At 40.8% G+C, this 121,896-nt stretch overlaps 5 protein-coding genes across 7 annotated transcripts; all 5 read right to left on the bottom strand.

The window, feature by feature from the left end:
* Nucleotides 1-2,286: 2,286 nt before the first annotated feature.
* On the bottom strand, nt 2,287-12,627 carry LOC147233531 (calcitonin gene-related peptide type 1 receptor-like). The gene is made up of 13 exons (XM_086148443.1): nt 12,491-12,627; nt 8,250-8,325; nt 7,365-7,488; nt 7,105-7,215; nt 6,423-6,535; nt 6,203-6,294; nt 5,442-5,568; nt 5,210-5,363; nt 5,055-5,115; nt 4,233-4,299; nt 3,802-4,020; nt 2,943-2,984; nt 2,287-2,847 (listed from the first exon to the last, which is right to left on the bottom strand). The coding sequence occupies exons 2-13, from the start codon at nt 8,298-8,300 to the stop codon at nt 2,641-2,643; spliced, it is 1,368 nt and encodes a 455-aa protein (XP_086004569.1). The 5' UTR covers nt 8,301-8,325; nt 12,491-12,627; the 3' UTR covers nt 2,287-2,640.
* Nucleotides 12,628-14,394: 1,767 nt separating this feature from the next.
* On the bottom strand, nt 14,395-25,735 carry fam171b (family with sequence similarity 171 member B). Its single transcript, XM_086148439.1, has 8 exons — nt 25,452-25,735; nt 24,015-24,248; nt 21,392-21,484; nt 21,036-21,194; nt 20,692-20,862; nt 19,770-19,886; nt 19,544-19,667; nt 14,395-19,457 (listed from the first exon to the last, which is right to left on the bottom strand). Exons 1-8 carry the CDS (start codon nt 25,690-25,692, stop codon nt 18,146-18,148), a joined length of 2,451 nt encoding a protein of 816 aa, XP_086004565.1. The 5' UTR covers nt 25,693-25,735; the 3' UTR covers nt 14,395-18,145.
* Nucleotides 25,736-27,676: 1,941 nt separating this feature from the next.
* LOC147233529 (SLAIN motif-containing protein 1-like) lies at nt 27,677-47,212 on the bottom strand. Of its 3 annotated transcripts, XM_086148440.1 has the most exons (10): nt 46,419-47,212; nt 43,061-43,197; nt 35,907-36,050; nt 34,991-35,107; nt 33,551-33,700; nt 32,248-32,634; nt 30,876-30,887; nt 29,965-30,114; nt 29,548-29,860; nt 27,677-28,838 (listed from the first exon to the last, which is right to left on the bottom strand). In XM_086148440.1, the coding sequence occupies exons 1-10, from the start codon at nt 46,841-46,843 to the stop codon at nt 28,763-28,765; spliced, it is 1,911 nt and encodes a 636-aa protein (XP_086004566.1). In that variant the 5' UTR covers nt 46,844-47,212; the 3' UTR covers nt 27,677-28,762. The 3 variants fall into 3 exon arrangements, with proteins under 3 accessions (XP_086004566.1, XP_086004567.1, XP_086004568.1); XM_086148441.1 differs by lacking the exon at nt 30,876-30,887; XM_086148442.1 differs by lacking the exons at nt 34,991-35,107; nt 35,907-36,050.
* Nucleotides 47,213-48,203: 991 nt separating this feature from the next.
* mrps9 (mitochondrial ribosomal protein S9) lies at nt 48,204-62,376 on the bottom strand. The gene is made up of 11 exons (XM_086147510.1): nt 62,261-62,376; nt 61,759-61,941; nt 57,422-57,484; nt 56,340-56,370; nt 56,168-56,247; nt 52,413-52,498; nt 52,146-52,221; nt 51,608-51,776; nt 50,903-51,011; nt 49,822-49,991; nt 48,204-48,536 (listed from the first exon to the last, which is right to left on the bottom strand). The coding sequence occupies exons 1-11, from the start codon at nt 62,357-62,359 to the stop codon at nt 48,445-48,447; spliced, it is 1,158 nt and encodes a 385-aa protein (XP_086003636.1). The 5' UTR covers nt 62,360-62,376; the 3' UTR covers nt 48,204-48,444.
* A 24,875-nt stretch (nt 62,377-87,251) lies between these two features.
* On the bottom strand, nt 87,252-90,386 carry pou3f3b (POU class 3 homeobox 3b). The gene is made up of 2 exons (XM_086148436.1): nt 88,937-90,386; nt 87,252-88,561 (listed from the first exon to the last, which is right to left on the bottom strand). Exons 1-2 carry the CDS (start codon nt 90,173-90,175, stop codon nt 88,463-88,465), a joined length of 1,338 nt encoding a protein of 445 aa, XP_086004562.1. The 5' UTR covers nt 90,176-90,386; the 3' UTR covers nt 87,252-88,462.
* Between the last annotated feature and the right edge of the window lie 31,510 nt (nt 90,387-121,896).

The raw sequence follows: 121,896 nt of genomic DNA, 5'->3' as shown, positions 1-121,896 counted from the left end.
ATAAGTGGGGGGAAAATATAGCATGATATTTGCTTCCTTTTGTCTTTGAGGGGAATTAAGTTAAACCCTTTCAAGCTTCGAGAACACGTCATGCACACCATCATTTGAATCAGCCCCTGTATGATTGTAGGAAATCTTTCGAAGCTTTAAACAGTTTGTTTTTATTTACAGCATTACTATTTCAGTATGAACAAGCGATGTAAGAATTTAACAAAACTATGTTACAAAGAGGAACATGGCAGCAAAGTGACTTTTATAAGGCATTTGAAACACGTCTCGCACAGGCAACGATGTCCTTCTAAAGGAAGGTTTGTTAAAATCCTTAGAATCAGCTTCTTTTTTTTATGTTGGTTTCTATTGTTTCCTCACTCTTTCCCATAAGTCTCACTTCCTCAGCAGGAACTGTTGTTAATATTCTATAAATGCAAAAAAAACAAATCTCACTCCCTTGCAAAATATTTCTTGAGAGATTTTCTCAGAGTGTCATCACATATTCTACAATCAGCATAATTCAGACAACTTGGACAACTTCCCCTTTTGGGAATAGTCAACATTAATCTTGTCAGTTCTCCAAGAGTGAGATGATAATTAATGTTTTGGAAGGCTGAAACCAGCAGCTCTTCACTTTCGGCAGAAATAAAGTTTTTTCTCTCGGTCATACAAGATCATAATCCATCATATTGAGATGATTTCTCAATATTGGAACCTTAAAGTCAACTTATCTTTTATTAAAATTAGCTTGGTTTTCTGGAAGTCAGTAGCAAAACACAATATAATATTCGTCTGTGTTCAATTCTTGTCAAAATCTTCTTCCGTTTGAACTGAAGAAGCCTCTCGGGTGAGAGGTGAAATGTCTTCAAGGGAATAAAAATACCAGTCCAGTTGCTACGAAAAGTAGATTTTGACAGGAACAGTATGATATTGTATTTACAGCAAGTAAATACAGAGTTAACGGTCATATTTGTGCCTCCATATGAAACATTTATACACAATCCAGTATATGTACACACAGACACCGTTCCATTCCCATTAAAAGCCGTTTCACACCAGATATGAGTTTACTTACTGAAAATAAAATGACATAGAATCTCATACAAATGCATTTGAAACTTCTTGTAAATGAATACACTTTTCCCCCACATTTAACCGGGGACATTTTTTGTTGGACCTCATTTATCCATCGAATTATCCATCTGCAGAAAGAGACAATATATTTGACCAAATAATAATTTGCTGAATGAGTGTTTGCAACAGACGATCGTATTCCCATCCAATCGATCAATCGATCAGCCGACTTATCAGTTCCACCAGGTGAGTGATGATGCTGTATTTCTTATGCTAAGCTGAGCTATGATAAGCATGCTGATGAGGCAGATATGTCCTCGCTCACTTCTGAAAATCAGGGTGAGGTGTGTTTTGGAGCACAAATCTGTGTTATTCAAAATTCTAGACTTTCCTTTTTGGTACGAGATGGAACATAAAACCATTTGTTGAATCAGACCTTTGTTATTCTACACCTTTTCCTTTCACACTAATGTGAAACGGCTTTCACTACACAGTATAGTTTTCGAGTCATCTCTCCAGCATTTTGGAATATTCAGACAAGAAGCAAAATAGCGTGCCTCATGGATAATGGCAACTTTTTTGCTTGATTGCGAACCTCCTAGTTTATGTAAATAATAATAAGGCAATATTACATTAACATAAAAAAATCTCCTCAACAGAGAGATCAGTACACATTCCACGATGACTCCTCTCAGCCATCGGTTGCAAGTAGGACACACTGATCTTTCATACTTCTGACTTCTAAGAGCAAGACTGGGGAGCCAGTGACAAAAAATTTGGAATATCCTACTCTGTTGGGGAAGAATCAAGGCTTAGATAATGCATTAGGTGATTGGTTTTCAAACACTCACCTGTGATTAGGAGGTTTGGTTTGTGACAGAAAGAGTAAGAGAGATGACCAAGCAAAATTTCTCTCGTCCCCAGGATGCCTGACCTGACCCACTGTCACAGGCGGATGAACTACAGGGAGAATATGGTAGGGCAATTTTTCATATTACTTAATATACCTGGTACACTCCAAGAATCTGTGGCTCCAGGTCAGTCTTTGCACTTGCAGCAGATCTCTCTTGGAGAAATGGGATATCATCACACGGCTCCTCCATTCCACCTCGGCTGGACCTCGCTGAAGGGTCTTCTTTCCCCCTTTTTTTCCGCCGTTTCAAAAAACGCTTCACCTGCCATTCATTCAACTCCATTTTAAAAACAAATCTAAGGCTTGTCTTTTTTTTTTTTTTTGCAGGATTATAACTATTTACTCATCAAAACAGCTACTTCATCATGGAGGGTTCTTCAAGGTTAATCCACAGGATACGTCAATGAATATATTGTTTCGTTAACGGCAACAATGAGGTTGGTAGCTCATTTAGTGATTTTTTTTTTGTAGTTATCTTTGGTCTTCCTTGAAGGAAAAATGAATGAGAAGTTTGTGTTGAAAAGACAGCAAAAAATTAAATACTTAGTCATTTGAAATGTTAACATTTCTGCTCCATGGTGGTTTTCTGGAAATCGATCTTCGCTCCCTCGAGATGAATCAGTGGGTGTCGAGCCTTCGGTGTGACCGGACAGAGACTGTCTTCACACAAAAGGACTGTCTGATCTGAATATATCAGAGTAGCTTTTGCCATTCATGTGCTCGGTGTGGCTTTCGATGCTGTAGCAGCGGTGGACCTCCGTCAGCGACGACGCAACGTAGGAAGCAGAGCGGAAGATATCAGCATTGGCAAACGTGCCTGCAAACTGCATCCTCTGCTGATTCCAGTGTCTTCTCAGAACGCTCTGGACCTGTTGGGAAAAACATCAAGAGGATGTATCAAGAAGTCCAAGCTTGTGGAAACTATCTCAAGAGTATCAAAAAAAAAAAAAAAAAAAACACTTACCTCTCCATTAAAGAAGCAGAAAATTGTAGAAACTAAGAGACCCTGTGCATTAAAGGGAAAATAGTTAAACAAGTAGTGAATTTTTGATGCGATAATTGTCACAATAACGACAATCCACGCGCACACGCACACACACACACACACACACACACACACACACACACACACACACACACACACACAGGTGTACAGCATCCAGTCAGACACTATAGCCCAGCGGTCGGGAACCTATGGCTCACGAAGCATATATGGCTCTTCCGGTGACAGTATATGGGTCCCAGACAATTTTGAGTTTAAAAAAAAATCAGTATGCAATTGATTTTAAAATACTTGAAATATTTCTTCATAATAGTGTGTCATTTTAAAGTAAACAGAAATTAGTTTTGAATATAAATTTTTCAGGTCACCCGTCGGTTGGGTCAGGAACAGATGGCTTCCAAGCGCGTCCAGGTCATTGTAAAGGTGAAGAAATCAATTTTATCAGATAACCAATAAGTTTATCCGCTTCAACCCTCGTAACGGAAAAGATGGCGAAAAGAAAAAAGCACGATGATTACAATACATTCCAGGCTACGTGGACGGAGGAATTTACATTTGGATCTACGGTATGACTAATATGCAATGATAAAATTGCAACGATGAAATGGTCAAATATAAAGCGACACTTCGAACAAATCCATGCAGCACCAGAGGTCACATTAAAAGTAAGACATTTTTAATTTATAATACGTTAAAAATAATGTATAGGTCTCGATGAAATATATTTAGAAATATTTGGCTTTTATGTCTCTCCCAGTCAAAAAGGTTCCTGACCCCTGGTATAGCCTTAAAAATGACATCAACAATGGCTCTTAGTCACCTGGTAGTGCATGAGAATTCCCATGATGTAAAGGTAGATCTCAAAGGCCCAGTGCCCCTGGGGTTTGTAGGGCAGCAGCACAAACTCGATGCCCAGCAGAGGGATAAGGATGAGAGTCGCTCTCACAGCCCTCATGTAGAGGCTGGACTCGGCCTGATGGGTCACTCGCAGCTTGGTGATCAGGACCCGAACGATGTTCAACAGGAAGAACAGGTTTACCTGGATTCACAAGTAATCACAGCATTTCATGTATTACCTCATGTTGAAATCCAAAAACATCAGTACAGTATGTATCTATATTTGTTCACATTCAACACATATTGGACCACATTATCATTCCCACAGGGCGGTTCAATTAACGGGGATCGTAACAGAAGAATTAGGCTCCCGGTGAAAGGAACATGGGATTCCAGTAAGGTGTCGCGACTCACCACCAGTGCAGCACAGATGGGACCGTGGATGATGTACAGCAGGGCCGTGTCTGAGCCGACCCAGCATCTAACAGAAACACACAGCGTCACATTTTTTAGTGCAGTGCTTGACGCAAGAACTCAATAACAAGTCTGAATAGAGTCCTGGAAATCCGGATCCGCGACCCGTTCCAGAACGTGTCTTCAAATAAGAGATACGATAATCCGGGCGATGTGGACCAGATCGATTGACGGAAAATGGGTTCTTCTTAAAAACAAAAGTACAGTGGCCCCTTAAGATATGAAACACGTTATATACAAATTTTTTAAGATACGAAGTGCGATTCGAGCATCTCTCAGCTACGTGTTCCTACCTCTTGTGTAGCAACATTTTATATTGTTATGCTTATTTTGTGCATTATTTTAAATTATCATCATAATGGGCCACAAGAAAGCTCGTTTGAAATAACCATGATTTTTCTTTCCGATTTCCCTTACACTATTGATATCCTTCTTTTTCAGGGTTTTTCTATATTAATATCCTTATTTTGCTTTCTTTTGTTTTAAATTGGGAAAATCCATTTAAGATGCAAAAAAAAAAAAAAATTAACATACACACCCACTTCTGGAAAGAATTGAATTAGTATCTCAAGGGACCACTGTACTTCTTTGTGAGATAATACATGTCATTAAAAGTGCTATTGAAGCAGGAAAAATATATATTAATGACTTTGACTCCACTCAAGATATTCTAATCAACTAAACCAGAGATAAACATTAGGAATTTGAGTATTATTTCTATAAGCATTACAGATGTTTAGGATAAGGTACGGTCAAACTCACTTGTCATTGTAGTAGCAATGTCGTGCTACTGCATGTAACACTGCTGGTATGAGTGGAAAACCTACAAAAGAAGTCACACAGGTCATAATTTTAGGCCTTATTTGTGGAGTGCAGTGATTTGCATTAACATCAAATATATGCACGTCATCTCTCACCCCAGCCCAGTAGATAATACCACATGAGGTGCTGCTTTTCTGCAAAAACGGCCACAACGATCAGGGTGTGGAGGTAGATGCCCTCACACAGCATCCAGAAGTAGTTACAACTCAGCAGGTACAGGTGGATAAACATCAGCAGCTTACAACTTATCTTAGAGGAAAAAGAAAAAATAACTTAATTTTGTCCGAAATTTTCAGGAGAGTGCCGAATGTGAATGAGAAGACTCACCGAATCATTGTAAGTATGACTTTCCTTCTTGACAACCGTTGTCAACCAGACGACCGTGATGACTGAATTCAACACAAACGACATGAAGAGGTTTTTGTGGAGGGTTATCCGCTGGCAACTCAGACTCCTGACGCCACATCAGAAGACAAACATGTGAGATACACTCTTTCTGCTTACAAAAAAAACAAACTGTAAAAACCATGAGTGAATAAATAGATAAAGTGACACTAAATACAGTGAAGGGATATGTTGAAGCATCTGAAGTACAACTTGAAAATTGCTGTTTTATGATCAGCAGCATGCATATTTTGGGGATAATGATGGAGTTTTTAAAAAGGAAAGATTTCATTTGAAATATATATATAAAAATGAATCAGTGAGACGCACATGCTTATTGATGATCTAACTCCCAGAAACAAAAAAACAAGCAATTATACTTTGAACGAAGTCATTTCAAGTGTAATGATTTATAATATTCCGATATACTTGTATTAAGTAGTTCATTTTTCAATAAATGCATGCAAACTTTGTTTTTTATGCAAGGGGATTTTTGTTGCTCCCACGCACGACTTAAAAAATATGTATTTTCCTCTCTGAATTATCAAGACAAGCATCGTATAAAAACTGTACATACACATAATGACTCTCCTTATCAAGGATATTTAAACTTTGGAAATTTCATTTGTTTGCATTTTGTTGATTGATTTGCTGAAAAATTTGGATGGATTGTACATTGATGGATTTTACATTTTTGCACTTACTTAAAATAGAAAAATATTCCCAGCGATATGAGCAACGACACCAGTGAGAGCCCATGGCCGATTATCGCCAGATAGAAGTGAGACATGGTTGTCTGCAGAAAAGAGCCACAAGCAGTTATTGACTTTTGGCATCTTAAATAAACATATATATATATATATATATATATATACTTTAAAAAAAAAATATCCATGTGATCCTATTCTATTCCAGAGTTATTACCTTCCCATGACGTGTGCTGTTGTCTTGACAGTTTGTGAAGTTGGTCCAGGTCCGTAAGCTTACTGGGTGAAACCCCCACTCACCGCTGTCTGTGCAGACTTTGGACGCCACCGCTGTCAACAAGTATGAGATTTAATATTTTCCAGAATTACTCCCCTGCCATACAACATCACGATTTTCCTCATGTTAGGCTCATTGTCATGCGTCCATCTCGTTTCTCAACTTTCATCGAACAGGAGGGGTGAACTCATGCCTTTCCATACATTTAATTCATCATGTGTTCATATTTTATGTTTCTTTGCTTTATATTTGTTGCTAAGCAATCTGGCACAATAATTTCATTTGGGACAAGTAGAGTTTCTCCCTTTTCTTACCTGATATCCATTATGTATTGGGGATATTTTGAAGTAATCACTATTTGCATAACTTTAAGTCTCCAATTTAGGTATTTAATTGCAGTTCTCAACTAAAAGTAACGCTCCCTGTCACACTTGCTAATTTTTTATACTGTTTAATTTCTCTGTTCAACTAAAAAGGTTCAGATTTAATTGCAGGAAACTGTAAGGTTCTTTATAATGTATAAAATGCCCAACATAATACTACAAAAATTCAGGCTCTTTGAGACGATTTTTAAAATTGCAGCTCTCCGCAGTCAGAAATCACAGTAAACTCACAACTGTACCATGGGGGTCGAAGTCATCGAAGTATTCTGGACAGTTCTGCTCCGCTGTTTGTCCGGCTTCAGTTTCATCCCAGCACAGCCACCCATCCCAGGTGATGTTACACACTGGTCCTGCAGACAGCACCGCACACACACACACACACACACACACACACACACACACACACACAGAAACACCTTAGAGCTGGAATGTCGATATATACATTTTAAAAAATGCATGTAACATAATTTATTTATTCCTCCAAACTTTATCTCCTCACCTACTGTTGATGTCTTGTGTTGTGATTCTCTCACAATCCGCTGGAAACATTCATACTGGGCTCCTGCGATCTGGATTTTGGTCAGCTCCTTCCGATGCTCGGTTTCAGAGTTCGCTGCCGCTTGCTGCTCACGCCATATAAATGCAGTAAATATGCACACAAACATGCAGAAACACACACACACATACACACACACACACACACACACACACACACACACACACACACGCGTCATCAACAGTAGTTCACCTGCAATTTTGCATGTAGTGTTGTCCACAGACTAGCATTCACTCATTATTTGGAAGCCTTTGTGCAGAATAAGCCGCAAAGATTAAATATAATGTCATCTGGAGACAATTCTAGCTGTGACTGCATGAGAGACATCTATCAGACAAAAAATAGAGACACACACCCAATTTCTCTCTTGTTCACACCTACAGGCAATTCAGAGTCATCAGTAAACTTGCAGCATGCTTTTGGACTGTGTGCAGGGAACAAGAGAACCCGTAAAGGAGCCCACATAACCATGGGGAGGATGTGAAAACTGACATAATCAATTTGGCCATTGAAGCTGTTGCTAAGAGGCAGGAATGCTAACCACTATGCTGCCATGAATGAATCTACCATGCATTAAAAAAAACATCAGATAATCCGTATATAAAACACTATAACAATAGAGATATATTAAGATGACTTCTTGGAGTGTCTAGATCAGATCTCTTATCTTAACATTGTTAAAAGCATCTGAAATCAACTAAAACAGCTACACATTGAGTGTCCCTGCAAATCAGTCACACGATTCATAAACAGTGAAGTCTCAGCTTCTTCACTGGAGACATGAGAACATCCTGTTTGACACCAGGAATGGGTGCAGAACTGCCTTACCTTGTTGTGGGAGCACAGCAACAGGAGGAACATGAAGCATCTCAGATCCATCTGTGCTTTTGTCTGCACGAGGATTCTGGGGACAGAAGAAAATGGGTTCTGAGTGAAGAAACGGAAGACGAGACTTCCACATAAGTTCTGTGTGCAGAGAAGTGGAAGGCCACGGACTGAATGTTAGAAGTTATTTTTACTTGATACGTAGGAAAGGGTAAATATTTCAACACCATCTTGAAATAGTTTCCCCCCCAGAGCTCGAATGGGAAAAAGAAGTGGAAGCTGGTTTGTAGCAGCTGCAAACATGACTCCAACACTGTTGATAGGAGCTGAACTCCAGCTGCTCAACAAAACTCCTCCACCTTTTGCAGGCTCTGATCCACCGAACCAAGGCTATCCACCTTTGTGGTTGACATACAGAACAATTGTTTTAGAGCACTGACGTGCAACGCTCAGGTTAATTTCCTGCAAATTTTTATCTAATTTGATGCTTTATTTTGAGATAATCCATAGCTTTTTCTATGAAGAGTCATTTTTTTTCCAGAATTCTATTTTGTCCTGATTTTGAAAGCACGAAAGCAACAAATTAAAATCATTTTTTCATCGTTAAAAGTACATTTGTTCCAGTATCAAGGTAATTTCCTCTGCCCTTTATAAATACCATCTTCCAGGTGAATATCAGCTTTGATTAATTAAATATATTTGGCATTCGGTGATCATCAAGTTTTCCAAATAGATCTTTATTCTGTAAAGCAGATTTGAAATTAGATTTTCAGGATTTGAAACCTGAAACTAAACTGCATAATATTAAGAGTAGTTTGATTTCAAAACTTGACCCAGACATGCTAATCTTTATACTGTCAGTATTTTGTTTTTATCTGTGTTATTGTCTGGTTTGATGATTAAAACCTAAACAGTAAAAAAGAAAAGCACACTTCCTCAACCTTTGTCTGAATCTCTTGCCATGTAAACAAACCTCCGTCTCCAACGCTCCATGTTTTTAATTTATAACGGCAAGTCTATCCTCTTTTTGGACATTCGGGTTACAGATTTGGCCTTTCGCTTCCCTTCTTGCCCGCAGCTTCCTTCCTGCGTGCTTCTTCTGTTCGTTGAGCAACTTCAACCAAGTAGAAGACTGTGGATTTGGCAAAGGCAAGGAGAGCTCATGCAGCAGAGACAAAGAGCTCAGAGTAAGAATGAAAGTTGAAAAAGTTCTTCTTCTGGTCATTTTAAGGTGATGAAAGTGCAAGTTGACTCCTTCAAGCGGGAGGTTTAAGAGTGGGGGCATCTTGCAGGAGAGGGTCAGTCAGTGGATTAATAGGATTGTTTTTTAATAATGTCCTGATAACATCTCAGGAGGCTTCTGAGAAAAACCCCATTCAGAATCTACCCAGAAAAAAACAAAGTAAAAGATTTATTATTTGGGGGGATTTCTTGCTTGGAATTTTTGTTTAGTTTTTTTGTTTTCGTCAAGACAATGTTTTAAATATTTTTGACAATAAATCATTTACAACAATTAATTTTTTTTTTTTTTACTTTTTTTTTTCTCCCCAGATTAGTGAAAAACAGCATTAAAATGAAAGGATATTTTTTTTCCCAACACCTGCATGACGAGCTGTGGCCGATTATCCAGGCAGCTCATTCAGCCAATCTCACCCCGCTGCAGAACCGATCGCTTCAGATGCTCCTCAGATTTTATAACAGCAGTTTGGAAAGCGGAGGTGCATCAGTGCTACCACTACCTCACTCATTCACACATGTCCTGTCCTCATTCTATCATCTATTTTTATCCTTGTTGTCATTCTGTTGACTATTTTTATATCCTTTTATATCCTTTTATATCCTTGATGTTGTCATCCTCCTTTTAATTGTCTATTTTATTTCTATTCATATTCATACTTATTGCTATTGCTGTGCTGCTGTGAGACAAGAATTTCCTGTATGGGGATCAATAAAGTATTATTGTCTTAGCTTTTCTTATCATTTATCAAAAGGAAATCCAGCAGCCTAAACATATTGTAAGTTGCTTGGATGTAGATGGAGTGGCTTCCCTCTTTACCAGTCACAGCAAATACATGTTATGGCCAAGCCCATTTTAATGAACTCCAATATAAACTTTGTTTTGTTTTATTAGCTCATTGTCTATGAGATCAAACATCAAAAATCAAGGCAAGTAGATTTGCCTTTCAGCCGGTCCCTTCATGGGTCACCACAGCAAATCATCTGCCTCAATCTCACCCTCTCCTCTGCATCTTCTTCTCTCACACCCACTCGTTTCATGTCCTCTTCCACTCCATCCATAAAACTCCTCTTTGGTCTTCCTCTAGGACTCCTGCCTGCCAGTTCCAACCTTGACTTCCGTCTACGCAGATAATCACCATCCCTTCTTCGGAAACCATTACAATCTGACCTTATATCTGGAACTTTGAACATGCGCTGTCCCACTGATGGACTCAATCTCTACTTGGGTCGAGCGCATTAACACATATTAAAATCATCAAAAGAAATTCACTAGAGAGAATCTATCCTTCTGCATTGATCCAGATGATCTGTTTTGGAGTTATTTTAAAAGATTAATTTATATAATTTGATTTTCCTATCAGACAAACAATGTAAATGTATATCAAGGTGACCCCTCTTGTTACTAAACAGTTCTTTTTAAAACTTTAAAATTTCATCCTGATTTCATTTTTTACCAATTTCTTTACCATTATTGTTTTGTTTACCTTCGATTAGTTGAGCAAACAGCTTTGTCAGTTTTTAGGCAGATTTTCAGGTCATTTCTGATTGAGCATCAGTGATCTAAACCTAGAATAGGTAATTTGTCGATTAAAGGAATATTCTAATCAATATCAACATATGGATTTTTTTTAACTTGAATTTTGTGGACAAGTTTAACTTTTCCATAAATTCACTTGAAAAATATGTGGAATATTTTCAAGGTCAACTGGTTTAAAAATCTCTAAATGCCAACAGGAGCTCGCATGCACAGACCAGCATGTCTATCATTCACTCGCATACAGCATCATCATGAGGTTTTATCATTCCAAACAGCACTTTCTCTTCAATTTTTCAGATACAATATTTCTCTCCTCCATCTGATATCTCCTGAAACGCTTCACAGCTTAGCAGAGTTAGATGTTATAAAATTCTCCTTAATGGAACTCAAAGGCTCCCAACAACTGGAAGCTGAGCTCCTCTCTCATTGTGTTAAACTTTCCATGTGGAAAACTCTTTTAATAGAAACACACCAGCCCTGGGTTAATCAGCCAATGTCCACCATCAGCTTTCTTGGTGTTAGTTGAGACAAAATAACATGTGGATTAATAATACTCACTTTAGACATCTTCAGTGCAAGAAAAAGTATATATTATTGATTCGAAAAGTCAATCTCAAGTTTTACAGTCTTGGTGGTATTGTAACATACCAGTAGTTTGTGAGACTTCCCACAACTGATGAACAATTTAATCAAAAAAAAACTGTAAAAGATGAAAAAATATACTGTATCGAAGCATGAAATTAAACTGACAAAAAACAAAGAAAAATAAATTAAGTCTGTATAAAGTTATTAAAATCCAGTCGCTATATTAAATCACATTTAATTTACACAATAATCAGTAAAAAAATATTGCAAGAAAATGAGCTTCTTGGATACTTGTAATTATGGAACTGCATATATATGAGGTTAGATACTGCTAATGAACAAGATATATAATTTGATTTATCGGGTGATAAGACTGTAATCACTTAGTTGTATTGGAGTCACCAAATATTCTCAGTTTAGATGGTCGAGGATAATTTTTAATCTAGTGTACTTATCCCTTAAGGTACCAATTCTGAAAATTAGCAGTTTTAATTATTTAAATTACACCCAGCACTGTACAATATACTTCATGGTGGTTACCATGTACAGAGTATTTTCCATCGTATTCCATTTGATGAATACACGATAGAGAAATGAGCATTTGGAATGATATTGGTAAGATATAGGATTGCAGTCATAGATTTATTTGAAAAGAACTCGGTCCATGCAGCCATCATGTTATTTCTCCTGTAACGGCAATAAAGCTGAATTATATATTTTTTTTTCATACCAGCTTGTGTGCATCCCTAATTTGTGCATTACCTTCAGCATGTTAATCTTGCAGTTAACCAGTTCAAGGCTAAACCCAAAGTAGTTTTTTACCTGCAGAATGACAGCTTCAGTGAAGTTAGACTATACTGTAAAATATATTAAAAGAGCTTACCTTCAGAGGAAAACAACACAATTCTAACACTTCTTCCTCAGTGAGTAATCTTCAGTGCAATCCTTGAAAAAATCTGTGTAAAACCTGTTTAAGAGAGAGGTAGTCCTTCATGTGTGTCCTTCTCAGCCGAGTCTGAGGCGACACTGAACTATTCCGATAACGACAGACGGGGGCTGGTGATGACATCACGGGCCGGCCTTTGGTGGAGGTGTAGAAGGGGACACCCCTGCATTGTAAAGAACATCACACAGTGTTAACATCCTCAATCTAACCAAATATTTCACCAGAAATATACACCAATTTTTTATCCTGATGTTTTTCATGGTCTCATTCAATTAAAAAGAAAATCAGCAACATGATGCACAGAGCAAACTATAGAATACATGTTACTTTAAGTTAGCAGTGGCTAAAGAACAGTGAAAATGACCCATTTTCCAAGTAATTCAAAATTTTATTTTTCTGTTTGTGCATTTTGAATATTGGAATTCTAACAGCCTATTCAGAAAATCAATGATCACTCAATCTCCTGGTAGGTTTGTTGTTCTGATCAACAGTGCCGTCTGCTGGACATAAACGCCTTTGCGAAGAACTATAGGTAAGATATTTATGCATTTATGCATTTCGATGCATTTGCACTGATACTTTACAATAAAATACACGTGAATTGCAAAATACTCTATGTGGATGTTGACCGAACTTGTTTCTTATTTTTAGCTTTGTTCCTTTTTTTTTTTTTTCACAAAAACCTGGATGTAATCAGGAAAATGAGTGTGATTGAAATGCCTCCTCGTAAGAGTTTGCATCAGGGAAAACATATATACATAGATGTACATCTAAAACGCATAGCTCAAATTAAGTTCAGCAATGATATAAATCTATTTTTATTTTCATTTTTAAAGGAGAATATCCCACAAACTATTTTGAGTTTTATTTGAACACATCACAGTATTTATCAGTCATCACTTCACGGGTTCATTCACACGGCCTGTTCTCGGCGTAGCAAAAGAACATTGACCCCTGCTTTGCACGTGCACATCTGGTATCATATCTAAATGTGAAAAATAACTTTGTTCTGGATTCCTTTTTAAACCTGGACTTGTTGAGAGAGGGATCTTGGAGTTATTCCATGGTTTACACCAAACAAAAATCAACTGGATGGGAAACTGCTGCTCCAGGAACCCTGAGCTAACCAGTCAAGGACCAAGAGCCTGGAAGTGGCTGCCGGAAAGTGATCCAAACCCAGGATGTGTGTTTCTGCCTGTCCAAAGGAGCTACTCGAGGAGAAGCAGTGTCTCACTGCAGGTGCGTTGGCTGCAGTGATTATGCCGAGGTCACCGTTTTCAGTCTGTTATTGTTACGTTACAGTCAGGTTTCAGCATTATGTGATATGTTCATGTCAACTTTTACTGCACTAATGGCCGGAACATGAACCCACATTGCATTGTGTGTCCAACTCCAGTACATCCAGCTGCTGACATACAGCACGTTTGGAGGAAACAAGCAGCAGATTTCAGGATGTACTAAAATTAGGACTCAGATTAGAGACCGTCTTCTTATTTATAGAAGACGACATTTCATACAAGCACGGAGTGATGAGATATATACCTATTTTTGCATCATTGTTTAACTGGATTTTCTGCTCCCATGCGTGTGGGTTTTCTACTTTGGGTGTGTAATCTTGCTGTCAGTACTATGAATTATTCCAAATAGTGTCGGCCGGTATATCATTGTTTATTGAGGATTATTTAAATGTCATATTGTATCAGGGATTTTTTTTTGGTTATTTCAAAACCAGCAATAAATAACCTCATAAAGGCTACATATATAAAATTAAAAAAAAAAAAAAACAGTCACACAATAACACAACAGCATACTTCACTGGTAAGACTGATGGAGCTTCATGGTCACAGTTAAAATCAAGTAAGTTTATTAGTTTAGTGCACAAAAAGGCTGGACTAATAACACTACCATCATTACAGATGTAAACACAAGAAGTGCCCTTAGCAGAGAAACAAAAGCCCATCAGACTCAATGGCAAGACACAAGAAGAGCACACTGTAAAACACATTGAGATCGGTACAAATACATTCAGCAAGTTCACTTTAATACAGGACTGGCAGTTGGTGTGTTCTGCTCATCAAAATCTATCAGCACAGAGTGTTCACAATCCATGTTGCTTTTGCAGAGATATACTTGTTTTTGAAGCTGATGAAAGTGAACATTTGTAAGCCTACTGAATGGTTAAGTGCTCAACTTGTTGCTACATTGATAAAGAAAACAGATATTGTACACAGCCTTGAAGGACTTACCTTCAACTAAAAACAATTTAGATTGCATCTTTTGATGACAATAGTCATTCATTCGTTCACCGAACTAAACCGAAGCACATTTTTGGGTGGGAGAAAACACAGCTAAATTAAGACACGGTCACATAATACATTGGTTACAGCTAGACTATTTACACGCAGAAGAACACATGAATGTAGCTGCAAAGCCGGATACATACAAGATTAACTCATCTGTGAAAAAGTTCAACAGCGATACTATGACGGAAGACTAAATATGGCAAAACTGCTGCTGCAAATGTTCAATTTCACATTAAATATTGCTAAATCTTCTCAGGTATTTTGTGAGGGATTTGCTCAACTTCATTATAGATAAGAATGTGACACTCAATTTCAATGTTCAATCATAGAAATGTGCCAGTTGATGTTGTGCACTGGTTGAAGAAGTGGACACGTGTTAAAGTGTGCTGTGCTTCATTTAACTGAGCAGCTGCCATGTCCATGAGCAGACACATACAAGAGGCAGGCATTTGTGTGTCTTTATTGTCAGATATTTCTAATAAATATTTATTTTGTGAATAAAACATCTTAGATGCTTAAAGACTAATACCCTATAGCTATTCATAAAAGATGCTTATGTGCTGTTTTTAAGTATTTTTTATCTCCCACTGCTCAGGAAACCATGTTAGCATTGGTGCTAAATAGCACTACAACAAATTACAGTAGGAATGTTGCTTCGTTATCATCCAAAAAAAATTAAATATTTAAATTCATGCTGGAGAAAAATATTATGACAACTATAAAAGCAGATGTGGGATTTCCAAAGATACTTTGTGAGTCTAAAAAAAGACGGGATTATTAGTTGACAGTTCTAAAAATATATATAAATAATTATTCAAATGCCTTGTGCCAGTCTTTCAAGTAATAAAATTCTCATTATGATGTTATCAATTGTTTGATTTTAAATCTCAATGTAAAGGGCAACATTTATTATTAAATAAATGACCTCAAAAAATGCAAAGGGTGAAGAGCGTAATGTTTTAGCGACAGTTTTCATTTGAAGTGTCAACAGATTTAGCAGTAAGACAGGCAGTTTAGATGCTGGAAACATCCCAGTTTTGTTTGAAGCGATTTACATGTCGGTCAGTTTTGCAGCCATTCATCAGGCCACCCCATCAAATCTTTTTAAAGGAATTGTCTCCTCTTGTTTTTCATTTTGGTGGCATTGAAAATTCTCAAAACGTCTTAAGCCTAACTTGAAATTTAAGTGTTGGGTGCTAAAATAACCTTAGTCAAACCACAAATGTCAAAATCAACAATAACATATACATATAAAGATGGAATTCTCAGACTTAACTGGGATTTATAAATCCAGTGGGGTAAAAAATGAAATTTGTTGTCTGTCCATTTATGTTGAAAGAACAGAAGTATGTGATATTACCTTCCCTAAAATGTGCTGTATCTGTATCGCTTGCGCTAGTTAGCTAGTGAAGCTTAGCTAAGTAGCACAACCCGGCTGACGGTTACTAATTTTCTGCAGCCGTCACAAAATAAAAAGAAAAAAAAAAATCAGCCTACTCTCAAGCTGGCTGGATGCAACTGTATTTCATTCTTTGTGCTACAACTTTGATTTCCCATAGATGTAAGTTCATTTCCAAGACTCAAATTGTTAATTTAGGGGCAAAATAAAGCATATAATTGTCCAACTATCAACAAAATATAAGGGCACCAATGCTTAGTCTCGTAACTGCATGGCTCTGGCTAAAATGTTGTTTATACACATATTTGTTGTCATTGTTATGTTATGAACCCAAAGATATTAGCATTGACATCATGTGATATTATTATTGTTTATGTATTATCTCATTACTTTTGGCAGCAAATAGTCTCTTTAGAAGACGACAAGGTGAAAAGTCACCAAATATCCTAACAGCTACATAGAAATGATGTTGGCTTTACAGTAAATAGCAAAATATTTTCAGACATACAAGGAAAAATTCATTTTCATGCACTCTTAAAATCAAATTAGGCATAGAACCTCAAACATCAAGAGTGAGCTTTTCAAAATGGCAGCTTAGCTGTACAGTTTTACTCCATAATCCACGCTTGAAGGCAGTCGCAGCCAGAAATCTGAAGGTAAATACTTGCAATCGGAGTACTCGTCCACATACAGTATCTGATATGAAAACCATGTGAAATAAAATCTGAGTTTTTTTTTTCTGATGAGGCTTATTCCAGTAAAAACAGATTCTTTTTTTTTTTTGAATAAATGAAGCGATATGATCAAAAATGAGATGTCTGCGCAGAAAATGGGAAAGCGTCTAAACGTTCACAATTTACAGCAGGCATTTATGGTGAGGATAAGTGCACTACACGTAACCTGGATCTGTGTCTGTCTTGCAAACTCACCAGAATTCTACTAAATAGACAAATAATCTTATTTATGATTACAGGCAGGAAGAAGGCACCCTCTATAATGCCAGCACAGAGATCTATGGGATGTAGTGTTCACAGGGACACTGCTGTGAAGAATCCTGCTGGTGATCTTCCAATTTGGGAGAGTGTTGCGCAAACGTGTCTTAACAGCAGCTACATTTTTCTTCAACATAACATAGATCCTGGTTTTTATGTTGAGCTGTGTTATTCATTCTTTGGCAAAGTTGTACAATCACACAACTCTAACTCTATAACAACAATGCCGATGTGAGTACAAGTGAAAATAAGTTTGGATCACTCAGCACGGATGATGCCATGAGATGCAGGTACTGTAGCTCAGAGAGGGTGAAGTGAACGAAAGGCGTTAAAATCAGGGGTTCTCAAAATGTTCCCGGGCCCTAAAAAAAAAAAGTGCCGTAGATCCGTGACACAAGACAAACCCAGGAAGTGTCCGATACATACAGATGTTGTGTCCAGTTCACACAAATAGGCCTCTTTGTCTTTACTATTTTGATTTTTTTTTCCCCGTGATTACAGCAGATCGAGTTCATTAATGATCATTTTTGAAGTCAGCTTATCATTTAGGTTCTTGAAACTATTTAGCTAACACCTGCCCAATAATAAGTTGATATCTCATGAATTTTAGACGATTTCTCACCAATTTTGTGATCCATTGAGGGAATTTATCGGGGAAATGCTTGATATACAAAACTGAATTTTGTCCAAATGAAATCTTAATTTATTTAATTTCCATTTCTAGTAAAACAACAAAATAAAGTAGAAATTGGCAATTTCTTGTTATTTGAAAATTCGATTTAAAATGTGAAATTCCTTCTTTTAGGCCTGATCTCTGTTTCACGGTTTTAGACTTTGGGAGCCCCAGATTTAAAAGAAGCACGGACAAAAATCAAAATGTCTGCAATGAGCCATGCTCTTAACTTCGCTTCGTGAGAGGTCTTCCCTCTCGTACATGCTTGGCACTCCTCTTTTCTGTTTTCCCCTTTTCCCTCACCTTCCTCAGACGCCTAGGAGGGGGCGTCCCTCTTGACTCGCTGTCCTCCTGAGCGCTGGATGTATCCATCCCATCTCGCTCCTCGGGAATATTTGGGATGGCCCCACTGCTTCCATCTAAAATATTCCTTAGAGAGGGGTCCTCTGGTGTACAGGTGGCAGTGGTGCCACTCTCACTACTGCTCAGGTCCTGGTCTTCGCTGTATCGCCCTCCTCGGCTGTGGTGAGGCAGGGAGGAGGCCCTGATCGAGGGCCTGTCGCGCTCTGCTTCGCGGATGTTCTGCTGAGGCTCATTCATGTCCACCCCCGAGTCCAAGCTGGTGTCGTTGCTGCTGGGCGGACGATGGCGGCTCTGGAGCTCGATGATGGAGTGACGCACCTGAGCCGCAGGCTTCCCATCTAAGGAGACGAACCAGGCCCTCGGGTGAGACGACGAGGACTTTCCTCTGGTCAGCTCCAGCAGGGTACGCTCCGAGATGCCCTGCAGCTCACTAGGTACCCCGTGCCCGCTGCTGAAGCCCTGCATACCAACTGCTTCATTGAGAGTCCCAGGCACAGAGACAGAGGATTCAAGGAGGTTACTGTAGCGCCCCCACATGACAGCATTAGGACCCTGGACGGGGGGAGGCGTCTCCAGAGGCTGAGGCTCATCCTGACTGATCTGCTGCGGGCTGCTTCCGCCTTGGGAGTGGTGGTGAGGGACTTTGGGTAGTGTCTGGGTGTAGCTGTCTTTACTGGCAGCTTCCGAGTGGGAGTCAAACTCTGTTCCGTTTCTGGGGAAAGTAGCAGATTTGCAGCCAGATATTTGCTGCTCCTGAGCACTGAAAAGCTCCGGGGCCTGGATAATGGCCACCGGTTGGTTGTAGATGTGAACCAGCTTATCTGGAATGAAGCTTTCCGAGTTCATGTTGGAGCGGTTCTCACGAAGACGAGACACCTCTTCGCTGTTGATGTAGTGAGAGTGGGTCTGGGGAACTTTGACACGGTCACCACTGATATTCTCATATAGAGGGGCAGCTGGGCGGCTCCCAGGGTCCTCCACATATATGTTGTAGTTGGCTTTGTGCCTTGGTGTGGATGACGGCTCACACTGGACACTGCAGGAGGCGAGGCTGTTCTCTCCAGAGCGGAACAGTAGACCTTCTTCCATGTGGGTTGAGGTGGTTTGGTCTTTTTTTACCACTGTCAGTTTGGAAAAACGTGCTCTCCTCCTCCGAGGCTCTTGATAAGATGCTCTATATGATGGAGGAGATAAATATCATGAAATGCTCGCAGCAGAGCCACGCTGTATGTTAAAGGTGCCCGATAGAGGGAATCTTACCGGCAGTGACAGAGCAACACCGAAAGGAATCCGATCACTGCGATCAGCGTTCCTCCAAGTATTCCCACCAACAAATAAGTGTGGTAGGATATGAAGTCCAGTGAGCTTCCATGCCCAAGGTAGTCTAAATGGTCAACGCATAAAAATACACATTTCGAATATTTCAATAGTAGCATAGACATCAAATAGCATCTCAAGCTGCGTCGATCCTGCGTGACGACGTTACCATTGGCTGATGGCAACGGAGCAGCAATCCAGTAGCCCAGATGGGAGACAGTGAAGGTCCAGACCAGTTCATTACCGATCATCTTCACGATCCCTAGACCCTGATTCTCCCAGGCACCTTCAAAACAGTAATTATTCATTTGCTATTTGAATAATAACATAACGTTTTGAACAAAGTATTGTCATGCTCCAGGAACGTGCCGCTTACACATCTATTCTAAAGACTACAGACAAACTATATTCATTTTCTATAACAACGCTGTTGATACGATTTCACAGTAAAATATTTCACTTTAAACAGGACTGTCTCAGAAAATTTGAATATTGTGATAAAGTTCTTTACCTTCTGTCATGCAATTAAAATAACAAAAATTACTTTTTCATGATATCCTAATATTTTGAGATAGGATTTTTGAGTTTTCTTAAGATGTAAGCCATAATCAGCAATGTTAAAATAATAAGAGGCTTGCAATGTTTCAGTTGATTTGTAGTGAATCAAGAATGTATGACTTTTTTGGTTTTGTAATTGCATCACAGAAGATAAAGAACGTTATCACAATATTCTAATTTTCTGAGACAGTCCTGTATGAAGCCATCAATTACGAAAAGAAAATCATGTTGCACAAAGCACTTGAAAGACTTGCTAAGACTGAATGTGTTTACTGAGATACTGCCTCAAGAGAAGTTTTTTTTTTTTAAATATCTACTTCTGTACAAACTAGTGTTTACATGAAAGCCCTATTTCATCAAAAAGAACAGAGTTACCTAATTTAATTTCCCAGGCCATCTTTTACACTATCTGTGGACCGAACATCCTAAAAATGTGTAATTTTATAATATATTCCAAAAACGTTGTTCTCATTTGCAATCTCCTTTTTTCCTTTCATCTTATATCTCAGGTTGCGTGAAACATTCATTTTTACCGGTCTTTGGGTTGAAGGCCCAGGCTGGCACGGTGTCCGAGGGCTGGAGGCGGCTGTTGTGCCCCAGCGGCAAGCTGATCTGAATGGGCCCTCGAACATGGAGCTCTTCAGTGCTGGAGTACAGGAGAACACTGACCGCTGCCACTGGCTTAAGGTCAATGTTCCTCAAAACTGCAGAAACAAGGAGTCGATGCAGACGATTTAGATGGAAAACGTCTCATTTTTTCGACTGGGGATTGATAAATAAGAAAATGTGCACTTTGCATATACTAAATGTCAGTGATATGTATATATATACACACACAGACTACAAGTCAGCTGCTAGTAATGTGCTTGACACTCACTTGATTTGTTGATGATGATGCCTGGGTTGCAGCTGACGCAGTCCTTCGCCAGGTGGTGCTGTGGCACGGTCAGATACGCCGTCAGCGAGGAGATGTTGTCCTTATCAGTCATGGTGAGGAGGTTTTTAGGGAACTGAATCTTTGGCTGAGAGGAGCTATCTGTCAAAATAAGACAAAGATGAGAGAGAACGGTTTCAGAATACCAGAATTGTTATTTTTAAAGATGGAAGAATCCTCAGTTTGGAGCAGCTTGTGCAAAACTATTTCATGTCAGACTGCACAGCTTGCAGTATGTTTGATACATTTAATTTATTTGTGTGTGGGTCAGGTGCTACTGCAAGATCATGTTCACATACCAGGTGACTTGGTCGTGATGAAAACCGAATCTTCAAACAGCCAAATGTTGCCTTGACTGTGAGGGAGCAGCAGCAGTGTCACAGAAGAGAAAACTGCAAGAAAATGCCAAAAGGTTTTTAGAAATGTACATTTTTTGAATGTATGAGCCTTGAGGATTGACTAGAATTGACTAGAATTGTCAGCTGTCAATTTTCCCTGTCAATTTGAAAAGGGGCATTTCATTTATTGGTGAAATATAATAAAAAGAATAAAATGTTCTTTAATGAGCCCCAAACTGGGACATTACAAGATACATTGGAAAGGCCTGAAAATGAATTTTAAATATTCAATTTCTCACTGTTCCATTCTTTCCCTTCACAGACTGTTTCTTCTTTCATGTAAATTATTTTAAAGTTTCCATGTATTGCAACATTTCTTAATTGATAGATTTTCCTCTGTACTTTTATTAATAAAATTTTTTTGAAGGTGCCTTACTTGACACTCAAGGACATCGTACAGATATATACACATTAAAAAGAAACAATAAAAATAAAGGTGACAGAGTGGTAAAAATAAAACAATAAAAGTGACGGACCAATTGGAATCAGATGAAATAGGCCCCTTTAAACGGACGTGTTTTGAGATGCGTGTTGAAATAGGGGAATGACTTTTCTGAGTTGGGGGTCATAATAAATTCCAGATAATTCATTATAACCCCAACCATGGTGGAATCTTGTTGGAGAGTGGAAGTGATGTAGTGCTAAGATTAACCTTGTCCAGTCAGCCTTGTCAACAGCCCTCAGTGGCACTTGTTCCTTTTTTAAGACATCTAAATATTGACACTAATGTTTTAATGGCAATAATACACTTCAGGCTGACTTTCCCTCAGCTTGCTTGTTAGAATTTTACAATGATAGAGCACAAAAATATGTATAATTTAGAATATTCCAAGGAGTGATGTTAGATCACAGCTAGATAGTAGAATCTGTTGATTAAAATGGAGAAATATAGTTTTACATTTTTGTGGAATCAATATTTGGGGACTAGGTAAGCAATTCTAGGTTAAAATAGTAGGCTGAGAGAAAAACAATAAATCGAGTATGAAGACCTCTCTTTTGTGCTTTAGTAGCACTAAACCACCAGCAGATGGCAGGACTCCATGCAGGGATTTTTTTTTTTTTTTTTTTAGGGGTTCAGTTTGTTGTCTGTCTGGCAGCAGAGGAGGAGGAGCTTCTGACACACAGAAAAGCATGTTCCCTCAGATAACACTCATTTATTTTCATTCCCCGTGATTCCTAAACCCTGCCCCCTCTCACTGACAAACGTCTTCTGCCTGTTTTCAGAGATGAAGAGGGCGAGGAGGCGCAGAAAACAGAGGACGCACCAGTCCCCCTCCGCTAAGAAATAATGTGGCCCTACCGTTCCCAACCCCCACCTGGTTTTGATTCACACAGGACAAAGGCACTTTGCTAAGAGAGGGACATTCGAGTCATCACCTTCGGGCGTAAACAATCAATAATTTGACTATAGAATCCAGTTACACTTGACGGTAACCTAGGAACATAAAGAGCTTCATTGAGAACAAACCTGTGCGACAGCTAACGCGCAGCAGCACACACTTGATAAATCCATAATGCCTATAAATAATGCAGCAGCAACAGCGTGTCAATACTGTTGCTGACTTAAGTGTAAATAACTGCTTACAAAGTGGCTTCATTGGCAAGGTGAAAAGAAACTGTTCTGTAGATCAAGTCTTCATTTTTTTTAAATGGTTTTTCATGAATGCCTTCCAGTTAAGTGTGTACAATTTTACACTTTCCCGAGAGTAAAAGCCTTAATCCTGTTTGTTCCCGATTGTCCATCGATCCATTTCGGAAAATCCTCTTGACTTGAAGCAGAGGTCGGAATCAGCTGTGACCTTCGAGCTGCTCTGGATTCACTGACCGGCAGATGTAAACCAACACCTACAATTGGAACCCAATTTAGAAATAAAGTGGGCTATATCACACCTGATTGCTTTTAAGACTAAGCAGAACATTTCCAGAACATTTAATGAAGATTGTTTTTGACAAGACTTCCATATACTAGATCGCATTTAATCGTCACCAGTTGATGTGTGGGCTGGGAGACATCCCTTTATCACAGAAAATTAGTTTGATATTGTAATAAAATATATATACTGTTTAGAAACAACAACAAGCAAGCAACTTTTGAGGCATTGTGTAGCTTACATGTCTCCATTTTGGTAAAGTGACGCTTATCTCAGAAGCCGTGTGTTACATATTGCCACAGAGAAAGACAAAGCGAGGGACTTATCCAGGCACTCAGGAACCAGGCCAGCTGATAGTACAAAAAAAGACATGTCTAAGATAATTATGACCCTTAATATAATCAGTTGACCCCTGATCTGGATAATGTGCTTGTAGGTGTTCCTTCTTGGTAACTTTATCTCTCTTAATGACCAAAGGCTCCTCTTGCTGCAAAAGGAAGATCCTCAAAATGTGAAAATCACCTGGATTATTTTGTTATACACTCAATTCACTGAAAGTAAGAAAATAACAAAAAATTTGCCCTTGTCTGTCTGTGCGTACGTGGCGGCTATAGGAGAAGAGGGTTGATGCGGGAGGCGTCTGGTCTACTCACTCGGTCTCTTGCTGGTGCTCCATGGAAGGGGGCTTGAGATGTAGCCTTCCAAGCTGCCCACCAGGGTCAGACTGAGTCCTGGACTGTAAGTCACCCATAGCAAGACCTCACCTTTCTCCCCGGTCTGGACGGAGCTGGTGAGGGTGTGGTTCACATAAACATCTACCGAAGCCCCCGGCAGGAGCTGCCGAGTCACCTGATCTCTCACCAGGACTTTCAGGGCGAACTGGAGATCTAGGAAAAATAACATTCTACGTCAATACTTTTTTTTTTTTTTTTTTTCAAATTAAATATTGATTTACTGAACAGAATATGGCTGGCTGTTCAGAACTGGCACGCCGCCTGATCAGTAACAGGTAGTCATCCTATTAATCACAAACATAAAATGCGGCCTGTGTCGTTCCAGTAGCTTTTTAGTCTTCGGTCTTTCCTCGGTTTGGTTTTACACGCTTGACGGAAACACACGCCGTAAAGGCGTCAGCTCTAAAGTCACGGATCTCACAGGAAGCCTGCAACTGACTATTTAGCAATAATTTCACGACAAAGTATTGAAAATGCATCCTTATGCATATCCGCATCCTCCTTTCACTGAGGCGCCAACATATCCCTCCGTGACCTTTCTCTCACCATGAAAAAGTGATGAGGCGAGCACAGCTGAGTCGTTCTGAGAATGGAAACTACATCGCCAGCAGTGACAGTTCGCAGGGAAAGTGCATATCGGTATATCATAAAGACGGACAGTCGTTTCATCGTTTTGGAGCGTAATGCGTGTAACCGACTGTGTCACAAGTCTTCATCACGTGACACGAGGTGACCGTCGGCCTTATGGTGCAAGTGGTTACTTTACCGACACGGGATAGACGGATGCATTACTTCCCGCTGCGCGTGCATGCTAATGCAGACTTTGCAGTGGTGAGGCCATGGGTGTATCAGCAGAACAGCACAGGATTACCATGCTCTCCATGAATACATCACCTGCTCAGGCCTACGAGATAAAAACCCTAATCCCGCGAACCTGCACATTATACATCATAATCCTATTATTGGCCTGAGGTCTGGGACTTCCAGCCACACGGTCAGTTGTTTGGACCAACAGCTTGGCGATTAACACTTGGAGAAGTTAATAAAATATAATCCTGCAAAAAAAAAAAAAAAAAAGTCATACTTGGAGATGAATTAAAAAAAATGCTGTGAAAGGAAATTTTAGTATCTTGTGTGAGATGGTCACAGCCTCTACTGCGGTTTAAAGATGCTGACATCAGATGAAGAAATCAGAGAGAACAACAATGATATCATGGGATGGAATCGATAATAAACACAACAAACAGATGGGAGCTGATGAGAGCAGCTACTCCCACCATCTCATTTACATTTTCTCCAACAAGAACTCGTTTCTCTCCCCCCCTCCCTCCCTCCGGAGCCTGTTCGGATGTTTACCTGCGGCCAAGGCGGGGGTCCAGCGACGGGGCCCCGGGACGGTCGGCTCGGAGGCGGGGGGTTCTCCCTCCGCAGCGGCGAAGCCATTGTCCCCGAGAGAAGAGGAGGGCAGGCCGCCGCCCTCGCCCGCCGCTCTCACCGCCCCATCCAGGCGGGGGATCAGCAGCAAAAGCGACGTGAGGAAGAGGAGCAGCGGCGGCGGCGACGGCGGCGGCGGCTGGCGGCGATCGGCGGCGGGCATGGCGAGAGGGGGAGCAGGCAAAAAGACATAACGGACCGCCAGGAACAGGGAGCTGCGGCCGGGAAAGAGCGACGTCCGGCCGGATCGGTGCTCTTCATCAAGGCCCCGTGTCTCTCATGGCTCCGTGGGTTCGCGGAAGGAGAGAGAAGGGGGGGGGGGGAAACCCACGGAGAAAGGATGCTGGTGCTGAGGCTGGGCGTGTGTGTGCGGAGATCGTTTAGTGGAAAGATGCACAGCTCTGAGCACGAATTGCGAAACCCTGAAGAAACTGCAAGGATGAGCATTTTATGAATTGATTGTTATATTTCACATTTACAGAACAAAAATATTATCAGTGATTTGTTTACGATTTATTAAAAATGCCATCATTTCAATCTCCTGGAATTGTGTAAATATCTCCCATCCATTTCTCATAAGGATCTGAGTGTAATTTTCAATTACTTTAAATACAAGTTGTTTTTCTCAGACATGGAAGTTTGACGAGCTCTTTGAACAAAAACAAACCTTGCATATGGTAATTACCCAACAGCAATCTTGAATTGTGTTTTGGATTATATTGCTTTTTTTTTTTTTTTTTTTGCAAATAAAACCCCTTTCCTATCATGCTAAAACAGCTTTTTACATCAACGACAACGAAAATGAGTATTTGGATAAGGAATTAAGAAAATGAGGCCGATGCACCATCAAAGTGAGAGATCTTCTTTTACATTTCCCTCTTTGATCAGTGAGACGCTGTTACATCATTGGGCTTCTGTTGGTAAACTGAGACCCCAACTTATCTATTTTTTTAACCCCGATGGTTGATTTCAAATGTAAAAAGCCACCATCGTCATGAAAGACTAGACAAGATCAAATATTCATCATTTGAAATTAACACTTAACCTGTCCTGTAATTAAGCAGCTCTAAACTGCTGTCCGTAATAGATGTTGGTTGATAATAAAAGTACAGTAGACCTTTTAGTGTGTGTGCGTGTGTACGGTACGTGTCTCATACATGTGTATATACACACACACACACACACACACACACACACACACACACACACACACACACACACACATATATATGAACACACATACACACAATTACATACATATGAACACACACACACGTACATACATATATACACACATATACATGTATTTATATACACACACATACAAACATATACACACACATATACACATACACACAAACACATATACACATACACAGAATATATTTACATACATTTAAATGAGCCAGAGTTTTTTTTAGATTCATATAACTTCTCAGTCATCTCACATTTATATACACAAGAAATTAAAATCAGGAAAATATTTGTTTGTAATAATTTAAGGAAAGACCTCTGCCAGAAAGTGATTAAAATACAGGCTGTTTCACTAGATGGCACTAAGGTTCGGTCAATCTTGAAGAGAAATGGCTCCAGAGATTTTCCTGTTGATGGAAAGGTGCTTGAGAAATACATTTGAATATCTGTTGAAATGTATTATTTGACTTTGGAACTTCAACCATTGCAGAGTCTGATGAATAATCGCTCACAAATAGATAAATGTCAATACAGGCGTTGGATGCTGTGGATTCCTTTTGTTCCTCTAGTAAGACAATGTCATGGTGGTCTGGTGCCTGTTTACTTCCATGAGTCTCCTTATCCATCTAAGTGGTCTAGAATCTATACCTGTAATAATCAATTACTACAGCATGTAAATGCAGCTTAAAAAAAACAAAACAAAAAAAAAAAAAAAACACAATGGACGGTGTAAGACTAGTTACTGAAAACTTCAGTTCCACACATATCTCAGTTTAGGTTTGAAAGGTCAGAAATTATCTTTACAAATCAAACTAACCTGCTTTCCTTTTGACCCAGTTCTTTGTGTTCGGCTGATGTCGAGCTTTCCATGAAATCCCGCCACTAGATGGCAACACTGAAATGACGCAGACCAACTCCATCTTCTAAATATACCAATCACTTAAATCAGGCAGTTTCAGTGACACAAAAGGGGTTTTATTAAATGAGGAAGTGTACAAGTAGTTTCCAAAGCTGAGGTCAAGTGTATTAGAAAGAATTTCAAACTTGTAGTCAAGAGTTTCACACTTACACCCAAGATTAAATGGAAAAAAAAAAAAAAAAAAACAGCTTTAATTCAGTGCATTTTATTAAAGTCACAGTAACAAAGTATCAGGATTGTGAGAAATGTGCCATGGTGACTGTCAATTTCAAAACACCAATTCAATATTACAAAGGCTGCTACATTTATGCCATGTGTACTTTTGATTTCTCCCCAAAACAGGTGAACAACTTATTTCCCCAAAAACCAGAAGATTAAATGTAAACAAATGTGAAAACCTTAGTAAACCAAACATAAAGAGTAGAAATTTATACAAAGTGCAACATGAACAACAGTGTTAGTACGCGCAAAGTTGTGTGACGTGGCTGTGACACAATTTTGTAAACACATTCAGACGTTTCATTTTGGTCAAGATTCACATTTAAAAATTCACTAATATTGCATTAATAAATATTATATGCACACTTAGTTAATCAGCTTTGCACACAAACATGTTACCTTTAAAAACAACCAAATGTGCCCGAACCAACAGGGACTGATTCAATTTTAGCAGCATCGTTGGCACTTCTTGCCAGAGGGAAAACACCTGATTAGTCAAAGTTTTAATCAAAAGAAATATATAAAGAAATACAGTATCGCAAAGCTATTAAAAAGAAAAAAAAAAAAAAAAGAAGAAAAATCTGGCAGCCCTCTTCAGCAGGTTAGTATGACTAGTACCTGACAGCCAGTGGTTTATTGCACAGGAGCAGCAGGGAACGACTCCCTCTTGGCACAGACTGACCTCGGTGTCAAGTTAACCAGACCTGATGTGCATACCCTCAAATCTTCAAATAAATAAAACCGAAATCTCCACCTTACCCGGAGATATGCCCCAGAGCACCCGGATGGAATTATACGCCGGGCCGCACTTGTGAACCGTGACCATCCATCGAGTCTTACCGGGGCGCAGTGAGTTACCCCGGCCAGCGGGGCGTCACTGCGGCGCCGGTGGATCCGGGCGTCAGTAGCAGCCGTCCCTCCAGTTGCTGTCACGGAGAGCACTGAGGGCAGACAAGCTCTTTGGAGGCGTCAGTAGGCTGAGGAATGAAGAAGCAATGTCACATCTCAGATGGCGAATGTGTGACCATCACAACCACATGGACACGGTCAGACCAACACTGAATTAAACGCAATTATTACACAATAAGATGAATCTGTTCAGACAAAAAAATATATGTACACACACACACCACATCTCAGGCAGCGAATGTGGGACCATCACAACCACATGAACATGGTCAGACGAACACTGAATCAAATGCAATTATTAGACAAGATGAATCTGTTCAGACAAAAAAAAATATATGTACACACACATCACATCTCAGACAGCGAATGTGTGACTATCACAACAACATGGATATATATATGTACACACACACATATATACACTTACATTCATGCACACATGTATAAACTAACATGTAAGCTTTTAAATCGTAAAGAAATAGTGTCTTTTTGGGATAATTGAGGAATAATAATAACCTACTGAACATTTTTTTCTTGGATTTCTTATTCACTTTATAAAAAAAAAAAAAAAAAAAAAAAAAAAGTTAAATTTGTGTCTGGTTTGACCCCAGTAACAGTTTTTTTTCCATTCGAAATATGACAACGGTCATTCGTGTAGCTGATTTATTGTTGTTACTGTTTGATAGAAACTATTCAAATTCACCCTGAGAGATATTTTAAACATAACCAGCTGCTCTTATTTTATTTTTAAGAAAAATTGCAAAGCGTATCTCGTACCTCCGCGTTGGTTGGACCATCTTATGGCGGGGCGTGGAGGTCGCGCTGCCGTTGAAGGAGGCGGGCCGGGGCAGGCTGCTACGCGGCGTGGATGGGGCCGAGGCGGGGAGCCCCACCGATGATTTACTGAGCAGGGGGATCCCGCTGCTGCAGCTGCCGCCGCTCAGCGACTGGAGGCTGGCGGAGGTCGACATGGAGGCAGAGCCCTTGATTGTGGGGCTGACGTAGGCGGTGGCCTTCAGTGGTTGCCGTGACAATGAAGAGAAGTTGCCCACACTCTGAACCCTGTTTTGCAGCTGGCCTGGAGCAGGGACTGTTGAGTAGGTAACAGTAAATATAGGGTTATTTATTAATAAAAGGTTCAAGAGGGTGTTGGAGTGATTTTATTATTAGAAATTATAGGCGCTTCCGTCTTACGGGAGGACTGCAGGCGGGCCAGGCCACTGGATGAATCAAAGCTTTGACTGTTACGAAGCAAAGAAGGGGAAGCGCTAGGATTTGTTGAAATGGGCACACTGGAAATGCTTGGAGCTCTGACAAGGTTAGGCATGCTCCTCCGCAGCTTATCTAACGAAGACAAACACCCACACGATGAGCCGAAAGACACTTTTCTGGAAGGTGACGTTTCAAATGATTAGCGGTAGACTGTTTAAGCTGCAGCGATTACAGATAAAATGTTTTTAGGAAAAATTCCTTGCACTCAACACATCAGCAAATGTCCAGCATAAACATGGCAAGACGTCTGCCACAAATCACCCAAGAATCTCCATGAAATTGCACAAAAAAAGCCAATTTAAAAATAGTTTGCTATATTTTTGCATGAAAGAAGTCAAAATGAATACACATTCTGCAATATAAGTGAAAAGAATATGTACAGTGAGGGTTTGTGTTCATGCTGGTTCCTTTATATAACCTCGTCCTTTGAGTTGGCATGTAAAGCTAGCGGTGATCTCATTTAAAACGTACACCCGTTTCCAGCCTCCTCAGTCTGATATACACTTCGAGCTCTAATCCCATCAAACTCTCTCTTCTCCGCCTCCGAGCGGAAACACATGCCAGTCAGAGGGCTTTAGAACGGTTGTACAAGAGGCTTAGACAGAGTTATTATTAAGGGGTTAGAGCATCATCACGGGTCAGTCAGGGGCGTCACACGATTAACAGAGCACAGATTTCTCTGAATGAGACCAAGGTGAAAAAGCCAGCGGTAAATTAATCAGAGGGTTTTAACACCCTCGACAAAACACATAACGGATAATGTGCAACTTTTCTGGCTTGAGGCTGCATTCCTTTTAAATTTGCGGTTGAGTGGAGAAGAAACGTTGACTTACTGTCATATTCGGCTGGAGGCCATGATGAAGTCCCCCCAAAACAACGTGGCCAATAACGTACGCACACACAGTAAATACACACAAACGTGTCAAATACAAAACATGGAGACAGAGATAGGATTGATTCGCACTCAGCGATGATAGTTGCTCATTTCAAATAAGCAGCAAGGAGCTAATGCCGTCGACAGGAAACGGAACTGGTACTGAATGGGACTTCTTACTTCTCCGCAGGCAGGATTGTGGGAAGTTTTGGAGCTTCATCCCCAAGAGGGCACTAAGTACTAGGCGATGGCAGCAATCCTGCTTTAATTTTGACCCCTTTTTTGTTTTTAGGTCACCAAATTATTTGAAGGTGAACAGCTGAAGTTACTGGATTATTTCCCAAGAACTGCATTAAGCAGTTCTTGCAGCAATTCGAGGGCACCACAGCTGTGCCTCTACGGAGGTAACTGAGGACGCGAGGCGTCACCCAAAGAGCTCTTAAAAAAACAAAAAAAGTTTGCTGAAGGCCCTGAATAGCAGGGCCTTTGGGAAGATACTAAACAACATCTGAACTGGAAGAAAGCTAGGTAACTATTTTTACCATCACAAGTTTCCCAGAGAGCCTAAGGTTAGAGGGCCAATCAAATGGCTGCAATATTAGCATTCAATACAATATTATGATAATCAAATTGTTGATTTTACCAGGTACTGATAATTATCATTTAAAATTCAAATTTAACAATTTCTGGTCCGTAGCTTAGCATTCTTTGATGCAACCCATTCTTTTAAAATGTAACAAACATTTGGCTTGCTGATTCACAAATGCTTCTTCGTAAAAGAAAATGAATGAAAAACGTACATTGACTTCTAAAATTTACATTAACTGATTTGGAAAAAAAAAAGCAAGATACCACCCAGGAATTTGCAATTTTTTTTTCCTTTAGGAAATTATAAGCAGCAGCACCATATAGGAACACTACATCTTTTATTTAAAGTGTATATTTAAAAAAGTCAGATGCACTTTTTGTGCAGCTTTTTGTTCCGATCTCTGTTGACCACGATCTGTGATGCTGGAATCACCCTGAGTGAAATGCCATAAAATTTATCAAATATTTTACCAGTGAAACTTTGGAGTATTCTGGTCTGATTGTACATACAATTAACAAGGAAGTCCGATTGACGTATCATTTTATCAAATGACTGTTTGTCCAGAATTTTATGACACTTAAGATTCACGTTTGCACAGAGAATTCCTGATATGTTGTCATGCATGTGATATTGCTACCTTGCAGCTTCATTTTGTTTCCGTTTTACATTTGAACAACCTGGAGTCTGTGCAAGGGACATATTTTACACACAGACAGATGGTGTTAAGAGTGGCTTCTCTCACCTGATCCTGGTCTGAAACCCTGCTGCTCGGCTGCGCAGGGGGGGCTGCCCAGGCCCAGGCCAAGGCCCAGTCCCTGGAGTTGGGTTTGGGGCTGCGCTTGAAATGCGAACCCAACGGTAGGGTAAGGGGGGGTGGAGGGGGTGGAAGGAGGGGTGGACAGGAGGCTGGAGCTTCTTCGCCAGTCTCGGATGCTGGAGAAAGTGTGGGAGTGCGGCAGACGGGTGAGACGCGGCTGCGGAGGAGGCAGGAGGCCGTAGTCTTCGTCGTCCTCCTCGTCTTCCTCCTCCAGGTCGGGGCCGGCGCTGAGCTGGCTGAGCTGGAAGTTGAAGCTCTGGCTGCGCCGGTTGGCCAGGACAGATGAGGTGCTGGCGTAGTCCTGCCTTAGACCTGGTGGGGGGGGTTAGATTTGAGGAGCAGCGCACGCATGCATGCATGCACACACAAACACACACACACACAAACACACACATCACCTCATGGGGTTAATGAAGCTGAAGTAGCGATGAGCTCTGAGATCTAGTGCCATATGTTAAAATATTAGAAGACAGGAAACAATAGAGACAGATGGTCAGCAGCAGAAGTGCAACGACACACAAGACACACAGATAAGAGACCAACGGAGCAGAAGCAATAAAATGTAAACTCCTTTTCGTCACATTAATTTTACTAATGGCCTCGATTGGTTTATACAGGAATGACCAAATCTCAAATTTTTCATAGCCTGGATAAGGCATCGTGATACTGTATGCTAGTTTTGTTTCATATTAAAAATAACATTTCCAGACTTCAATGATTTGTGCTGTGAAAATCTGGCTTTTTCACAATTTATTAATCTCCTTCATTCTTTTTAATGATCTGTCCCATCAGCCGATCCATGTGAATGTTTCTAAAGTCATGAGAAAATTCACAAGTAAAAAAAAGTATGAAAATATAAAAAAAAAAAAAATAATGAACCAACCAAAGATTTAGCAAGTCATCAAAGAACTAATGGTAAAATTTGACTGACGGTGACTGTTTGTATCAAACACACTCTTTTCCAAACCTCTAAATACCATAAATATAAGAAAGGGGCTATTTCCCCTTATATTTATCACAATTATAGAAATCTTATAATCATTGTGATGATTATCAGGTAAACCTTGACATTGTGCAAGTGCAAAGTGTAATGGGTGTTGAATAAGAATAGCTTTTAAACATTTTTCACAGCCCTATAGATCAATACACTGGGTTCAACCATTAGAATTCCAATGACCCTCCATCCTTTGTACAGGATGGGTCGATCTGCTTGATGTTAGCGACTTACTCTCCTCCTGCAGCCGAGCCATGACCTGCACGTCCGTGAGGTCTTGCAATTTGTATCCGAGAGCGATGGAGTCGTCCTCCATCTCCGAAGCGCCGATGTCGCTGTCCACGGACGACTGCGGGCTGAGGGCCGAGAGCCGCAGGCTGCGGCCTTCAAACACAAACGACACCGATCAAAAGAGCTACTCGTGCATCATTTCCACCGTCCACTCATCTCACCTGGCCTGCTGCGCTCCGGCACTGAATATCAATAATGAGGTCACTTAGCTGCTCCGCTACACTCGGTTAAGAGAAATAGGAAAGGCGAAAAGCCTCTGCTGAAGTTCTGCTACACAAAGATGAAGGATCCGAACTAACAGCTTTCAGAATAAGGACAGATTAAGCACTAGTGGGGCAGAAACGTTATCTAACAGGTTTGTTCACAGTCTTGCTGCAATCTTCTCACCAGAACTGAGCCGGTGGAGGCATGGATTATTTTAATCACTTCTTTAATACATAGGTAGCTCATGTTTGGTCTAGTCTTACTTTTAAATCGACCTCAAAATACATCATAAGATGATGTAATAAAACAGACTGCCCTACTTCTTGTTAGCTAATTCTAATTTACATATTTGAACAAGGACACTGTTATCCAACATGGGTTCAAAATGAAGTTGGTCATTTTGCCAAGCAACCAATGCTCATGGAAAACATTTGAAATGAGAGGACATCTTAAGACAATATATCCAATCTCTTATACGCAGTTTTGCTATGAAAAAAATTAAGCATTTTAAAAATAAATTTTACTTTAGTCCATTCCCAGTATGAGTTCTAATTGAGAAGCAAGACATGAAAATAAAAAAAAAAAATCTAGCTCAACTTAAATAAATCGAAGTTGTCACAGAGGTCTACACGCAAGAGGATAAATGTCTCTCACGGCACACAGTATAGCTACCAAGAAAGGGTAGACGTGTCCGAGGTGGCCGATGAACATCAGTTTAGATCCGAAGACACGCGGCTCAGTGTTTCAGAGCCACGCTCTTGTTTGAGGGCGAGCTATCATGGAATTGCGCCTTGGGTAAAACAACCCATGAGCTCACTTCCTTCAGGGTGGAGCTGCTCTCCAATGCAGCCCTTTTCTCTCTCCCTGCAGCTCTGCCCTCACTGAATCTGAAATAATCATTTTTTTTCCCCCCCATCACAAATAATATACTGGCATCTGTGACCCAGTTGCTTTCATACAAACACAGTAACAAAGAAAAGTGACCAGTAATGAGCAGGCGGCATCCCTACACAAGGCTGTTTGACAGTTTGAACACAAATACACCCACCGCTTGCTACTTTAAGTAATATGGGAGGAAACATGCAGCTGACCCAGTTTCGTTTAGAGTGGAGTTTACCTGCAAAGCATAATAATGTGATTATATATACTGGCGGCGTGAAGCGGAGGGAGCTGGCTTACTGCGGGTGAGGTGAGGGAAGAATGTGGGAGTCCTCTCAGATACCGGGGAGATTTCTTTCCCAATGGGACTCAGCGTCCGGTGGAGGACTGGGTGGAGCGGGGAGGAGAGAGATGGAGCTAAGGGGGGGGAGGCATCAAGACGAGGGGGAAAAAGAAGGTTTAGGAAAATACTACAGGATTTGATTCATTTATGCCTATTTTTCCTATTGTCTCCACATTTAAATAATTGAAATTCAGAAAAATACTACTGCCAATAGAGACAGAACCAGAATATATAGAATAATAAAATCCAAAAAAAATACTCAGGGAAAGCGGTTTGCAAAAATGAATTATATGTAAACCATGCCCATTACTTGAGACTTAACATCTTTACAAAGTATAATGTAAATAGCCACCAGCTCTTAAGATAGACAAAGCGATGAGAAAGTGACTAATTAGCAATTAGAAATGCTAATTAGCATTTCAATTGTGAAGGTAAAAACCTGTTCAGCCAAACATCCGTTTTGAATGTGTGCTCAGGTTAAACCAAATCAGAGTTCCGACAGAAAACAGCTGCTATTTAACAAACGTCAGTCAAAGCTTAAACAAAGACTAAGTCACCGGATAAAATGAAACCGACTCACATGCGTCTGTGGATCCATCAACTTCGCCTAAAGATTTATTTGCTTGGATAAAAACTAATGTCTTAGAATACAATACATATCTGTCAAAATAGCCTACATTTTTTATGAACAGCTCGACTTAGTTACCATATTCTGCATTATTTAGTTATTTTATTGCTTTAAATTTTTAAAAAGAGGCTTGAAAGTCTTGGTGACATTTCACAGAAAAGCGCTCGCCCGAGAACGTATCAAATTTTGAAACTGAAGGCAACAATTAGTCGTCATTAACGAGAGGAAACGGGCCGCGTGGTTACCGTGTCTTTCAGCTGACTGGGGTGTTGAACAGGGTTTGGTGACTGGGGAGGTGCTGATGGGCGACACCCCAGCCACTCTGCCCAGGGATGGGCCTGGGGAGGAGGAGGGGGTGGGACTGGACAGGGTGCTACGCCACCTAGAGACTGAGGAAGAAGGGTAGAAATTATTCATTCATTCATTATCGATAAGGCTTATTCTGCAAGTGTCCCATGGAGGGGGGGAAGGGATGGAGCTTAGCCCAGCTGTCATTGGGTGAGAGGCGGGGTTCACACTGGACCGGTCGCCAGATGATCACAGGGACACACAGACACATACTGGGTAATTAAGTGTCTTCAATGAACTGCATGTTTTTTAACAGCGGGAAGAAACCAGCGATCTTTGAGGAAGCCCACACACTGGGAGAACATGCAAAGAAAGAACCTGGTTGGAATTAAACCAAGGACCTTGTTGCCACGAGGCTAGAATTATTTTTCCTTTTTTTTTTTTTTTTTAAGCAAAATACCATTACAAATAGCTTGAATTGCACAGACAACCTTATGTATAAATATTAAGACACTTTTGGGGGAAAAAAAAAAAAAAAAAAAAAAAAAAAATCAGGCCGACTGAGTAGTTTTTATTTAAACAAAACCCTGTTTGCTGTTATACTGTTCTTGGCGGCTGCTACAACAAACAGGCACACAGATGAGGCAACAACATGAAATCAAATTGTAGCCAGTGTGTGTGTGTGTCCAGTGTGTCGTCGTAGATAATATATAGGTAGCCTCCTGTTTAAGTTACACTTTGAAAATTCACCAGTTACTGCCTCCACTTCAGTTCCTTGAGAGAGAGAAAAAAAAAAGGCATTTAAATTAAATTGCAGTTTTATTAACCAGTTACATTAACCCTTGTGTTGTCTTGCAGGTCAAAAGTGACCCATGTTTAGCTGTAGAAAAAAACACCTTAACCTATTTTTTTTCCCAACTTGAAATTTTATGACTTTTCCTAAAGAGACCCCATAATTAGAAAAAGTGATACTTCTTTTTTATTTATGTTTCCATGTGGGCTGTACACCACTAGGGTACAAAGATTGTCTTATGGGTCATTTTTGACCCGTAGGACCAGGGGCATAAACACAATGTTAAGATCGCACGAGGGTTAACAAATGTCAATTTCAGGGAAAATGTGTACAGCTAGACCAACAATGCTAAATGTTGTTCACTCTGAAATTAAGTTGTCATATTTCCTTTAAAATGTATTTACTAGCCTTCAAGTTTATTTGGACATAAAAATAACCACAGAAAAGAACTCTGTTTTGTCAGATTCTACGGCCGTTATAAGTGAGCCCATTACCTTAAAAAGCCCTGGAAAATTATCTTTAGAAAGGAACGCAGACCCCTGTGTGTGACCTGACCTCCAACCGGACAAACCCTGCTCGAGATTCTCCAAAATATTCCCTGCATATATGCAAAATGATTTACTGCGTAGACTTAAAAAAGTTAGAGATTATAGAATGGCTTAAGCCTCCAATTTAAAATGTTTCAAAGGCTTTTTCACTGGAAGGAAATTAAAAAAAGAAAAATTAATAAAAAATAAATCAAGGAAAAAATTCAATCAACATTTACTGAATATATACAAATACCTGCATTTACTACAATGACACTTGCTCTTAGAAGAAACCTTAAAGCACATTTTTCAATTAGTCAAATACAAATAGATCCAAAACATTTCCTGGACCTGGCATGAATCCTACAAATACAAAGACGGGCTCTGCAGACGTAAAGACATTTCTGAGCGGCGGGCAGCGCTGTCTGGTTACCTCAGCACACTGTGACTGGCACCAGCTGCTCCATTCAGCGGCAGCAGCAGCAACACACGTGCTCGGCACAGAGGAGGACAAAGCAGGATTCAGCACAACAGAGCCTTGCAGACAATACAACCGTACCCGGTGCAGAGTGGTGCAGGAAAAATAAATGGGAAAAAAAAAAAAAAACACACACACACACCTTGGTTAGTACTGACAGTAACTGCATTTGTTGTCTGAGGCTGTGCGATGGCACGGAGCGAAGAAATATGCAGAATTATGCGCGTTTTTTTGTGTGTTACTGAAGCCTCAATACAGTCGGAGATCGGGAGGATTCCTCGTTCACCTGTCAATACTAATATAAGCCACTTCGCTATGAAGGTGAAGCATTTCTTTCATGTAAACCGTTTCTATGGCAACAGCACCTCATTTCACTGTACCCAACCTCAGGCGAGGGAGAGCGAGAGCAGGCCGCAGTTGGTGGGAGGATTCCTCTGCAGAGGACCATTAGCATGTCTAGTGCAGGTTCGCTCGATGCCTCTGATGCAACAAGCTGCACGGCTGGTGCAATTTCAGATGCCGGAACCCGAACGGGGGTCCGGTACGACCAACGTTGGTGAACAGTCCTTGAACACACTTCCCATTCACACGGTCAGACATGCCATGATCATGCATCCTAAGCAAAAGGAGTCACCATACGGCCATCACCAAAAATGACAATATCCCTGGGTGTTTACTAGCGTTTCAACTTCACTTTCCATGTCAGTGTTCGGTCCGTGCAGCAAATGAGACCAAAGCACATCTCTATAATGAAAAGGCTGCAGTGAAAGAGCAGTGCGGCCATCAACATCCTCTCCATACACACTTAATTAAATGACTAAGATGCAAACACGCCTACAGAGGGTGAGATGAGCCCCATCTCCTCATTAGAGGAGTGTTAAGCTGCAGCCATGGGAGCCGCCGCCTCCGTTCACAATCCTCTGCCTCCACAGACTCGACTACAGCGAAGACACACGTCTTAACCAATAACTCGTCTATTTCAAGCAGTAAAATAAACAAACTAAAGCTATTTCAAAATGTCAGTCGGGTTTAATGATGTAACCAAAATAAAAACTTTTTGTAGATTTCATTTAATAAAAGACACGTGCTTAGAGCTGCAAGAACTAATCCCTTTGTTATCACCGTATTCCAACAGGTCATTCTCTAATCCTGGCTCGTGAAATGTGACCATCTTGATTCAGTGAACACAGGATAAAATGCTGTAACCCTTTTAGTCGGCGCATACAAGAGACACCAGTAAAAAAACAAGCCTGAAATCGGGAGCACATCTTCAGTAGTCTACCCGAGTTTGTTGTGTTTCTGCCTTAACATAATACACACTCAAAGGTGGCCAGCAGCAGGTGAGCAGTCCTGAGCTTGCGTGCCATGCCCAATTGCTCAGGGGAGTTGCCTTATAAAAAGCGGTAGCCTTCCCCCAGGACCATGCATGGCGGAGTTGCCCTCTTCCCGCCTCAAGCAATGATGACCGCATCCCCTCGGGCCCCGCTCGGCCCCTCAGATTGGAGCCGAGCGGAGATCTTTTCTCCTCAACCGGAGGAGGCTGCCTTACACGGTTCTTTTATGGCTGTGCGCTGCCTTTGGCCCCTGACTCCGACATCTCTCAGCAGTCTTTTAGTAGAGGTTGCAACAAAACCTCTACACCCCACTTCCACAGGTCAGACATCAGTGCTGGTGCTGGTCTTCGTTCCGGCTTCCTTTCTTTCTCTGCGGCCTTACGACAGTTTCTTTTCATTTCTTTCAATGCGAACTGAACATCGTTTGGACATTTGAGGAGGTAATCTTTTGGGAAAACAGATCAACATTTCAAATCTTTTAAGGGATATTTTATCTAAGAAAAAATAAATAAATAAATAATAAATCAAACCATGACAGTTTGAAAAAAAAAAAAAAAAAAAGTCAGTTGTGGCCTTGCACACGAGGTATTTAGCTGTGATATTTACTTTTCCTTCCTAAAATCCTTAGGACCACAGTTTCCTCAGCAACTCCTCATACGACGCCACACAGGTCAGGTGACCGGGATCCTGATCTTCTTAATACTATGAGGAAGTGCTGATTATAGCCTGTCAGCCTCAGCGATTTGTCACACTAACCTGCTCAGAGTGGCATCAGAGGAAGAGGAGAATGAAGGAGACGTGAAATAAAATGTCAAGCAATGCCATTCGTACTTTCAAGCAGCCTTTACAACTTAATTGTATAACCTGCAACGGTTTCATTACAAAGATTCCAACTAGCTGCTGATTAAATTTGACATCAGAAACAATTTTTTTCAGTAAAAAAAATTAAAATAGAAGATAATTCTTAAGTATCAAATCAAAGCAATGAAAATGAAATCAGACTGCACAAATTGTAATACATTAAGAAGAATAATCATATTGAAGGGATGTTAGCTTGATGCTAAAGCTAGTTTTGGAATTTGCATCCAAGTGGGGTGGTTAAACACTTTATAGCCTTGACTTTGACACTTTTTGGTATTTGTATTTCTTATTCTCCCCCCCTTTTTTTTCACTGTTTATACAATTTCCTACTATTATTTATTATTGTTATATTTTACTTGAAACCCTGGCACAACAATTTCCTTTGGGATGAATAAGGTTGTTCTTATTCTTAAGGTATTTTCTTTATATATATTGTTAGAATGTGATACTTCTAAACATGCATGAGACCTCACATTTAACTTAAACATTCAGACCACATTCGACAAGGCTGTAAACAAATCCACCACACTAAAATTTTGCTGATATATCAGGAAGGAGCATTTGCCTTTGCAGGTAAAAAAAAGATAAGAAATGATAATAGATTTGGTAGAAGTACTATATAGAAGTACTATAAATAAAAAATTTGTTAAGTATTTTTATCTTGTTTCCTGTGGATATTTACATAGCTATGGCTCACAATAATAACCATTAAATAGGAAATCTGGGAATTTTCATCCCTGGAACAAGAGTGGCCATCATCTTTAAGCTGTGCTTTCAAGTAGTCGACCTTAAAATGTGAGTTGCCTTTACGCAAGTTTAAGCCTGATATGAAGTTATTTGCTCTGCTAAGAAAAGATACTCTGCTTGAATATAGAGGAGTATTTCTAAATATCTAACAAATATCTCTGTTTAGTGATGCTACTGCTTCCTGATCCATCCATAGCTGCTTTATTTCAGAAAGAAGCAGGAATGGTTGGGAATATGCAGCCTGCGGTAGCTACAGGTTATTTATAAAAAAAAAAGCTTACTGAAAATCTATATACTTCACAATGCAGGGCAGTACTTTTACATCGTTGATATTTACTTTGGAGGGTCGTCTTAAATATAGGAATTGAAAAAAAAAAAAAAAAAAAAAAGCATACAATGTTTTACAAGCATTACTTCCACCGTGAAGGTTTTGTAGCAGATTACATAAAAATATCCGGCGTCACTCCCATAAAACTTCAAGGGTGATTTGATCACAGGCTGAAGAAGAGTACCGTTTATTTTAAGACTTCAGAGTGACCAAACGGTAAGAGGGAGCTTTAACAGCAAAACGAACACACTGTCAGTCAGAAGCCGTTGGTGCTGTGTGTGAGGGGGGTTGCACCGCTGAAGGTGAGTCAGCTGCTGTGTTCGTCTAAAACGGTCTGTTCTAAATAGACCGGAGAGCCAGCTAATCTGCCTCCTCCACATCCCGTCTCAGGCAACGTCTGCCCCGAGCGCTGTGGCAGGTTGTTGTGCGGACAGGCGAGAAGCATCGACAGCAGGTGAGAGCGAAAGACGTCCGGAGGGGGTCATCAAATAAACTTCAGAGAAAGTGGCGGACTAACAAGCCATAAATGTGAAAAAAGGGAGAGAATAAAGAAGTATATCCTCCAGGCGGCCACACAGAGCAGGGTTGATGGCGACGCACATTCACGGGTCAAGAAATGTTGAGGAGTCGGTTATTTCATTGCAATTGTTGATGGGAAATGATTGAAAATATTTGATCTTGGTTACGTTTGTACAAGATCATAATATGTGGGCCAGTTACGTGCGGTGAGGTTCATGACTGGGGAGGCACTGACTTCATCACAATCAATGTCCAAACATGCAAACATATGAACCCTACAGAGTGGCTAAGTCACCATTTGATTGCCAGCAGTTAACGGGTTACGTTTAAAATCTCGTATCGGCTTTCTTCCCCCTACCATGAGGCAGGAGAACTGTGTGCCTCACTTAGTGGCTCTTCACAGCCGTTTTATGATCGCTCAACACAAGAAACTAGTAACACACAGACAGTTGTTGACAAAAAACACTGTACATTGGAAATGTAGTTCATTTAGCAACAGCGTTTCAACGTTTTAATAGCGGCATACAGAGAGACCGAAATACGGTCTTCGTGCAGACCATGCCAGGAGTCAGCCGTCATTAATCAAACTACGGTGAGGCTCAACAGCCCGCAGCCTCACCGCATGTCTCTTCTCAATATTTGAACAGTAAATGTGATAATCCAGCAATTTTGAATAAAAAAAATCTAAAGCTGCTGAAGTTAAATGAAAAATACTTTTATAGTGCAAATCACTAATGAATAATTTCGTTCTTTTTTTTCCATTTTTTTTCTTTCCAATGGCCTCTCCTGCCTCAATTGACTGCATGTCACCGATATGAATGAACAGAATGGTCCAAATCAAATAAATTGGCAAAATAAAGGTAAATTCATTATACGACATGGAACTAAATTCAAAAGATCTTGTCTTGTGTATATACTAACCAATGACATTTTTATTTTCAGTTCAATTAAAATTGATTTATTGATTATCATTCCTTTGTATGTAAATTAGCCAATCAGCTTAATTTCATAGAATCTGATTTCAATCTTATTTATAAACCGCTCATTACCTTGTTTTCCTCCCTCTTTTTTGAAGGTCTAAACCTTGAATTGCAGATCTCTAAGAGGTACTAATTTTACATTTAATCAAATTACATTTACATTTTTTTATTTATTTTTAAAATGTGAGAGACTCAAAGCATCTCACACTGATCCTTAAAAGGTTCACTAGATAGATAGATAGATATCCAACTCTGACAGAGAAACATAAAGAATCCTAAATTATTTAGAAGGGAACTCAGACAATAAGGACTTTAGTTGAATAAAAGACTCACATTTGCAAATCATCAAGAGTTTGTCTGTTGATTCATTAAAAATATATCCCCTCTTTAATGTACCCCGGCCTATTTCTGTTAAAATCACTACCTATCTCAAAGTGCCGTCATTCTAAATTGTGCAGCTTTGCTGCGACACAAAATAAAGAATGAGAATTCTTTCAGCGAGTTACGGGAACAAGTAAAGCAGCACAAAGAACCCTTGGCTAACCTTGTTCCAGTCGCAGGGACAGCGACCGTCTCGCAGCCTCCACCTCTGACTTGGGACAATCCAGGACCTGCCGGCACCACTGCAGAGGGGTGAGGGAGCTGTCGGGAGACTCCCTGGCTTTGGGGGATTCATACAACCTGGAGAAACAAGCACGGACCACAAGTCAAAACGGACACGAGACGTGTCGAACATAAGACAATAATAGATGGGGGAGCAAACTGCACGTGACAACCAGCTCAGAGACCCAACTTGTGCATTCATTCCCAGTTGTTGGTCAGAATTTGGGAGACATTTATGTGGTTTCATTTTGTTTTTATTGACACCACAGAAAAATATGTATTGCTATAACAAAGAAAGGCTCTGTAAACTTAAAAAAAAAAAAAAAAAAAAAAAAAAAAAAAAAGGTATTTTATGTGGAACCTGAAGCACTCTGAGTCAATAACATTGCATGAATGCTAAGGCTTTTTCAAAGTCAAGTCAAAGCCAGTTTTATTGTCAATTTCTCTGCGGTTACTGGACATGCAGAGGACTCGAGATGACGTTTCTCACCGTCCCACATTGACATGAAATTCACAAGTGCACTGTTCCATTAGAATGTAAACAAACTATGAGGTATGAAGTATAAAGTGCATACAGATGCAGACTGATATTTCACAGCATGAGAGAGAGTAATAGCAGTTTTTTTTTGTTTGTTTTTTGTGTACAGTTTAGTGCAAAGGTCAGTAAGCAGTACAATAATGGTGTATTCTGCAATAGCAGCATGGTGGTTTTCTCAGTGGCAAGTAGCAGTCTTGCAATAGAAAAGCGGTAATGTTTCAATATATTATCAGCATCCAGTCGAGAGCAGGGAGAGGGTGAAGCATGCAGAGAGAGACAGAGTTCAGCATCTTGGGGTAGGCTGGAATAGAGGGAGAGAGATCGTGGGAAGACAGTTCAGCATCCTGACAACCTTTTATTATTTGTCCTCTAGGTACATCTGCGACTGTGGGAATTTCTGAGATTAAGTCAGTGTGCATACTGAACCAGTCTCCATGACGTTCCTGAAGTACAGATTCAGAGACGCGGGGTTTCAGATATATAACAGTGCACGGGGGGGCTTCGCTTGTCCGTTTACGTTTAACGGAAGAGCAGGTTTCTGGCCTTGGTGAGCTCTCTGCTCGGGGCGTCCTTGGCCGAGGTCTGCACCCTGACAACATCCTCACAGGAAACGGAACGGTGAACTGACAGGTGCCGTTTGATGGCGGTTTCCGTAGGTCACTGGGATTTATACCCATTATACACATGATTGCAACAACAGGTAGAGGAAAATCTAAAGAGGTGGAGGTATGCGCTGGAAAGGAGAGGTTTGAAGGTTAGTCGCAGCAAGACAGAAATTGTGTGTGAATGAGAGGAACTCGGGTGGAACGGTGAGGCTACAGGGAGTGGAGATAGAGAAGTTGGAGGATTTCAGGTACTTGGGGTCAACAGTCGAGAGCAACAGAGAGTGTGGAAAAGAGGCAAAGAGACGGGTCCAAGTAGGTTGGAATGGGTGGAGAAAAGTGTCAGGGGTATTATGAGATAGAAGACTATCAGCCAGAATGAAAGGAAAGGGTTACAAGACAGTGGTGAGACCAGCGATGCTGTACGGACTAGAAAGAGTTACAATGATGAAAAGACAGGAGGCAGAGCTGGAGGTTGCAGAGATGAAGATGTTGAGGTTCTCTTTGGGAGTGACCAGGATGGATAGGATCAGGGATGAGTCTCAGAGGAACAGCACATGTTAGATGTTTTGGAGAGAAGGGCAGAGAAGCCAGACTGAGATGGGTGGGTCATGTACAGAGGAGGGATAGTGAATATATTGGTAGACGGATGCTGGAATTGGAGGTCTGGAGGAAGACCAAAGAGAAGATTTATGGACGTAGTAAGAGAGGATATGAAGGTGGTTGGTGTGAGAGAGGAGGATACAGAGAATAGGGTTAGATGGAGAAAGTTGATTTGTTGTGGCGACCCCTGAGGGGAAAAGCCGAAAGAAGATACACATGGTTACAAAAGTCCTGTCCAACCTATGAGAACTTCCTCTATTCTGTTTGAAGCTCTTCCTGTTTTTGGTGCCACTAAGTCGAGATTTCCACAGATCAAGGGGAGAGGGGATCAGATTTTCCTCCTCTCCCCGGATTCCGCTTAGTGGGCAACATGGAGAGGCTGAATTATTGATTAAAACCATCAGTGACATCAGGTGAAAGTCTAAACTAAATGTGACAACACACACACACCTCAGCTGCTATTCCTATTGAGAGGGAGGGACTAAAATAAAACATGAATCAACATTTAAAAAAATAAATAAATTAAAAAAATCAGCTTTTAAAAAATCTTCAGTTCAAGCTTCAGTTCCTTCCATGTGCTTTTAGACATAAATGATCGGGGTCCCTTTATCCATATGCGGCTCAGGGTGGGAGTCCAACTTGTCTTTTCTATATCAAGCAAAGTCAACAAAGACTAGAGTTTTTGGTCACTGTTGCAGTTAAAAAAAATGGCATAAAATGGGTAAAATTATTTGAAAAGCAAAAATTTCAGTGATATTTTTAATCCCAATGAAAAAAAAAAGGTTCATTGTTTTCATGCAAATTGAATAAATTGGGTCTTGAAGTCTGGTTACTATGAACAAGGCAAATAATTAGAAACTTCTCCCACAGCGCAACTTGGCATGTGTCAAACACAACCGAAGAACAAAACAGAAATATCATAAAGATCGTGATCATCAGCTGGTCCAGACTGGATGTTGATCAGGTGAGCTGAATGATCAATTAAAACAACCATCTTTCAACTGCACCAGGGTTGAACATTTTGAGCCTGGACAATTTAGGTCCTTATAACCTTTAATGAGACCCATGTGGCTAATTCCATTTTAAAAAAAAAACTCTGATTACTAAATTACTGATGGGAATTGCTTCAATCCACCCGGAGGTTAAGAGATTTCCTCCACAGACTGTAGCTGAAGTATCCTGAATGCTGGAAGTTTGGGTCAAGCATGGCTGGAGCCCAGAATTCGGTTCCCTGTCGGAGCCCAGCTGAACACATGTCAGGAAATATAATTAGCTGATGAAATAGTGAGTGTGGTGGAGGAAGCTTGGTGCAGCCTGATCAAGGCCTGATAACAAGTGGCCTCTTCTCCCAGCTGCCTGATCACTTCCAGGGCAGGAGAGGCTTTGTCGCAGCTCTAATTGGCTTCCAGGCTTTTCCATCTGATTAGGAATTAAATTGAATGATGATGCAAATTGCACAGGCAGATCACATGACCTTTGCGTGGGAGATTCGTGACTTACACAAGCAACAAATGGTTAATTTTATTTCATTCCCCCATCCTGCAACAGACACTTACCACGTTTCCTCGCTCTCATCCGAGGAGCAGAGTGAATCCAAGTCCAAAAGCTCCAGGTCTTCCAGAACCGAGGGTTCGGATCCGTCCTCTCCCAAGTCGGCGTCGTCGTCGTCTGCGGCTGCTCCTCCGTCCCCGACCGCGTGTGGGTGGAAATACTCGAAGGGCTCGTCTGGGGGCCCGAATAAACCCACGGATGTCTGACATAGCAGAGTGGGGAGCGGGCTGGGCAGCCGGTATCCCCCGGCGCCCCCGAGGACGCACGCCGGCGAAGGTGGCAGCACCGCCCGCGTCCGGAGCTGCTCGTTCTGGCGCTCCAGCTTCAGCACCAGCTCCTGCAGCTTCTTCACCTCCAGCTCCGCGCTCAGGGTGTTGCTGTTGCAGTCGACCTCCGTCATGATCGCGGGGTTCAGTACCGCCGCTTCCATTGAAAGTCAAAATGAGAGAGGGGTGGGGAATGATTTAAAAAAAAAAAAAAAAAAAAGAAGAAGCAGTGGAAGATCTCCTTGGTGCCGAGCTGATGCAGGCTCAGCAGTCACCCTCACACTAACTAACTGCACGGCGGCGCTGGTAGTAATCCGTCTAGTACGCCTGTCTGGACTCTCACCCAATGGGGAACTATCGTAGCTCCACCTCCACGGTGCACACACACATTCACACACTCCAGCCTCCACTATCTGCAGGGCTGATCAGGTGGGATCACCGTGCACCTGGCAGGAAAACCCGGTGCACGGCGGCGCTCCAGCAGACTGCTTTAGTTGAGGCTTTACGAAGCTGGCATGCTGTTCATCCTTTTACCGTCTGTTTCAATGTCTCTACATTAATTCAATCGTGGAAAAGGTCAAAATTTAACCAATTGTTAGCTGGAGGCGTTCAAACAGGCACCAAGGGCGCGTCCATATTTGCGCGTATTTGGCGACATCTAGTGGTGAAGAGCGGATACTGCTCCTTTTCACTCCCACTGTTATACATTTTTCATCTAAAAAGGAACTGTAATCTTAGGCATAATATGTTGTACTATCTGAGCCTTATACTTGTAAATAATATGAACATCCATAGAATGTGTTAGGAAATTTTCCCCCTTCTTAATTAGCAATTGTATTTACCCTCCATAAGCCATTACATAATGCCCAGTCAAATAAAGGGTCATTGAGGCAGGGATTCCACCAGAATTCTGAAGGTATTCTGTAATATCCAGCTCCACATTAGCAGCTGATCATCTTGAGTCCTGGCAGAAAAAGAGTGGGACTATATTGATCGCACTTGTTTGATTCCAATCGCACCGGGATCTTGGGAATTTTAAGACCACCAACTTGAACTTATTGTGTTCTTCAGACCCTTTTCAGATCCATTTAGTTTTACTTTGGGAAGGCGATGACCACTGAAGACCAGGACAGGGGTTTTGAATATTCTCCGACACATTTCGGCACAGGAAAGTCACTGACATACTTCTGCTTACCCAGTTTCGAAGTCCAACACGTCAAATTCGGCAAGAAAATTAGGATAGAACCTTTTAAAAAATGTGAATAACCCAAGATTGGACGGCGTCACATCGAGGGGGGACAGACAAACTAAATGGTCTTTCTTCAAGGTTGTGGTTCAGTGAGGAATATTATCAGAATCTGGCCAAAAAGGGTTTAAACACGATAAAGAAAAGACAAATTGATGTGACATACAACAATTGATGGACCTTAAGGATTATCGTACATCTGCTGCAGTCTCATGTATTTTACCAATAGATAACGGCTAACCATGAAAAAGAGAGAATACTAGTGAGAAAGCATACCCTTTTTTTTTTTGGAAAAAACATTTAATTTATTAATACAATGATATACATGAACTTGTTCATTCATTCCTGGACGCAAACTGCCATCTTGTGACGAAAGTGAAGAACTGCAGCTTAAAAAAACCTGATCAATGGATGCAGTCTTTTAGCTAGCAGTTCCAGTTAGATCAATAATATGACCTGACGGGTATCAGTTCGAGCAAAGCCGTTTGAGAAGTCATTTGGAATTATGTGACGTGATACTCAGCGCTTCTTCCAGGTGAACTTCCTTCGCGCTCCTTCCTGACCGGGCTTCTTCCTCTCCCTCACTCTGGGGTCAGCAGTCAGCAAGCCAGCTGGAGGGAAAACAAAAAGGAGAGAAATCCAAACACTAGTGACTTTTGCTGAGCTATTGACCAGGTCAGAATAGTTATCATCTGTAATGTGCTCATTTATTGGGGAATTATGGAATATGCAATAAACTTGAGTGTGATATCACACTTATGAAGATGGTACTAATAAATAGACAATGTGATATGAAGGCACAATTGTTTAATTTTTCTGTGAACAAAAGGTTATTTTGGCAAGGAGTAAAGGTCATTTTTTGAAGTCACTGAGAAGGGTTAAGATGGAATGAGTACAAAATGCTAACCTTGTTATGTTAGCAACAATTTTTCACTGTTTCTGTTGTCTTAATATCATGTTGATTAAAATACACACAATGATTAGAAAATGTGCAATGTTAATACAACTTCTCCAATAACAAATGAGAAACTCCAGTATTTCAATCATAAATTATAATCAAATAAAAAGTATAAAATCAATTGCATGAACACTGTTTATTAGTTTCAAAAATGATCATAATATACAAGTGATTAATTTTTTTTCTTTTTTAACATTTCTACCAAGTATTAATAGTTTATGAGCCACATATAATGACTTCTAATTGGAGACATCTGTTTTTTTCAGATATGCTGACAAATCATCAATTTTACTGTCCTAGCATTTTGTTTCTGTGGCATATTGTGTGTGTTTTAAAATCTGAACAAAACAAAGTATAAATTAAATTAAAAAAACTTGTGTTTTCCGGTGCTTTAGAAAAACTTTAATTTCATATTCTGAAATTGTAACTTATTTTTTCAGAAGGAAAAAAAAAAATCAAATAGACATACAGCTACAATATACAAATAATACTAAACTGTAATTGTTCTGAAATTCTGGGCCATGAAAGGAACATGAATGCATGTATGCTTTATTCAGGAAAACAGTTCCAAGTGCGTTTTCTGCAAAAGAGTCATAATCATGTCATGAAACCATGATCGTCTTATTCATACAGGGACACAAGTATTTGAATTGTTGGGAGAGAGGCTAACACGTACCTTTTTGCTTGCTGAGGTAACTTAAGCTCCCTGCTTCACACCAAGTGTATGTTTTCATCTTACTTTATAGATCATGGCAAATTTGAAAAACATCCCATGGGGTTTGCTTAACCTTTTAATTGCACACTTGTGCTGAGCAAAAGCTGGCACAACTTGGATAAATAAAAAAAAAAAAATTATTGTTACAAGGGCTTCTCCTTTACATTAACCGAATATATTAAGTTTCAAAGTGAACATCCGGAACTAAGTTCAGACAACCAACCTTGTCTCATCATCTCCATGTCTCCCTCTGAAAGGAAACTGAGCAAGGCACGGGAGATGGCAAGTCGCAGCGCCCCCGCCTGGCTGGACCGCCCACCGCCGCTTACGGTGCATTCCAGGTCGAAGCGTCCCAGCATTCCCATGAACTGCAGCGGGAACATCAGCTGCTCTCTGCGAGCAGAGAGGCGAGGAGGGGTAAAGAAAGGGCATAAAGTGACGGGCGGACAATAAAGGAGGAGGTGAAAGGATGAAAAGCGGTTGAAAGGGCAAAGCAGGAGGTGAGATAGCGTATCGGCGGCACAGCCTTCGTTAATTTCATGTCTGCTTGGATGACTTTTTAAACAAGCATAGTGGAGCTTTCTTTTACAATCTCGCCACCACATATTACAGGCTAACTTCTGACTCAGCAGGAGCATGGAAGCGTGTGTGTGTGTGTGTATGTGTGTGCGTGAGTGAGTGTGTTTCTATATGCTTTATAGTGAGAAAGGCTGAATGGCCTACGGCTGCTGACAAAGTCAATTGTCACCTCTCTGCTCCAATTACAGCCTGTCTTCACACAGCGTGACGACACCCGCTTTGGACACTCACAAACACGCATGCCAGCCTCACACAAACCGGCACACAACCACTCAACTGTGTAATTAACTTACAACAAGGAGATAAATAAGAAAAAAAAAACAGCAATGCTGTGAAGAGTGAAAAAGCTGCTTTTTAATTTTTCCAGGGAGGGGAGGGCAGTGGAATACACATCACACTGTGCATTTTAAAGAAACGATTAACTTCTAAAGTAAAGCAGCTCGGAGCCAGCAATGTGGGCTGGTTCATATGGTTGTATATATAAATACCATGTTATTTTTCTTAATATTGAATTTAAGGCCAAAAGAAGTAATTTGCTTGTGCACAAACACACTTAGCAGAAAAAAAGCAAAGAGAAATAGACCCTATAATTAAACTTCAGTTTGTTAAAAAAACAAAACAAATCTGAACTAGCAGGATTTCAGGATCCATTTGTCACTGAATTCATCTGGTCTCCCTATACATGTCTCACACACACACAGAAAAACACAAACACACACACCCACCTGTCTTGTAGGACAGAGAAGTATTGGAGATAATTTACGCCGTTGACACTGATGCAACCCGAGCCACAGTCTCTCAAAACCACAGTGGAGTTTGATGACTTTCTTCGGCCTGAGAATGAATATAAAAAAAAAAAAAAACACATACACAGACACATGCAATTTATGAAACATACTTTAAGCTTGATTTCTCAGCCTATTCCCTTTTTTTATTACTCCACCTTCATATTTAAAGGGTGGTTGATCTTTAAATATATGATAAATAACTTTGGAGAAAGAAATGAAAATTTGTTTGCACTTGCCAGATTGTAATAAAAACAGCACTTTAAAAAAAGATGAAAAATGAACTGAAAACCACAGTAAAAACTTTAGTGTGTTCATTGACTGTGGCATTCATGTATATGAAATTTGTCTATATTTAGTTCATCTTTATTGATTTTGCTATCATAGTCCATATATCTGAAGGTATCTGACCTCAGAAATCCATACAAAAGGAAAAGTAAAACAAATTTAGACTAAAATGTATGCCTTCACAATCATAAACATTTATTTTTCCTTATTTGCTACCTATTGTTTCATTGGCTGAAAATACATAAACCACCCTATAACATTGGTGTTTGTCCCCCAGGATGATGAAGGGGACCTACAGTCCATCAGAAAGATATCTATGTGAATTGTAAATTGACTGTCCAGCTGCTGTGTGTTTACCCTCTGTGGTGCTAAAGGCGATGCCTCTCTCGTCCTTGTTCAGTGGTGGCACCATCTGATTCCTGGACTGGGCTTCTAGTTGCCGGCGGTAACGTTGGACGAAGTCCTCCTCTGTAAAGCTGTAGGGCATCACCAGCAGCCGCTCCATAAGCTGAATGAAGCGATTGTACTGGGGGAAACACCACACAGGTGTTGACTAAGAATACTGCAGAATACATTATTTACTGTACGGTCTACATATTAAGCGTATCACACTGGTAGCAATGTTAAGTGTTTTTTTTTTGTTAAATGCTATATTTCTTTATTCCTTCAGCAAGAAGTTTCCTGATCGATCGGTAATAAATGACCTAGAAATGATCAAACCAGCAGAAAAGCAGTGTTAACATCGTGTACTCTTCGTCACACCAAAGCAGATATCATGATATAAACCGATTTAAGAGTCTTTCCAGTAACTTTTCATATTGCCCTGGATTTTGAACGTTTTTCTTTCATCAGCTGACAGGCAAAATTGGCAGCCCAGAGGAAAGGACATTCTTACATCATGAGTGGAGATGGTTTCCAAGAGTAAAGCTTCGAGTTCCTCCTTCAGGAGCCACCTGCTAGCACCGAGAGAGCTGGCGGAGTCCAAGAGAACGGGCGGATGTGAGAGCAGTTTCAAGATCTTTCAGCAAGGGCTCTTATTCTTTTCACAGCCGCAACGCAATGCGACAAACACAGTTTTATCGTTACAATGTGCTCAAAGTTAGCCTTCATCTTTTAATTAAGAGTACGAGAGAAATTCAAATACTACTGCCGCTTTACTCACATCTGCTGGGCATCTTTGGAAAAAAGGCCTTTGGCTCTAAGACGATCTTGGTGGTTCTCAATGTTGAGAATTTTGCTTTGTGTTTCCTAAAAGTGAACCGAAAACATACAAGATTCAAGATCATTCATACAAGATCTGTGAATTATGTGTTTGTAGCTATTGGATGCCGATACTGATCATTGATACAAATACTAATATTCGATTAGATAGGCAGTCTAGGTCCTGCCATCTGATATTGTGTCTATATCATGCATTTAAGGGATATTAAACACAAAGACCTTACAGTTAAAATGCATTCCTTTTTACAGTTTGAAACATCATTTTCATTGTTCTCTCTAGTTACGTATGATCTTATCTACTACTCTTTATACTGTTTTAAAGTTAATTAAATTAAAGTTCAACAGGAGAGTTTTAATGTAATTTTTAACATATAGGTAAATGAGAGATGAGATGAGAACAACTTTATTTATCCCGAAGGAAATTGTTGTAAAGATTTGTTAATTCTGATTTTCTTTATATTGTTGCTACAATCATCTGATAATTTCTCAATCAATTATCAAGTATTTTATTAACACAGTGGCAGGTAAATTTCGCTGGCTTTCAGATAACTTATTTTTTTCAGGAATCTGATTAGGAATTTTGTTTTTTTAAGCAAATGTTCAAAATATTTCTTAAGTTTAACAAACTCTCATATCTACATATTTCTTTTTTTTGTCTGTTTGGAGACTCTGTGAAGTTGGGGGAAAAAAATTCAGGCAGCAGCAAAATGTTATTATTCCAGCATTTCAAATCGTGAAAAAAAGCAGACACAGTAACATCAGCAGATCAATGGGAGCCATGATACTCTGTCACTAAATGCAGGGAAGAAGAGTTTCCTTCCTCTGCTTCCCATGTCTCACCACAAACAAACACAGCATCGGTGGAACTATAACCAGAGCCTCCTTTAAATTGGATTCTGCTGCAATTTTCGAAAATTGAAAATCTGCCAAGTGACACACATTTTGGGGATGTCATATTACCTGAGATGAAGCTGGACAAAGCTCAAATACATAGAATGTGACTAAATGATCATTCAGCTTTCAAGGCTTGCACTGGGAATAAGCTTGGAGGGGAGGGCGTCACTACAGCGAGCACACAGACAGTGCTGAGGGGGGTTTAGGGTTCCAGTCATATCCCCTAGGCAGATCCCCCCACCGTTCTCCCCCATCAGCGCCTGGGTGAGAACTCATTTCCTTGTCAATTATTCACCAGATGTTTGTTTAATTCCTTCTTGATAGAGAGTGGCTAATCCGCTGCCACTCCGACCAGCAACTGAGGGCTACGGGAGGGAGTAGCGAAAAAAATGGGAGCAAAAACCAATTTTCTTTGCAAAAATAAAAGCGGGAAATAGAAAGCAAGGGGAGGTGGGGGGGGGGGATAAGGGGCTTGCATTACACGTTCGCAAACAGTGATGTACAACGGTGAGGAATCATTTGCATGGATTGGCCTGATGAAAAGCAAGGAGAAAGTCGTAAGGTTTAAGCTGAGCCTGTTACAGAGACAGACAGCTAGACCTTTTCAATAAGTGCATTTTAAATGCACGGTGAGACTGGCAAGCTCAAAGAAATTTAACTGAGAAGCAAGAATAAAAGATGAAAAGCACTCAGGCTCTGTACTGCCCCCCTCCCCCCCTCCGGAGCAGCGTGTGTTTGTTTGCTGTGCTGGTCTAGGTGGTGAAAGTGAAGGGGGGAAGGTGTATGGCGGATGTTTTTGGGTTCCCCTGGGTTGCGGCCATAAAGGGCTCAGCAGAGCAGCAAGCGGGTTAATGTGCCATGCTGGCTGAGCCCAACAGCAGCCAGGAGAGCAGTCGAGCAGGACAGCTGTGTTACACACCGCTGCCCCCTCCTGGCACCACGCCCGAGGTGTGGGGGGTTAAAACGCATCTTGGACGATGGTGGAAGGAGAGAGGAAAAGGTGCAGCGGATGAAGGGGGTGAAAGGCGGCAACAGAGTGCACACAGGAAAGGGAAAAGGCGAGTGATTGAGCCTGCGATTATGCAGACAGGCAGCACAAGCTCAGACGTACCTATTTAAACTAACAGCAGGGGGGTAGATTGTGGCTGCAGGGCACAAGGGTATGTGTGTGTGTGCGTGCATGTGCGTATGTGTGTGTGTGTGTGTGTGTGTGTGTGTGTGTGTGTAGCATAGACTTACACTGAGATACTCCTAAAATGTCATCTTTTTTCTATCTCTGAACAAGGTCAACAGAGAGGAAACAGTTGAGCATCTGAAGATAATATATATATACATGTATGTGTGTATGTGTATCTATATATATATATATATATATATATATATATACATTTATAAAGATAAAAAATGAGAAGAGTTCCCAAAGACATCCCCCCAGCCCGCCGCTCTGCCCTGCTCCCCCTCCCTTAAAATCCCAGCGGAGGAGTCGCTGCCTGTGGCGGGACAAAGCCTGACAAGCCAGACATGCCACACCTCAAACAAGACTTCCATAAAAGCTTTTTTTTGTCTTTCTATCGAACCACCTGAATTTGTGGTTTCACCTCAAAGACCAAGTGAAACAAAATACAAAATGATAACGTTTATCGTCCAAGGTTTTAAACACTGGTCACATATTACGCTCTTAGCAGAGGCAACATCCCTTTGACAATGATGTTTTGGCATTAAAATAATTAAACAATTTGCATTGTAAATCTAAAACAACATGTTATGCAGATATTAAAATTTGCTGATTAATGTAAAAAAAATTAGACACTAGATTATCTACCAAAAAAAACCTGTAAGAGAAAGGAGGCCTGAATATTAATAAGATATTGCCAGAATATTGGAAATATAAGAGCTGTAAAATAAAAAAAAGAGAAGGAATAAAATACCTGAAAATTGCTGTATTAATTACCATTTAACAAAATACAATAGCCTTAAAATAGAAGAACGAATAATTAGTTTGGTTTATTTTGTACAAGAATGTACAGATTAATAAAGTATAAGGAAAAAAAGAAGTCAGGTGCTAATTTTTCTCAAAATTTTCTCAATTTCTATCATGACTGAATGAGCAAGCAAACCTTGTACCCTGAATTGTATCCTTTCACACCTACAGTTGAAGCTTAGACAATTGAAAGCTTATTTCAAGACTTTTACTGTGATCTTGACACATGATTGATTGATTCGTAAATGGAAAGTTTTTGCATTAAACGGTGAATTTTTCAAGCAAATGCTTTAGTTGTGATTCAAAAATATTACAAATATAGACTAAGCTGATAAAGAGTTTGGTGAGATTGCAGGTGATCGTTCATTTATCTGATATTTAAACAATTATGTGATGGATGAATCCATCCTGACAGTCAAAATAGCAATGTCAAACTGGAGATTATGAACTGTGCTCACTACATGATGATTTTGGGGACACAATGCCACTGAATCGAGACCACGGGTCTAGATATCATGGCATTCCCTGGTGAATCCCCTTTAATCTAGACACCCTTTGTCCCGGAGTTGCCCCCACCCATCTGTCTTTCACCCCGGCTCCGTTCAGCTGCAGCTTTCTGTGTGAAAATAGGAGGATATGTCTTTGCCTTTCCTTCTGGATGGCATGGGCTGATCCCAACTCAAGGTGGGTAGAATACGACCGGAGGGTGCAGGAGTAGGGGATGGGAGGGGGCCGGAACGAAAGGTCTGGGGTCGAAGCAAGATGAAGGTTTACCATTACCTTAAATAAACGAGAGTGGTGCTGCTTCCAGCTGTACTCACGTGCATCAGGGAGTAGTAGGACTGCTTGCCGGTGTAGAAGAGGAAGTGGAATGGCCGTCCATCCGCCCCCCACTGGACGGCTGCGAGGAAAGGAGACAGATTGAGGGCATATTAGAGGTGGCTCAGTTGACTTATTATTGATTCAAGAAGGACTGATACTAAAATCACATACCCCTCTGCTTTGGAAATATTTCCTCTGGATGCTGGAAATGAACACAGTGGAGTCTGTGAGTGACTTACTCTAAAACTAGTGAAGAAACTCACAGGTCTGCATCTTATCATATTTTTCCAAAGTAATCATGAGCCACTGAGCAGCAAAGGAGTTAAGATAAGCCTGAAGTATATACGCACACACACGCACACGCACACGCACACACACACACACACACACACACACACACACACACACACACACACACACACACACACACACACACACACACACACACACACAGAGCTAGGTTCTTTGTATTTTATTCTATTTTTAGGGCCACATTTTACCATCTCATGTGAATCATTTTCAGGGGTGTCTTTGTCTTCCCGAGCCTTTCTGTTTCCTGATATTGTCATATGATATGGAATTCACCTGGGCCAATTATGCAAGCTTATATGCTGGATAATTTGAACAAGCTACCTATCTTTTATTTGAATGGGCATTGATTTAATGATCCGGAATAGTGGTTACTTCAAATCGTAGTCCTGTTCTAAGCTGCTTGTGTGTGTGTGTGTGTGTGTGCAGGGTGTTGAGGGCATAACATTGGTACAGGCCACCTGCCAAATGCTAGTAAAATATGGAAGAAGGTGGCTCATAGATTTGTTACCCCCATCAGCCAAAAAACAATGATAATCACTTGCTGTTTGGATAGTGGACAAAATTGAAACAGTGTCCTTGGACAGCAGTTCCAGTCATTTTGTCATGTCAGCCCTTTGATTGAGCTCATTTGTGCATACTTTTGACACCATCAAAGCTGACTGGGGGAGACAATACTTTTAAACTACATCGTCAAATACCATATATTTGCTTTCTGGCACGTTGTTTTTTTTTTTTCTTCTCTACTATCCCTGTCTCATGCTTGGAGCCAGGGGTCCGAAAACGCATTTTGATTGAATAGCAAAACTGATTGTGGCCCTTCTGTCCAGTATACTAAGGCTTGAGAGATACAGTTTTCAAACTTTACCTAAGCTACTGTGATCTACACACCGAAGTTAAACCAGTCGGACCCCGTGCTCATTAGTTTGTGGCTTATGTCTTACCTTCATGATGGGTCGTGCTTTCTTCTGAAACAGGCCGGAAGGGAAGAGGTAGGCAATACACCTCTGTGGTGAAAAGAGAAAATAAAATAAGTCTCGATACGACAGAGTGGCAGTCTGAGAGATGCGCTGATGGCAGATTATGACGAGTCTGACATTTCTGAGCAACAGAGGTCACACCGATGGAAAACAGTCAGAGTGACAGGAGACAAGCCACAAGCTGCTCGGGGGTTCATGGAAAGGCGAGTACGGTGTTCGTGTGTGTGTGCGCCTGTGTGTGTGTGTAGCAAGTGAACTTGGAGGAGAAAACAAGCACAAAAAGGCACAAGTTTCCTGGCTTCACTGACAGTGAGCAGAGGACGAAGTGGACATCCAACAGTTCACTTTGAGTTCAGCCCGTGAGTGTGTGTTTGGATGTTAACTGGGCTACAGATGGCATCGCCAATGCATGTGTGAGGGGAGAGACAGAGACTGGAAGTGTATTGGCTTCGCCACACTCTTCATCTGTTCATCTCTCTCTCTCTCTCTCTCTCTCTCTCTCTCACTCTCTCTCTCTTCTTTCATTTTCTCCCACTCTGTTGGTTCAATTAGTGAGGCAGCAGGTGCCACAAGAAGGGAGCAGGTTGTTGCTTTAAAGTTGTCATAATGATGGAGAGTGGAAAGAAAGAGACCAGGAAGGGGAAATACATGAGTGTGTGAGGGTGCGTGAGAAGTTAGTTAATATTAAAGAAAAATGGAAAAGGGGAAAGATAGACAGGGTGGAACAGATGAAGACACACCTGTGTGTCCTTTAAGCCAACAATATGGCAGAGATCCCTGGAGGAAAGATAGGGAAGCAGCTCAAAAAATAGAGCAGCACATGGGCCAAGGAGAGTGCGGCGCTTAACACACTTCGAAGACACAGTGACATCGGTCACGATAAATTTTTTTTGAACACGCCGGATGCAATCAAAACCGCAGTCTTCATGCTTGTCTGAATCGTGACTAAACAGCCTGGGACAAAGTTTCAGAAGGCAGCAGACGATGGTGTGAAAACACACTTTGAGCTCAGTTAAAGCGCCACACTTCAGTGACCAGAGACTCTGGCTGATTTAATCTTGGTCTGTTGGGTCAATTTCCAGATTCTGTGTGTTCAAGGAAAAAAAAGGTAGTGGATACAAAACACAAATGGTTCTCAGCCTGAGCAATTTGTACATAACACTATGCTGGGTGTGGGGCTTATATGGGGAAAACACACAACAAATCTCAAACATAAAGACACCAAAAAATTAATCTGTTAAACAAAAATACTGAAAGAATGTATAAATGAAATTATTGCAATAATTAAGGTTGAAAGAAATAGCCATGATACTTATCAGCTTTAAGATCTCCAGAACTAAATTGCAAATCTCTCCATCATCTGTTTGGTTTTATGTTTTATAATTTATAATTATTAACAAATTATTCTCATTTTTATTTCTCTAAATCTTCCTTTGCTATTATATCATTTTTTAAGTTCAATCGGTAAATACATTCACCTCTATGTTCTCATCATCTATTTTACTACCATTTCTTTCACACGGTTACCTGTACCCACGGTGTCTAATTTCAAGGGGGGAAAAAGTTAGTGCATGGGTTTCATCTGCATGTCCACAAAATTTCTGAAAATTTTTAAGATTTCTTTCAAGGTCCTTAGAACCTCAAGGGTAACACTTTACTAATGAAATTAGTGAAAAGGTAAACAACAACAGTTGTGTGTAGAATGCAAATACAATGCCAAAATGCTCCTGTTCATCAAACATGGTGAGGGTTTTTGAATAGTCAGTGGAGGTGAAATGACAATAGCCATTATTCACAATTTTATGGGACTTTTGAGTCAGTAATAACAATCCTTCTTCGCTGTAGCCCTGAGCCACTTTTGACCTTTAAAGGTCTTCTGCTTTCCAAAAGTGTTTGTGACAATCACAAAGGATATTTATGGCTCATTTTGGGGGGGGGGGTTATTGGTCTTTGGCTGATATCAAGTGTTAATTTCCTCCCCCAAGCTGTAAACATCCTTTTGATTTTTCCTGAGTCTGTATCACCGTCACACCTAAAGATTCTAGACTTCTCAAATTTTCCTCTTTCCCTCAATGTGTCCAACTTTGAGCTGTTTGCCGTCGCTTTGGCTTTCACAGTTCGGCACCAACAGCTCTTTTCATTACTGTTGAGGGGCACTGGGGACCAGACGGGGGGGGGTAGGAGACCCAGTTAAATGGTTGGAACAGTGGAGACTAGTGTGTTGCCAAAATCTGAGATGAGCATGTGGGTGTGTGTTTGAGGATGTGGCGAATACCCCTGACGCAGCAGATAAATTCAAGGTGGTCCCACCTGCCAGCTGCCTGTGAACCCCAGGTGGAGGACAATTCTGGCTGTGATTTGTCTTCTTTCATTTATAATATCTGCCAGTCCTGAATAAGTATTTGAATAACTAAAGGATATTCAGTACCCACTGCTTATCCTCTATAAAACGGGATTTAATAATTAAACACATAATGATACATTATTTGCCAACTGCATGTAGATTTTTAATTTGTTAATAAATTATAGTGATAAAACACACTGTGAAAAATGCCTGAAATAAATTATCTCTAAAAAATTAACAAGACAGGACTATGACAACAAACCTTAAAATGACCTGGAAAACTGTTATCATAATGTCTTTTGTAACTCGTTGGCTGAAGTCTGTTTTGTAAAGATCACCATTCAGATAAGGTGAAGTTAAACTGCTCTTCACACTGGGGACACACAATATTGAATACTTCGGTAGATATTATGATGTATATGAGTACTGAATCTCTGACTTCTGAATTTCTATATGTTCAAATCAATGTCAATCAACCAGCCATATAATAGCAATCATTGATGAAGATCACCCTGTGCTGTTCTTCATCAACCACATTGAAACTGACATGAGACCAATGTGATGTTGGTGTTTCCCCTCTTAAGATAAGATAGACTACTGATCCCACAACAGGAAATTCAATTGTCACAGTGGCTCTTTGTGGCTGCATTAATTGGAAGGGTCTTTTTTAACATCAGTGCCTTTCTTGTCAAAAGTGTCTTTTTCTTTTGGTTCTTAAATATTACATAATATGATGAATAGAGGTCTAGCTGGATAGATAATGTACTGTATATACCAATACAGTACATGTTTCAATTTATGTATTAAATTCACTGCAAATTAAAATGAGCTTTATGGAATTTTTGCCTTGACATCTTAAAAGAGTGCAGAATTCAACAAAAAAAAGATACTTTGTAGGATCATAACATTTACAGGCCAAGCCTGATCAATTTTCAACAAGCATACATATGATGTGGAAATAAAGAAGATGCAGTTGGCACACCTTGTGAAGCACAGCACTGCAATGTTCTGAAATACAGACTAAAAAAGTTTCTTTAGCGAGAAATACAAAATATTGTCAGTTCATGTATTTTGTTGTTTTTTGTTATTAAGTGGGAAGACCTCTAAGGATACAAATGTATTAAGTATATATTCTTTTCAATAGAGTGTGCTAGTGGTTATCTGTAAGAGAACAGAAGCAGCAAGAGTGAAGCAATAGGTTTACAAGACAGTGTGAGACAAATTATCTGCTATGAAAATCCACATGAGAAGAAGATATTTTCCTGTCAACATATAAGTGACATGTTTTATATTTTTATAATGCATTCATTCAAGGGTCAAACACTTGCATATACGTGTGTCCTCGTTTCTGAGAGAACTACACTAGTTAGGAACCCCATGCAGTTACTGTCTGTTTCCATTTATCTACTGTTAAACATCCATTCAACTGCATCTTTGTGTCGCATAACAAATCACCTGTGCATTTCTACTTGTAAATAATGTCCACAGTTCCTGTCTATAGTCTACTACATTTAATATACATATCTGTATAGTATGTTCATAGTATTCTATCTGTAAATCACCTGACATTGAAATTTAAATCATTGGAAATTTGGTGCCAAATATATAATACAATTACACATCTCTGCCATAAATGCATCTCCGCTTTAAAACCCCTCTAAACACTCTACTACAAAACTGCAGTTTCCTTGAAAGCTTGTTACCAGAAATCCAGAAATTGAACCATGGGATTCACCTGCACAGAATCACAGGGTGTTAAGGACACGATAATTAAAAGTAAGCAAACCACAATATACAAAATTAGATGCATTCTGAACCCAAAAGTCAACGTTTTAGGATCAAAGCAGAATTCTTAAAACAGTCTGAGACGGCCTAATAAGCAAAGGGATGATAGAGAGGCTTTCTCAGAAATCACTAGCTTTACAATATTATGAATCCTCGCAATGCAGAGTCTTACATCTATGTCTTCCTGGGTGAAGTTATCAGGGTCTTCTCCCATCATGTTGGCCAGGTGCCGTTTCCCGATGTTGTACTCCTCCACCTGCTTCTGGATAAACTCCATCGTGAATTTCTCCGGTCCTGCAGCCGCCAGATTCTTTCGGTGAAGGGCCGAGCTAACACATATCGCCCTGCTCGGAACCTGCGGGTGGACAGGAGCTGTTACCGCATGCTGTTTGACTGCAACAGCAGACTGCCGGCGCCGAAATATAGTTTGGAAGGGAGTAGTGAAGTTTTGAGACTTTCAGTGTGTGATATCAAAAATAAAATAAAACTGACAAGTGTTGTCCTTCATTCCGTATATCTGCAAACGCAATTTCGGCTAACACACACTGCAAGAGGCTAATACCTCAAGGGCGTCAGCGATGATTTTTCTCTATTTATTCCGGATTTACTTGCGATTACGTTTGTTTCAAATACAAAATAAACGCATTTATGTTGAAAATAATATCACACGTTACCTGCCGGCTCACTTGCAACTTGACTGTGTGTAAACCCGAGTTGAAATTCCCACATTTTCCGAGAAAAAAGCTAACAGATCGTACACACGGCGCCGCCATGTTTGCTAACAATGTGACGTCATGGCGGAAGTTGACATACGTAATAATGCGTCCCTGAAAGTACAGACGGGTTCATTATTATTATTATTATTATTATTATTATTATTATTATCATTATTATTGTTGTTTTTATTATCGATGTAATATAGCTGATATGATGTGTGTGGATTTATTGGTTTCACAATGTAACAATGGAATGGAAATGGATGTTTTGGAATGGAAAATAAAATTAAAACGATTTCGACACAACGTTTTAATAATATAAAGTCTGTAAATTCGTCATGAAAATTGATTAATCATACATTTTACTTTATTAATTTAAGTTTCCAGCAGCAAAAACATTCCAGTCAGCTCAACTACTCCATCACAGGAGTGCAGATTTTTAAACCACTCAAACGACAATGCACTAGAAAATCTTAAGATTTATTATTTAGAATAAGTTTCATTTATTCTCAAAAAAGGAAAAATATATTTAAATACAGTATTCAAACAAGTGAACAAATGGAGATCACAAAGAACAAAAATAATTAATTGCAGCTGTTTTCCCCATTTGTGAGTTGTCGTTTACGTTCATGTTTGTCCAGATTCATATAGTGTGGACTTTGAAGCAATTTCAAGGTGGTTCTGAAATGTGTTTTTGCGATAAACAACATTACCAGAATGAAGTTTACCTTTGAACATTTGGATGATAAATTATCTTATCTTAACCTCCTAGATCTTTGTGCAAGATTTTGTCCCAATTATTTCATGAATATGTTGGGTATGGTTAAAGATTGCTGAGGTCACAACGACCTTAACTTTTGACAACCAAATTCTAATAAATTCATCCTAAAGTCCAAGTGGAATATGTATGCCAGATGTGATAAATACCCTGACGGTTCTCCAAAGACACTGTATTTATTAAAACGGAACAGCCGCACAGCCGCAAACACACAACAAATGAAATGAGACACAACATAGATAATAGAAGGCACATGACAACAGGCCACAACCCTTCATCTGCCCAAGGAAACTGAAATAAGAGCAAATTCCATACATTATGGAGCATTTTCAAAACAATTGAGTACTATGTTTTAGCCTCCACAGAAAAGGCCACTTCAATGGGACTACTTTTTGTCGACATCAGTCGTCATTAGAGTGTAACGGCACATTGGAAACTTGTGTTGTTCAGTATGATCATGGAAATGAAAAACATGTTGCCCACATGGTTAAAAGCAAAATCTGCACTGATTCATTGCACAAAACTATGTCTTTTTAGTGTTTTTTTTTTTTTTTTGTTGTTTATAAATCAATACCAGCTATCAGCCAAATTCTATTTTCAAACACTTACTGATGCTTGGGATGAAATATGACAATATTAATCTTTCTTTAACTGCTTCAGTGTTAAAAATATACCTTTGTGAATTTAAACTAGCATAGAAAAAAATAAATCCTGTATTTCAGTTTGTTGTCTGCTAAAGTTGATTATTCAGGGTAAATTAAAAACGCAATCCAGTAATGATGTGTTTGTTTGGTTCTATTATAGTAATGCATTTTTAATGGTTGACATGTTTTTATTTACTGTCATTAGTCTGCTTTGATTGAATGATCATAACTGCTGGCACCAGTTTTTTGCATACATGCAACTTTTACCGTGTGGCAACAAAAAGAAACCAGTGTAACCCTAAAAACCTAACAACATAGCATTTCTGAGGTCCCAATTCCCCCCCTTCTTTAATGGAAACTGGATGTTTTTGTGTTTCCTGTAAAATCACTGAGAAAAGAATGGATACTGTAAATGTCACGCCAGCGGATTTAAAGCACCAGCTCCACATGAGTAATCAGAAATAACACAATAAAAACGCTCTGTCACTCTCTGCCAAACACGTTGGCAAGGCTGCACGTAAAGCAGACTGTTTTGCATATTCAGTGCAGTCGGTGCTGGGCAGTGCAGAGACAGATTAACACAAAATTTTGAGCTCAAACTGCCACCTTAGACAAACTCCTTGATCAGGATGAAAATTATCTTCATTTCTGCACACAGAACAGCAACGGAAAGCTAAAAGTGCATGGACACATATGTTCTGCACCAGCTTTTTTATGTTTTTTTTTGCTGTATTTTTTTCTACATGGGTCCTCATCAGCGGGTCAAATTTCATTGCTGTTTCTATCCATTATTGTGTATTCATTTAATAAAAATCCTGTTAGATTTTACCATTTCTTAGTTGCCCTTGATCACATGTCATTTAAAATTTTTCACATCCATTAAACTGATTAGTGTCACTGTAGTAAAAAAGAACAAAAAATGTTAACAAAGTTCATACGGTGATTTATAAGTTAATATTTCATAGGGCTTGACCTTCAACCATGCAAACACAATTCAGGTAAAGTAAAAATTTGTGCCAAACTTAATGAATTTCTCAAAAGGCATGACTGAGATACCAAGTTAACTGGAATGAGAGGAATAGACAACATGAAACCTAAAGCCTTCAGCTCTGAAAAACCATAATATGGCCCAAAGAAGACACTGTGTAATCTGAAGCCAAAAACATCATCTTCATCCCCCCAAAAATGTGACCCCTCTTTTTTTCAGTGTATTAAAATCATGTGTCTCTACATTTGATCTTAAAAAAGCTGAACCTGAACCAAGGAAAATGAGCTTTTTTACAGTATAAGTCAAGAAAAGCGTAGTTAGTCCTCTTCTCTTAGAAACCTGAAAACACAGATAGATGAATAGATACAATTCATTCATTTTAAATTTGACTTAACGGAATAAAAATAAATCACATATAAACAATAAAAACTTAATCCGTACAAAAACATTAGAAAATGTATTATAATAACATGAAGAATTATAAACAACAGAGCTCCTTATACCACATAGATAGATAGATAGATAGATAGATAGATAGATAGATAGATAGATAGATAGATAGATAGATAGATAGATAGATAGATAGATAGATAGATAGATAGATAGATACATATGTACGTACATACATACATACATACATACATGGTTCTATTTGATAATAATAAGACATTGTAACAAATAAACAAATGCACAGATGGCAGCCAACACCTTGCTAAGTGGGTGCAGATGAATACACAGATGCGGAAGGAATAATTAAATGTTTCCGATGTTCAAGGTGACAATGATCGTTAAACACGCGCCTTGTTACATGTCACCTATAGCAGACACGATATATTCAAGTCTTTCAGCAGTGCAACAGTACAGTGAGTGAAGTGTTAATGGAAGCAGCGCTGAGTGATAAGGTGGCCTGGAAGAGGTCAAGGAATGAAAACACCACATAACCATGCAATGAACAATCATACACAAAGATTAAACAAAGATTAAATTTTTAAACAACCGTTCGCCGGGTCATTCTTTGATGATGCGCCGATTCAAATCACCTGGTTAATCATCATAAAAGAGACAATCCCTCTGCTAACTTTGGACTCTTTTCCTGTCAGTGTGTATGTGTGCATGTGTGTGTGTGTTTGCTGTACAGTATATTGTGCTTAGGGATCAATGCTGTGTGTCTTCACTTAGATTACTTTGATAGAGTTGGAACTGGAACAGGGAAGATTAATCAAAGTGAAGGGGCAGTGACTCCTGGTCGGTGCCAGTCGATATGGCAGTGTGGTTCATTTGCCTTGAGGAGAGCTGTCGCCGGGCAGATGATAAACAGTGTTTGCCCTGTTTTTTAGCCACAAGCGTGCTCCTGCCTACCAAGAAAAATAGTTTCGACCCATGCTCTCTAATTCACAGTGGGGGGTGAGAGGTGGGAGATTAATCATCTCTCTGCCGCAGCCCATCTCTGACAGCCAAGCCATCAAGGGTGGTTTGTGTTCTGAGGTTAACCTGAGTTTATCTGTTTTGCCGTTCACACTTTGCTGTTAAGTAGGTGCATCTTGGAATTGGGCTGAGAAATTCATATTCTAACGGTCATGCACATCACAAATAAATTGTATGAGTTCCTCCCAAGGGTTAATTTCTTATTTCAGTCATACATAACAAATTAAATCAGAATTTCAGAATTTGCTCCTATGAAGCAACATGTTTGAGATGCTTCACATATTTGAGATCCTTTTGACTGATTTCCGATAATGTCCTTGTTTTTCGCCGATATTGATAAATGAAATGCTAATTTCTTCTAGATCCATTTTTTGCTGATTTTTAAATCCTTTCTCATAATGAAACAGTCGTATGATATTACTGCTGAATAGAATGTCATACGTGTATCAGATCCTGCAGACATAAAATGAGAGGTGACAACAAAACCGATCAATACTCAATTTTATTTTTTTCCAAAGTTCAGAATATAATAAGATAAATAAATGAATACACTATTATTGAGATGTATGGCAAGGACAGATGAACCTTGCATGAAACATAGAGGCATGGACATATCCCATACCTACATCCCTTTGTCATATATAAACATATCTATATATCTACCAATCCCATACATATTCATATATCCATGATAAAGACAGCAAGATGTTAGAATAGGTTGCATATCCCAGGGGAGCAGTGTAACTTATTGCCAGGGATAATCATGCTGGCTTCCTTCCAGTTGTTTCCAACAGATTTCCATATGGACCACAAGGATTCGGGTACTGTCTTGAAAAGGAATCGCCACAAACGGCAACGTTGACTTCCCCCCAGTTTCCTCCATCTCCAAACTGAGTGACACCCTTTTAATTGTTCAACTAAAAATCAGCGATGAAGCAAGAAATAATGGGGGCTATCACATGATGGAGCCATGCCAAGTCTGCTACTTCTTCCCCCTCTTTCCCAAGGATGGCGTGTAGGAGAATCAAGGGCTTATACCAGCAAGCCGAGGCTTTGCTCCAGTCATCATTTCCATGCTGCTTTACGCTGATTCCCTAATATCCTTAGCGCCTTGCGTAGGGATAAGCCCATCGTGCTGAAACATGGCTGTCATGCCTATAAACCGTTCACGGCTCTAAAGAATCCATTATGGCTCCTCCACAAACATGGGGACTCAAAGGGCCACTTTGCTCAAGCTCATTTACCCTTTTAAAGCACATTTATTTACCCTTAGTGCTGTGATGCAGGGGATCTCCCATGTGCCACAATAGAAGACAGCGGGGTGAAGAAATGCTATATTTAATTAAAAATGGTCATTTACTTACTATGCAGACACAAATTTAATATATTGGCTGGGTATCCTTTAAAATGCAAAAGTAAAATGTATGAAGTGAGTGAGTCTGTCTCAGGAGAAGGAATAGTAGATTACCACTGACCATTAAACGCCATTCTCACACCTCCTTGGCTGTACATGCCATCCTGTACTTTGAATCATTTTGATACCCCTGGGATTCAATTTCAGATCCGTGCGATCAATTCAGACTGTGATCTGAGAAAAACAGTAACAGGGGTCAATCTCAAAATGAGCAAAGAGGAACACAGTCCATTAATGTTGTGAAGCCTTTCAGACAGAAGTTATATTTTTCTTATCAGCTATTTCTGAAATGTTGTTTTCCAAAAATCAGAGCTGGATAGGATAGATTTTTGAAGTCATTATTGGATTTTGATGAATAAATGCATTGGTCTGATATCAACAAGCTGCACATACATAAATACAGCCAACACAATGCATTGAATACAAATATAAATACTCATTGTAGAAAAGGGTTTTGTTAGAAGTATATTTTGTTACTGCATCAATATTTCAGCAGCATTCAGATATTTTTGCACGAGGGCTGATCATGGATACCATTGCTTGGATCGGCTATTTATAAAATGTTACTATTTCAATACTTCATATCATGAATTATACCGACAGAACTCCAAAATCAGAAACCTCTGATTAAAAAATCTTTTCTACATTGAAAAGACGTGATATTAAATTCTGGCCCACTGATGCTTCATATTTTATATTAGTTGCTATTTCTTTCCATCTCTGTTTATAGTAACACCTGTATTAAAATTTTTACACATTCTATTGTCTCTTTAATTAGAGCTGCACAGAGCACTGCTTTTGCATCTCTTTACCTGTTAAAGAGTCGCACTAAAACACATAATGTGGTGTGTTTTCCTGTCAGTTATCGTGCCATCACACAATTGTTCCTTTCAGGAGGTAAACAAAGTTAGCAACCACAGTTCACAGCTCTGTCAAAGCTACTCACCCCCCACCAACACCACCACCACACACGTACACACACACACACACACACACACACACACACACACACACACACACACACACACACACACACATGCATGCACATACGCGAATACATTATCAACAAGTGTGGTCATTAAGTGGAAATTAATTTGCCAGCAGTAATGGATAGAGACATTTTGCTGAGATCCGTAAAAACAGCTGATCTGCCAGCGATTACCTGCTGGAATCAGCCTTCATCAATATCAGGATAATTACAAAGCACTTCTGGCAGTGCGTGAAATGAATGGAGCGTGCAACAGATTGGGCTACGGCCATAGATGTCTGGAGATATTAGGCCACTTTCTCCTCAGCGCACCTCCACTGGGGGAAGAGATACCTAAGTAGACCGGAGTTACTGCAGCAGAAGGTTCAGGAAAAACACAAATGGCAGCCAGGCGAAGTGGAGAGGAGTTGATTTTGACTGGTTTCTATGGAATCAGACAGTATGAAATAGGATTAAAAAAAAAGAGCAAGGAATACAGGAGCATTGGCATAACAAAATGCACATCCATAGAATACAAAAAGCATTGAGGAAAAATGAAACAGGAGACTGGCTGACGCTTGAAAGACTGCAAAATATCCTAAACTTTCATTTGGCACGAAAGTGCAAGATAGAATATGACATACAGCTGAGTCTAACCAGAAATATCTAGCACAGTGAAGAAGAAAGGAGAGGAGCACACCGGAAAGTAGAGCAGGGTAAAACAGGGCAGATCAAATTTTAATACAACTGTGTTGAAATAGCACAGATTGGAATAAAGCAGCGCATCGTAGATGTGACCGCGGAACAGAGAAGAACACGGAGAACAGAAAGTAAGAGAGGAAAAGACAGAAACAGAAGTCAACCACCACATTACTGTTATTGTTCTCTTCAGAGAGGATGATGACAGGCTTTTTTTAAAAATTAAAAGACATGATCAGTTATGGCCCTCATCATCATCTGTTGTTTCAGCCTTTCACTGACAGCGCACCATCCACTGATCTCCGCCCGTAGCTGGATGTCTCCGTTCAGCCAGGGTCTTTCCTCCTATAAAGTTCATCCTTCAGATACAGCATGCTGTGGTTGATGCGTGCCTAATGGTCAGGAGAACGACTCTCATTTATCAACTATACTGCTCTGTGTAAGTTTCAATAACAACTTATAACATCACTACTGTGAGACAATATCTCAGTCTCGCAACCTCACACTCTTTGAGTGTTAAAGATTTTTCTCTGCAAACTTCCCATTATGACCTCTTCAATGCATGTCCTTTCTTGCAGGTTTCGGGCTGCAGATGGTCTCAGTTCTCAGCAGGAACAATGGATCTGATGTTAAACTCAAATCCAGTATCGCGATCGTTGTACCTCATGTCATCGAACCTCGCTCAGCTGCTTTTACTGTCTGCCTGTAAGCAGGGATCGAAGTGAAGCTCACTGTCGCCTTGCCTTTTCTCGAGCAATTACTTTTCCTTGTCATGTGTTCAGGCCCTTTGCAGGTAATGATTTCTCCCCCGGGATGTCGTACGGGAATATTTGTTGCTGATTTAAAGAGTTTCCAAAATAGTACAGGAGAGTTGATCCTGTTGGGTAGCGAACTTCAGTGTCCATCTGTTTGTTACAATCACTAAATTAAGGGTTGGGATCCTTCTAACTACCTTCTAGTTGGCAAAAGTCCTGTGCAAGGAACAAAAAAAAAAAAGCTTTTTATTGATCTGTATAGCACTGACAATTTTTCTGGTGACGTGACTCAGATCGACCATATGGAGTGAAAAAAAACTGAAATATCAATATATTTAGGAGACCATTTTTATTTTCATCATGTCTGATGAATTGGTCAATATTGATCTCTTTGGTCCTGAACGGTCATTGGAAATGTCATGAAATCTGCGGAAATCTGCTGTTTTCATTGAGCAATTCAACCATTTCGGAGCACATTTTGTAAGAAGTCTCGCTCACAGCAAAACCATGTGTCACAAGATGTTAGATATGTCAACAAATTCACAGTGTAATTTCTCAGTTTGATGATTAATGATATATATCAACACTGATCTTTGTTTAGAAACTATCTGTATGTTTTGAAAATGAATGCATTGGTGTCATCATCAGTGTTTGTGTATTTAAGTGAAAATACAAATCATAAAAAATAACAGGTACACTAATTTTAGACATCCCGAAGAGAATTAGTACTTGGAATTTGTACCCTGAGTGTAATGAATGGGAGTCTTGGCATTGTGTGACCATATTAATAAATATATGTGAATACAAATGTGTCTTGGGTCTCATTAAAGAGCTGTTTGACTCTTGTTTTGAACTACATGGTCATTTGTGCTACGGCAATCGATATGTCATTGTTATTACTGAGTTTGAGGATTGAGTGAAGCATGATTTAATCATCAAGAACACACACAGTTTGTGTTGTATCTTCCTCGACTTCTTGTATTTTTCATATGTGGGGAAAGACTCACTGCAACTGCTTGCTGTGTGTGATTTGAGGAACACTCATAAATTGATAACACCCACCACTCTCTGTATTATTAATCTATTCAACCAGCGCTCGATCTCCATGTTCGCTCTTCCTCTGCAGTCATCCAGTCGGATCATTTAAGCAAGATGGAATTTCCTTAAAAACAATTGCGGAGTCGCTGAGGAATGAATGAACATGTTGCTGGATGCAATCTACAACAGAAAGTAAAAATGACGCGATTCTCTTGTTTCCTTTTTCTGATTTTCTTCTCTGTTGTGTGAGTAAATCATCGGCTTTTTGCGGCGTGTCAACTACAAATGGTGGGAAGATATGAAAAATGATTCTAGTTTTGTTTTGTTGTTTACCTGCATAAAGCGCATGGAAGTTCTATCCAACAACCGAAGGTTGCAGAATACACGCCTTTTTATTGCAAGTGGACGCTACACAACTAAAAATCTCCTCGTTTGGTCAGATCACTCAAGACCAGCCTCAACATCAGGTCTGAAGAGAACCAAGATGCCTTTATCACGTCCTCCCAAAGTATATCTGTCCCATTAACTGTATATCCAAGCTGTTCTGCAATGCACTCTGGGAGCCTTGTGGGGACTTTGGAGGAAGTAGGCGCTCGCTTGCTCATTGATTAAAATATGGGCGTCGGCGTGCAATCGCAAATCAGCGGCCACTCGGGCCGCTCTACAGCTGCTGTCGATATAAACAAAAGACAGCTTTAACAACTTCTTTTTTTTTTTTTCAAAAACCAAATTCCATATTGCCGTTTTGCTTGAAATCTACAAGCAGACACCTTATAAGGCAACAGCGAATGGACGCCAGCTTAGAACCGCTCGCTTGTAATGAATTGTTACATGTTAAAACTCGGTCTTCATAGAAGCTGGACCCTGGAAGGTAGGCTGACACGGCGAGGGAAGGAGGGGTGCACGAAGTGTTGATCCCCGTATTTCCCAGACCTCACTTCCATCTCTCTCACATGGAACCACTTTGCTCCCCCTCCCTTTACCCCCTGCCCTCTCCTTTGTGTCTCCTCAGACAGCGAGTTGGACGCTGTATTGGGTTTCTTTTCCAGCTGAAAGGTTACTTCAGTCCAACTCTGTTTTGAAAAGACTTTCCTCCGGACTCAGGTGAGAGGTGCAGGGAGGAAGGAAACTATTACTGAGTTGAGTGAAGTGAAGCCTGGAGATGCAGCTGCCAGCGCTGCCCGTCCCATCGGAGAGGAAGAGGATCTGGATTTGAGAGTAGACGCTGAGAAACCTGAGAGCTCTGGAAATGTCTGGGAATGACCCAAGAAAAACTTCCGCTGCCCCTGCGACATCCTTATCCCATCCCGTCGTGTCCTTTCCCATAATGGGCTCAGTCTGCTCTGCAGAGGGGGTCCCCGAAGACCCCCATACCTCAACAGGCATGTGTGAAAGAACAGAATCCCATGGGAGGAGGAACAAACACATTCTTTTCCCTGTTAGCAATCATGTTCTTAGGTTTGACCACTTAAAGGGTTATAATTCAGAAGGTTATACAGTAAAACAGCAAATGAGATTTATGTTAATTTCTGTGACTTCTTTAAATGTCTATCCAGGCCACTCTGACACCTTCAGGTTCACAAAGAATGATTGAAACCAGGCACAGATGTTTGGCTTGCGGTTGCGGGGCGATTTACATATGAATTTTTATATGCCGGACAGGATCTAAAAAGTCGGGGGGAAATTCCATCCTTCGGAGATTTTCATGTTGTTTACATTTCTTGTGGACGGATGCATGCGGCCGCACATCAATCTTATTACCGTGAAAGATTTGGCGGAAAATAATTCTTTTTATCTGGAGAACGGGGTTGTATAATTGTTGTATGTTTAACCCGCCATTCCTCTCGGAGCTGAAATGTGTGGCAGCCTGACGCCAATTTGTTGTTGTGTATCCAAAATAGTGTTTTTGCGTGGTGAAGAGTTGTGCATGCCATGCACGATCACTAGAGGGAAAATGTCATCGGTTCTCTCAGGAAGAAGATTCCCGCTGAAATGTGATCATTTCAGACACAATAAAAAGTTTAGTTTAGTTTGTTGCAGATGTGAACATGCACCCCAGATTTGTGTCGTGATCATGTATTAGAAAGATGTGACCCTCCTCATATATATATATATAATTATAGTAGCATGCTTTTTTTTAATAATCATTATTTTTTTCCCTTTGAAGCGGAAATATTTTATTTGCGGTTTTCAGATTCATCAAAGCAATTTTCTTTGCAGATTTTCAGAGTTTGTTGTCTGAATTTTCTGAGTGATATTTTTTGGAATTTCACATTTATTTTTTATTTGCAGTTCAAATTTTTTGAGGTAATTTTCTCAGACTTTCAGGAACCTTTGGTGATTTTCCGGCTGTTGTCGAATTCTTCTTGTCGTGGCCTCCGGACTTCTCGGATGAGTGGTGGAATTTCTTCAAGTGAAGAAATTCAAGTCCGGCTGCCGCGACAAGAAGACTTTGACAAGAATTCACCAAGAATTTTTGTTTTTTCCAAAAAAAAAAAAAAATTAAATTATTTTTATTGGGTAGATTGCTGGTAATTTTTCGATCATCTCTGAGACAGCATGTCTGAATGTATATTAACCCTTGTGCAATCTTAACAGTATGTTTACTCCCCTTGTCCTACAGATCAAAAATGACCCATAAGACAATCTTTGTACCCTAGTGGTGTACAGCCCACATGGAAACATAAACAAATCACTTTTTCTAATTATGGGGTCTCTTTAGGAAAAGTCATAAAATTTCAAGTTGGAAAAAAACAGGTTAAGGTGTTTTTTCTACAGCTAAACATGGTAGATGGTCACTTTTGACCCACAAGACAACACAAGGGTTAAAATATATCATCTTGCGGAGAGACCATTTTAATTGACATCTCTTGTTTTTTACACCGAATATGAATATGACCAATACTCTAAAGGTTCTCCTCATCGCCCGTCCCCCATCCTCCCCTCGCCTGGTTCACCTTGGCAAGCACCCCGATTCATGCACAGTCTCACCCAGCATACAACGCATTTTCGGTAACGCGAGCGATATACAAAGTTCTCATTTGTGTATTTATATCAGGATTTAGGGAAACACCTACTAAATCGGACATTGCCCTTTGACAAACGACTGATTGGCGGTTTGATATCTCCCGTCGATCTGATGATTTGAGCCCCGCCAAATGACTGTGACCGGACTGATTCTAAATAATACGTCTCGCTCGTAACTTGAAATCAGACGAGGGGATAAGGATCGCGCAATGAATTTTCTTGGGGAAGGAAACCGCTGCGAGGGATCCCTTTGAAAGGCTGGGGGAAATTGAGACGATATTATAAAGAAAAGGTTCAATTTGTGAGGGTTTTTTTTTTTTCCTCCCTCTTGCTGATCAGAAGGGCCGTGGACTACCACTGGGCTTCTTGACATCTGGTTGGGCAATTTACCCTGCTCTGACGATTGGAAAGGTTAAACCACTAAAATCTAATATTTGCCTCGAGGGGGTCAAGGCACTGCAATTACAAGGTACAATCGGCCGGGCTAATCAGCTAGTAGCGCGTAACAGGGGCTCGACTGGGCAAATAAGCCCTGATCAGAAGCACTGTTCTCCAGCTCCCCTGTTTACTTATTAAACCCAGTTCTCATGTTCAAGAGCCCAACTGCAGCCTCTGGCCTCACACACCCCACGGCACAGGGGAGTAAATTTAGCTCCTGATGCTTTCTAAATGGAACAGTGCCACTTGGATAGAAAGTAGCCCCCATGTTAATCAGTATCTGCGCCTTTGTTGTGAAATGATCTCAAATTACTTTCCTCCAATCTGGCAGGCATTAACACCTTGGGAAGGAATAGGTAGGAATTTCTACCCTGAGGAGGGAGACAAAGTGCAGAGCGACAAGGCTGATGTGTGTGTGAGGGCAGCGACGAAGGCCCACGTAGGCGAGGATGTGAGTGTTCCACAATGCTGTTTACATGATTGCTCTTTGACACACATTTCCTAATTGACTGAGTATCAAGTGCAGGATTAGCGTATAATATATCAGAACTGTCTGGCACGCAACACTTTAGAACAAGGCTTGGAGAACAATTACTGGTAATTAAATATGTGCCAGTTACTGGAAAAGATAATTATGTCCTTGGTGTATAACACCAATTAATTACTTTTATTTCAGCGAGCAAAGCTTTTAAACGGCAGCGGAAGCCATTCGAATAGCGCCCTTGTTTGAGTGCAAGCAACCTCGGTGTTTGCTTGCGCTGTGTCAGCCGCTGCAGCGATGAGCATTAAAACGCATGCAAATGGTTTGAATCAGAATTTGCAATAAAGAACACATTTAGCAGGAGGGGAAAATTGCGGCAGATGTTGTAGACTCAAAACAACTGTGAGAAATTCTCCGCTCTCTTGCTGCAAAAGGAGCTCTGCCAAGACTGCAGTCATAATATTTTTTACCTCTCTCCTTCTCCTTCTTAAGCATTAAACATTGACATAATAGTTTGAATGGAAAAGAGACTTCTCTCTCCAGGGAGGGCAGAGCTCAACTCCCTCACGCTAAGAGGATTGGTCAGATTGGATATACGAGGAGTCATGAGCGCTCCGTATATCCTCACACCTTCGCCGAGATAGCGGCTCAAGATTACCTGTAAACCTTCGCCGTGTGCGCCCGCAACACAAACATGCTCTTATTTCACGCATCACAGGAAGTAGAAAATGCGTGGATTACCAAATTCATCTTGGGCAAACGTCACTAATGTCTAACTTGGAAAAACCTGTGGCCGATCATTAGTAATCTATTAAATCCACGGCCTAGAAATGGTTACACCGCAAGTCGCTCTGAGCCAAATGTGGCTGACGCTTCTTTTCCAATCCCCTTCTCGCTTTGGTTAATGAGATACAGAGTGAGACGGCCCAGGCATGCTCTCTATTCCTTCACCTCTCTCTTTCCTCTCTGGCCCTGTTGCGTAGTCATTTTTATCAGCCGGCTCGCTCCTCGCTCCTTAATCCAGGCATCCATGCAGCCCGCTCAAACAATCAGGCTGTCAGGAGCATAAGGCTGTGTGTATCTCAGTGTGTGTGTCTCAGTGTGTGTGTGTGTGTATGTGTGTGTGTGTGTGTGTGTTCATGCAAGTGAGGTTTTTCATATCATTTATGCGCCTTGGTGTGTAAATAAAGCTCCAGCAAAACATTGGTGTGTATCCTGGGAGACGGTATACGTGTGTGTGTTTCATAGCCAAGAAAAATCCAATAAAATGTGGATTCACTTTACATTTAAAGGAAAAGTACAAGGATTTTATTATACTGACTACATTTTGTAGATTGTGCTACACATAGGGATTATTCAATTTCAGTTAGTACACAAGAAGTAGATGACATTGACAGGGGATGATGCAATGAATGCGCCATCTGACAACAATAAAGCTACGATTTCAGTGTTGCCACTTCCAATGAAACCTTTGCAAATAGTCAATGGTACATTGGGTTTACAAAGAGGCTCCTTCTTTCATTTTCTAACTTTCCTTCTTTCCATCTGTGAACACCATTTCCTCTTATTTTGGAGAAAATCAGTGATTCGGCTCTACAAAAAAATCCCAAACTGTTCGAAGTGTTCATTTGATTCTTTCTGTATATTTTCTTAGTTATGTTTCCAGTGTATTTTTGGAGTCACGTTGCCCACCTTTTCCTGGTTAAGGCCAGGTCTAGAGTTTCGTTCATGGCCTATTTTATCATTCCAAAATGTCTACTTGTGTCTGTACTGCTGGGTTTAAAAGTTCCACATTTATGTTTTGTGTTTTGATGCAGTCTCGTTTGGTCTCCAGGGAATCAGTGTCACCGGCAAGTTTGTGTGGGAGTGAGCACTTGGGATCGTGTTAAAATGCATGAATTTTGATGTTGCAAAGTGGTTATTCATTTGCCAATTTTAGCTCCAACATCAGAAATATGTTTCCAATTTAGATATATATTATTGCACTTCCCTGTCGGAATTTTATGGTCAGTTTTGAGTGTTTCATGTCAGCAGTCTCTATCCATAAAACACTCTGATGCCTTTTATTTTGGAAACTTTGGGGTTGTGTTGCAGTCTGGATGAGCTAGACTTCTGAAAACACAGCAGCAATGTTAGCAGCCTAACAGGGTGTTAAAAAAAACATTATGTGTCCTTCTCTGTTTGTCGCGGCCCCGTCATGTGATGCTCTCCCGGACAAATAACAAATACATCATCCTTCACTGTGATTTGTTAAAGTCACATGAATACAAAAGAACTCGCTGTCTTTCCCACATCTTTTATATTGCACATTCTGGGACATCAAAGTCCATGTCCCCACCAAACTTTGTAATCGCCACTTTTGTTTCCCTCTCACCTGAGCTAGGCCATATCATGACTTGACATTTATTTGCGATATTGCAACGTGAACCTTGATATTCAGCTTCAAACTTGCAAACAGCGGCAGTTACATTTTTGTTCAATGCTGCAAAGCTGAGGAAGAATTCCAAGACTTTCCAAGGTCAGGTCGAGGCTGTGGTCGCACCTTTGCGGGTTAAAAAAACATCGGCCTCATATCAAGCCAGCTTTGTAAATGCTAAAAGTCATAAGTTGGCGATAGTTTGAAAACATGTCGGCGCCACCCACGCATCTAGTGACGCCATCCCAATTTTGATCATTATAGTATGACTGACATGAAACCAACAACATACAAAGTCTTCCGTTACACATCCTGGCAGGAGATTTTGTTCACCATACCGAAAAAACCTACACTCCACCAAATATCTAATACTAATGCATTAATGATGCTTGCAGCCATGGGGCTGGAGCTGATTAAAAGCTGGCTCACTCACATTAAACCAAGTCATTTCTATTTTGGGTTGGTTTCATGCTAAGCCAGGGGTTTGGACACAGCGGTGAGGTAAAGATGAGTCTCCCGGAGCAGAGCTCGCTCTGCTGTTCTCACAAAGACAGGACAGAAAAGTCTGCGTGAAGGAATCTGCCAGGGGTTTATTTACTGCTTGTTTTATAGGATCACCAGAAGTATTATTTTCCTGATGATTCATTTAAATGGCCCGGTGTCATATCTTTTAATAACTTCTCAAACAGCTTGAGTAATTTGTTCGTATTATTGAAAAGCAAAGGAGGGCAGTCACTTTATTTTTTATGTATTTTTTGAATAAGATATATGTACGGTTATAATCTATCATTGCAGTTTTAAGCATGAATGTGTTTGGGTTGTGTTGCTGATGTTGTAAAGTGTGTATGTGTGCTGATTGTGTCTCCCTGGAGAGGCCTGGTGTGTGTCACGGTAGGTGAGGCTCCCCCCGGTTCTAAGCAGTATTGACAAACCCATCAGAGCCGGTGATGCATCGTGCTCCCTGCTCGCTCCCTCGTGCCTCGCAATCCCACCCCTGGCGGCTCTGCGGGGCAGCGTGACATGCTGTCACCTTGGTAACTGCTGCCAGAGCCAACAGCCTGCTGGGAGGACTGACCTGAGCTGGCGGCTGGCCGGCGAGCAGGAGATGTCACCGGCGGACCCCTGAGGACTGACTGACCCCTGTCTCTGTCCCCGACCATCGATCCGCCAGAGATCTGTCATCAGCCGGGACGATGGCTGATAGGACACGTGCACACACACATATACACACACACACACACACACACGGGCAGGCGAGGACAAAATCAAAGTGCATAAACTCTTGGGCTTAACTCTCTGCAACATGTGTGTTGATCATAATATGATAATTTTGATCAATTGTTCCAGTTTAGATTCTCAGATTGATCTCCTTTTTTTTTTCACTTCCAAGCTCGTCGCAGTTTCCTTGAAGTCGCATTCAAACGTCTCACAGCTGCAGTCCAAAAATGTCCCTAAAGCTTTAGCTCAGAGATTCAATTCCACCGGAGTTTCGGTATTTACAAATGAAGTCATCCTCCACGTGATGTTTGCACTGAGATGCAGAAAGTTATGGCATGTCTTCGGAGGATCGCTTCATCTTGACTTTTGGATGTTATCAAACCATTACTTGGCAACTTCTTAAACTCCCCGCTCTCTGTGCGAGGGTCTGAGCCAACGTAAACAGCAACCGCTGGCAGCGGCTCACCGGTGGGCGTCAGTCATCGCCAATGTCCTTTGAAATGTTGACCAGGATTTTGTCATGAGGACTTCAATTAGTCTCAGATTCATTTGGGTGGAGCAGGATACAACTCTGAAGTCTGAGATCAATTATGGGAAGGGAATGACTAGTTCAAAATGGCATAAAAAAAAAAAAAAAAGAAAAAATCAGTTTGGTAAATGGAATGTCAAAAAGAAAATGATTTCGGTAAAATTAATACATAATGTCATACAGTGTAATTACTGGTTATAATATTTGATACTGTGCCACAAATTGGCCACAAAACGAAGTGAAAAGAAAATAGAAAAAAAGTTTGCAAAAGAAATTTCCACATGAAACAAAACAACTATTAGGGAAGAATTCCACTAAAATGAAAGGGAATCAAAGAAAATATCCAAAATGAATTGAAACTTAAGCCTGCATGTTTTTCTATAACAACATAGAAATAGTAATCATCAAATTTCAACCAAATCATCTTAATAGGGCTTTGTGAAATATTAACATTCGCAAATTTCGATTGGTTTATCCATCTTTTATGAATGTTTTAATGTTTTTTGTGCCAGCAAAGTTGACACATGTTTGGCAGGCATTGACAAAATGTTTGTTATTTTCATATGAATGAATCATATCATATCAAAGCATTTCCTCGCTGATCAGAATCAAGTTGTGACTGTTACCCCCAGAAAAGCTTTGATAAAGACTATTAATATCAACAAACATCAGTTACAACAGAACTGCATCAACTCCCATGATTGGTATTTAATCTGAAGGGACGAAGAGTCAAGTTTAACTACACTGACGAACTAGAAAACTATAATCTAACTCAAGAAAAATACCATATTCACTTTTTGTCACTGTCTTTTTTTTATTTGTCCAAACAAATGTCAACATACACTCCAAATGAATGAAAGTGACATGATTTTAAAACTTTTAAAAATTGCAAAAATATCCTTGTGACCAATATTAAAAAAAATAAAAAAAGAATTCTAGCATCCACATGCTTTATTCTTTATTTTGAGATTTTCTAGCTCATTTTTGAGTCATTTTTTTCTGCACGGGAAACGATTCAATTTCTTTGCAAGTTACAACAGAACAGGTGAAACAGAAGCAGCGGATTGCAGCTGGAATATGGCAATCGCATTGATTACAGACCCCATCAGCATCAACACCACAACCCCCTTTCCCCACTCACCACCACCATCTACACACACACACACAAACACACACAAACACACGCAAACACACACACATGGTTTCCCTCCGAAGCTCTCCAGCTCTTATGCAAACCCTCTCGACACATGCCCAGCGACTGAAAAGCCGTCTCTCGTCTTGTAGGAACAAACAACAGGAGAAGATGTGAAAGATCACTAACTAGCTTCCTGGTTCCCATGACAACTGATAAAGCGGGGCGAGCATCTTTTATAGGGATCATCAGTGTTGGGGGGGTTAACCCCTCGGATTGATGGGCTGAAATAAGCTGAATGAAACATGCTCGGGGGGGAAATTTTAGACAAAAATAACAGGAACAGAGAAAAGTTCCACAGCAGAGACGCAATTAAGGTGGAACTGATTTTCAATATAGCAACGCAAAATAATCTTTGCGAAGAGCAAAGGTTTGTGTGACCTGACCGACGCCGATTGGGAGGCTCCCTTCCACCATCAATCACCTCCCTCTTTTCCGTTTCAATTTGAAAGTGTTTTTTTGTGTGTGATTCCATTGATTACAGATGACAGAAGGTCTATAAACGTTTGTGTTACGTCATCCCATGCCCTCTTCAGACGTACTGGGCACTTTGCAAAATGATTTGATCCCTGTTGGTTTGGTTTCCCTGGTTTTGGCTCATGGTTGGGTGGGGGGCTGGGTGTCATGTGAATGAACCAAAAGGAAAGGAAATAAATTCATAAATATTGAACCCAATGTGATGAAAATGTATTTCAGTGTAACTCAATCATCTATAAGTTTGTGGACAGGTGCAACAGAACACCTCCTTTATTCTTATATAAGTTTCAAAACACAAACTTTTATGAGAAAAAATATATTCCATTATAATATTTTTTATAATCTTTATTCTATTTTACTACCAGCTTTTAATCCAAATTTACTGTTGTTTTTATCACTCCATTTTATGTTTTATTCTTCTTTTTATGGCTCCTTTAAAAATGCGTTTTATGAGCAGCAATCAGCCTTGCACCTGAAGCATGACCATTACATTTGATTCAGGATTGATTGATTGGTTTATTCATTCATTCATTTAATTTTATTTTTGCCAGCATACTGTATATAGGGAATATGCATGGAACTTAACTGGCAAAATGAACCAGAAAATTGAAATAAAACTGCACAAAAGAATTTTCAGTTGCCCCCTGATGTCCGATGCCTCACTCTACTCCTCTTTTCCCATTGACTATTGATCAGATATCAAAAGTCAAAGCCTGTCTCCATTGTCAATGGAGAGAAATGTCTATATGTTCCCAGTCATTAAGAATTGTACACAACTTTTTAGTACTGAGCAAGTGAATACACTGTGGATGAGGAGTCACTGTCCATTAATTTCACCAGCTGTTTGCTTCATATTGATTGGTTTTGAACATTCAGTTACATTTGAGCAATTTATTCATGTCGAGGAAACACAACATTTCAGTTGTAGGAGGTCAAAGAGTCGGGTAATTATGCGATTGTGTACGTATACGTGTATGTGCGCGTGCAGTTGTGTGTCCCTGTGATTTTCAACGTGTTTTGATATACCTGCATGGGGAAACAAATGCAAATTACCTGAATCTCATCCAATTAATTCATTTTAAATTTGCCCTCACCCAATAAAAACAAATCACATATATACAAATAAACAAGTATTCGGATGAAAAATCATAAATTGCATTATAATAATATGAATAAATATATACAGCAGAGCCCCCTATGGCACATAGATAGATAGATAGATAGATAGATAGATAGATGGATAGATAGATAGATAGATAGATAGATAGATAGATAGATAGATAGATAGATAGATAGATAGATAGATAGATAGATAGATAGATAGATAGATAGATAGATGGATAGAGAAGCTGAGTTTTACTCTAAGGCGCAGTTAACTTTAGGGGGAATGATTTATCCATCTATGACCAGTCATTTTTATACCGGTGATTTATCACAGATATATATTTTTGGAGGTTTATGACGAACAGGAGAGAAACTGGCGGCAAACACGAAAAGTTTTATTCTTCAATCCTACAAGCCTAAGTATTCAAATTATTATCGACTTTTACATTTTTTTTTCCTCATATATGTGTGCTTCCCTTGGGGGGGATGGTGAGTTGTAGTGTCCGAAAGTTGACCACTGGGTGGCGCTACAAGGTCACGGAAGCCGCAGAGGAGCGATCCTCTGGTGAATTTGATCAAAAACCGGAGAGGGTTAAATATCTGGATTATATCAGCAACACCATATATTTAACTGTGGAAGAAAATAGCCACTAAATCTCCAATTAACTGCCGTTTAATGAATTTAATGTGAGTTAATGTCACATTATTAGGAATGAAAAGAAAACTGCACAATGATTTGTGTGGTTTTAGGGATTCTATAACTAAGAACTGTTTTCTTTTCTGAAAAAGACTGGAGGAAACAAACAGACAAAATAAATCAAAGCCGGGCAAAATGGTTCGTGAGAGGATTTAAACACAAGCACTTAATAATACGCTGGACAAACTGTCATGGAGAAACACGTGTGTCAGTTTAGGCCTTTTCAGAGCAACTTTTCCCCGTGCGAGCAAAAACTCTGAGTCCAAATAAACTGCCGGCCGGATTGAAAACACAACAATGTTGAATCCATGGATAAAACTTGTGTGAAACCTTACTTTTTGTTGTGGTCACACAAGTGTGTGTGAGGTCACTGAACTTCCCATCAACAGCAAAACAACAGGGTTTGTTTCACCAGCACGAAACGTCCCATTAAACCCGACTTATAAGAACTAACCGACTAGCACGTTGTAAAATAATACAAGATAAATAAAATCTCGCTTGAATGATCACATATGTGTGCGCACTTGTGTGTGTCCATGTGTTTGATCCCAATACATCAAATTCGTGTTAAGAGATAAATTAATAGCTGGTGGATATTTACTATTGTCATATAACTGATTACGATGGAAATGTGCAGTGAAAAAGTTTTAAAAATGTAAATGATCAATCCTGGAACGTCTGCGCAGAATGTGTTTCATGGCTTTTTTTTGTGTGTTTATAATTCGTGTGTGTGTGCATGCGTGTGTGTGTGTGTGTGTGTCTGTATGTGTGTGTGTAGATGCGTTGCTGATTTTAAAAGCTGGATTTTATTCCTGCGAAGTCTCACCTGACGTTGTTTGTCCAATTTAGAAATTAGATGTTGAACGGTGAAAGAGTTACACAATTTTGTTGTTGTGGAGTTTTAATTGTTAATTAACAGACACAATCCTCTATATCTTCGTGCCGGAGACGTTAATCCGACATAGGGAAGCGGACACACACACACACACAGTCACACTCACACAGTCACACACTCACTCATTCACTCACAAACACACACAGTGATGAGGTGGTGGAGCCCATTGTAGCTCAGCGCGTCCACTCCCCCCTCCTCTTCCTCTCCATCCTCGCTGCTCACAAAACCATGACCTTCACATTTTATGGAGGAAACCCCCGAGAGTCACGTCATATTAGAAAACGTCCTCCTCTTCCTCATAAAGGCTACTCTTTTTTTTCTGCTGCTGCAGCTGCTGCCACCAGAAAATGTTGTAACATTTTATCAAATAAAATTGAAAAATATATACATATCAAATTAAATTAAATAAAAATTGAATACATCTCTGCATTTGTTTTGGTGCTGATTTGAATTTGATGGATAACTGTTTAAAATGTCACGTCTCGTTCTTCCAACAACAATACTGATAGATTCGCCGTTTTGAGACTCTCGTTTGTTTAAGTCTATAATAACAACAGCTTGAGTCAGCGGCCTTTGTTGATATAAAAATAGATAAATAAACAATATCCATTAAGGTGATGCGAACTGAAAACTAAAATGATGAAAAAAAACATTTCTTTTTGTTTGTTTGTTTTTTTCTTTCTCCCTTTTGACCGCTGTGTGTGGTTATAAATTGCATTATAAGATCACAAACTGAACAAAAGCTGGATTTCGTGGTGGAAATCGATCTTTTTTTTTTTTTGCACTCATTTGTTTTAGCTTTCGAGCGGTGGAAAAAAATACACCACAAGAAGAAAACGACCCGCTGTCCTTACTGTAAGTTAATACTATTAATGGATAGTCAGAGGTCCCATGGCAGGGTGGGGTGGGGTTTGGGGATGGGGGTGTTTTGCCCAAGACAAACCCGTGTGGACGTGGACTAGGAAGGCTCTCCCACGAAGAGCGGTTCACAATAATCCATATTCATACGCTCGACACGTGGAGTAAATACATCATGGGGGTGGTGGCGTGGATGGGGAGGGGGTTGTGTTTATCTACCGTTTCCGGCGGGTCAGAAAGAGCCTGACAGCAGCCCGCGTCTGCCTCACCTGCTCCAATCTCCATTTCAGACAGAAAACACAAATCCGCCCCGCAACACCATAATTAACAAATGAGTCAAAGCCCGAGCCGCATCTATAAAGACGTAATAAACACGACATATGTATTTGCTTAAACGCATAAATAAAATATTAATCAGCGTAATTATTTTTCATTACAGCCACAGCGTCGACGTCTTGTCAGTGACGGATTGGACGGCGCCGCCGCTGACAGAGCCGTGAAATATTAACGGCAATGGGGTTTTAGAGAAAGGGGAGGAAGGAAGGGGCGTGTGTGTGTGTGTGTGTGTGTGTGTGGAGAAGTTGGGTTTCGGACCCGGAACCGGGAGTCCCTCCAGAAGTTTTTTTTTTTTTTATCTAAATTTATTTATTTTTCTCCTTAAAAGCTCGGCGCGCCGTGACAACGAACGGGGGTTTCGCCGGTGCCAACGTCCGAGCCGCGCCCGGCGGGGCCGCTGGCGTCCGGGATCAATAGCAGAGGGAAGGAGAGGGGGCTCCGGGGCCCCGACTGTGGGCGTGCACGCGAGCGCGCACACCCAAGAAACACACACACACACATACATACACACACACGAACGCTCGCCATCCAGGCCTGCTGCTGCCGCCGTTGCCAACACGGTTTGGAAGAGCCGTGATAAAGCCAAAAGCTGTTGGAGAAAAAGGCGGATCAAAACCCATTATGAGATTTGAAACTCTTTCTCTGCGTCGCCTGGGAAAAAAAAAAGAAAAAAAAATCTCACCAGATTGCGGATTTTCTTTTCTGTTTTTGCGCAAAAAATAAATAAATAAAAAAATAAAAAATAAAGAAAAACTGTTGTCTTCCCCGAGCGGGCGTAAAACAGTTCGTGGTTGATTTTGGTTTTTGTTGGTCAACTTTCCTGTCGTGGAAGCCGAGGTGCTCCACGCCCACGGTGTAGGCCGGTCACGGCGGCAGATAATCAGACTGAGCGCGTCACGTGACGTGACTTTGCGCCGGATTGTCAAGAGCACCGCAATGAACAAAAGGTGCGTTTCAAACCGCGCTGTAACGCATCCGAGGAGCGCGGCGAATGCGCAACGAAATCTAGTCTCGCAAAGCCCACGGACACGCTCCTCGACGGCCGAGACACGGGGTTTGGGTGGGAGTGGGGGTGGGGGCTGGGGTGGGGAGTTGGGATTCTCAAGGTGCGTCAACGTGCACGGCGAACGCGTGCCTTGGCTGCCACTTTGGCTAATGGAGACAAAGAAAAATGATGCCTGCTCCTCTATATCATTGAATTCAGTTGCTAAGCAACTAGTATGGGAAATCATCCGCGAAATTCAAATCCTGCAGCGAGAGGACACGTTTTGTGAGTTTTGCTGAATAGGCGAGCGAGAGGACAACCGAAGACAAAAAAAAAAGAAGAAGAAAAAAAAGGGGAATAAAGTTGGAGATCCACGCAGGCACACATTTGACGACTTGAACGTTTATCGCGAATGAACCCAAAAGAAGTTAGGATTGTGAAAATGCAAACGGGGCCTGCAGCCTCGGTGTCAAGACCCCTGACTCTGAGCTACAATATCATTTTTCCCCCTTTTTTTCTCTTTTTTTTTCTCAAGAAGAAATATTTCCACCTGAAGTCTGTCAAAAACCCAGAGGGAACATCCTGATAGTCGAGTCAAAGTGACCCGCTTTGGACGCACACACACACATACACACACATACACACACACATATACTCAATAACAAGCTGTGACACTGTGCATCCTGTGAGACGCACCTGTGTCTGTGCAAAGATAAAAAAAAAAAAAACAACAACACAATTTTTGCATGAATGATCTCGCACGACACAGTCTGTATTTGAGTATAAATCAATAACTCCTCAGATTATTAGTAGTATTCTTTTTTTAAACGACTTCTGTCGTCTCCTTGGCGCCGGCCTGCACCGCAGCAATAAGATAAAGCAGCAATTAGTATAAACATGTGTATCTGCTCTATAAGCTGTAATATATTACATAACACGCAGCCCGGACGCGAGCAGAATCACGCACGTCCGTCCCCTCTGAGTTTTTTTTTTCAACATATCCGTGCTCTTTTGCAATTCTCACTCAACAAACAGCAAACCCCCGTTTTGATTTTATTAATATTATTAAAAAGAAAACTCCACTCAGAGAGATGAACTTGCTGTTTGCTCAGGCCTGAGGAGGCAGCAGATGTAAACAAGCCGGCGTTGAGGCCCCACAAAAAAAAAAAAACTAACGTGATCTTTCATTTAAATGTTAATACACAGTTATGACATGATAAGAGACGCCGGGGGACATTTATTCGCAATAACTGCGCAGCATATATACTCTTAATGCACCGAGTTGGTGCGGCGGTGAATAATGTCTTTATATAAGTACACAAAAGCGACATTTTTGTAGTTTTTTTTAAAGGTGGAGTTATTTCATTTCCCAGGCCATATAAAGCACAGCCTTTCTGCATTTTACGATCATCTCTGAGACGAAATAGTCCACCGGTTTCACCATTAGCTGCAGCACCCGTGCACGCAGAGAGGAAATAATATTAAGAGGAAAGTGGAAATAAATAAACAGCACGTTTGATTGCTTTCCCCACGGGCAAGGAGACCCTCGGGTGGAAACACACATCCTCGAAACACCAGATGACTGCGGTTCATTCTAACAAATTTATTGTGTCTCAATCAGCTCGTACGGAACCACTACTGAAATTAAATTACAATCAAATGATCACATCAAAATATACCCTTATTACCTAACAACGGTCAGCTTATGATGATTTGTGCTCCTTCAGAAACGATAATAAAAATTAGAAAAACAACCAAAAAATAAGGGCGACAACAGAACCATAAAGAATTTTGAAAAAAAAATGGGAGGGGGGTCGAGGGAAGCATCTTACACAAGTTCTTGGAAAAAAAAAGGGAGGGTGGGGGGGAATAAATTACCGTTTGGAATAATTCATATGTATTCCGAATAAAATATTAAAACAAATCATTCTGATGAAAAATATAAAGTAAATAATGCAGATCAGTATCTGATCTAGTGATCTATATTGCCGGCTTTACAGAGTTTTGTTTATTAAAACCTACCAAAGAACACTGCTTAGAAAGGGCAGCATTAATAGAATATCCACAGCACCCACTCAGTCACACTTGGCAACAGATTTTCTGTTTGTTTGTTTTTTTTTTGTCTTTTTTTTATTCCTTTTCTTTCTCAAATAAGTGCAGCTGAAGTCTTTTTTCCTCAAATGTCTTATGCTCTATTTGTCGGGAAACAAACAAAACAAAAAAATGGAGAGAGAGAGAGACAGCGGGAGGGAGAGAGAGAGAATCCACTCGCTGCGTCAAAGTCCATTAAATAATAGAAAAATAAAAACGCCCGTGTGAAAAGAAAGAAGGTTGATCTTTGAGATCAGGCGGTGGGGAGTTGGGTTGAGGTGGGGGTGGGTGGTTGTCGGGGGGGGTCGTGGATGGGTGGATGGGGGGTGGCAGTCCTCTTCCTGGTGGGTTTTAGGGGCTCATGAGGGCCTCAGTGTGGAATAAAAAAATCCCTAATCCTCCTTGTAAAACCACGAAGTCCTGCTCGGAAATAGAAAATAAAACAGTAATGGCGATGGAAGGATGGGACTCCACTTGGTTTTTGTTGCCCCTCCGTTGTCGTGTCCATTTTCTTAATATACAAAAAAAAAACGAAAAAAAAAAAGAAAAAAAAAACGGTCCTTTGTTTTCCTCCATCAAACATAGCGTGATGACGAGGGGGAGGTGGGTGAGATATATATTTTTGAGGGAGCAGGAGAGGAAGAAGATATATATATATATAAAAGAGGGGGGATAAAAACAATACTTGGGGGTTTCTCTCGGTGTGTTTCAATGCGCCAAAATTACCTGGTGGAATGAACTTGTAGTTGTCACCCTCTGGTCGCTCGCCTCACTTGCATCTTTTAAGTAATCTACTAAAAAATGCCCCTGAAAGAAAAAAGCAGAAGGAACCTTTTAGGTTAAGACATTTTTAGGGCCTGGAAGAAGGTGCGGTTGGGAGGAAGAAAAAAATGAGGGGGGGGATGTTCGCTGTGTTTTTTTTCTCTTTTTTTCTCTTTCTCTTTTTCTGGTGAAAAATAGATAACACATTTGCAGTCTCATTCATATTCCCTCACAATCACAGTATCAAAAAAAAGGAAAAAAAAATTGTGGCTATCTCGGCGATAGTCTGTTGTGTTTGTAATCAGTTTGTTTTTAATTTTTTTTTCTTTTTTGGATATAAAATATTCTGCTGTGCTGTTTCTATGTCTCACTGAACATTCTTTTGCAGTCCATGGAGGGGGGCGGTGTTTCTGCACTCACATTGCCGACCTGAGAGTACACATCCTCCGGCGTCTGCGCCACTCCCGGGGGCGTCATCCGCTTTTCCTTCTGTCTCCTATTGCAAAACCACACTCTAACCACCTCTTTCTCCAGCTGCAAGTTGTCCGCCAGGGAGCTGATCTCCTGGGCCGAGGGTTTGGGACATTTGAGGAAGTGGCTCTCCAAAGCCCCCTTGACGCTCACTTCGATGGACGTGCGCTTCTTCCGCTTCCTCCCCTGCGCCGCGATCTTGTCGATGCTGGTGGGGCTGCCGGTGGACGAGTCGGCCTCCTCCAGCCACTTGTTCAACAAAGGCTTCAGCTTGCACATGTTCTTGAAGCTGAGCTGCAGAGCTTCGAACCTGCAGATGGTCGTCTGAGAGAAAACGTTCCCGTACAGGGTGCCCAGGGCCAGGCCGACGTCCGCCTGCGTGAAGCCCAGCTTGATCCTCCGCTGCTTGAACTGCTTGGCGAACTGCTCCAGGTCGTCCGAGGTCGGCGTGTCGTCGTCCGAGTGCGGGTCGTGGCTGCCGACGCCGCCGTGGTGCTGGTGATGCGGGTGCTGGTGGTGATGGTGGTGGTGGTGGCTGCCGTGGTCCAGGTCCGGGGTGTCCCCTCTCACCAAGCCCGGGTGCACCAGGCTCTGGCTGCCCGGGCTCAGCATGCCGTTGACGGTGAAGCCCCCCGGTTGCGAGTAGATCAGCGACTGCTGCTGCTGCCCCCCGGAAATGGAGTTAATGTGAGCCGCGGTCGTGCTCCCCCACGCCCCGGCGTGAGTCTGGTGCGGGGTTAAGTGCGGGGGCCGGTGGTGCAGCGCCGTGCCCGTGTGCAGATCGTCTCTGCCGGGGTTTTTCACGTCCTGCTGCTGCTGTTGCTGCTGCTGCTGCTGCTGCTGCTGCGGGCTGCCCGTCATCCCGACGGGACTCGACGACCAGGGCGATCCGGCTTCGGCTGCGGCGACGGCGGCCGCGGCGGCTGCGGCGGCGGCGTGCGGCAGGGACGTCACCCACTGGTGGGCATGGCTCAGCATGTGTCCCCCGTTGCTCGCTGCCATGGCGCCTTGCATAAAGTCACTCTGAACCATCTTGACCGAGGGGTCCCCCCTGTAGACCCCGGACCCCGAGGTAACGGCAGCGCTGCCCGGCTGCATGCCGCCGCCTCCGGAGTCAGAGTGCACGATGGAGCCGGACGATAAGATGCTATTGCTGGGCAGATAAGGATTGGAAGCCGCGGTGGCCATTCCGTCAACCCTTATGAATATGTTTGTGGATAACCCCCCTCCCTTTTCTTTCTTTTTTTTTTTTTTTTTTTTTTTTTTTTTGCAGTCACTTCTTTCGAGCAGGCAAATTGTATCTCATGAATTATTCAAACTTTAAAAGTACGGCTGTTTTTTTGGCAAATAACCATATGCGTGCGTCAAGAAAAAAAAAAAAGCCTGGAAAAAACGGCGTCAGAAAACAGAGTAAGGTCCGCGGGTATTTACAACATTCAAGTTCACACACTTCTGCATGGAGGACGGTGAGTAGAATCCCAGCTTCTCAAAAGTCCTTTGAAACCATGTGCAATTCGTTTGCAAAGTTTTTTGCACGGGGGCGAAAATGTGAACATTAAAATTCAAATAGGTGGAGGGAGAGCGGGAGAGGGAGGGAGAGGAAAAGAAGAAGAAGAAGAAGCAACAAAAATGCCTTGTCCCAAACAAAGTTTTGGAAGGAAAAGAAAATAAAACAACAACAACAACAAAAAAAAGCCTTGCAGATTTTCCACAAAGTCCCGGTTTATGTCCCCTTTGGATGTGAAAAACATTAGCAGAGAGTCCTTTTGTAATTCAGCAGCCGAGATTTCTCCCTGGCTTTTTTCTTTTCTCTCTCTTCTTTTATAGCACTGTAGAGTCTATCTCTTTGTTCTGTTTTGATATATATAAACCTGCCAAACCGCAAACTCCCGTTGAAGTACAATCCACTAGAACAGTGAGCGGCGCTGCCTGCGAGTCTCTCCTCTCATTCGCTTGCTCCCTCTCTCCACCTCTCTCTATCTCTCTCGACCGCTCTCTCTCTCTCTCTCCCTGACGGGGCCCGCGTAGTCCCGCCCCCCTGCGAGCCCGACGACGCACGGATGTTTACCCCTTGCGTCCCCGCTGATTGGCTACCCGGGGAGTGATTGACAGCTCTCGCCAGCCGTGCTCCGGGCGCGCGCAAGCCCTCCCTCCGGCTGTTCCGATTGGCTTATTTTTAATTGCAGTCTAAACAAAACGGGGAGTGCGCGTTGGTAGTAAATAGTACTCGGATATTAGTACACAGGAGGTAAATAACACTGGACCGGACGGACTGTGACCTCCGGTTGTGTTTGGCATCGCTTAGAAAGCATTTGAAGTGATTTGCTCACCTGTTTCTGTGTCCCCTGTCTTCTTTTCATCGAGTAAAATATAAATAACAGTCGAAAAAAAAACTCGCCTTGAAGCCCATTTCCGGTCAAAAGAGTCCTCTCTTCCGGTCCCCGTGCTTGCAGCTCCGCAGCGGTGTCTCCTCGGTCGCTTTTTATTAATTACCTACCAAAAACTCACTTTTAGTTCTCTCACTTGAGCTCTTCAAAAAAATATATACTCGCTATGTCACACATTTGCGGGTTGATTGAACTTTTTTCACGCGTGACGTGGACAAGCGGAACGGCGGACACCGAGCGTGGACCTGATAGCGAAGGAGGAGACGCTATGATCCGCACTTGGATTCAGAATATACACTTGTGTATTTAAGGATGGAGACAGAGATACAGGTTCTTTCATATGCCAATTATTCATTCATTCCTTAAAAAAAGCACCCCAGGCCCTTAATGGCACTAACATATTTGTTTTGCCCAGATACGTGTGGATTGTTTTATTTTCTTCCATTTCTGTCTAAACACTGCACAGCATAAGGGGGGTACCCAAACTCGACCTTTGACACTATAGCCCCTATTACAAGCCCTTATAATTATGTAGTAACCTTATCTAATTGTGTAACAGAAGTAGACATGAGTCCTGACACGGTGAGAGCTTTAATTCCCACCTGTTCATCCAGGATCACTAAAAAGTAAAGCAGGAAGTGAACACTTAGTCCGACTGACCCGCAAGTCTGGATTGGCTGTTTGGAAACAGGAAGGGTTAAATTGTGTTTCTGCAGCCGTGACACCGCAGCTGTGCGTGGAATGCATACCGTGGAGGGGATGCGTGAGCCCACAGCTCCGCGCCCGATCTCCTCTGGAGTTTTTTTTTTTTTTTTAACGCACAAAGGTTGCGGGGATGCCTCCGTGCGGGAAACACCGCGCACACAGGCGGCTTCACTGGAGCACGGCGGAAGAGAAAGTGGCAACCAAAACAAGGGCAAATTGAGCAGTCCTCGGGGGGATTCGTGCGTGCGTGTGTTCGTGCGTGTATCCGTCTGCTTTGAGAGAAAAAAAAAAAGAAAGAAAAAAAATTCTAGACATGACCCTTTAACATGCATCGTCCTTGAGGATGACCACATGAATGGGGCTTTTGTTCGTCCGGACGCGCCCATCGGTGCAACCCCTCCACACCCCCACCACCCCGCCACCCCTCCCGGGTTTGGGGTGCCTCCACCCCGCCGCGTCCACCTGTCCACCTGACCGTCCTGATGGGATTAACTGTATCTTGTAACCGCGTGTCGCGCTTTAACCCCCAAAATCCCCCTCCCCAATCTCAGATGACGCAATGATTTTATTGCAAAAAAAAAAAAAAAAGAAGAGGTGGATAAGGTGGGGGGGGGGGGGGGCGCACCCTCACCAAACACACACACACACACACACACACACACACACACACACACACACACACACACACACACACAGCTCCCTGTCCCAGTGGATTTAATTTGGACCGGGCTCAAAACCGAGGGAGCCTCGTGGATTTGTTTACATTGAATAGGCGATGTTGGGTGGGTGGGTGGGGGAGTGGGGTGTCACGGGCGTGGGGCCCTCCATTCACTGAGATACAGTGAGGATTTCTGTCTAAATTACTGACGTTCAAAACGCACAGCGGGACTCTGACACTGAGGGCATATACAGGGGATAACTCCCGAAAAAGCAAAAAAAAAAAAAAAAAAGATGAAATAAATAAATAAGAGAAGATATATTTACATAATGGCAGAGTCAATCAAAAGACATTTGCTTGCGGAATTCACCGCACGGCGACGTGAATGCTTCACTCTGATATATGATGTGTTTATTATTTATTTGCTTATTATAAAGAAGAAAAAAAGGTCCCTAAGTTCCCTGCTGGGGGGGTGAAGGGGGGGGGAGTTCGTTTATTTTGTATGCAAAAAAAGAAAGAAAGGGGGAGAGGAGAAAAAAATCATCCCCAAGTATAACAAGAGACGAACAGTTAGTGCTGATTTTCATTTGCATAAATTTTCATATATTTTAGTGAAAATAATAGCGGGAGCCGAGGAGTGCTCCTGCTCAGTTGAGGCAGAGGAAAGAAAATCTTAGGGAGCAGCGGAGTCGGAGGACAGGGAGATAAAGCTTTCGACCATGAGAAGCTGAATATTTCTCCAATTCGACCACGAGGTAAGTCGTCGATTATCGATTCTACCCTTCGATTCCATTTGACTTCCTTTTTTTTAACGCGTTAAGGACTATTTGTGTCCTCCGGTCGCGGTTCGGCGGAAGCAGCCGAACCGAAGCTGTATCCGACTGATATTTTCATCTTTTTTTTTATTTCCTCTTACACGTTCATTCACTTTCCTCTATTATATAAATTGAAAACAGAATCTTTCCCTCTTTTTTTTCTTTCTTTATTTCTACTGCGTGCGTAAAAAAAGAAATCAATAGCTTTGCTTTGCGCTCTCGCCTCCTACTTTTCCGCTTTTTTTTCCATGAAGAAATAGCAGGCAGATGGATAAACTGCGCTGTTTTGTAGTGAATGTCCACCGGAGAAAAGTGCAATCAATCACATTTTAAGCAGGAAGAGAGGGAGAGAGAGAGAGAGAGTGAGAAAGGGAGGGGAGGGGGAGGGGGATGGAGCGGTAGATCCCTCGGCTGAATCCTCCAGAGGGACCGGCGTAGGCAAGTGCAATATGAAAACGTTTAATATAAATCGATCTCTCCGACGTTGCAAAGTTTGTTTAAAGTTTCCACGCAGTAGCCCGCGGACCGCGGTTCCGCCGTGGAGTCCCACGAAACCCGACATGCGTGTTTTACCACCCTCGCCGTTGATTTTTTTAAGCAAATGACCCAGCAGATTTTTTTTCTAATAATTTCTGTATCAACTTATTATTTTTTTTTTTGTAATCATCCCCCCCCCCCCCCCCCCACTGACGATCCACAGCGGAGACCACGCATTACTCAGCTACTGCGTGGCTTTTTTTTTCTCTTTCTTTTCTTTCTCACGGGTTAACTCCTTTTCCTTCATTGATGGGGAGCGCATTTCTGAGCCCTGCATTCGGTAGTCATGGTGAGCCCAATAAAAGGGGGGGACACTAGTCGCATTAAGCTGTATGTTTGTGCAGTGGAGTCGAGATGAAAAGAGCCCCGGTGCAGAGAAGTAACGCGTTACAGTAACGGCACCAGCCCCAACCGAGAAATACTCTTCAATTTGTGATTCATGCACAATCTCTGCAAATGGCGAATATAGATTTTAGCCTTATATAATGTCTCTTTGACCGACCGGAAATGTTGTTTTATTATTCATGACTTAATTTCAGAGGCAAGTCGTTATTGGAGCACATATTTGTTCGTTGCACAAAGTAATACCAAAGAAAGACAGAAAAAAATCTCTCTTCACGTATGTAGACTTTTCTTCATCCGTTTTCTCGGAGAAGTAGATGTAAGAAGTCACTGTTACATTAAATATAAATAAATAATCGTTTGTAAATGTGTCTCTACCACCAGGTGTCGTGCTTACTCGTGATGCAAATTCTGTAATTTGAAAATATGGACACTAATACGGAAAAAAAATGTTCATATTTGATCCGTTTTTTTTTCTTTTACAATTTAAGTTTCATTATTTGACAAAGACACATTTCCACCCAGTTTGTCGAGTCAGATCACTCCCTTCCAGCGATCTCCTGATTGAATATTCACGGATAAAAAAAAAAAAACGAAAAACAAAAAACGAAAAAAAACAATAACAACAACCATAAAAGCGGTATTTCAAAACATCTCTAGAAGATCTTCGTACGTCTTTTATGGTCACACTTCAGTGTGGCTAAATAATTTCCGTCTGTTCAGATACACAGGGAGTATTTTATGAAACTATGTTTGAATCAATAAAAGCACATTTTAATTACATTTTAAGAGATTTTACTGCAGAAGCCCTCAGATTTGTATCGGTATAATCATTATTTCAAGCCCCTCCCCCATTCCCCAACATTGTATTGATCAGAGCATCTCCGCGCCTATCAATGACAGCCGCTCCAGTTGATATGCAAATATGCTGCGATTAGAAGGGCCCCGCACCCTCAGTGGGCCCCGCACCCTCAGTGAAACCAGCCGCCATCTGCAGCCGCCTAAGAGCCACAAGTCTGAGTCAGAAGCTCATGTGGAAAAAAAAAACATATGACAAACCGGATACTGGAAGCATTACCGGCCGGGCAGAAGGTGGTGAATCATAGTCTGGGATTAGAAAGAAGCGAAGAGGCCGCTCAGTGTTGCTGCAGCCTCTTTTGCTCCTCTTCATCATCGTCATCATCACCATCATCACCATCATCATCATCGTCATCATACCCCGCAAAATCCCTCCCCTCCCGCGCCAGCGTCACTCTGTGTCACCCCTGACTGCAGGTACTAACACCAAGAAGCTTCTTTATCTTTTAGGTTATTTGTTTCTTGATCTGAAAGCGGAATGGCAACAATCTTGTCACTGCGCAAATCCGCTGTGCGCACAGCAAAATTTGCGCAAAACGATCCGCGGGTATTGTTTTCCTCTCCCAACTCCGTCACATGATGAAAATATAAATAGGGGGAAAAATTAATTTACTCACAACATTAATCCCCCCCCCCGCTCTTCATAAAACATCCTCACATTCCCATCACCGCACTTTCCGCAGCTGTAGTGAATTTACGACACGTGACACTCCTAGATTTATGCGTCCCTCCAAAGGTGCGCAAACGCGGCTCCGCAGCACCCCTGGTTACAATATTCAGATTAAATTGACGCAATCCTTGCCCGTTTTAATTATGACCCGCTTAAGTTGCCTATAGGGGCAACATAATTTATTTCCCTCCCCCCCTTATGGTCCAGTCACTAATCCGAAACGACACACGTGGAATGTGTCTCACGTCAGGCCAAACGTTGATTTAAAGCCGAATCCAACTTGGAGCACTTAAATGATAATGTCGCGACTATACCGTTAATTAAATGGGCCACACTGAATATCAGTGTAAGCATTAAACGCGCAATTTCCACACATGAATGGGATTTTTTTTCCTTGACTCATTCAAACGAGACAAGCTCTTTATTAATATCCTGCTAATAAAAGACAATATACTTATATACACCTCTTATTCCCGTGCGTGGGGTTTGTAATTGGCCCTGCGCGGCGCCGTGGGCAGGTACGGATGACTCGTTTAGTGATGTCACAGCTGAAGTCAGGCGTGTATCAGACAGGGATCGATCGGCTCAGACGGTATTGATCGCAAATTAGAAACCAATAGGTGGGGGAGGGGGCGTCACGATTTGGCTCAAACAGAACGCATGTGGCGAAAAGATATAGGAGTGTGTGTTTTCTGCCAAACATATGCAATTAAAAGTGGGACAATCAGCAGAGAGAAGAGCTTCAGTGAGGACAAAATTAATTAAAAGTTTTGTTTTTAGGGGGGTAGAGGGGTGGCGTGGAGAGTGAGCAACAGTTTACAATTTGGAGTTCTGTAAAAAAAAAAAAGGCTCAGTTTATATTTAACTTAAATTCTAGGAATGGGAATACAGGAGACAGATCAGTGAAGTGCAGCTTCCTGAGTCAGAGGGTTCAAGTGGGAAAAAGTAGGATATGTTTCTGTACGTGTAAGTGTGTGTTTGTGTGTGAGTGCATTCGGGCCCTGTATATGTGTGCATTAGTATCCTTGCCTCCGAGTTGGCGTGAGTGTGTATGTGTGTGCGTGCGTGTGTCTGCAGGCGTTTGTCCGTCAGTTTCCATCTACACACACCCTACATCCACCTCTCACCTGGTGCTGGTTACCTCGTTGTCATACACTGGTTTTCTACAATTATCGGTTATAGGACATCGCATTGGCTTTCACCCATCCAGGACAGGAAAACCCGTCACTCGTCAACCGATTAAATCCCAATTCTTATCCTACCCTTCCCCCAACCATCCCAGATTTAATCCAGGAACTGTGATACAATATTAACAACGTTCTAATTGGATGTAAAACTGTTCCCATAACAACAACTAGTCCTGAATTGGTGCTTGTAGCCCCACAAGAACAGGTACCCATGAGGAGAAAAAAAAACATGCACGTGCGTGCACACACACACATACAAACACACAAAAATGCAGACATGCACACAAGCACACGCTCTAATATGTGACACTTCACTCACAAGCCTGAGCCCCTCCCAACCTGCATCGGCATCAAAACAAACCTGTGTTATTGGGTATGTATGCAAATAAGTAGCCGGACTCGCTACCGTTTCTCCGCTCAATCATCCTCGGTGCTAATCAATGATGATATTGTGTTATTGGGCTCGGTAATTAATAGATAAACAGAATCCACCGGATATCAAATCTATAGACAGTTTATAGCCACACTCTCCTCATAGATCCTGCTTTTTGTTTTGTTTGTTAAACAGTGGCGTTCCCTCAGGATAGCGAATGAGGAGGATGGTTGGGGTGGCTGTGGGGGGTGGGGTTATGGCACCTCCCCTTCCAGGATTACATTAATCAAAGTATTTATTTCCCTTGGGAAGCCAGGCGCAAATCACTCCAAATCCCAGTAAAATTGGATAACAGAAGAACAGGCACATCCAGAGTAACCCTCTCGTGCACTTTTTTTTTTGCTCATTTTGCCAACTTAATGGATCTCCAACTTTGCGAAACAGTACGTGTGGAAAAGGAGAGGAGAGTAAAGGAGGGGGTGGCAAAGATTGAGGCCTTTGAGAAGACAAACAACATAATTGGATGGTAGTGGGCGCTTAGGTAGGGAGAGAGAGAAAAAAAAAACACCAACGACAGATAGAAGCGAGTGGATATAGAGCTGTTCCTGGCTGTCTGGGTCTCGGCCAGCGGCGTCCCCCTCCTCCCCCCAAACAAACCCTCCAAGATCCCTCATCTGTGATAGACGCGTCAACCTCCAACACCAAAACTGCCAGCTCTCTCTTTCCGCTAAGTCTGGTCAATCCATCGCAAAACCCACAAACAACTAAAAATTCCTGATACCGTCTTTCTGCTATTTGCTCTGTAATTACTTGTGATGTTTGGGAGAGGCCTGCTCGCCTAATAAATCTGCAAATGTTTACAGCCAAGCTGCTGCTGATAAGGCAATAAATACAACACCCAATATGCTGCCTATTACAGGTAATGCAAATAAAATAATAGGGCAGTAATTTTTCCTTATGTTATTGTGGTGGCGCTGCCTCCCTCTTTGACATTCATGAGGGAAATGGGGAGGAAATGTCTCTCGCTCTTTATGGGCGCTGCATTGTAGCGCAAATTCTCTTGCCTTCGCCCCAATCAGGGATAAATGATGGTGTTGTTGTTTTGTGTCGGAGGCTGCCGCACACAGACGTGCGTTCGTGCGCACACACACACATACGCACACTGACACACGCATTCCCTCATATTCATATTTGTAGACACATTGCTGAAACACATGCCAAGTATGCTAAAGGGCAACAGGGGTGGCTGGATTTACTGGCGGGGCCCCTGACTTGGAGCCAAACTTCTCGGGGTGAAGGCATCCGTGTGTGTGTTGGTGTGTGTTTGTGTGCGCGTGCATCTGCTCAGCGTATACACATGCGTTGAGGTGCAGGTGTGATGGATACGCAGTGCTACACAGCAAACTGTTCACCATCACGTCCATCTGATGATCCATGATGCTTAGCAAACAAGCAGAAAATCATGTAGTCTGATGGGACCCAGGCACGTTGGAAGGAAAGTAAATGTCCAAGTCAGTTCTTTGAAGTTTTGTTACTGCAGCACTAGATGTACTTTGGTTTAAAACACTTGTACTTTGAAAACGAATCTGAGGGTATCTCATTGCTTTTTTAATTTTTCAAAAAGAGTGTTCTGTTTTCAAAATTATTTTATGAAAATCAAACTGAACATATATTGTAGTGTTTCCATATAAGAGTTGAAGGTGGGTCTGTGGTAGCTCTTTACCCCTTTTTAATTTTCGGTATTTGAGGTAACAGGAATAATTAATTTTGGATGTAGTAACTAAACCTAGCCACTGACTTTTTTTTTTGTTGTTTTTTTTGTTATTGCCAGATAATAATCAGATGCTATGTAAAAAGGCACATAAATACAGGAATCATAACCTGCTCAGTTGTTTGGGAAAAAAACAACCCTTGGTCAAATGATCTCCTGCATCATCAATATGCTTCTCATGTCCATGTATAACAGAAGGATGGTCAAGATAAATGTGTTGACGGGCCTTTATAGCACAACACAAACTATTGCTGTTCACCGTTGATTGTAGATTTACTATAGCTGAGTAATTAGTTGGAGTTTACAGTGCTAAGAACCATGAAAACACTTTGCTCCCACGATTTGTCCATGGCAGCAGCCATACAGTTGTCCGTTGCACACATATCCACCAAAACAAAAGTAGCCGCCTTGCTTCTCTTTGGAAATCATGGCTCATTTCTTGAGACCACCCAACCATGACTTGATTTTTCTAGAAGGAGACAATGATGCTGAAACGCCCTAGAAAAAGGGTGGTAAAATCAGAAATGGGAATCGTCGCAAACTCTGCCTTTGTATATAATCTTCTATGTTAAGGATGAAAGAAACTTGCAATTTTCAAAATGTTCAATGATCACCCAAAGGTATTACTATATAAAAAAGATTATGACGTACTTAATGTACAACATGTATTTTACAACAAACAGGGTTTCCAAGATGTAAAATTCCAGGGACGGTTCACATCGATTGACAATGCTGCAGATTTTCCAGTTATGACATTTTAGCAAATTTTCAACTGTCCCTGTAGACATTTCGTAAGTACTTTAACAGAAATAAATAATATTCAACCCGGAAAATGGAACAGAAATACTGTGCACGCAGGAGATCGCAGTCATGGGGCCACATTCAGGGACTTTGTCATCCAGGACTAATGTGTAATTTATAATTTTTCCCATGTAGGTGTGACACTAAGACAGCCATGAATAATTGTCTGGAATTTTACCATGCAGCCACAAAGACAATTCAAGTTTTTCATTGAAATAAAGGCAGTGCAAGGCTAGAACTGTATTTACACATGTTGCCAAATGAATGGAAATAAGCGGCTGTTTTATCTCTATTGAGTAAAACATCATTTGTATTCATTTTGGTTTTAAGTGTTGGTCTTGCCATGTGAGAATGACTGTAAGTCAGCAGTTGCTTTAAGGAAAAATGCATCCTGATAGCCGGAAGTGCGCAGCATTTGCACACTGTCATTGACAGGCAGCTTGAATTTGCATGTTTTTAAACACAGTGTGTCCTCAGGTCAAAGACTAGAGGACGATGCAGGTTTAGCACGTAAAGGGTTTGCGCACACGCATACACACGTGCACAAATACATGAATAAGTAGCTGGGTTACTCCGAGCTCCCTGGCGTCTGGATGTGTATACTTCATAACAGGGTCTTGTTGGTGGGTCGGCGACTGTTGTAGATGACATGTGCTATTCACACGAAGGCTTGTGTGGTCACGTTCCAGCAGCCAGGAAGTCTTGATTCATGCAGGCATTATGCACGCCGGACGCTTATGGCACCTCTCCCCATCGCCGTGCAGTCAGGCCCATTTGTTTGGAAATGGCTTTACATACATCTTCTTCTCCATGACTCTCTTGCTCTCTCTCTCTCTCTCTCTCTCTCTCTCTCTCACACACACACACACAGACACACACACACACACACAGTGGGCATGTGGATGATGCAATGCACCCTCTGTCTAATGGAGGTTTCTTAGTCTGAGTATTGTGGTTGTGCAGCTACTTCTTAAAAGACATTGGCCTTCTCTTTATGTTTGAGTAATTATATTGTTGTTTTCAAAAATTTTTTTTTCCTCCCTATTTTGGTTTGGTTTTAATTCAGATAAAACAGAGCATATTGCCATCAGCAATATTTCTGGTCTTGTTGAATCAATTCCCAGTTGATTTTTTTTAACCTAATATTCAGGTTTTATTTATTTACCAATTGATATGTTTTTTTTGGCTACAAAATGAGCTTTTGTGCCTGCCCTGCATCCCTGTGTTCTAAGACCCTGAAAACACATTTTCTAAATCGCTTCTGACTATTTGTGATCGGGATCCATATGGACGCAAGACAGTCTGACAAACTGTTGGTTATTACAAATAACAGATGTGTTTTTGTCTGTGCCATGCAGGCGGAGCTTAACTGGAAAAGTAGATGTCACATATTTCTGGGCAAGATTTAGTGATACTTGAAGTCTGATGACATAAGATGTTTGCTCGGACTGATCTGATCATCACGAATAAAAAGGCCAAAAAACTTGCCCCTTGGTTGTCAAAGCATCGAATATTAGCTCAGTTGAATTCCTGTCCCTTCCCCCCACATCGAATGATGTTTCTTTTAATGTTAATATTTCATGTTTAGATTTTAGTCCAAGTAATAAGTTGTTAAGAAAATATACACAAAAGTATTTTTTGCAACAGAAATTCTTCAAACGGTTATTATCACTATGTAATATCATCTTATTGCTTGGATACATGTCTGGTATAATTCCCGTTAAAGCAATTTTGTGTTTTAGTTTTTAAAAAGAGAGGTACCGGATACCTTGTATTGGATAAAAACGTGAGAATAATCATTAGTAAATAAAGATAATAGGTATGATATATGTAGAATAGATTTAGTTTTGTTGCCAAAAGATGAAGGACCTCCTTGTTTTTAAAATCTTTACAGAAATAAAACTTCACAAGAGGCTTCATTGCTTTCGCCAAAGGAAAACACAGGCGGCTCTCCAGATATTTACATTTTGTGACAACAGCTTGGTTAAAACAGCAACTTTGTTGTGACCTTTTTTTTCTTTCTCTTGTTCATTTTCTTCCCTATTCTCAACGTCTTAGTTTTGCTCCTTTATGTGGCCCCGATACTGTGTCATAAAATGTTAATAAAGGAGAACTCAACATTCAAACTGAGCCAAATTAGCGACTGAGACATTGTGTGTTTGTTTGTAAAGACTTTTTGTGACACTGGATTTTTCTGCAGGATTTCTACATAATTAAAAGCATTCTCTGTAACCCATGATTTAATAATATTTCATAATCCTTCTGCTGTTGTAAATCTTCAACAGAAGCTTCCACAGAACTGTGATTGGCTCCATAGAGACACATTTTATAGACACACAGTGTCTCCCCTTCCCCTCCCTCTCCTTGGTCCATGCCTAGCTCGAGCATACAAGCCAGCAGCATCACAAAAGCAGCTTTGAGGGGATTGCATGCTCGTCGCCGACCCTCTGGGATCACACCCACTGCACATTACTCACCAGCGGGCCCTGGTGCAGCTAGGAAACCCTTTAAGTCATGGGGACTCGCGTCTCGGACTGAATTTTATACCACTAACCACCTTTTTAGTCTCAGAGCTTGGGTTTTTTATTTGAAGGGAGTCTCTTTAGTTGAAATGAAGTGCAGCTAGGAGAGATTTGAATAGAACTTTGTTGTTCACCCATGTTTGAAAATTGCCTCAGTGTGGACTGTCAAGTCAAATCTATCTCTCGGCTTTTGGCTGTGTGCGTTGTGACTTCACCAAGCCATGGAGCGACGGTGACTGTGTGTAGATATGTACTGTAAACGGACTTTATGTGTCGGAGATTATTTTCTGTTTTTCAAATCAGGGCTAAATGCCCCCCTGCGTTGATCTAAATAGTTTTCACATTTTCAAATATAGTTGTTGCAATGTGTGAAAGCTGGAGTCAGCCTGTCGTGTGAGTGCAACATGGGACAAACACATTTTTGTTACTTTATAGCGCGACATATGGTTTCCTATGTTGCCTAAAATGGTATCAGACGCAGCTTGTGGATGTCTTCATTGTGAAATAAGAGTAAACTCTGTTACCTCTGAATCAGACTCTTCCGCAGGGACGCCTCCTTACTGAACTCCAGATAATGCAGGGTGTCATGTGAAATGAAATGACATGCAGCACGCTGTTCTTTCAGTGCTGCTCGTCTTGTTATTCTTCGACTGTAACCTTCATGTTGTAGGTGTGAGACGAAAGCTTAGCAAAGCCAATTCTGAGCGGTTACGCCTGCGGATGGTGGCGAGCGAGGGTGTGCTTGTGTGAGCGTGTGTGTATGTGTGTGCGCTTTAAATTCAGTCCTTCCCGGTGTGTGAGGCTGTGTTTGTCGTGGACCTTCTGGATTACCGGCCCACAGACTGTTGGCAAACACAAATCCTCCCAACAATGCGTAACGCACGTCTCAATACGCCAAGAGAAACTGTGTTTAGCATCGTCTTCCAGCTTAAACTCAGGATGACACTGTTACGTAACTGTTTCCAGTAATATATGGATTAAATCCATCTATGCAAATGAAAACACACCTGTGTCAGAGTTGCGATTGGTCCCCGTAATGTTAAATACTGGCGTCAAGGTTCATCTTTGCAGCTTTATAATTTTAAGCTAGTCATCACTGGGACGCTTATTGAAAGCAATCGCAGTAATTTCTGGAAAAAGGCAGCTTTTCCAGAAAAAAAAAAATGCATTGGTTCAGATGGCTGTCTGGTGCCCCTTTATGGATTGTGTTGGAAGTAGATATGAATTATATGACTAAATATTAGCAAGACCATTACCTGAAAACATCCAATGAATATGTCTGATATACCACTTTTAAGTTACCATAAACTTTACTCTAAGTAACAGCATAAAATCAGCTGAAAAATTATACCGATATAAAGTCAACATTTAGAAATTAGGGAAGGAACTGAAGAAAAAAAAAAAAAAAAATCTTCTGTTGTGAAAATTGGCTTTCAGGTACACTAAATGTTAAATTCAACCACCCCATTATCCTTAAAGTTCAGGTGGCTCAACGCTGCCCTGTGCTCGCTGCACATCTATCATCCGTCAGTCACGCAGTGCAGGTGGCGCCGTGCTGTTTGTACATACCTTTCCTGTCATTAACAGCTAACCGTTCTTCAGCCGCCTTCTCTAAATAAACTTAGAAAAGGATACAGTTTTCCCTGGAAAGGGGTGCCAGACATAGATTTTGTTTGCAACAGAAGCATTTTCATGAGCGAGCAATCGGCTTCTCCTGAATTGCTATCGTGTCACAAATGATGGCCCGCAGTTTATATAGTGATGTGGAACATGACATGCGATATTTTGTCATCTTTTAATATGCTTTAATATACGTTTACATATGGAAAGTACAGCATTATCAGCACAATTCAAAGGTCTTAATACAAAAATTGGCTTAAACTTTGTCACTTAGAAGGAAAGGTAAAGTCAAGAATCGCTGAATCTGTCAACCTTTATTAACCCTCATATCATGTTAAGGGTCAATTTGACCCATTGGGTCAATGGGTGAAATGGGTCAAATTGACCCTTAACATAATATGAGGGTTAAGCCCCTTAAATGCTCAAATGCAGTATTTGGTGACATTGGTGAGCATAAACAAGCTCTAACATAAAAAAATATAATATGATAAATGAAAATAACAAATTTGGACCACTTCTTCTCGCTGTATTTGCAAAAAGTAAGAAATCTCATATCAAAATGTAGTCATTTCAAACTTTCAAAGTGATGAGTGACATATTGACATCCCGACCAATTTAAAAAAACATTCTAATGACCTTCATACTCTTTGAGGTGATCGCCGGATCAGTTTCACCGCTTGTATGTTAGAAGCAGTGTCTCTTTTGAACCGATTGAGCTCAGGTTTCTTGCTGTTTTCCCAGGTGTGGTCCATTAACTACTCGAAGTACACAACACTCATTTACCAAAAAGCTGGCAAGGGGACGGTATTGTATAATGTCCCACCTGCATATAGTTTTTGACCCAAAAATACGTCACAGGACCGAAGCAAGACATCCTTGAACCGCTTTTCTGGTGGAGTTTTAAAGGAAGAGACCTCGGAGAAGGTATGCGTGCGAGCAGAAGAACAGTCTCAACTGGTTAAGCTGCAAATACATCAGGCGCTGCAGATTTTGAGAAGAAAATTCCAACAAAAACAAACCGGACGCGCGTTCGTCATGCTTGACGAACAATTCCAGTGATAGAGGAACCTTCAGATCTCAAAGATCTTCATCTGGCTTTTTTGCAAGCTGCCACTGTGCTGAAAAGATAATCTCGGTCGGGTGCAGTGTGCTTGATCGGAAAGCCATCTCTTTCCAGACTGGAGGGTGACACCGTATCCTGCATCTTAGAGGATCGCCGTGTGTGTCCATGAAAAGGAAAACATCGAGAAAAGGCCATGAACATTCAGCACAGGTTGAATCAGCTACATCTTGCTGAGTCATACTAATTAGCCACCCTCTGCAGACAATTATCATACAGATTACACAGGATAATATGGGAAGGACTGCTGTTCAGAATAGATGCATATATTTGGTGTGAAAACTCCTAATGGACAAATGCTGCAACATTTGGGTTCGATGTTTTTCCACGGCTTCTATTTTTTGGAATTATTAAGTTATCATTTATATTAGACCAATAAGAGAATGACCAATATTCATAACGACAACCATATTTTCCTTCTTTTCAGGAAAATATACTCATAATTTCAGAATTTTCCTTCACCTTAATCTGCAAGATGCTTCAAAAATCAGGAACTGAAGTTGTTGAGTTGACTTCCATGTCTGTTCAGGCTCATACTTGGAAACCTTCGAAGGAATTGAACACAGAGAATGTTTATTTCTAGGACATTATGATGCCATAGAGACATCACTATCATATTGCATTAATCCTCCACGTGCGTTTGTATAAAATGGGTCTGGTTAAAAACACAGAATGTCAAAGTGACCTTGACCATTAACCCTCAGTTCATCCCTGAGTCCAAATGAATAAAGGTGGTAAAAAAATCTCCAAGGATCCCAAGATATGCGATTTGTGAGACTCTAAAGAGAATTAAATAGAAAATAGAGGGTTAAATATTAGCGTTTCCATAACAGCATTGTATTAGCCCAACATCGGAAGATAACTGCATTTTCAACAAACATATATGTATATGTATATGTATATGTATATGTATATGTATATGTATATGTATATGTATATGTATATGTATATGTATATGTATATGTGTGTATGTGTGTTTCGTAAGAGACGCCGGAAATCTTTGTACAGCAGTGTTGGACTTTGGAATTGGCTGTTCTTCTGTTCTGGATCTGGAGCTGTGTCTGACTGCACTGCCACTTCAGAAGTGGAACGATCTGTCCCATCTTGCTCTGTAAACGTTAGAAGAGACAGCGAGGTCTGACAGTACTGGAATATTTCTTGGCAACTTGCAAGCTGTGACTGTCTTTAGCCACTTTCTAGCTGAATATTGACTTCATTTTCAATTTATTTGCATATAGACTAGCGTGGGACACAGAAACCCACTAGGCTTGTTGGTCTTTGGCGCAGCAGTAGTCCTGTAGTGGAGAAGAATCATGTAAATGACAGAAAATCTGGTAAGTGGTGGAAAGAGAGTTAAATATGGTACTTGAGTGAAAAGTACTTTGTTATATTTTTGCGGGCTCCCCTCTTCAGCTATTCACTAGTGGGACATCCCTCCCAACTTGAAGTACGACCAGTCAAACCAATGTCAATGAACTAGAGCACAGAAAGAACACCTGCTGCATCACTTGACAAAAGTCCACTTAAACACTAACTTCGCCCGATAGCTAGTTAGCTGGTACATTCTGTTCCCGTGGAAGAGAAAATTACAGCGTTCGCTGAATTTCTTGAACACCAGTCTTGCTCCGTTGCGAATTATCTCTGCCACTAATGGAGATGATGCCTCATAAACAGCTGTAGCGCTGGTGCCATCAGATATTACCGATTCAGCGACGTTCCTTTTGAAACATCGCAAACTAAAACCACGGATCCCAGGCAAATTGGCACTTGGCGCCACCTGTTTCGTTCGCTGAATGCGAACAGCTGATACACCTTATCCAGCAGTGCCCACAATGCTTGCAGGTACATTGCAGATCTCTGACACACATTTTAAATATCCGCATGTATCGCCAAGTCCACATTTCAAGAAAGTATTATGGAAAACATTGCAACGTGAATTGCGTGAGAGCTACAGCCAGTGATGGACACAGGGGCGAGTCCTCTGTATGACCAAGATATTCAGGTGGACCAATCCTGCAGATTCAGCAGGATAAAGCTTTAATGAATAGTAAACATAGAAACCAGTTTGTATACACACATGCTTATAATATTAGCTACATTTATCACTACTTTTTGTGACATGAAGAAGTTTGGACGTAACCACGATTCACAAGGCTCGGGCCCGATGGGAAGCGTCTACTGCAACTCCACCTGTCATTTGGTAATGCGCCTCGCACTTGCACGAGACTCGACGGCTTGAGGTCGTTCTGGGGCAGCACTTTTGACAATAGAAGAGGCCCCGCTTGCGTGACTTAACCCGGAGGAAGTCTCATGTCATTTTCCAGTCCAGTTTTGACGTTTCGGTCTCAAGCGTGCACTTGAGATTCTAATGTCTGTTTTCGTCTTTTCCTTCGCAGGAGAACCGCAATCTACTGCCCGCCCCCAACAGAGGCACACATAAACACAAACACACAGGGAATTCGGGTCCTCCTGTGACACTCCATCTCTCCCCCGTTCCCCCTTTCCTCCCGCTTCTTCCTCCCGTTCCCCCCCTTCCCACCCCTTCATGCTCAACCTCTGGAGGTAAGTGTCTCTGTTCCTGGCAAAAGCGGACACGCCGTCTCCCCAGCTTCCGCTCTTCTCTACACGCCTACTGCTGAAGTATTCAGGCTTCGGGCTGTTTTCTTTGAGAGAGAGAGAGGGAAAGAGAGAGAGATAGAGATAGAGAGAGAGAGAGAGAGAGAGAGAGAGAGAGATGGAGTATAAAAATATGCAAATTCTATTGTTGAAGCACAGAGCGAGGAGGAGGGAGGGGGTGCGCTCCTTTTACACCCCGTCACCTCCCTGCTGCCACTATTGCCGCTTCTACTTCCATCTAACCACTAGAGAGAGAGAGAGGGAGAGACCCAGAGAGAGGGAGAAACAACAGCGGGAGGACAGTAAAATATGCTGAAAGGCCACCATTGTCTGTTTCAGTTGAAGCCTTTTCCTGGACACACCACACTGGCAGGATCTAGAGTCTCTCTCTCTCACACACACACACACACACACACACACACACACACATACAGAGCAAGAGGTGCATGAAAGAGAGAGAGAGAAGAGGGGGGTAAATAGGGGGAGAGAAAGACATAGGAAGGCGTAGAGTAAGAGAGAGAGAGGGAGAGACATGCAGCTATTGAGATGATGAAAGCCGTCTCACAGACCACAAAGCCAGGCCTAGAAATGTCCCAAAGAGAGGGGGGCACAAGGGAGGGTCCTTTTTTTTTATATGTACAATGCGACTAAACAGCACCAACGCTGTCGGTTTAAGGTTTCAACGTCTTGCTAATAAAGCTAAATTGAAGTGATTAAGATGAGTGGAAGAAAGAGCACGCTTACGCAGGTAGAAGGACAACTGACTCTTGCAGGGGTGGAGGTGAGAGGGCAGTCGGAAGACCGAGTTTGGGAATTTTTGAAAAATCTTTCAAGAAAATAGTCATTTGTAGTATATTCTGCATCAGGGGTCAGGAACCTTTTTGACTGGGAGAGCCATTAAAAGCCAAATATTTCTAAATATATTTCATCGAGAGCCATATAGTATTTTTAATGTATAATAAATTAGATATGTCTCACTTTTAATGCGACTTCTGGTGCTGCATGGATTTGTTCGAAGTGTCGCTTTATATTTGACCGTTTCATCGATGAAATTTTATCATAGCATGATAGACATACTGCAGATCCAAACGTAAATTCCTCTGTCCTAGAATGCACTGTAATCAACATCTTTTTTTTCTTTTCGCCATCTTTTCCGTTGCGAGGTTTGACGCAGATAAACTAGTTGGCTATCCGATAAAATTAATTTCTTCACCTTTTCAATGACCCGGACGTGCTCGGAAGCCGATGGTTCCCGACCCGACTGACGGGTGACCCGTGAAATTTATCTTCAAAACTAATATCTGTTTACTTTAAAATGACACAGTATAAGAAGAAATATCACAAGTATTTTAAAATCAGTTCCAAACTGATTTTTTCTTTTTCAACTCAAATTTGTCTAGGAGTCATATGCCGTCACCGGAAGAGCCATATAAGTCTCGCGACCAATAGGTTCCCGACCGCTGTTCTACATACATATATAAGTATTTGCACTTCTTTATCAACAAAATAAGATAATATTTATGTTAATGTTGCGTTCACAAACCTTTGGATACATTGGAATAGTAGACATTTAATGTGTAATTTAAAAAATGTTTTTCTCTCCTTTGTATCGATTCATTTCTGAGTACTAAAAGACACGCTTGAACAGGTTTGCACATCTACTAAAGTACAATACAGTCACATTAAGACAAAAAAATAAATAAAACTCAAAAGGTGAATTCATTCTGCCCCAAAAGGTCAAGTACTTTTGATTCACCTGACAAGGCCGCAGTTATTAATAACTGATCGAAGTGAAGTCCAGTCTTCTTTCAGTGTTCATTAAATAATTCTCAGATCCTCAATTATGGGATTCGAGTTGAATTCCCTCAAAGGCTCGTCAGCTGTTGTTAAAATTATGAGTTACACTATCATGATTCCGCAATATCGCTGCGTGTCTAAACATGACGAACAGGTCATTTGTCAGATTTTTCCCTCACAGCTACAGATATGAGTGCTTCTGACGTGAGTCACAGGATGGGAGAACGCCAGGGAAATGGATTGGTTGGGATCAGGTTAACACGGTGACCTGGTTGTCACGGTTAGAATTTCAATCAGCTGAAAGCAAACAGCGGTCTTATGATCAATGGCAATTATTATTTTTTGTTAATTAAACAGGAAAGACAGTTGAAAAATAGAGATCCTACCATAGGAGCGGGTTTGGAGCCGGACGAAAAAGTGGAGAATTTATTTCTTTTCCTTTCCTGAAAAATATTAGGTGTAATTTATTCATAAGTTATCTATGATCAAATCTGTATCATCGAGACAGAGTGTCTTCCACCGCTGCTGCTGCTGCACCGAGAGAGATTTTCTTTTGTATCTAAACCCTTTCATAAACCTATACTGCTCCATCTTGTAATTGTATCTTCCCACGTAAACGTCTGACTGTACGTGCAAATGAATGTACACAATAATTTAGAGGTGAAGCCAGTGTGAAAATCTTTGTAAAAAGACACATTTTCCGAACAAAAGACACGTTACTGACGTTACAATTGGTTTGGGCATTTTATTTATAAGAGTGAAAGCAATATATCTTCCTCATTCAGAAATCTTTGTTTTAAGCCCTGTCCCTCAGCCGCATGGCTTCTTTACGCTTTGGTTCTGTCCTTCTACACTTTTGCCAGCTTTTTATTTCTACCCATGCAGCCCTCTGATGAAACGACCATCGCTGTAAGATTATGATAGGATTTTGTGTAAGGGTATCATCGGATTATTGCTGATGTTTTCTTTGTATATTGATTAGGAAATGAATGCAGACACAATTAGTATGAAGTAGATTGTGTATAAGATGTAATATGTAGAATAAAACCGTAATGAACAAAAAGCCAGAGAGAGAAAAAGACGGACGGACCCTCCTCATCGACTGTGCTTTATACTTCTCGACTTTAAGTGATGTAACCATGTTTAATTATTAGTGTTTCAAATTTGCATTCGTTTATCTCCAGAGTTCGCGGTGAGATATAACCCTTAATCGTACAAAAACAGGTAAAAGAGAACACAAGATTCCTTAATCTTCTTTAATATTCATTGGTTTGTTTTCTCATTTTTGACCCACAGGATTTAAATACTTAGGTAATTTGGAAGTTGACATTTAAGCTCTTCATTAGATGCATCAATAGGAATATTTTATGATGAATTTTGCTTCTATTTCATTTTCCGTTTAAGCTGACACCATCAGAAAGATATCGATTTTTCGGGGGGGGGGGGGTTACCATCTCTACAATAAGAAATTAATTATATCAACTCCTTTCTGGTAATGTAGCCAGTGAGTGTCCAAGGTGCACACACACACACACAAACACACTGTAGAAGACACATATTCATGCAGAGGTAGATATTAAACTAGAAACAGATAGGAAGCACAAATAAAAGCTCAAGTGCACCAAACGAACGCACACACGCACACACACACACGCACGTGCGCGCAGTGGGAGAAGGAGAGTGCAGCCGTGTGAAAGTTGGAAGCCCATCTGTAAAGCCCTCACGCTCTCAGGAAGACTTTTTGAAGTGATTATGAAGACAGTTCAGATCAAAGGATTTGACAAGTCTGAGTGTGCGCCAAATATGAGGCCGGGTAATCACACTCAAGCCCCTCCATACAAGATGGCAACCCCCCACCCCCCAAAAACCCACCCCCTACCCCCCCCAACTGCTTTGCAAATGTAATGTGACACTAACGGATAAACAGATTATCAAGGAATAGAAGGGTGGGGTTGGGCGAAGGGACCCCCCCCAAAAAAAAAAAAAATCACCATAACTTGTAGATATTTGGGGAGGGGGTTTGTGGTTTATTGAATGAACTCTAAGGATGGGCAGTGTCAGAGAAATGATGATTAATTCTCCAGTGCTGATACAGGTCTAAGCAATATAATTTGGGAATATTAGTGTGGACATTGGATGATGAGGCAGTATTTCTTTGCAAAGATTCAGGGCTCAGGAGACTATTTTTTTTCCTCCTTTCTCTTTCCCTTCACTAGTTATTATAGATTAATCCATAATCCTCACCACCTAAAGACATTTTTGTCAGTGAAGCTGAGGGATAGAGCTAGTATTTTCTTTAAGTATATCTCCGCTCGTGCTCATTTCCCCTCAGCGTGATGTCACATTGTCATGTCTGAAAATACTCCAGCGCCAGCTCCCCTCAAATAGACCAGTTTGCAAGCTTTATGGGTTCATCAGTTTATATAACCAGCATTTACCACCATCTTCTAACCACACGTGTAATGGTGAACAAAACTATATACAAACAGTGCAGATGAAGTGTTGGTGTAAAAGCTGTTTCAAATTTTATAACTGTGTCTTGGTGTCAAGAATTTATGGAATTTCTTCTGAAACTCCAAACTGCACTGAAGAGAGAATGTTCATTTCTATTACTGTTTTTCATGTCATGTCCAAGGTAAATAATAAGATATTTAATGATCATTTAGTTTTGGTTTGGTTGAAGAAACCAGCAGAATATATTAAGAAAGTAACATGAAGATGAAGCAAAGTGAAAGAATAAAATTATTATACAGGATACATATGGAACAGGTTGTGTTCTGCTTTATTAAGTCCAGTGAAATGTAAAAAAAAAAAAAAAAAAAAAAAAGTAAAACGTGGATTTACTTCAGTCAAATATTGTGCTGGTGATAAAATAAAAAAATAAAATATTTAAATAAAGAAAAGCTGCAAAATCGCTTTGAAAATACAGCAACAGACGCACATACTCACACACAAACACAACTAAAAAACCCAAAACAAAATACAAAAAAGTCCCGTCGAGATGAAACAAGGAGCAAAGTTGAACACTTTAAAAGTTATAAATATATTCATTGACTTATTTTTTAGCCTTTCTATTAATTTGTTTGTCCGTTTCATTGATGTGAAATCATTTCTGAATAGGGTAAAAAAGGGGATTTTTTTTTTTTTCATTTTTAATGAAAGTGATATTTATCCAAAACAATGACCCGATTAATGTTGGCAGAAAAAGTTTTCTGCCGTTGTGAAAAAAAAGGAGGTATGTTGTGAGGCTAATATTGAAGTGATATTATTTGCAAATGCATGCGCTGTGTTGGATGTCAGTTTGTACGTGTTTTATCGGCTTTGTAAAAACACACCTTAATGTTAAATGAGATTTGCAAGCGTCTCACATTTGTATGTGTTGATGAAAATTCGTGAGTTTTAGCCCAGACCTGAAAAACAAAAGACAAATCATCAACTACAACAAGTTGATCCTCTGTATTGGCTTCCTTTCACCGTTCACTTTTCCTTCACTGCTGATAATGCAGATCTGCACATGTGAGCCGGAGACGTGCACATGAACAGGTCAGACAAGCTTTAATCCTAGGATGGTGGAGGAAGGACACGTTGCTTACTGTGCAGGGATTTATATAAATGGTAAAGGACATGCTTTGCTGTGAGGGCATGCGAAAGATAGAGATCTAGAATTTAAAGTAGTGGTAATGTAACTACATGATTCTATCATATAACCTAAACTAAATTAATCAGTCACTGATTGAACAATGGACAGAGGCCATTCAATTGATCGCATCTGACCTAGGTCGTATCCTAGATTCATATTAAAGTTTGCTCATCTTTGTCTAGTGAGTGACGCAGACAGGTTGATGCCTAGATGAATTGAGATAGCGTGCCAGAGACGAGGCAACCGTTCATTGCAATGATGCTCAGTGTCCCGTGATGCAAAAAAAAACAAAACGGTCGCAGCCCCGGATGCAGTCTTCCAGATTGTGGATTCATGAAGACACACTGGAGATCCCAGCAGCTAGTGTCCGGTTAAGCCTTCGCTTATTGAATGGTGGTAAACCAATTGAATCTTGCTGCTCTGAGTTTCTAAATGTCACCAAAGCAGGAGGGTTGAATTGATCTTTTCATAGGTTGTGACCCAAAACGATCCATCCCCAGTTTTGCACCAGCTTATTTCTTGCAAGACTGTCATCGTCATCGGTCGAATTTTCGAGCTGCAATTCCAAAGTTTGGTCACTCCTATTATTTACATCAATCCTACTGATACTAATGATAATGCATTTTGTTACGATGTCAATCTTGAATCACAACAAATGCCATCCTGACATCTTACCTCTATTGTAGAGATGTTGTTAACTGTCAGTGTGTTTGCCAAACAATGTCATATAACAAACACCAAACAGCATTATTTGCATCCACTTTTCTGGCAAATAATATTATGTTTTCTTTTCATTTCTTTATATAATTATTTATCGTGGCATTACATTTTAACTACTAGTTATCTCTCGGTAGTCCCATTTCTGTTTTCTCATTTCATTCATGGTGTTTGCTTTTCATCAAGCGGCATTTAAAAAGGAAAATGGATGTGTAGAATGAAACAATTATTGTTGTTGGAATTAAACCACAACAGGGTTGACAAATACTCAAAAGTAAATCCATGTTCACTCACTCAGTCAGAGTTGTGAGTGACATAGATATGGAACTTCTGATCCAAAAATTACTCAAACATGTTGAATAATTGTGTTGCGCTTTGAGCAAGACTGCTGCATGAGCAACTGCCTAATTTCTAGCTTCTCAAGTCATCAGGTCATCTCAGGGAAAAACCACCTTTGTGTCATTGCTTTTTTTTCAGTGATGTAAAATCTACCTGCATCAGCTTCTTCTTAATAAGTGTCAAAATAACGTTTAGATATTGCAACTTTCCACATCATGTAACTTTGACCGAGAAGATTTATTTGTCTCCTCCATGCTAGCAACACTGTGGGTCTTACTTTGCAGTGCCACGTTAAGGATATTAAGATCAGATGTGATATTAAATGCAAAAAAAAAAAAAAAAAAAAAAAAAAAAGCAAAAAAATGCTACCTCATTGTAAAAAAAAATCTGAAATTCTTGGTGTTTTTTCGCTCTGCAGGCTGGATAAGGAAATGACATGAGCTCTTCATGCAGGGATTGAACACATGGCCTTTACCCAGCCGGCGAGCATTATTGTAAGATCCTTGCGTTCAGCTGCTGTTTCCTCCAGCTATTCTTTGAAAAGGCCATGCTATAGAAGAGATCTCTGCCAGACAAAGTTTACTAGGGCCCCCTTTGGTTTTGTCACACAGTTGTGTGCAAAACAAGTGATTTGCGAATAAACTGAGGACATGCCAGGTCGGTCACAGGGCCACTCTATTGTTCGTCGTATAGCCTTCTCCTTTTCTGGTACAAATCAGTGAACGGGTCAGAAAAACTTCTGCTCTTTGGTTTGTCATGTTTCTCGACAAAGATATCTACTCCGACAATTCCACAAAATTTGTACTGGCTGCATTTTAGCTCAGTAGCTGGCATTAAGACTGGTAACACACATCTTGTTGAAGTGCAGCTTTGTTTTTTTGTTTTTTTTGGCCATTTTCGTCATTTGTTCTGAGACTGTTACTGTTGCGCAATAAAAGAAGCAAACAAAATGAAATAAAAATGTCCAACAACAAACAAAATACCCAATTATTGCTCAAACTGTCACCTTTCTGGTACCATTTGTTGCCTGCGATTCTGCGGTCAATCACATGGATGGAGGATGTACTGTGTTGGATGAGGTCAAAATAACACGTTATACAACGGATGCATGTCATTGCGTCATCAGAGGCTTCCCAACTGGGGTTTGGTGTTTAAAATCTTATCAGAAATCAGGGAATCAACAGCATCTTCCGATCCTCACCTCCATCGCAGCTCAGCAGGAGGCCCCCGCCTTCTAGCCAATCACAGCACGGTAGGAAGGGGCCGTGAAGTGATGAGAAAATCTTAAGGCCCACTTGAGTTAAAACAGATGTGTTGTCTGTATTTTGGGTCTAGGACGCACACTCGGATGTTTTAGCTTTTAATATCGATATATGCGTTTTAATGTTTGCCTTGTCGGCTTTCCACATCCAGCTTTATGGACCGCCAATCAGCAGTGACACACATTTTGACATCAGGTGTACAAAATTTAGCATACAATGTATTAGCTCAAGCTTATATTGGCTTGTTTCAAGTGTATTATTAACTAACCAAAGATTCGTGTGTCACCAAGTGAAACTTGAATATATTTGACTTTAATATTTTGTTGGTTTATGCCCAACGTAAGAAATGGTTCATTATGTATTCACACTGATTGTACAGGCAAAAATGTGGCTCCTGCCTGTTCCCCTCGCAGTAATTGATTGTGTAAACCTGATTGTGTGAACTGTGTGTCATAATGAATCTGTGTATTGTTTCATGATAATAATGTGGTCATTGCACTGGCAGCTGGCTGTAACAGAATATTCAACACCATCATGTGTTTAAATTAGCTTTAGTGTGACAACATAAAAAAAACGCTGCTGGAATGTCGATGAACTAATGAATATATGTTATTTATATGAAGATTAATATCGACCGCAACTTGAAAGTCAGGACCTTGAATGTAAACCGTTTAAATCAGAGACTAATGACAGCTATTGTTGATATTGTTTATGTTGAGCTGAGGTATTAACTAACCAAACATAAGCATTTAACATCTTTTCACATTTTGATTCTTTGTAGACTGTGGGATTTTTTAACCTGTTTTTAAATGCCTTCTACAACATGAGTGTAAAATTGACAGTTCTAACTATTTGGCTCACCATACTTTTGCAGCTGACAGTAAATCTATATTCTCTCTTTACATTGAATGAAAAATGACAATCATTTTTTGGGTATAAAATATTACTGGTGGTACACGGGTTCCACTGTGCGTACCCGGGCTCCCAACAACCATGTGAAATCTCGTGAGTCAGATGTTGTAAGCCAGTGTAAATTATTGAATGTGTTTCACAGAATGTTTTTGATTCCGATGATAAAATCCACAGCAGCTTAATTCTGCATTGTTTTCATTCATGAGCAATAAAAACAAACCAACAGACGCTGAGGTCTCTGTCTGTTTTGTTCCCCCCGGTGTTCGCGTACTTGTCGGTTCCGTATTCAAATTAAAAGAACATTATCTATTTTTATAGAACGAGTCGGTTAAAGTGGTCGTGAAGTGCCTCACTCAGATTCACCGAGTGTCCATTTGTCCAGTCAGAAGAGGGTGTGTCGTGTTCCGTCTTCGCTTGTGTGTTTGTTGTGCGTTCTGAATGACCCTTGTGGAGAGACAAACGTCTCTTTGAGGGCGAACGGACAGATGGATGGACAGGGCAACTCGGAGACAGACACCGAGGACTGAGGCTCCACTGTTGCCGCCGCCACGTGGCCTGCATCCCCTTTCATCGGCACATTTCCTGCTTCGCACAAACACAAACACTAAACAAACTATGATGCAGCAAGTGGTGCCGGACAGATGGACAGTTTGATAAAAGCGACAAAAGGAACACTTTGGCCACAAGTGTTACAAATTTGAATTTGCTTTGCTAAATGGCTCTGACCAAATTCACATCACTGGATTTTAGTCATTAAAAAAAAAATGAAATGGCTGAATTAGCGGGAGTATTTTATTTTTTAACATTAGCGAGGAAAAAAAAGAACTGTGAAATTTGTCACTGAGAGTTAGGAAGCATAAGGAAAATATACCATACTCTGCACAAAGTAGTAACGAAAAGGAGCTATCTTTCACAGTATCAGGTGAAATAATAATGACGAAATTGAGAAATAATGCAGAGAAATTAATAAACTTATATTAATTATTATTTTTTCGGGCATCAAGAAATTTCCCTTTTTTTATATCCATCAGCAGAGACATGGGTGCATTTGTCTGAGAACACAGAACAAAACTTCAGAGCTGGTACAAACTGAACAATGCAGGACGAGATTCATTCTAATAATCATCATAAAAGAAGATGTATCCAAGAAATTTCTCGTTTTTTTTTGAAAACCGACTAAACATATCAGCAAGAATTTTACTAAAACTCAACAGAAAAAAAGACCAAAAAAGCAAACAAACAAAAAAAAAACCTCCTGGCCTTGTTGAACTTTGATTTGTTTATTTATTTGTACAACGACAAATGCAGGAAACTGACAAGAGCGGCAGCAAGACGGAAAAGCAAAAATACAAACTGTGCAGATGAGAAAGAGTCAGAAACCCCACGGAGCCGATAAAAATATCTCACCCGGAAATAGGAAAGAGGGTAAAAAAAAAAAAAAAAAAAAAAAAAAATCCGTCAGCAGAGACATGGGTGAATTTGTCACAGAACACACACACTTCAGAACTGGCACATACAGCACATGCAGGACAAAATTGATTATAATAATAATTACCATAAAAGAAGATGTGTCCGTTTTGGCAAAACCTCCACCAACTTCAGGATGGGAAGTCTGCTCAGATTCAGAGACAGATATCACAAATATCTGTCATGTTACATGCTGTTCCTGCACACACACACACACACACATATACATGCACGCACACTTGTGTAGATCAGCTTGCCCCTGTTCAATGTGTTAACAAGAGATGTCAATTTGATTGGTCAGTATTGGGGGCTGCAGGCTATTGATTGGCCGGTCGTTAGGCCGGATCGGCCCAGCGGGAGTATCAGGGCTGACACCGTTAACACCGAGCCCTCAGCACCGTGTCGACCGCTCTTTAACGAACAGCTATCAGCCGAGCGGGACGCCACCATTGACCCGGCGGCTGCCAGCAATCCCCTCCTGCCAGGGTGGAGTGTGAGTAAGGGGCCATGGTGTGTGGTAGTATTGATCGCCAGCCCAGACGCCGGCACCGCCAAGGGAAAATGTATTGGAGACAAGTTTACTATTGGAGAGGGAGCGATTTATGGCCGTGCAGGAGAGACCGGTCAAGCCAACATGGGGAGCTCCCGCTTAAGGGTCACGTGACACGGGTGTGGCGAGTAGATTTTCAGGGGTCAATAAAGCCTAGAAATGATAATATCATGCCGCATACCAAATTATAGCATCCATCCATCTATTCATTATCTACCGCTCATCCTGCACCCAGGGTCGCGGGGATGCCGGAGCCTATACGAAGCTGTTGTTGGTCGCCAGTCGATCACAGGGCCACACATAGATAATCACAACATTCTATCTCATTCACTTATTGTTTTTGTTTCTTCTTCAAATTAAATTTCTGTATGGTTTTGGACTATGAGAGGAAACCCATGCAGACATGAGGAGAACATGCAAACTCCACACAAGACCTCTCTGGGAATCAAATCAGGATCCTTCCTGCTGTGAATCGCTAACCACTGCGCTAGTCCACCAATATGTGGTAGAAGTTAACTACGAATGACAAAGAGGTTATCAATAAATCATTAAAAAAAAGTAAGCGAGGCAGTCCATGTAAGATGTAAAGATTTTTTTATTGTTCACCTTAGGGAAATCAATTAAAATAATACTATGATAATAATAATAATAATACTATTTATTATTATAGAACTATCAAGGAACATTTTAAGATTCACAAGAAGTCACAAAAACTAAGTAATTAAATAAATCACTGAAAAAGATCTATATTTTAACAAAATCTGTATGCGATATTATTCACATATCAGAAATTACTAAACATCAGCAAAAGGTCTAAAAATACCAAGAAATACCCCGAAACAATAAATTTACTAGATAAAAATCAATAAACAATGTCTCATCGGTCACCTTTCTGTAAAACATTTCCCAATAATTCCAAGATAATGTAGTATTAGAAGACGCTTCTTTTCCAGTGTATATATGATGCTTTATTTCAAAGAGGCAGAAGATGAATTAAGACATACAGTAATGCACAGAATACTTTGGTTGCTTTGCCACCCAGTAAAAAAAAAACAAACAAAAAAAAAAAAAAAACACAGGTACCACATAAGTTATGCGACAAACCTTCTCCTGAATAAAGAGGTTCATCAATCGGTGAAGGGGCTCTTTAGAAGCAGAACAGCTTTTGAAGAACCATTTAAGAAACATTATTTTCTGAGAGCAAGACATGCAGCTGCTTCACCTGTCTGGCCCTGGTTGAAGAGAAATGTGAGATCAATAGTCTGCAACTCCTGTGTTACTCTAAGTGATGTTTAGCCTGCTCGATTCTTGTTTTATCTTAAATAAATTAAGCCGTAAAGAACCAAGTATGGTGATCAAGAGATTTGTGCATTATTTAAGAACAAAAAAAAAAAGAAGAAAAACAAGACACTGCTTGTGATGTCTTCAGAATCGGGATGAAAATAAGACTTAATACCCAAGTACGTTCGCACGCCAAAGAATTTGGCGCCGAATTTCCGGTTACACCTTATACTCACGTGAAGGTAAACAACCGCTGGACAACAAGACGTTACACACCAAACATAATAAAAATACAAAGTTCGATATCGTGAAGTAATAACCCGCATGAGTAAAGTGATCAGTGAGGCAGTAGGCAGAGATAAATAACGATGGACAACATATATATGGAAACTGATTTCAAATTATACACACAGACACACACAAACACACACACACACATTGCATTTTCCCCTACCAAAGCATTTAAAACAAAAGTTTCCAAAGCATGTTCTAGAATTGTCACTGCTATTAGTCACTGGGGACAATGTGAAATTCTGCCACCTAACCAGGCCCTGAAACTTCCTGTCTCTGTTGTTGTGCACTATTTTCTTAGCAGCCAGAAGCCTGTTCACTCAGTTATGTGCTTGTGATGTGACTGTGGCACCAAAATTCCGTTTGATGTCTGCTGTTTCAAGTTAACCCAAATGTTGGATGTGACTGGCTTCCTGCAAACATCCCGTCCTTTCAAAAAGGAACACAGTTGGATTGACGCTGCAACTCAAGAAGGGATCTCCTGAGTGTGTTATTCATTTTTACTAACATTGTTCTTCGCACTCGTCGGCCGGCTTCCTTTTGTTGTAATAAAGTGCTGGTGCGGAGTTGGAGCTGCTTTCCAATTTCGGCTAAAATCTGTTTTCCTGCGACCCTTTTAAGTTTTTAATGCACCCTGATAGCACTCTTTGACATAAAGGTAAGAATATGGGTTCACTCCAGATGTCGTCCCTCAATGCAGTTGTTGCTAAGTGTCTTTTCTAGTGTTAAGCGACATTTCAGTGCATTTCTACCATGAACACAGCTGCACGCCATACATCAGGACAGCTACTTTCACAACCATATGCAGATGTATACTCTTTCTTTACGCTACAATGGATGTTACGCTGATAAAAAAAAAATCACAACAGCTAATTTAACCAGAAAGGGGGTTTAATGCATTGGTATGTGATGCAAAGGGAACTTTCACTGTTTGTCAGGTGGTTGAGTGAGGGTGGTTTCATCTATTCATCTATCAATCCATCTATGTAAACCAAAATCAAAGCAAGCCGAATTGTTCACAGTCATTTGTTTTGTATTGCCTCTCTTCTGTGCAATGAATGAATGAATGAAGAATCAATAAAGCGGTGTTTTGTCTTGTTTATTATATCTGTGTAAATGTGATACACGCTGTGTTTCTCAGGTACCTGACCGGTTCGGGTGTCCAGGACCAAGAGTTGGCAGATGCACAAGTCAACAGAAGCGGGGTTGGTTGCCTTCTGGGTCGCCTTCACAGAAATCTGTGTGTGTGTGTGTGTGTGTGTGTGTGTGTGTGTGTGTGTGTGTGTGTGTGTGTGTGTGTGTGTGTGTGTGTGCAAGAAAGAGGGAGACTGTTCGTGTGCGCCGTCCTGTGAGAAACTGGCTCCCAGTGTGTGACAGCTACAACCCCTTTTGGCTCAAATATCATTAGCCGTTCTGATCAGATTAGTTTAAGAAAGGGATTTAAATGATCGCAAAATACCGAGATATCAAGTCGGCGCGTCGCGGTTTAAGTCTCCTCTAAACCAGTTTATATTTCAAGGAATCCGGCGAGTGTGTTCAGTGATGGCGGCAACAAAGAGAACTGTCAGAGCTGTGGAAATATTTCATGACACGGGGAAAGGGGTGGGGGTGGGGGGGTATAAAAGAAATGAGAGGCAAATAACCGCAAGATGAAGACTGCCTGTCTGTGTG

This window comes from Fistularia commersonii, chromosome 6 (genome assembly GCF_037954325.1).
Source record: "Fistularia commersonii isolate RoL2024-O1a breed Wild chromosome 6, RoL_Fcom_v1.0, whole genome shotgun sequence".
Classification (NCBI taxonomy): domain Eukaryota; kingdom Metazoa; phylum Chordata; class Actinopteri; order Syngnathiformes; family Fistulariidae; genus Fistularia; species Fistularia commersonii.
The sequence above is the reverse complement of the archived record's forward strand: the minus strand, read 5'-3'. Positions and strand labels throughout refer to the sequence as shown.

Bases quoted from the DNA above. Each gene is read 5' to 3' on its own strand.
- LOC147233529 (XM_086148440.1), bottom strand. From the start codon at position 46,843: ATGGAAGCGGCGGTACTGAACCCCGCGATCATGACGGAGGTCGACTGC. The intron at 33,701-34,990 runs GTAAGCCAGCTC...TTGTGTTTGAAG, and splicing joins CTTCCCTCACCTCACCCGCA to GCCGCAGCCTGCGGCTCTCG. The intron at 28,839-29,547 runs GTACGAGATACG...TTCATTCCTCAG, and splicing joins ATGGTCCAACCAACGCGGAG to CCTACTGACGCCTCCAAAGA.
- LOC147233531 (XM_086148443.1), bottom strand. From the start codon at position 8,300: ATGGATCTGAGATGCTTCATGTTCCTCCTGTTGCTGTGCTCCCACAAC. The intron at 5,116-5,209 runs GTGAGAGATGAC...CTTCTTTTGTAG, and splicing joins GTATTATCTACTGGGCTGGG to GTTTTCCACTCATACCAGCA. The intron at 4,021-4,232 runs GTGAGTCGCGAC...TTGTGAATCCAG, and splicing joins CCATCTGTGCTGCACTGGTG to GTAAACCTGTTCTTCCTGTT.
- pou3f3b (XM_086148436.1), bottom strand. From the start codon at position 90,175: ATGGCCACCGCGGCTTCCAATCCTTATCTGCCCAGCAATAGCATCTTA. The intron at 88,562-88,936 runs GTGAGTGCAGAA...TTTTTCTTTCAG, and splicing joins TGTACTCTCAGGTCGGCAAT to GGGCATTTTTTAGTAGATTA.
- fam171b (XM_086148439.1), bottom strand. From the start codon at position 25,692: ATGCCCGCCGCCGATCGCCGCCAGCCGCCGCCGCCGTCGCCGCCGCCG. The intron at 21,195-21,391 runs GTATGTGAACAT...TTATTTTGACAG, and splicing joins CATCACGACCAAGTCACCTG to ATAGCTCCTCTCAGCCAAAG. The intron at 19,458-19,543 runs GTAAGATTCCCT...TCCATCATATAG, and splicing joins GTGTTGCTCTGTCACTGCCG to AGCATCTTATCAAGAGCCTC.
- mrps9 (XM_086147510.1), bottom strand. From the start codon at position 62,359: ATGGCGGCGCCGTGTGTACGATCTGTTAGCTTTTTTCTCGGAAAATGT. The intron at 56,371-57,421 runs GTAAGACATAAG...GTTCATTTCCAG, and splicing joins AAGCACGACCCATCATGAAG to CATCCAGAGGAAATATTTCC. The intron at 56,248-56,339 runs GTATGTGATTTT...CTTTCCTCGCAG, and splicing joins AATATTTCCAAAGCAGAGGG to CCGTCCAGTGGGGGGCGGAT.